At 51.8% G+C, this 141,655-nt stretch overlaps 2 protein-coding genes across 3 annotated transcripts; one reads left to right on the top strand and one right to left on the bottom strand.

Moving 5' to 3' along the window:
- The first annotated feature begins 61,522 nt into the window (after nucleotides 1-61,522).
- Nucleotides 61,523-123,623, top strand: UNC5A (unc-5 netrin receptor A). 2 transcript variants are annotated; one of them, XM_043595065.1, is made up of 16 exons: nucleotides 61,712-61,833; nucleotides 107,825-108,046; nucleotides 113,205-113,348; nucleotides 113,612-113,715; nucleotides 113,862-114,042; nucleotides 114,691-114,858; nucleotides 115,429-115,593; nucleotides 116,542-116,730; nucleotides 116,832-117,134; nucleotides 119,936-120,023; nucleotides 120,274-120,442; nucleotides 120,598-120,831; nucleotides 120,938-121,087; nucleotides 121,160-121,324; nucleotides 122,000-122,178; nucleotides 122,425-123,623. In XM_043595065.1, exons 1-16 carry the CDS (start codon nucleotides 61,764-61,766, stop codon nucleotides 122,588-122,590), a joined length of 2,697 nt encoding a protein of 898 aa, XP_043451000.1. In that variant the 5' UTR covers nucleotides 61,712-61,763; the 3' UTR covers nucleotides 122,591-123,623. The 2 variants fall into 2 exon arrangements, with proteins under 2 accessions (XP_043451082.1, XP_043451000.1); XM_043595147.1 differs by lacking the exon at nucleotides 114,691-114,858 and having other exon boundaries at nucleotides 61,523-61,833.
- HK3 (hexokinase 3) lies at nucleotides 123,594-140,621 on the bottom strand. Its single transcript, XM_043594947.1, has 19 exons — nucleotides 140,181-140,621; nucleotides 136,446-136,567; nucleotides 133,544-133,706; nucleotides 133,186-133,340; nucleotides 132,980-133,099; nucleotides 132,795-132,890; nucleotides 131,775-131,874; nucleotides 131,510-131,693; nucleotides 130,908-131,063; nucleotides 130,529-130,762; nucleotides 129,855-130,150; nucleotides 129,604-129,743; nucleotides 129,405-129,524; nucleotides 126,898-126,993; nucleotides 126,614-126,713; nucleotides 124,660-124,843; nucleotides 124,405-124,560; nucleotides 124,004-124,237; nucleotides 123,594-123,916 (listed from the first exon to the last, which is right to left on the bottom strand). The coding sequence occupies exons 1-19, from the start codon at nucleotides 140,239-140,241 to the stop codon at nucleotides 123,772-123,774; spliced, it is 2,862 nt and encodes a 953-aa protein (XP_043450882.1). The 5' UTR covers nucleotides 140,242-140,621; the 3' UTR covers nucleotides 123,594-123,771.
- Between the last annotated feature and the right edge of the window lie 1,034 nt (nucleotides 140,622-141,655).

Below are 141,655 nucleotides of genomic sequence, written 5' to 3'. Positions count from 1 at the left end.
GATGTTGGAATCAGAGGGACGCGAGCCTGAACCCCAGCACAGCCATTCATGAGCTGAGCGATCTGAGGTCAGTCATGTCACGTCTCCTCTCTCAGCCTCAGTCTGTGAAATGGGGCTCATCGGCCTAACTTGTAGAGTGGTAATGAAGAGAAAATGAAATGTACCGTGAACCGCCTAGCTCAGTGCTTGGCATATGGTAGGCAATAAACAATAGCCGATAGATGCAGCAGGATATAAATACAAGGCTCAACAGGGAGGATGCATAGTGTAGGGGTCAAGACTCTGGGCTCTGGAGCCAACCTCCCTGGGCTTGAATCCTGACTCTATGGCTCCTTGGCGAGGCTACTTGACCTCTCTGGTTCTCACTCTCTTCATCTGTAAAATGACACCTACTTCATAGGCTAGTTTTGAGGAGTAAAAGAGCCAATGCACCCGAGACCATTAGGGAGTGCCTGGCATTTGGCAAGGACAGCAAACAAAGCTCTGAGCACTCTCTGGGTGGGGAGTCTGGCCCCTTGGGCGGAGGTGGGGTTACGCCTGGCTCTGCGGTGAGCTCTGTAGCGACCTTACCCCAGGGAAGCTCTGACTTCCTGGGCACAAATTTCCCTGCAGGCTCTCCTTCAGGGTCTTTCAGTCAATGATGAATCCTATCCCAGGCCAAGCAGGAAATCTGATCCCGGGCACTAAGGCACCCTGACCCAAGAACTCAAGCGCCCCCCTTCCCACTCCCATCCACTCCGAGGAAGGTGCACCCAGACCTGGACTGGACTTTGCACAGAATATTCTTCAAGGTACAGCCTTTCAGGAGAAAGTAAAGCAGGGAGGGCTTGCCATCAGTGAAAGAAATTATGGACATAGTGGGCGCTGGGTGGTGTGGCTTGAGAGGCGTCGCGGTTTCTCTGACCCCAGGCATGTATTTCATGGTTCTCTTGTGGTTTTGAGATGTCTAAAATTCCTTCATCGCGGTACCTATCCCTTAGGTTGAACGTGGCCCACTCCCGTGCTCTGTTCCTCTCTTAAATCTAGCAGAGTAACACATGAAGCCGCTACAGTGTGAATTAATTTATGACAGGGTTTGGGGTGAGGCCTGGTAAAAGTAGACAGAGGAGGGGCATAGGAACAGGGGGAGAACAATGCTGAAGGCAAACTTTGCCTGCCCTGGTTGGCTCTTGGTGATAATCTATTTAAAGGCATCCCCTCGCTGTCCCTGTTGATGTAGATCCATTTGAACAGTTTCAGGGCTGCATTCTATTTAATGCATCTCTGAGCCTGGCTGCACAGGGGCCCAGAGCTAAGAGGAGGCCGGCTCCTGTCAATGCTCAATAGCGAGGTGAGCACATGGAGGTGCCGAGTAGGAGGAGCAGCTGTGCCAGGCAGCAGTGGCCACATTTGGCAACCCGGTGCTTTCTGCTGCTGGGATGATGGAGTATGCTGGAGGTGAAAATTCCTGCCCTGGAGCCAGGCAGGAGCACTTGTGAGAAGAGACTCTCAATTGCAAGTGAGCTGGTGATTTGGTGGGATGGAAGAGGCTTTATTAAGTAGTGGCTGAGAGTGAGCCAGCACCCAAGCTGGCTTCAAGCAAACAAGGGGATGTGTTGGTTCATGTGGAAACCATCTTCAGGAATGGCTGGATCCAGGACTTCCTGTGAGAACATTTAGTAGTTCCCGAGACCACATGTTCTATTTGAGGTGAGGGGGAAGAGCAAGTCTCTGGCCAGGCATTCCCTGCAAGTCCTGAGATTCTTTCTGACTGGTCACATGCCCATTCCCCCAACCAGTCGCTGTAGCCAGAAGGACAGTATATGCTGATTGTTCTGGCCCACTTCAAGGGGCCAAGGGAGATGGGGAGAGTATCAATTTTATTCAAGCCTCACAGAAGGCAGGAGGCCCAGAGCAGGGATGACCTGGCTAGGAAGAAAGCAGGACGCTAGCTGACAATGACAGCTTAGCCTGTGTTCACATGCTTTATCCAACTTCCCTTCTCAACAGCCTCTAACAAGATCTTCTTCCCATTTGACAGATGAGAACACTGAGGTAGAGGAACTTGCCCAAGGCCACATCCCCAGAGGATTCCAGCCTTATTCTATTTTGTTCCAAGTCCTTTCCAATCTCTCCTCATTCAGCCCATTCTCCCCCCACCCCCCACCCCACTGCCCTTGGTATTCCAGAACATTTAGACTCCCAGATTTGGGACCTGGAAAGGATCTTGGAGCTCATGGCTTCCAATTTCCTTCAGTCACATGCTCAAGGTCGCACAGCCAGTGAATGCAGAACAGAAACTGGAATCTGTATCTAATTGTCCCATCTGCCCCTGTGCCTGGGAATCTGGTCTTAACTGCATGGACCTGGTGTCCATTTGCTTGCTGGCCTCAGTTTCTCGCTTCTCCGTGGCCTCACTCAGTTCCCAAGAGTGCTGTGGCTCTGGTGCCCTGATGGAGGGGCTATGCTTTCCTGGGTCTCAATGCTACAGCTATTTGCATGCGTCTTACTTCTCCTCTACAACATTTTCTTTCTCGCTAATTGCTTTGTTCTAATTCTTTAGAGGTAATTTTCTTCTGTTACTTTATTTCTACAGTTAACACCTCCAATTAATTTCATAGCTCTTGAAAGTTCTCACATAAGTTGCCCTATAAACTCTTCCAGTTTAACCGCTGCATGTGAGAACGACATCTCCGGAAGCATGGAGATCTAGTCATGCCTACTGCATCCGAAGCACTTGGACACATTGGTTGCATTTGGTGTTCATAACGGCTTTCAAGAGTAGCTTCATTTTGGGGCGCCTGGGTGGCTCAGTCGGTTAAGCGTCCAACTTCAGCTCAGGTCATGATCTCGCGCTGTGTGAGTTCGAGCCCCGTGTCGGGCTCTGGGCTGATGGCTCAGAGCCTGGAGCCTGCTTCCGATTCTGTGTCTCCCTCTCTCTCTGTCCTTCCCCCGTTCATGCTCTGTCTCTGTCTCAAAAATAAATAAACGTTAAAAAAAAAAATTTAAAAAAAAAAAGAGTAGCTCCATTTTACAGAGAGGGAAAATTGAGGCTCTGGGGCCCTAGAGCTGGGATTTGAGCCACCACCCCCTTCCTCTGTCCTGAGCTCCTGGTACAGGGAGAGCTAGTGGTCAGTCCCGGTTCCCAGGTGTACTTCTGATCTTCTGAGGTGGCCCTGGAGTGAACTTGGTGGCCATGCCAGCTCCGCCCCTGATGATTCTCTGCCCGTCCCTGGATCCTGCTCTGAGAAACTTGCCTGACAGGTGGGAGGATATGAAATCCAGGGGAACACAGGGTCTCCGCATCCATGCATGGGCCAGAAAAAAGAGTGGCAGCTCCAGCATCTCCAAGGGAGAGGAGGGGGGAAATGCAACACCAACTACATTTGCAGAGAAATAAAAAATGATTTCAAATTCTATTTTCCCGTCTCTCTCAGCACATCCCCTGGCGCTATTTTATCTAGTAAATAGGAGGCCTACTTGTTATTCTCAATTATGATATTAATTCTCTCGGTGACCCTGGGCTACTTACCTCACTACTCTGAGTTGGTTTCTCTATCTATCACCACCCGCTCAAGGACAAAAGATGTTCTTGCAGGAAGGGAGTGCCCTGTGTCTGAAACAGACCTGGGCCCTCATTACCCAGCAGGCACTGCAGATGGGGGCATGGGGTGGCCAACGAGGGGTGGACAGCATCTCAGCTTGAGGCACCTGCTCTTATTCTCTCTCCTCTTTCCTAACCGCACACCCCTCCCTCCAAACCGTGTTTTGTACTTGTTAGCTTCACAGACTCTTCTGCCAACCTCCCTTGTCCTCTTAGATTCTGGAATTTTCTCCTCCTCCTCCACCTCCCAGAGTTGGGGGAGGGGTAGCAGCAAATTCCCAGCTGGGTACCAACTTCCACCATCATGTGGTTGGTTAGATATTATTTTCATATATTTCCAGCCATCTTCCCTCCTTGGGGGGGCAAGGTTGCCACGGGTAATTGGCCTCAAATTTGTTTACCTCAGCGCTCAACGCTCCCTCTCCCTCTCGTCTCTCCCTCCATCTCCTCCAACCCACCGTGGCTCCCTAAGCCATCTGGAATCTGGCTCTCCATTTCCCCTTCCCCCACATGTGAGCTGGAGAAGGCCAGTTTGAGCACCGTGTGGGAGGCCCAAGCTTCCCTCCAACATGGGCAACTGGATTTGGAAAACAGCTTGTTGGTGACAAAGGAAAAATACAAATAACGAACTGCAGAGACCCTCGGATGGGGCTTGGCAAACACAGATGAAACAAGTCCCTGATGAAAAATTCTAGTGATTTTTACTCTTGTTCAGAACTGAAGACTGATTCTGAAATACTGGTTGTCAGGAAAGAAAGGGTTCGGGTGGGGGCTTCTGCAGGAGACAAAGAGCCCTGTGGCCGGGAGGGCTCTCGGTGCACACGGGGGCCAGCCTCTGCTTTCCCCTGCCAAGTTACTCTGGGGAGGCTTTGGGAGGTAGGCAGAATGTGTTATCTTTTGTCGTTGGTTTTGACAGAGAAGGAAACTGAGGCATAGAAAGAAGATTGTTTCTAGACAGTCCTGGATCTAGATCTGTGGTAGTCTGAGGCTCCCATCTGGGTCGTTCTGCTGGACCAAGTGGACAGCCTCCACAGGGGCCGAGATTTTCGTGGCTCAGGGAAGATTTCAGGTCAGATCTGTGACAAATCCTCTCTTGAAACCCTGGGTGACCATCAAAATAATTAACAACCTGAAGGCCCGGGGGCTGATCCGCGAGAGCTGTGGCCAACCACGAGATGGGGCAGGTCCAGGGGGCCCTGGAGGCCCAGGGAAGCCGGAGTGGCCCAGACAGAGGGGCCGGGGGCCACGGGAGCAGAGGAAGCCGCTACTCACTATCTGAGATGGAAGCCTTTCAATATTTTAGCAACTGGCTCACACCACCGTGTGTCCCCGGGCGATCCTCAGCACTGCTCCAACCACTACCTGGACGCAGAGCCAGCACATATCTTCCTCGGAAGCCAAATCTGCCATGCCATGCAGCTTCCTGTCCTCATTTACACAGGCCTGGGAGGCCTGGAGGAAGGTGGGAGGCCGAGCTCTAGGGTCATTCATCTGGCCAGTCTCTCTGGCCTCAGTTTTTTTTTTTTTTTTTTTTTTTTTTTTTTTTTTTTTAAATGTTTATTTTATTTTTGAGACAGAGAGAGACAGAGCATGAACGGGGGAGGCGCAGAGAGAGAGGGAGACACAGAATCGGAAACAGGCTCCAGGCTCTGAGCCATCAGCCCAGAGCCTGACGCGGGGCTCGAACTCACGGACCGCGAGATCGTGACCTGAGCTGAAGTCGGCGCTTAACCGACTGAGCCACCCAGGCGCCCCTGGCCTCAGTTTTTTGATCCATGAATTGGGAGCAAGTCTCGCACTTTGTGTTCTGGAACCTTGAGTGGAGAAGAGACCCTTGTCCAGTGCTGGTCCTGGAGCCTGGCATGAGGCCACTACTCAACAAACGCTTGCTGTACTTCTGATTTCCAAGCCTGCTTTTCGGTCCAGCCGCCATCTTCTGAGAAACATGACCATAGAGCAGTGAGATAAGTTATCACAACATATAGACCAGCGTCTGGATATCCAGACAGAGCGGGGCAGCTGCGGTCACAACTGCCCTCTCCCTGTTCCAGGCCCCTTCTCCAGGAACAGGTTTGCAAACCAGCTTATGGAACACCACACAGAGCACGGTGTCCTTTCTTGGGGTCATGACAGCAAAGATGAGACAGCCCGGCTCATTCACCTTCAGGTCCCCAGCTGGGCCCTGAAGGACTCTAGCCAGACCTCACATCCACCCTCAGCTGGAACGGAGCAGGGCCCACGACACCCGAGCAGGCATTGGAGTCAACACACCATCTCCTGAGGGGCCACGCGGAGGGACCCTTCTCCTCTGAACTGAGTTTGTCACTTGACACCAGGCTTCTTATTCTCCCCCTGCACTTGTTGCTGATGATGGTGTCCAGGCCAGGCGCAGGGATGACAGCGAAGAACTTGCCCAGATGCCTTTCCTTCCCCCGTCCGCCCACTCCGCCCTCCTTGCAGAAAGCTACACTTTCAGATTCCACTGACTGCAAGCACAAAGCCACCACTGCATCCATCAGGCTTCATGGCCTCACTCTGGAGACGAACTGGGCTGGAGATGAGGGATAATGGGGTGGAGAGGGATAATGACTTTAGAGAGAACATCACATGATAGCTCCTCTGGTTTCCGGCCAGGATACCACCCCATCAAAGCACAAGGGTCCCTGTAGCTCCTGCATTAGAGTCACCTGAGGTGCTTGGTAAACATGCGGATTCCGGATTCCAGGGCCCCACCTCAGTCCTGCTGAGTGAGTATCACTGCCCCGGGGCCATGAAACTGACCTTTCAAACAACTCCAGAGAGTCTCTTGCTTCGAGAAGTTTATGACCCTTTCCCCTAGACTAGATGTCATGCTTCTGGGGACAGAACCCCTCCCCTCAACCTCCTTCTTTCCTACCCCAGACTACCTGAGTTTGAGCCCCATCTTTGCCACTATGAGATGTAGGAGTTTGGCTGGGAACTTCACGTCCTTGCCTCAGCTGCCTCATCTGTGAAATGGGAGAGAAGCAGAACCCACCGCCTCTGTTCAGCCTCCTCCAGGCCCGACTTCCTAAGGGGTGGAGAGCATCTTGTCTCAGGTAGGAGATATCACAGATGGGAGCCAGTCCCTGGACTGGTCCCTCTCCTCATCAAGAACCAGTGGTGATATTTGTCGGGTGGGGAAAGCGTCTGCCGCCAGACACACATGAGGCCTCCAATCCTGGCTTCACCGCTTCTTGCCTGTGTGACCTTGGGCCAGTCCTCGGAGCTGAGCGTAGCTCTCCCACAGGACAAAGCCCCTGTTTTCACAGGGCAAGGAGGCAGACATCAACTCACAAACAAATCAGTAAAACAAAGTAACTAACAAAAGTGACGACTGTTGTGAAAGCAAGGAAAAGGGGGCGCTGATGGACAATAACAGCCTGGAGCCACCTCCCTGGGAAGCTGGCATTTGAGTCAAGACCTGAGTGGCAAGCTATCACCTGGTGTAAATAGTGTCAGAGCATCCCAGGCAGAGAGGCCAAGGAACGGGCATAGAATACCAAGGGAACAGAAGGGCACTGGTGTGGCTAGCAGAGAATCATGGAGGGAGGAGCCGCGGAGAGAGAGAGGTCAGAGGTCAGCAGCGGGCGGATCTTGCAGGGTCCTAGCCACAAAGTCACACCGTGACTCGTGACTCGGTGACTCGAGGCCTCAGGTCCTATAAGGAACTTAAGATTGTTCCCAAGTCTGGGCACTGGGATCCCATGTGAAGATATCAGGATGTGTTCATTTAGATCACATCTCTGCCATGGGATGACAGCAAAGAATATCCCTTCTCTCCTTTGTTTCCTCAAACCTAAATCCAGCCAGAGCTTCTCTTTCAGAGCTCTTTTCAGAGGTCTTTAAATGCAGTGCCCCAGGGAAGGAAAGAGCTGGTCATTTTCGGGTTTGGGACCTGGTAGGGCTTGGTATCTGTGTTTGCCCCTCCTCCTTGGATGGCTGGATTGGCCACTTGCCTGAGGGGTGCACTAACCCTCTCCGGAGGCCTGGCTCTGGGGACAGGAGTGGGCTGCAGGGAGAAGGAGCAGGAAGGAAGGAGGCAGAGGCAGTGCGGGGAGGGAGGGCGACTGTTGCCATGGAAGGAGCTGCAAGGTATTCTGGGATCAAAATTCTCACTGCAGAGGACTGGGTGGGGAGGCGGGTGGTTGGGGAAGGTGATGGGGAAGCCAGTGCCTCTTTTGTCCTTGGCGCTTTCTGCATCCCTGCAGACGGCGAATGGTCCCCCCACACCCCCGGAGCTGGGCCTTCCGCAGCCCGGGCCCCCAGCAGTCCCCTCCCTGTCCTGCCGGTCCGCCTCGTGCACAGAAGGCAGTGAGTGGCCCCTTTCCAGGAGGCCTGTTTACCAGCACGACAACAGCAAATTAGTGCTCTTAAAAGGCATTCAGCATTTATCCCAGCAAACAAGCTCACCGCAAAGGGGGCCTGCAATGCCTTCTCCCCGGAATCTGCTGAACTGGGGTTTGTTGTGCATCTTAATCGACTTCCTTCCACCCACCACATTAAATGCATTTAATCTACTCTTGCAAATGGCTAATTTTGAAAATCCGCTTATCAGAATTAGGTCCTCAACATCCATATTTATTTACTTTTCATTTTCATAATCTTTTTTTCCCCACGTGTATGACTGAATTCCATTTTCGATTGTCTGGCTCCATCTCACAGGTCCCGGGGGGTGGGGGTGGGGGGGCAAGGGCCAGGTTAGGCGCAAATTGGAAATGGGGACATGGCAGGGATAGAAGGGTGGGCTTAGAAATTCACTTCAAGGATCAGAAGGCTGGGTCCTCCTGGGTGGGGAACCATCTCTGGGAAATTCCAAGAAGCCGAGGCTTAAGCAGAACCAGGTTAAGAAGATGAGAACGTCTTGACAGGTGCCGGGCTCTCGGGGCATGCCTCTGTTTTGCCAGGGAGAACCAGCGGCCATGGCAGAAATACGCAGGAAGAGAGCCACTGCTGTTTCCCGCTGTCTGCTAGGTGCCAGGCTCTGTGCTAAGTGCCTGGTGTACAACGCCCTCAACGTTCATGTCATGTCAACCCTGACAGGCGAGTGGGAGCCGTCACTTACCGATAAGAGCACTTGTGTCAGGATTCAAACCCAGGTTCCTGTCCAGACTGCATGCCCTTCCCCTTTGCATCATATTGGCAAGTGTGCAAGGTTTGATTTATCCGCTGAGGTGTGTAAGAAGCACGAGTGTGTTGGTGTAGGATGGGAGTCTGTGTTTCTCACAGTTTCTCTCACGAGGGAGAGGTGGCTCTTCGGAATCTGGAAAAGGGCTCACCAGGTTGCAGCCAGGAGTGTGGCCTCCCTAACCAGGTTAGAGACGGAAAAGTGTGATAAGAGTCCTTAAAGAGCTGTGAAGAGGGGCTAGGCCATTTGACCCCTGAAGGAATTATTTGTTCGGTGTTATTTTTGTCATTGCTGGTCCCCACCCCCGCCCCCGCACTTGTTGAAGAGCTTATTTGGGACAACATCTACAGCAAAAACCTGAATTTTACTGTATTTTATTTCATTTCCTTTGGACATCGACTGGGCACCTCCTATGTGCCAAGTGCTGTTATGCAGAATACTGAGATGGAAGGGATGAATCAAATATATTTCTAGCTACAGGAAGCTCACATTTAGTGGGTTTTGAAAGAAAGTCTCAGAACAACAAAGTATTAACACATACATCCAAGATAATTTTATTCTCTCAAAGAACAGCTAAGTTATTTTGTAACCACCTGCTCTGGCAAAATAAGTGGAGCTTTTCAGATCTAATGGAAATTTCTCAAGCATAAAGCATTACACTTCAGTGATCGAGATTGTGACTGAATTGTCAGCAGGCCTGAGCTCAAGCGGCAGCTCTCTGCCACGTTCACTGTGTGACCTTGGGCAAGTCAGAGCCTCGGTATTCTCATCTGTAAAATGGGACCATAGTGCTATCTACCCATAAGGTTGTGCCGATTTAAATTGATGCTGCATGTGGCGCTTTTGGTGCAGTATCTGACAAGGGCGTACCCCTAACAACTAAATAAATAGTGAACGTTCTTAGCTATAATAACGGTATGTATAAAAATAATTTCCTCAATTAAACTCAGGAAATAAGATATGAAGGTAGAGAAGTAAGCATTGACTGACTGTTCTGTAACACTGAAAGCATCTTTGTGAAGCACATGGGAAGTGCATTCAACTGTCAGTGGGTCTCCGGGCCCTGATGCCAGGTGGGGAGTGGATGGCAAGGTGGATCCATGATTTAACCCTTGGTAAGGAGCCCTGTCTCATTACTCTGCCCCCTCTTGACTTCCTGCCTGTCTCCAAATTGAATGGTGTCTGTAAGATACACCAAAGGAACTTCCTTCAGACTTGCAAGAAGCCTATGTTTGATCCCCCACCTCGCCCCCCTGAGGGGAAGAACTTCTTGCAGAAGACGAAATTTCCTCCCATCCCATGTTAGAGGTGTGTGGGCGCACGTCTGCAGGAAGGGAAACAGTGGGAGTGTGTGTGTGTGTTGAGGCAGGGAGAAAGCAGGCGGTGTGTGTATAGGGAGACACCTGTAGGTGTGGGCGTGGGGATTTGTGAATGAATGAGTATGTGTGTGCATAGGGACAGGGGGGAGAGGGGGCACTGACCTAGAAGGAGTACGATGTTCGATAAAACCAATTTTTCCAGTGTCCACCATGGATCAGGAGCCCTCCTGCCTGAGCGTGCCCGAGTGCTGGGGGTGGAAGTGAGCTCATGGAGACGGGCTAATGTTCCCCATGGTGGGCTCTAAGGAGAGAAATCGCAGGGCTGAGGACCTCATAGGTGAAGGGTGGGAGGTGGGGCCATCAGGCCGTGACAGTGTGCTCGGGGAGGATGGGAGCGCCGGTAATGGGGAGAGAGGGAGGAGAAGCTGGTTTTGGGGATATGCACTGGCTTCAGAGGTGGGCGAGGTAGAAGGTGGGAGCAGAGAGCAGCATGGACACGGGGGGAGAAGGCTCGGCGCAGGGCGATTCTGTGAGCAGCGTCTGGGGCTGCCGTCGCCTTGGTTCTGACCCATTGGGGCGAGTGGGCAGTGGCAGAGGCCACAGAGGGAGGGTGAGCACCGACCCAGAGAGAAGATGATGGCTCTGCTCGGGTGCTGAGGAAGCAGTGGGACTCAGGAAGGGGAGGGGCGGAGGAAGGGTGAGGATTTGCGGTGACAGAGCTTCACAAATAGCAGGTATTTATAGTATTATCTGTTGATTTTGAAAGCTGAGTCAAGCTGCATTTAAAATATGAGATTACATACTGGAGGAAAGAATCAGGTCTCTTATTAAAAGAAAATAGAAAAGCTCTAGGAGGAGGGTCTCCAGGTGGGAATGAACAGCGGGAACAAGAGTCTCTGGCTGGGACCTTCCCCTCCCAAATTTCACATCCCCCTTGAGAAGAATTGTCATTTCTGTCCCTACTACTGTGGGAGTCTCCTACGATGTGGCTTCTTGCTCTAAAACTCTGGCTCAAGCAGAATAAAAAGCTTCCCTAGTTTCCTTCAGTACAGCTGAATAGGGCTGAAATTAAAAAAAAAAAATTGCACACTCATACACACATACACAGATGCCCCCAACCACCCCCCCCCCCCACACACACACACCTGCCTCTTACTTGAACCTTTGGGAGGACTGAGGGTGTCTTTCCCTGATACGTTCCACCCCACTGTATTTTTTGGCCAGGTCATTTTTGTTCACGGGTGATGGAAAACCCAACCCAAACTAGCTTATGCAGGAAAGGATATGTTTTGGTTCTCATAACGGAAAAGTCAGAAGGTGGTCTTCAGACACAGGTGGATCCAGGATTGCAATGGGGTCCTCAGGACTCACTTTCTTTCTCTTTGGGGCCTGCCTTCTGCTGGGCTGGCTTCAATCTTGAGCTCAGCGTGGGGGCCCTCAGAAGCCCTGGGACTTCCCTCTGTGGTGGCAAGATGCACCTGCCTTACCTCGAGTTCTCCTCTTTTTGGGGTCAGCTTCAGAAGGAAGATCAGGCTGACCCTGAGTGTCGTTGGCCTGAATTGGACCTTTGTAGGCCAACCACTGTGCCTGGGGTACGGAATGAACTGATAGGCTGGGGTCTCGGTCACTGCCCACCCCCAGAGCCCAAAGGAGAATATGAGAGAGGAGTGAAAAGATGCCTGCCCAGCCAAACTTCAGGTGTCCACTGCAGCCCCAGAGGAGGCGGTTCTGGGCACCGGACTGTCCCATGGCTCAGGGTGTGCAGCCTCTCTCTTCACATTCTTCTCTCATCTCCAGGGCAGCTGCTGAGGCTGGTGGGGCCTCTGATTGGGAACCCAGCTTGCATGCTACAACCCACATGTGCTAAAGGGAAAACAAGAACAGAGCAAAGGAAATGCAAAAGATAGGAAAGCAGTCCTGCTGCCGATGGTGGCTGCTTGTCATTTTCTGGCTGCTCAGGATCCACCCTCTTCTCATATATTACCCCAAACTTCCCCTCTGTATTTGAGTGACTCTGGCACTCGTGTGCCAGGGCAGAAGCAAAGGTACTACGAGGTTTCCTCTCCCTAACCTTTGATGCAGCCAGGTGCGGGCTTAGGGCCTGAGCTTTTCAATCAGATGCCTGCTTCTGGAACCCTGACTTTTGATCAAGCGTCTCAGGGACCTTGGAGACAGCAGGAGGGCCTGTCCTGTCTCCCTGTGGCTCTGGCATTTCAGTGGCCCCAGCACCAAGCTGACAAGGCTTCAAGTCATCTCCTGGGCTTTCTGCCTCCTCGGCTTACGTCCTGCTCATCTCCAGGCCTGGTGCCCCAGCCTCCTGATTTGACAAGGGCCCCCAAAGCCATCTAATAATTCCCTTCTGCTCACATTGGCTTCAGCACCCTCCTGACACACTCCCAAAGTTCAAGTTTCTGTCCAGCCAGGGCTGCAGGCTGTCCACTGCAGAAGTGGTCCAAGAGGAAACTACCTCTAGCCTCAGAGGGGAGAGAACTTCACAAGCCCCTAAGCCTGGTTGCTTGCTTCCAGCTCCCAGCCAGACTCTTGAGGAAGTTGCCCTCACGGCCAAGGTCAGAAGAGCCCCTTCTAAGAGGCTTCCCCTCTCTGGAACTTCCTGGCAGTCCTTGTTTCTGGTCTGAGCAATAGACTCGTCCCTGACTCATTGGTGGGTCTCTGGCAAGTTGCTCGGTGAATGAGCTCATGCACATTGAAGTTTTGATCAGTATGTTTATCTCCCACTCACCCACCTCTGCAGTAACTGAATTTCTTCTCCTTGCCCTTAGGGTGTCTTTCCTCTCCCAGCCTCCACAGCCAAGCATGAGTCACTTGCTGCAGAACCAGACATCCAAGCTGCAAAGGCTCAAAAGCCACTGGCCTAGGCACAAGGGAGGAAGACGCTGATGGACAGGGTTTTGCGTTGGCTGAGGCTGAGGGAGAAGGGAGGTGGGGGGGAGCCTGTGCCAGATCAGTGTCACGTGCCTCCCTTTCACACTCGCACCCTGCCTTTTTTGCTGGACCGCCAGGTTGCTACGCGGAAGCTACATTGCCCTGAGTAGTTTTGTAGGTGCCTGTGGTTGTGAATGGTCAGAGGTTAGCTTGTTCCCCATCAGTGCTCTGGATGGGTGGGAGCGATGCTGGTCTGAGCCCCAGGAATGAGAGTCCACTTTCCCATTCTGGCCGTCCTCCAGAAGGGAAGGCGGAGCACACTGAGAGGGGACAATGGCATAAAGAGGAAAAACGCTTGCTGCCCCCAGGCCATGTGTGAACAAGTTTGCAATTGCTCCGGAGGCCAGGGATGGCTGTAGGACGCAGCACCCTGCTCACAGGGCTAAGAGCCTGCCCTGTGCATCTAGGAAAACAGGTTGCCCCCTTTGGGGCAACACTCAGTTCTGAACTTTGGCATCTGTACCAGACTTATATCCAGAAAAAGAGGGATGGTGCAGTCACCCGTGGAACTTAGCTAATTTGCATTCACGTTGCTTAGAGGTTCCTGATCCAGTGGTGAGGTTGTGCCTGTCAATCACTTGGTGGGGCATGAGCTCCACTGCGGGGGAGCCAGCGGCCAGGGTGCTCACTGCAGGAGGAAAAGCTTCTAAAAGAATGACGCAGAGCACTGAGCCCCTGTGGTCCAGCAAAACTTTCCTGGAAACTCCTGGGCCAGAGGCCTTCAAATCTGCCCCCCAGGTGCCTTCAAATCTGTGCCAGAAGTTTCCTCGAGATGATTTCAACTTGTCCACCAGACCCCAGGCTCCCTGCGGGTGGTGTGGCTCATCACAAGCAGCCCAGCGTCTTGCAGAGAGCTTGCACTCTCTATGTCTTTATTGATACTTGCTGAAGAAATGAATGAATTTGCTGAAGAATGATAAAAAAGCGGTCAGTTACCATCCAGCCTGGATATGCTGCAGCCACTCAAATGTCTGAGAGGCACCAGTCATGTCAAAAATCAGATTTAAATCTATTCAGATGCCACAGTTAAAAAGACCCAATGACATATTGGTGTGGTGTTTCTTTTATGAGAACGGCACTAAAACGTTACCTATTTTTCACTCAGGGCTCACTTGAAGTGCGTTCCATTTTGGACTTTGTAATTTATTTTAGGGCTCCCGCTGTATCTTTGCTCTCTGAGTCTTGCCATTGCTCTGGGCTAAAAGCAATAACCGACCTCAGAAGAAGAAGGAGAAAGGCTCTGCGTCGCAAGAGCACAGGCTCTGAAAGAAGAAAATTTTCTGGAGACCTCAGGTGGTAGCCGCAGCAAGCTGCCTTCTGTCTGGGAGGCCGTCTCGGGCCACCTTTCATCAAAGGCTGCAAACACTTCAGCACAAAAACAACCCACAGCCACGAAGTAGGAAAGGTTCTGCATCTGTGTGAGGGAATCAGTTGGCAATACCCCGATTATAATGAGTAACATTGAATAATGCTTGTGCAAAGTTTCCTGGCTAGTGGGTGGAGGCTCTGGGTGTTCTGGCCACGCATGGCATGGTTGGCTGGCCACCAGACCAGGGATCCCAGCCCCAGAGGCTGCTCCCCAAGGGTCGAGGGGGTACCCGGAAAACGCTCTTAATTATGTGTTATTTGTTTGTGTTAATCTATACCAGAAAAATATCCTCACGCAGCAAACCTATAATTTCACACATATTATTTTCTTTTTTTATTTTTTTTAATGTTCATTTATTTATTTATATTTTTTTTCGAGAGAGAGCACAAGCTGGGGAGGAGCAGAGAGAGAGGGAGACACAGAATCTGAAGCAGGCTCCAGGCTCTGAGCTGTCAGCTTGAACTCACCAACCATGAGATCATGACCTGAGCCAAAGTCGGATGCTTAACCAACTAAGCCATCCAGGCACCCCTCACACATATTGTTTTCAAGAAAAAGCTAAAGGTATTTGGATTAAAAATAAGTGAGTCGGTCTACTGGAAATGTAAGTAAATAATAGTACATGTGCTTTGCAGATACAGCAAAACTCATGAGACTGACTGAAGTGTGGGAAGAGTGGCTTTGTGCCACATTGCTGAGGTCCTAGGGGTATAAAAGCATGCACAGACACTGGGCTCCCTTCTCCCACCTCCTGTTAACAGTGATCAATTTTCTTTTTTTTTATTTTATTTTATTTTATTATTTTTTTTTTAATTTTTTTTTCAACGTTTATTTATTTTTTGGGACAGAGAGAGACAGAGCATGAACTGGGGAGGGGCAGAGAGAGAGGGAGACACAGAATCGGAAACAGGCTCCAGGCTCTGAGCCATCAGCCCAGAGCCTGACGCAGGGCTCGAACTCACGGACCGCGAGATCGTGACCTGGCTGAAGTCGGACGCTTAACCGACTGCGCCACCCAGGCGCCCCAACAGTGATCAATTTTCTAAAGCCAGAGAGCAGTGGATACAATACAAGTCCACCATGGAATGTGGAGGTAGGATGTGGAAAGGAATTTTTTTTTTTTTAATCTCAATAACCTCCCACCCGGATTTTTTTGTCTCATCTTTACAGAAGGAGATAATCAAGCCATGAATGACAGATCAAAAGGAAACAGACCACATGGTGAAGTCTGGCCCTCTCACCCATTTCACAGAGGAATAAACCAAGTCTCAGAGGTGAAAGTGACTTGATTATACGGGAAGTTAGAACTGGCTTCAGAAAATTCTTTCTAGGTGAAAGACGAAGGCTAAGTTTCCAGACATGTAACAAATGCCCACAAATCAATAAAAAGAAAGACTCAGTAGAAAAATGGGAAAGGATTTCAAAGAAAATACAAACAACATGTAAATATCAGAAAAGATGCTCAAGCTCATGCATAATAAGAGAGGTGCAAATGAAGATTACACTGACACATCTGCTTCTAGCTATGATAGACTAGCTTGTATCAGACCAATCATCCTACTGAGAATAATTAGGAAAACTGGATGAAATTGTACAAAAATCACTGTTTGAAGATACTGGAGAGCTACCGAGGCTCCAAGATCGCAGAGAGAAGGGAATCTCAGAGAGGGAAGCCTGATATCTGGCAGTGCTCTACCTCTTGAGGCATTTTCTAGTTCTAACGCAGTAACGGAGAGGCTGAGAAGAGCTTCTGGCAATTTCGTGGGGTTGGGGAGACAAAGATTGGAGTGCAGTTCTCTTAAGAAGTAAGGACCCTATTTTTACACCCACGTTCACAGCAGCTTATTCACAATAGCCCAAAGGTAGAATCAACCCAAGTGTCCATTGACAGATGAATGGATAAACGAAATGCGGTGTATACATAATTCTGACACATGCTACAACATCGATGAAACTTGAAGACATCATGCTAAGTGACATAAGCCAGTCACAAGAAGACAGACACTGCAAGATTCCACTTGTATGAGATATAGAGAGTAGACAAATTCATAAAGACAGAAAGTAGTATGGTGGTTGCCAGGGGCGGGGGGTGGGGGAATGGGAAGCCATTGTTTAATGGGTACAGAGTTTCAGGTTTGTAAGATGGAAAGCATTCTGGAGATGGATGGTGGTGATGGTTGCACACAGCAATGTGAGTATACTCAGTGCCACTGAATTGTACATAAAAAAATGTTTGAGATGGTAACTTTTATGTTACACTCAGAGAAAAAAGGAAACAAAAGAAGTAAGGACCCTGATAAACAGCCCAGAATTTCATTTGAGACCTAAAGGACTACACACTAGGAGGAAGTGGTCCAGAACTAAACCAGCCCTCTCTTGGGGATGGCAGGCCTGTTTCAAATCATCTTGATTCCTGATTGGATGAATGCAACCTGAGGTGATTGGTGCTCCTAGCTTAGGCAAACGTAAAAGTAATTTCTCCTTGGAGGAAGGTAACATTCAGAGCCTCAAAATGCCTTTTCCAAGTTCATCTATTATGTCTGATAGTCAACGAAAAACCAACATGTAGAAATACAACAACAGGACAAAAATACAAGAGAAAAACAACATATTAGAAACATATCACAGGGATCCAGATATTTGAGGCATCAGGACTAGACTTTAAAATAACTGAAGTTACTATAGTCAACATATTAGATGACAAGAAGAATTTCAGCAGGGAACTGGAAACTATCAAAAAATAATCAAATGGAAATTCTAAAAATGATAAAAGGAGATGATAAATTTGACAAAAGATGTGCAAGATCTGCACATGTAAAACTCAAGACATCGCTGAGAGATTAAAGGAGATATAAATAAACAGGGAAATATATGTGTTCATGGATCAGAAGACTCAATGTGGCTAAGATGTCAGTTCTCCCCAAATTGATCTATAAATTCAGTGCAAGATTTTTTTGTAGAACTTGACAAGTTGATTCTAAAATTTATATGGAAATACAAATGATCTGGAACAGTCAAACATTTTGAGAAAGAAGAGTAAGTTGGGGGAACTTACACTACTTTATCTCAAGACTTTATTATAAAGCAACAATAGTCAAGATAGTATTGTATTGGTATAAAAATAGACCTACAGGTCTATACAGCAGAAAACGAGTCCAGTAGTAGACCACGCCAATTGATATTTGACAAAGATTCCAAGGCAGCTATGAGGAAAGGATGTTATTTTTAAGAAATGTTGCTAGAACACTTGGATAAGCATACGCAAAAAGTATGCAAAAAGGAAAAAAAAAGCACCTTGACCATTACCTCACACCATATACAGAAATTAACTTGAAGTAGGTCATAGATCTAAAAATAAAAACCAAAACTGTAAAGCTTCTAGAAGAAAATATTAGTGATGGGTTTGGTAAAGATTTCTTAAATATGCCACCAAAAAATGAACTATAAAAGAAAAATCAATAAATTGAATTTCATCCAAATTGAAAGTATTTACTCTTCAAAAGACACTATTCTGTTTGGCAGTGTTTTAAAAAGTTAAATATACACTTGTATGACCCTGCAATTCTAATCCTAAAAGAAAAGATAGGTCCACAGAATGACTTGCATGTGAATAATCATAGCAACGTTATTTATAATAATCAAAAATGGGAAACGATCCAAATGTCCACTGAATGGTAAAACATACAATAAGTACTACTTAGCAACAAAAAGAAAATGAGTTACTGATAAATGCAACAAGATAGATGAACCTCAAAAATATTTTACTAAGTGAAAGAAGCCAAACTGAAAAAATATATATATTGTGTATTTTTATTTACATAAAATTTCCAGAAAACACAGAACTATAGATAAACATATCAGTGGTTGGGGCCCATATTGGGAGTAAGGAGTGACTATAAATAGGCACAAGGGAACTTATGGGGGTGATGGAAGTTTCTAAAGCTGGATTGTGGTGATAGTTCAACAACTGTACTCTTTACTAAAAGTCGTTGACTTGTACACTTACAATGGGTGAATTGTATGATATGTAAATTATACTTTAATAAAGCTCTTAAATGTGGGAGAAAAAGATAGTGTTAAAAACATTAAAAGGCAAGCCACAGGCCAGGAAAAAGTATTTGCAAAACATATATCTAACAAAGGAATTGTATCTAGAATATATTAAAACTTTTACCCCTCGGGGCGCCTGGGTGGCTCAGTCGGTTAAGCGTCCGACTTCGGCTCAGGTCACGATCTCGCGGTCCGTGAGTTCAAGCCCCGCGTCGGGCTCTGTGCTGATGGCTCAGAGCCTGGAGCCTGTTTCGGATTCTGTGTCTCCCTCTCTCTGACCCTCCCCCGTTCATGCTCTGTCTCAAAAATAAATAAACGTTAAAAAAAAAAAAATTTTAAAAAAACAAAAAAACTTTTACCTCTCAATAATAAGAAAATAATAAGACAAACTCAATTTTTAAGATGGGTAAGTATTTATTCAGACACTTTGCCATTGAAGATATATGGTTGTCAAATAAGCACACGAAAAGATGCTCTGACAACATTAGCCATTAAGGAAATGTAAATTAAAACCACAATGAAATTCCACTGAATAGCCACTACAACGACTAAAATTGAAAACACTGATCATACCAAGTGTCGATGAGGATCTAGAACGACTGGAACTTTCATCCACTGTTGGTGGGTGTATAAATTGGTATATTTATTATGGATCATAATGTGTGACTTTCTTAAAAATTTAAACACACAACTACCATAAAATCTAGCCATTCTACTACAAGGTTTTTGTCGACAAAAATGAAAGCATGTGTTGAAATAAAGACTTGTACATGAATGCTCATAATAACTTTATATGTAATAGCCAACAATTGTAAAAATCCAAAGGTCCAAAATCCAAAATCATCAAGCATTAGATAAGCACATTGTAGGCTATCCATTTAGTAGACTACTTTTCAGCATTAAAAAGAAATGAACTATTAATACAACATAGTTGATGCATATTGATGCATCAACATGGATGAATCTCAAAATAATTATGCTGAGTTAAAAACAAGCCATACCAAAAATAAATTCAAACTATGTCATTCCATTTTTATAAAATTCTAGAAAATGCAAATTAATCTATAGTGATAAAAAGCAGACCAGTTAATGCCTAAGGAAAGGGCATAGGGAGGGACAGATTAAGGGCATGAGGAAACTTTTGGGGTGATGGATATTTTCATCACATCCATTATGATAGCGGTTTCATAGGTGTATTCATATGCCAAACCTGATCCAAGTGCATACTTTAAATATTACAAACTTTTATTTGTCAACTACGATCCAATAAAGCTGCATAAAATAGAAAAAATAATTTTAAAACACAACTACAGGCAAGAACTAAGCAACTGGATTTAGAAAACTGCTGAAGGGAAGATTGTGGGACTGTTAAGATCAGAATGAAATATCCCCACCTGAAAAATGAAAAAATACAGAAAAGAAAATATAAGTCATGAAGGACATATAAGTCATGTAGTAAGTATTTAGAATTCAGGAAGAAGAGGAAAGAGAACATGGAAAAGAAGAGTAAGCAGTAACAGTACTTGAAAAGATAATGACTAGGAATTTTCTGAGAAAACATACCAAAGGGAACATGCCAGAGATTCAAGCAGTTAAGAAACCACACCTAGGTATATCAGTGTAAAACTACTGAAAATCAAAGACAAAAAGAAAATCTTAAAGGGAGTCAGAGATAAAATACCCATTACTTGTGTGTGTAATTTGTGTGCAATATGACAGGTTAGTTATAAATTTTACATAGAAATACAAAGGGTGAAAAACAGCCAAGACAATCTTGCAGAAGAAAAAAAAAAGTAGGGGGACTTGCATTATTAGATATTAAAATTTAATACAAGGCTACAATCACTAAGAAAGTGTAATATTAGCATACAGGTAGACAAATAGACCAATTAGACAGAATAAAATTCAGAAACAGATATACACAAACATGTGGAAGTGTTGCTTCTTACAACGTTGATATCACAGAGCAGTGAGGAAAAGATGGTCTTCTTAACAAATGTCAACTGGATAGCCATATGGAAAAAATCTATCTCATCTCTTACCTCATACCATATGAAAAGTGAAATAAAGCTTCTTGAAGATAGCACTAGAGAATATCTTTGTGACTTTGGGGAGGGCAAATGTTTATTGAATGGGACATAAGGGCACTAGCATCAAGGAAAATACTGATAAAGACTACATTAAAATCAAGGACTTCTGTCCATCAAAAGACACTGTCAGGACAGTGGAAAGTCCAGTCACAGAGGGGAAGAACATATGTTCTGACATATTACTGGCAAAGGACTTCTACCTAGTACATAGGAAGAATTCCCATCGAGTAAAAGAAAGAAGACAATAGAAAAACAGGCAAAAGACCTGAATAGGGATTCGATAGCAGGGACTATGGAATTGGTCTATAAACATTTGAAGGCCACTGGGATGGCTCAGTCAGTTAAGCGTACGACTTCAGCTCAGGTCACAATCTCACGGTTTGTGAGTTTGAGCCCCACGTTGGGCTCTGTGCTCACAGCTCAGAGCCTGGAGTCTGCTTCGGCTTCTGTGTCTCCTCTCTCTCTGCCCCTCCCCCACTTGCTCTCTCTCTCTCTCTCTCTCTCTCAAAAATAAATAAACCTTATAAACAATTACAAAACCACATTGAGATAACTATTAAAAAATTAAGTCTAACTTTACCAAGGGTTGCTGAATCATATGGTAATTCTGTTTTACATTTTTTAAGGAACCGCCATCCTGTTTTTCATAATGGTTGCACCATTTTCTATTCCCACCAACAGTGTACAAAGGTTTCAGTTTCTACCAACTATTATTATTTTCTGGTTTTTTGGTCTCTCTCTCTCTTTTTTTTTTTTTCTTTTATAGTAGCTATCCTGATGGGTGTAAGGGGATATTTCATTGTGGTTTTGATTTGCATTTCCTTAATGATTAATGAAGTTAAGCATCTATTCATGTATTTATTGGCTATTTGGTATATCTTTGGATCTTTGGAGAAACATTTATTCAAGCCTATGGGAACACTGTTTCTCTAGTGACAATACTTCTGACACCAAATGTATGGGAGTTTTCCCCTCATACCAACTAATTTATAACTATCTGAACACCAACTAGGTGTCTTACAATTTAATTCAATTCTGACACTAAATCTCTGGAGTTAGCATCAGATTTTACAGGTTAAGGCCTCGGTTCCACAAGACTGCCCACTTCACATGCCAGTCAAAAGTAATGGGTCCTCAGGGTATCTACACTTCTGTCTGACTTGGCTACAAAGTTGGATGTTCCCACAGCACCACAGTGGTTCAATAATTTGCTGAAATGGCTCACAAAACTTGAAATCATTGACTTACATTTGCCACTTTATTATGAAGGGTATTATAAAAGATATAAATGAACAACCAGATGAAGAGGCACATAGGGTGAGTCTAGAAGGGTCTTGAATGCAGCAGCTTCTGTCCAAATGGAGTTGGGATGTATCACCCTCCAGCATATGGATGTATTTGCCAACTTGGAAACTGTCTGGACCCTGTTGTTTGGAGTTTTTATGGAGGGTTCCATCATGTAGGCCTGGTTGATTAGATCATCGGCAGTTGGTGACTAGCCCAATCCCTAGTCCCTCACCTCTCCTTGGAGGTCTAGGGATGAGAATGAAAGTTCCAACCCTCTCATCACATGGTTTGATTCCTCTGACCACCAGTGCCCATCCTGAAACAATCTAGAGGCCCACCAAGAGTCACCTAATTAGCATACAGAAAGACACTCTGTTCTTCAGCAGTGTCTACTTTTTCCATTAGAGCCCTTAGCATATTTAAATATTTTTTAAATATTTTTATTTTTAGTTTTTTCACAGTAATGTCTACACCCAATGTGGGGCTCAAACTGACTATCCTGAGATCAAGAGTCACCCTCTCTACCAACTGATCTAGCCAGGCTCCTCTAGCTCCCTTAGCATATTAATCATAGTTATTTTAAATTCCCAATCTGATCATTCCAACATCTCTGCTGTATTTGAATCTGGTCTGACACTTGTTCTGTCTCTTCAAACTGTATGCCTTTAAGCATACCCGGTAACTTTTTGTTGAAAGCCGGACATGATATACTGAATGCAAGGAACTGTGGTAAATACGCCGTTAACGATGTGGTGGTAAGGTGTGGGGTGAGGGGAAGCATTCTGTAGCCCTGAGATTACCTCTTTTAGCAAGCCTGTGCCCCTGGGCTATGACCTTTGCAAATGTTTCTCTGTTCTCCACCACTACCACCCCTTCCCCAGCCCACCTTAGATGGGACAAGAAGGCTACATTGGGCTGCAGTTGAGTATTTTCCTCCCCTGACAAAAGCTAGATGGGGCCGAAGTTAGGTATTTCTCTCCCACCAGGTCGTTTAAGCTCAGGCAAAATAGTTTCTCTTGAAGGCACATAGGCTTTGTTAAAAGAACAGAATGTTCTGGTATATTTCAAAATGGCTACTTCCCCCTTCCTCGACCAGAAGATAGAGGGGATTTTGTTCTAATCTTCACTCCGAGAACTTGGTAGCGCTCTTGGAGGAAATACTCACAAAACTGTGGGGACCTCCCCAAGAATGGGTCCCCTTTGAGTTTTTGACTCTGAACCTTGTCCACACTAGGCTTCCAGCAATTCATCAGTTACAGCCTAGGTTTCCCTACCTTGACTGGTTCTCCCAGAGTTTTCTGTTGGTGGGTTTCTGTTCTGATAAGTTGTGATTCTCTGTATCACAATTTGGGGAATAGCAATTTGCCCCGTGACCTCAGTTCTTTTCTGGGTCTAAGAAAAGCTGTTGATTTTCAGTTTGCTCAGCCTTTCTCGTGTGTGGATGGGAGAGATAACTTCTAAGTTCTTTGTCAGAACTTCAGTCCCTTATCTTTACAATTTTTCATTACCAACATTTCTTTTGAAAGTTTATTGATTTTGAAAGAGAGAGAGAGAGAGAGAGAGAGAGAGAGAGAGGGAGCATGCGAGTGGGGGCAGGGGCAGGCAGAGAGAGAGAGAATCCCAAGCAGGCTCTAATGCTGTCAGCAGAGCACGAACCACAAGATCATGACCTGAGCCAAAATCAAGAGTCAGACGCTTAACCTACTGAGTCACCCAGGAGCCCCTATTATGGACATTTTTAAGCATGCATAAAAGAATCAGATCGTGAATTCCCATGTCCGGCTCAGCTTCAACTTTTACAAATATTCTGCAGTTTTCGTTTCATGTATTCCCTCTCCCATACACGGATTTTTCTTATTTTTAACAAATGAGAGTTTCTTCCCTCTGACCAGCAATTTCACTTCCAGGAGTTTATTTGAGAGATAGAGATGCATATGAAGAAGATGATTTCTGTCCAAAATTATATATTAAAGAATTTTTTTTTGGAATAGCAAGAGACTGGAAACAATGTGAATGACCATCAACAGGGGACTGGTTAAATACATCATGGGATATCTATGCAATGGAGAACTATCCAGATGTAGAGATGACTGAGGAACTATGTTAGGCACCAATGTGGAATACTCTCCAAAATACATCGTTAAGGTGGAGAGAAAACACAAAATAAACAAAACAAGGGGTCAAAGAATGCATCTAGTATACTGCCATTTGTGTAACACAAAGGGAATGGGTGGTGTGAACGTATTTGCTCATGGGTACATAAAATATCTCTAACAGATAACACTGGTTGCCTTTGTAGAAAGGAGCTGGTACCCTGGGAACAGTGGCGTGAGGGAGATTCTCACTATATACCCTTTTCTACCTTTTGACTTTTGAATCCTGGGAATGCATTACCCTGGTGAATGAATGAATGCAACTTAAAAGAAATGAGGGAAACACTTTCTCCTGTAGCCTGTATACATTCATCGAATGCCCATGCCACTGGGCAAACCTGCTTATCATATATTGCTCCCAACACCCCCAGGAGGTAGGCTGTTTACACCCATTTCACAGATGAGAAAGCTGGGGCTGAGAGAGAAGATGAGCTTGCCCGAGACAGCTGCCACCAGTAAGTGGCAGAGCCTGCTTGGAGCCTGGGTCTGACTCTGGCTAATTCAGCTCAGTCCCCTGTGGGGAGCAGACAAGGTAGCCTGACTTCCTGCATTACAGTGACAAGAGCAGATCAGAATTACTGGGTCCCCAACATGGACCCAAGTTGCTCCCTGGGGAGCCAAGTCCACCATGTGGGCCAGAGCAGCCATGCCTTCAAGTTCATCCATTCTCAAGGCAGATTCACCTGGTTCCTTCCCCAGGGATTTTGAGCTGCTGGTTTAATCCTAACATTCTCACTTCCCCCACCTTGGAAAACAAGATCCAATTTAATTTAGGGAGAAAAAAATGCACAAAAGCCATAACACTCGGTTTATCCCTTGAAATGCAATCAGGCTGAAGGAAAGAATTAATTTTTAATTCCATCTTAATTACTCAGAGAAATAATCTATTGGCACAGCCTGGCCCTGGGATGCCCCTGCCTGATCTCTGCCTGCTGCAGCAGGCACCTGAGGCTTCACTCCAGGCGCTGACCGGAGCGGGGGGGAGAGGTGGGGCCTGGGCTTGTGCTCCTGCACAGGTATCCTTCGCTAAGGAGAGTTATGACCTGAAGAAACTCATGTGTTATCTTTCCTTCAAGCCTGATCTCAGATTTCTTTAACAAAGCCACAAGATACATTCCTTGGAGATGTACAATGGGCAAGATAGGGGAATCTAGTGGGTACGCCAGATCATTTGTGACCCTGGGCTAAGGGGTTGCGTCTCCTTATCATTTCCCATTTGTTAATCAAATATTAAGTAAATTCCTACTATGTGCCAAGCTCCTTGTGGGAGCCAGGGACCCAGTAGAATAGGTTCCTGTTCTCATGGAGCTGACACTCTAGGGGGAGGGGACACAGACAGTAAGCCAGTAAGCAGATAAATATGACTACTTCAACTGTGATAAGCACCATATTATAAATAAAATAGGGGAATGTGTTGAAGAGCAGTTGGCAAGGATTTGCAACAGCAGACAAGGAGTCAGAGAAAATCTCTCCAGAAAGAGGGTATTTGGGGCTGAGACTTGGGAAGAGCATGCCAAGCAGAGGACATAGCAAGTGAAAAGGCCCTGAGGCAGGCACAAGTCAACATGTCCATGGGATAGAAGTGTTGTTATAACTGGAGCGGCTGAGCCGGGAGAAGGGTAGGAGTTACCACTTTGCATTATTCTTGGACCAGGGAAAGCCACTGTATGTCCATGCGTATATACAGTAGGTGCTCAATAAGTGCTTACTGCAAAAACAGCACCCTCTGAACTGACAGCATTTGGGGATCCATTTACTGCCATTTTGTCCCTTCCCTGCTGCCAGGGATATTCAGACAACTGCTAATGTCCAGGAAGCCGCCCTCTGCCAGCCCTCACCAACACTGTTTTGATGTGCTAACAACTCTTAATGAGGATCCTAATGAGTCACTAAAAATGGCATCATTAGGTTGAGAACAGAACAGTCTACACAAGCAAATGTCCAAAACAACCAGGCAATTAGCCAGGGAGCAGACACTGCCCCCTTCCAGTCTGGGCTGGACAGGCTGCCCCTTTTCCCAAACAAGCAGGAAGCCCATTTTTCTGCCTGTTATCTCCCTGAGTTGTCATCCCTATCCCAGTACAACGCCGTGGACTGTTTTGTTTCCACCACGTGAAGCTAAGAACTGAGAAAAAAAACGTATAAGGATTTGCTTGACTGTAGAAGTAGAAGATATAGCTTGAGGCTGGTCAGAACTTAAAGCGCTAATGCATTAGGGCAGAGGTTTTAGAACGAGGGCTGCAGGCTAGATCTGACATGAGTATGTTTTATTTGGCCCACACAGCAGTTACAGAAAATTTAAATCAGTTTCCTACATTAAATTATTGGGAGAGTTTACATAAAAATTTGGATGTTCAGTTTCTCCTGAGGAGCCTGAAGCTCTGGATCCCTGAGCCAGCAGTGTTGGGCTGGGGTTGAGCACAGGCCGTCCCCCAGGGCTCTGACCTCTTTGTAGCGGCCTCCACCCCTCCCCCTCGCAAGCTCTCCCCACGCTGAGGTCAAGTGTCAGTTGCCATTTGTCATCAAGTCTGCCCAGTTGACCTTCTATCTGGAGATTTAAGAAGAAAGGAGTATGTTTCTCAGAGCTCCTCTTTATTGAAAATAGGCAAACAAAACAGATCAAGAGGCAGAAAAGACGGGAGAGAGACTATTTCTTGAGACATGGAGACAATTCCCACACGGTTAATATGCAAGCAAAGCGTGTCTGCCTGCAAGCAATTCACAAAGACGCTATGGGCAGCTCCTCCCCGTCAAACATTACAGCCTGGCCCCTCGTGGCATCGAAGGATCCTCTGGCCCCTGCTTGAACGATTGTCATCTCCGCAGTGGGGGCTATTCTTACTGCACAGGTAACACTGGAAACTAATTTTTCACTATTGGGAGCTTAAGTGTGTATCTTGCTTATGAACACCTTGAGTCATATCCTCAGTGAAACTGAAGGTTACCATTTTTTACCATTTGAGTATGGATTTCAACCCCCATAAGCAGGACCTTTCCAACATCTGGTATGGGTTCGGCTGTGGAACCCACTAAAGATGTTTAAGGCCAACCCCGCCCTGGTGAGCCAGGCACTCTGGTCAGGGCCTTGAGTAAAGGCAGTCGGAATTTTGGTGAGATGATGTATGCATAAGAGTTTTTTAAGGTGCTGAAAAAGTTGGCTAGCTGGATTATGGTTTTTTTTTTTAAGTTTATTTATTTCTTTTGAGAGAGAGAGTTAACAAACAGGGGAGGGACAGAGAGAGAAGGAGAGAGAGAATCCCACGCAGGCTCCACACTGTCAGCACAGAGCCTGATGTGGGACTTGATCTCACAAACCATGAGATCATGACCTGAACTGAAATTAAAAGTCAGACATTCAAATGACTGAACCATCCAGGTGCCCCTGGTTTACTTATTGTTCAAAGTTTGTAAAAATAGGTAACCCATGCTCATGGAAAAGAAGTCTGCAGGCTACAGAAAGCGTGGCCATGAAAAGTAAGACCCCCAGTCTCCCTTCCAAGAGGCCTCCACTTTCCATGGAACTGGAATCCAAAGTAAGTTGAATGATAGACCACCCCCCAAAGATATGCCCATGCCCTAATCTGTGGTACCTGTGAATGTGAACTTATTTGGGAAAAAAAAATAAGGTATTTGTGGATGTAATTACGTAAGGATCTGAAGATGAGGAAATTATCCTGGATTATCCAAGTGAGCCCCAAATCCAGTGATAGCATCCTTATAAAACAGATGCAGGGAAGAGTAGGAGGCAATGTGACTCTGGAGGCAGAGACTGGAGTGATGTGGCTACAAGCCAAGAAATGTGGGTAGTCACCAGAAGCTGCAAGAGGCAATGAATAGATTCTCCCCCAAAGCTTCAGAAGGGAGCACGGGCCTGCTGACACCTGAATTTCAGACTTCTGGTTTCCAGGATGGTGAGAGGAAAAAAATATTATTGGTTTTTTAAAATTTATTTTTATTTTTTAAATTACTTTATTTATTTTGAGAGAGAGAGAGAACAAGCAAGGTAAGGGCAGAGAGAGAGGGAGAGAGAGAGAATCCCAAGCAGGCTCCTCACTGATAGTGCAGAGCCCAGTGTGGGGCTTGAACTCACGAACCTCGAGAACATGACCCGAGCCAAAACCAAGAGTCAAATGCTTAACCCACTGAGCAACCAGGTGCCCCCAAATTCTTATTGTCTTAAGCCAGCAAGTTTGTGTATTTTGTCAGAGCAGCCACCGGAAACTGACACAGAGTTCCTGCCCTTGTCTCTATTTCCCCTCCTCATTTTCTACATATGTGAAGCATATCCCACTCAGTGTAATTCCTCTTGCTTTTTTTCATTTAAATGTTGCTTGAGGGGCGCCTGGGTGGCTCGGTCGGTTAAGCCTCTGACTTCGGCTCAGGTCATGATCTCATGGTCCGTGAGTTTGAGCCCCGTGTCGGGCTCTGTGCTGACCGCTCAGAGCCTGGAGCCTGTTTCAGATTCTGTGTCCCCCTCTCTCTCTGCCCCTCCCCTGTTCATGCTCTGTCTCTCTCTGTCTCAAAAATAAATAAACGTTAAAAAAATTTTAAAAATAAATAAATGTTGCTTGAGATTCTTTGTCACCAACAACTGCCATGGTCTTACCTATGTTTGTGTGTTAGTCCACTGCATGGATGCACTGTTGAGTGGTCTCCCCCGTCCCTCACTGTTGACACTGAGGTTGTTCCCAATCTTTGACCACCATAACCAATGCTGAGAAGAGCGTCTCTTCCCTCACAGGTGTGTGTGTGTGTGCAAACACCTGTCAGGCCCTTTCCCACGAGTGGAATTGCTACATGTAAGAGAGTGTGCCTTTCCCATTTTGATAGGTATTGCCAAATTGCCCTCCGAGGAGGGTGTGCCACAGATTCCTTTTTCTCATTATAAAAGTAATCTTTTAGTAGAATTCTTAAGTGTGACTTGATTACACCCTGTAACCAAAATCCTTTCTAGCAGAACATAGTCAATGGGAAAATAACATCAATTACCTGAAATTTCCTTGCCAGCCTGGCTGGATTGGCCCTCTTCTGTTAAATAGTGGGTTCTTGTATTAGGTGTTTGTTTTTCCTCCAGGTGGCCTCTGCTGAAGGCTCTGTGGCAGGGCAGGGGGACATGGCTCTTTGAGCCTGGATGGCCACCTGAAAGGCCCTCTCCCCTCTTGCCAGTGACTAATCCCAACCCCTATGTTCCCTCTGCTAGGAGAAAAGAAAGGGAAACAAAGTCACTTCCTCCGTCTGGATGCTCCTATGTTGAATGTTGAATGTCCAACTTATCCTTGTTCTTCATGTTTCAGGACCAGACTTTGGGTCAGAGGAGAGCTCCCTGCTCCTCACCAAGGCAGAGGAAAGCATTGACTGGTTTCTGGAGGTGCCACCCACACTCCATCCCACAGGCAGAGGGGTCCCTTCTTTCTCAGCTCTTGGCCTGGACTGGCTACCAGGACAGACAGTCTCCTCTGTGGTGTGCCCACCCCCAGGCAGTCCCCCACAATGGTTTCAGAGCTGGAGAAGCCCCTAAAGACTAAATGAGGACATGTTAGGGATGCACGTACGAAGGCCCAAGGAATGAGTTGACTGGTCCAAGGCCATGCTCACAATGGCCTCCAATCACCTGCTAGTGAAAGGGTTGAGCCCGTGTGATAAAGGGCTGGATGTGGGCCTCACTTTCATCTCTGGCCTCATCTCCCACCAGGCCCTGCTTCATCTGAAATGGCTTGAATAGCTCTAAAGAATTTACAGTTCTCCTGCTACTGCCCTCCATCGCCAGGGTCTGACCATACACACAGCCCCAGGCTGTGCCTCAGCTCTTGCCCAGGCTCATGCCAACCCATTCCTTCCTCTGCCTTGCCTCATTTTTTATTACTGAGCCCAGATACCCCCTTTTCCAGGAAGCCTACCCTGATTTTCCCGAGCTGGGTTAGGTGCCTATTCTGGGTGCCTGAGCACATCTCTAGGGCCTCACTTACCACATTTGTCGTGATCTGTCCATGACCACATGGAGCTCTTCGAGGGCTAAGGAAAAACCCAAGTTATCTAGGTATTTCTAGTAGCATACTTGTTGAATGAATGAATGAATGAATGAACAAATCAGAAGCTAGGTGACAGTCACTGCAATGGAGTAGAAAGAAAGACCCTCAGTCCAAGAATCAGGAGAACTTTGCAGTTTATTTATATATCACTGGGCAAATCTCTCACCTTCTCGAGGTCTCAGTTTCCTCATCTCCAAAATGGTGTATTTGCCTGTATCTCAGTCAGCTATTGCTAAGCAACAAACAGCCATAGATTCTGAGCAACATACAGCAATAAGCCTTATTTGGTTCCTGTGTTTGCAGTTATGTGGGTGTTGGCTGACCCAGCCTGGGCTCCACCAGGTGGCCGGCTGGGTCTAGCTCTCCTCCACCTATTTCCCAACTTCTTGGCCCAGTGGGGTCACCAGGTCATGTCTTCAGGTGGTGATGGCAGAGGCCCAAGAAGAAAAGTGGAAACATGAAGAGGCCTCTGAAGGCTAGGAATGGACATCTTTGCCCACATTCCATTGGCTAAAGCTTGTCCCATGGCTGAACCCAAATTGGAGGAACAGGGAGACACTCAGCTTCTGTATGAAGAGATTGCAACGTCACATGAGAAAGCCATAAAAATTGGGACCAACAAATCAGTCTGCCCTGGGCTACATGGTCCCTGAGGACCTTGTAGGACCTGGCAGGCTACAACCCTCGGAGGTGGTCCAATCCATTCTCCCCTCCTCAGTGCCCCCTCCTGCCCCCTGCCTACTGAACTTCCCCTATTTTTTTCTGTTAGCCTGGCCCAGCTCTTTTCCAGTGAAGTCTGTGCGTACAATTCTGTCTTCTCCTCATCTCAGCCTGCGGTTTTCACCCCTACAAAACCTTCACTGAAATCTGCTCCCCCCTTCAGCAAAAGCATGACTGCCCACTTGTTTTCTTGAGCCTAAAACCTGGATATTAGCCACACTCTCCCCTTCCTCCATGCTCTCACCAAGCCCCATCGGTTTCACCTCTCACCTCCCTCCTGACCCTGCCACCTCCTCTGGTCCTATGTGGCCCAGGTACCCACATATCGAACCCCCCCCCCCCGCCTCCCTGCTGTCACCCAACCTCTGAGTCTGGGACTTGCCCCCTCCAAAGGCATTGCGCATGCTGTCAACCTGTAAAATCTTTGTAAATGCAGATCCAGATGTTCCAAGAACACTTTTCTGTGTCTTCACTGCTAATGGCAGGGGCAGTCAGGCAGGAAATATTAAGGCTAAGAAGGAATGGGTGGGTGAATTGTGTCTCCCCCCTTAAAAATATGTTGGAGTCCTAACCCCCAGTACCTCATAATGTGACCTTATTTGGCGATAAGGTCTTTATGTAGGTAATCAGGTTACAATGAGGTCATTAGAGTGGGCTCTAATCTAATGTAACTGATGTCCTTATAAAAAGGGGAATTCTGGACACAGACACGCATGAGGGTAGACAGTGGGAGGACACGGGGAGAATGACATCTGCAAGAATGCCTGAGGCTACCAGAAGTGAGGAGAGAGGCATGGAACAGATAGTGTCTCATAGCCCTCAGAAGGAATCAACCCTGCTAATGCCTTGACCTTGGACTTCCAGCCTCCAGAACTGTGAGACAGTACATCTCTGTCATTTAAGCTGCCCAGTTTCTTGTACAGAGGCAGCCCTAGGAAACTAATACAGTTGCAGGGGCGGGGGAGCGGGGAACAAAGAAAACATTAGCACAGCAGAGGGAAAATGATAAGCGGGAGGCAATAGGAAATGGTGGAGACTCTGGCAAACTGGAGAGACCATGACCTGGTGAAAGGGGACTCCAGCCGGTTACCGCCATGTAGAATTGAAAGCCTGGTGTAACCAGAGGTTCAGAGTTTTTTTTATTTTAAGGTTTGTTTGTTTATTATTTTTGAGAGAGAAAGAGAGAGAGAGAGAGTCCATGGGGGAGGAGGAGAGAGAGAGGGAGACAGAGGATCTGAAGCAGGCTCTGCACTGACAACAGAGAACCCGATGCGGGACTCAAACTCACGAACCGCTCATGAACCATGAGATCACGACCTGAGCTGAGGTCGGACACTTAACCGATTGAGCCACCCAGGCGTCCCCAGAGCTTCAGACTTTTAAAGGAGCCTGGAAATCTAGATTTAGACTTTTATGTAAAATCACTCCATCTTTGGGGCGCCTGGGTGGCGCAGTCGGTTAAGCGTCCGACTTCGGCCAGGTCACGATCTTGCGGTCCGTGAGTTCAAGCCCCGCGTCGGGCTCTGGGCTGATGGCTCAGAGCCAGGAGCCTGTTTCCGATTCTGTGTCTCCCTCTCTCTCTGCCCCTCCCCCGTTCATGCTCTGTCTCTCTCTGTCCCAAAAATAAATAAAAACGTTGAAAAAAAAAATTAAAAAAAAATCACTCCATCTTTTAATGTTGGCTAAATGATACAAAACAAAACAAAAATCTGTGGGATAGATATTCCTGAAGGCTGCCAGTTTGTGACTTTGGGCTTGGAGCAGGGATTGACAAACTACATCCACTGCCCAGATCTGTTTTTATAAATAAAGTTTACTGGAAACACAAACATGCTCATTTATTTACATACTGACTGTGGCCGCTTTCATGCTACAATGGCAGAGTTGAGAAGTTGCGATACAGACTGCATGGTCCACAAAGCCTGAAATATTTGTTCTCTGGCCCTTTACGGAAGATGTCCGTCAACCCCTGGCTTAGAGGATAAATCTAAACCCTTTGGCTAAAACCACCTCCTTCCTTGTCTGCCACTCACTTTCATGGCCTCCCTACAGTTAATACACTTTCTCGGCAGTACTGAACTTCTTTAGTTGCCGGACCAGTCCCTGCACACAGGGACAACGTGCTCACCCACGCCGTCTCTGCCGATCCCTGAAGGCCCCTCTCCACTTGTCTGCCCACATAGCAGGGTCTGGTCTTCCAGGCTCAGCTCTGAGGGTGCATGGAGGCACTTGGTGCTCCTGGGGCTCTCTTTCCACACTCCTCTTGCAGATGCTGCAACCCTCTTGTCCTCACTTGTCGTGCTTTGCGTCCTCAGGAGACCATAAGCATCTTGAGGGCAGGGCCTGCCCCAGTGGCAACCTTGAGTACTGTGGGCCATTGAATACCTGAGTCCCCCAGGCAGGGGTTCAGGGGAAGGGAGAAAAGGAGTGAAGGAACTGAGGTGGCAGAGATGGCTTGTCTGCAGGAGCCGCACCACCCTGGCACTCTGCAGCCCCTCAGGAAACCCCCAAGACACACGCACACACAAGGGAGCTGAGCTCTTGGCTCAGATGTGACTCTCCCTCCTATGCTGCAAAATCCACACCAGACAAAGGAGTTTGTGCCCTGCCAGCTGTGATCTCCAGCCCATCTGCACCACAGTGAGAGACACTAAGCCTGGATGAGTATATCCTACTTATGGGAGCTCAACTGTTCATTCATTCATTCATTCATTCACTTGATACATTTCCATGCAGACTCAACCCAGTAAAAAAAACATGTTCTGGGACAGTGGGAAAGCAAATATGATTAAGACATGGCCCTGGAGTGTATTGGATTGTAATCCCATATCTCCCTCCTCCCTGCATCTGGCAACACCCTCCCTGAGAGTTGAGGGCATCTCCTCACCCCTCAGCTTTGGGCTTGCCTATGGGACTTGCTTTGGCCAATGGCAGATGGGTGGAAGTGACAGTTCAGAAGGCGTCGCGTGTTTCCTCCCTGTTTTGGTGTGCATCTTTGTCGTTGCCTGGGAAAGGCCCACCTCGCTGGCTTGCTGGCCCAAGGGGATGAGAAACACATGAAACAGAGCCATGCCAGCCAACACAGATGCCCATGAGACACAGAGTTGCCCAGAAGCCAACTGCTCAGCTAAACCCAAGCTGATCCCCAGATGCATGAGCGATGATAGACTCAGCCACTGAGTCTTGAAGCAGATTGTTACATGCAACAGGTAACCCAAGCTTTTAGGTGACTCATCCAGTAGAGGAAATAAACCAACTCCCCAGGTAACCAGCATATGAAGCAGGTGAACCAATTGTTTTCTGTTTAGTGCATATGGTAGGCAGAAAAACGCCCCCCCCCCCCAAAGATGTCCACAGTCTGATCCCCAGAACCTGGGAATATCATAGGTTATACAACCAAGAGAATTAAGGTTGCAGATGAAATTAAGGTTGTTAATCAGTTCACCTTAAAATAAGATTATCCTGGATTTTCTGGGTAGGCCCAATGTAATCACAGGGTCCTTCCATGGGAGACAGAGCGGGGCAGAGGAGTCAGGACCAAGAGATATGGCAACATGAGGCCGGCTCCATTGCTGGTGGAGGATGGGACCGTGAGCTAAGGCGTGCAGGCAGATGCTAGAAGCTGGGAAAGGCAACAGACTCTCTCGTAGAGCCTCCCGCAAGGAATGACACCTTGATTTTAGCCCAGTGAGGCTCATTTTGGACTTCTGACCCCCAGGACTTTAAGGGAATAAATGTGTGTTAGTCTAAGTCACCAAGTTGGTGGTGATTTGTTATAGCAGCGATCAGACAGCATTACGGCACCTCCCAGCTCCACTCTGCCCCCTCCTCTCTCAGCTCTGTGTGTGGGAGGCTGATGCTCTCATGACTGCACATGGAGGCTCCCTGGACCTGGGGCTCACAGTTGGGTACATCGGCAGGAAACTGGAGGGTAGAAAGAGAAAGAGTAGTGTCTCTTCCTTCCTGTCTCCCTGCTTCTGATGGTGCCTGTATCCTGAGCAACTGTGGACGGCCCTCCTCCCTGCAGCAGCTCTCCCCAGTTCTGGTCACACTGCTCTTTCCTCCTCTCCCTCTGCTGGGGTGGCAATGGCTTCCCGTGTGGCTTGTCCCCGGTGCTTCCACACCCACGGTGTCTTCCCTTATAACCCTGCCTGCACCTCTGCAAACGAAACCCTCATTAAATTCTTCTCAAAGTCCCAGCTGAGTGCCCTCTGCCCCCTGTCGGAAACCTGCCTGATATCATAGGGTGTGAGCATAAAAAAAGATGTCAGTTGATTTCTTTTTTTTTTTAATTTTTTTTATATTTGTTTATTTTTGAGAGAGAGAGTGGGGGGGAGGGGCAGAGAGAGAGGGAGACACAGAATCTGAAGCAGGCTCCAGGCTCCAAGCTGTCAGCACAGAGCCCGACACAGGGCTCGAACTCACGAGGTACGAACTGACGAGCCGTGAGGTCCTGACCTGAGCCGAAGTCAGATGCTTAACGGACTAAGCCACCCAGGGACCCCAGTGTCGGTTGATTTCTAGGGGGAAGTTGAGGGAACGCTTCAGGAAGGAGGGTATGTGATGGGGCATTTGCAGTGTCTTCAGGGGTAGGAATGGGAAACAGGGATCCTGGAATCAGGAAAGGGTTTTAAGCCAGGCACCGGAGGTCCAGATTCCGACCCTGTCCCCATACTTGTGTGAGTGGAGGCTACTCACCTGACCTCTCTGAGAGCTTGTTTGCCGGTCCCTAGAAAGGATGGTGATGTGTACACCCGCAAGGCTGAATGAGTAAAGTGGTTGGTATGTGCCGGGAGCACAATAAATGGTGGTTATTGGGCCCACAGGGGCATTCGAGGGACAGAGCAGCACTAGCAAGCAGGGATGTGCTTGGGGAACAGCAAGCAGCCACAGCGCCTAGAATAGTAAGACCCAGCTCCAGAAAGGTATATGGGAACCGTGGCCCAGGAGGCATTTAGAATCAGGGCCAAAACTTTAGATTCAATTCAGTTGGCAGTGGACTGCTGTGAACAGGGAATGACACATGCTGTCAGTGATGCAGGAAATAGAGAGAGAGAGAGAAAGAGAGAGACAGAGAGAGACAGAGACAGAGAGACAGGGAGGATTGAAAAGGTAAGGACCTTTGGCAACTTCTTTGGAGACCTGTTCAAAGCCATCTGTGTATCTTGTTTTCTTTGTGCCAAAAGGGGGAATAGAGCTAAATAGGGCTCCAGAAGCAACGTATTGACAACTTAGGGCCGGAGAGCGATTGTTTTCTTGGGTAATGTGTCTTCCAGCTAGAATCTTTGCCAGCTGAGTATCTGGAAATGGGCTGGGAACAGGCAGGGCCTCCACGTTGAGTGCTCTGGCCAGAGGGCATTCCCATCGGGGGTCGACAGGACACAGCCTGTGTAGCAGGAGACCAGGGAGCACCTGATTCATGGCTCTGCTCTGCCTAGAGCCTCCACCCTTCTTCCCTCTAGGCATGAAGGTAGGGTGCACAGCCAGCCTTCAGGACCCCGCTCGCGAATGGTACCTCCCATTTTTCCCTTCGACAGAAAAGGCAGGAAAAACCTGAGCAGCCAACAAAGCTGCACAGAGCCACCTGGTAACTGAGGCTAGTGGAAGCTGTCCCACTACTCGAGAGTCACAGCCTACACCAAAGGGGCAAAAGAAAGGCGTCATTCTATTTACCCAACTACTCAGAGCCTGGCTTGCACAGATGGGTCAGTCTCCTCTCCTAGTCCACTTATCCTAGTTATTTATCTATACATAACTTCAGCATCTTGTAAAATGTTGTCTTTGTTATTTCCTTAAAATGACTTCTCTGGAATACTTCCTACATTCGACGGTACTTTTTTGTTGGTGAGAGTTAGAAACCCAACTCAAACCAGCTCAAGAAAACAAGGGAACTGGGAAGTCTAAGGGAATGAGCTTCAGCATCAGGCATGGCTGGATCCAGGCATAAAAACACTGTCATTAGGATTCTGCTCCTCTCCCCAAACCCAGGTCTATTTCCTCGGCATTTGGCTTTATTTTTCATCAGCCTCCGTCTCTGAAGTGCTTCCTGGCAGCTCCAGATTTACTTTCTATAGGCCGAGTACCACAGAGGAAAGAGAGGACATCATTTTTCATGGATGTGATAAGTGACCCAGAATGGAGTCCTCCTGTCTTGTCCAGGGTCACATGTCTACCCTGACATCACTGTGTCAGGGATGGCAGGCTGTGAGTGGGCCAGACTTTGTCAGGACAAACTTGAAGAGGAAAAGTATCCAGGCGAAGAGACTGAAGAAGAGGGTGGATATTGGGCTGGTGGTAAAACAGGGGCTACCATATGTTCATTTCTAGTTATCTTTTCCATTTTGAATTTCATTTTAATGTGGCCTTCTAATACAAGAACGTATATGCTAACAAATCTACGTGTACAGTGATTCACCACTGAAAGCATAAATTGGCAAGCTAAATTGGCTGTATTTGTGCTCACCTCTTTGGGAGCCACGGTCTGGGAAAAAGTCATGATAGGTACCTTCAGGAGCCTGGGTAGGAGCAGCTGGACCCTTCTGCTTGATGCAGTTGTCCCCAGAGTGACAGGGAGCAGCTGTTGAGCAAACCCAGAAGACCCAACCTTTTTCACTTGCAGAAGGGAGTAACAGAGCCAAGAGGTCAGGCCCAGGCAGGTCCTGAGACTTCTCTTCTGGAAGGAACTGGGGGGAGGCCATAGCAATGTCAGCTGGGTCCTTCAACAGGGGCTCTTGCCGCATCACTCAGAATCTTTCAGTTACAAGTGACAGAAACCAAATTCAGACTGGCTGAAGCAAACTAGCAATAATACAATTATTATTCACAATATATAAAACGTGACAATAACAAAAATAGTAATATATAAGTAATATATAATTGTAAACACAATCTTATAATTATATAATCTAATTATTAATATCATTATCATGTTATTTCCTGACTCGTATAACTTCAGGCATAGCTGGATCCAGGTGCTCAACAAGTCATCAGGAAGCTGTAAGTCCCCATCTCATGTCATTTTCCTCTGCATTGGCTTCATTTTCAAGTCCTCAGGCAGCATCAGGCTTATATATATGCTCAGCTCAGCAGTCCCAGCAGGAAGAGAAGACCCCTCCCCACAATCCCAAGATTCGCCTGGATTAGACTTTGGTCTCCCCGTTTATCTCTAAATTACTCTGGTTACCAAGGCAATGAGGTATGCTGATTGGCCGGGCCTTGGGGCACGCACCACCCTTCCAATCGCTCCGGCTCCCAACAATCAGCTCCTTCCAAACCTCAAGGATTGAGCAGGGGGAGGGGCAGTCACACAGAGGGGGATGATGCCTGCAGGAAAAAACAACAGCTGTCCCTCACTCAGGGAGAGGGATGGAGGGGGAGCGTTGGAGGTACAGAAGGCGGCCACGTGCCAAGCGGGAGAGGAAGGCTGTTGCAGGGGGAGGAGTCCGAGTGAGGAGTGAGGAATGGAGGTAGGGGGTAGAGCTGGCAGGAAAGCAGGTGTGTAGGCACAGATGGCAGGGGTCCCCCCGCAGCAGAGCCGATGGGCAGCCCTGAAAGCAGGGTAGAGCTAGACAGAAGCTGGGGTCAAAGGTCCAGAGAGCAGTTTGCAGCTGGGGAGGAAAAGCCCTGTCCTCTCCAGCTTGGAGTCTGACACTGCCCTTGCTGGCAGCCATGCCCTTCATTCCTGTGGCCCTTTGCTGCTGGTAGCTTCTAGTCAGTGTCTTCCTGGGGGTGCCCCAGACAGCCAGCGGGTGAGGAGGGCACCCATAAGAGAGGGCGTTCAGACCTGCTGCTCTCAGGTCCCTCCAGATGGCTTCCTGGAGTCACAAGGGTGTTGTTCTCGGGGCCGGACACAGGGTGAGGGGGACAGGAGCTCATTTTCTAACTGAGGCCAAGGACAGGCCCTTGGTGTTTTCACTGGGCTCTGGCACAGGGTCTGGCTCATGGATGGGCTTCATTCAGGAAGGGTTTGTAGAATTAAGGCAGCGATTTGGTGGAAATGGGTCTCACCGTCCACAGGGAGAGGAGCTGCGTTAGTCCGTCCCACCTATCTCTGGCTGGGTGAACGTCACTTAGTCACAAACCCTCTCTGGGCCCCCAGGTTCCTTATCAGTCAAATGAGGGGGTTGGAGCAGCCGGTCCCCAAGTCTGATCCAGCAATAACAAGCCTGGCTCTGTCCCTTCTCTCTTGAGGCCCAGCCCCCTGCAGGTCCTCCTGGTACCCCTTGCAGAGCAGGCCTGGGCCAACTGGGGCAGGGGGAAGAGGCATTCAAGGCGCTGTAATTATTGTAAAGAGGAGAGTTTAAGTGTTTAGTTTTATGATCTAGCCGGCCCTCTCTGTCAGCAGAAAGCCGCGCAGCTCCCTGGGTGAGAGTTAATTTCCTCCGTGGCTCGTTTCCTCTCCCGCCGTCATTTTTTCTCTGCTGCTTTATGGCTTTTGAAGCCGTTCGGAGCAGTGTGTGGTGGCAGTGTCTTCTCACACTGGAGCGGAAAGCCCCTCAACCCCCCCCTTCCCGTGTCAGAGCCCAAGGGCAGCCTGGCCCTGTAGTGGGCAGTGGGGCCAGGGAGCCCTGAGCTGGATGTGACTTGGGGCCGGCAGGCTGGGAGGGCAAGAGGGGCAATGAGATTGGGCCAGGCTGTCCCCAGCCAGGCCATGGCCCCTGGTACCTCCTTGACAGGCTTGCAAGTAACCAGTCTAAATTAAATGGTGGCCGGGCCACACTTGCAGAGGCCCCCAGCACCTCAATTAAATAGCACAAGACTTTGCCCTGAGGCTCATGGAGAGCAAGGGCAGAGGAAATGCACCACCTTTGGCCCCAGGCAGGCTTGGGTTCAAATCCCAGCCCACCACTGCTGTATCACCTGGCCAAGTGACTTCACCCCCCGGGTTGCTTTCCTGAGCCGTGCCGTCACTTGGAATGATTTTCTCCTCCTGCTTTGTGAGCTGTGGGGAAGCCGAGGTCCTGGTGAGCAACCAGACAACCTCTAGAAGACTCTAGGTCTGCCAATACCAGGAGCAGCCTCTCGCCTGCATCCGGCCTGGCCATGCACGTGATGTTGCCGCAGTGAGGACCCACGGGGACCCACAAAACAGCCTTGCAAGGTAAGGATTGTTGGTCCCACTTCAGGCCGAGGGACTGGAAGTCCTGAGAGTTGAGGCAGCATGCTGAGAATTGCCAGATTCATAGGAAGCCCAGCCAGGTGACTATCAGTCTGGTGGTGGGCATCCTCCGATGCAAAGCAAAATGAGACTCCCTTTTCCAGGCAGTAGCCTGGCAGTTCTGAGCCTCTGTCCCTGACCTCCCATCACCGGGTGGCTCTAAGGAATAACAGCAATAAAATAAATGGAGGCAGCGTGGTGTGCTGTGGACTCAGACCTGGGCTTGAACCCACTAAGGCACTTGTGACCGTGAACAAATCATGCATTCTCTCATCCCCAAAATGGGGACAGCTGCTACTTCGTAGGGCACTTGCAGAGGATTAAATTAAAGTAGGCTGCTGCACAACGAGAATGTTGTGGTGATACCCCACCCACACCCAGAGGGGTGGAGAACTTGGAAACCCAGGTTCTCTTTCGACTTCTGTCTCCAGCTCTTATTCAACCTTGAGGGCCTAGCTGCCCCCCTCAGTGAACCTCCTATGAGACTTCATTAAGTTGTGGACCCTCTGCCCAGAAAATTTCACACATGGGACCCCGCGGATTTGGCAAGAGATTTCAAAGGTTCCTGTACGTAGCCCCTGAAATCTGTGGATCCTAGGTTAAAACCCCTGATCTGATGGTTCCTCCAGCCCTAACCTTCTATGCCTTTGTGTGGGGCTTGGAAGTGGGTTTCATGTGGTTACTCTTGTCCTTTCTGAACCTGGCAGCACCTGGATTCACAGAATAGCCCCAGCCTGTAGTCTCACCTACCTGTATTTTGGGCAAGAAGGGAAGCTGTTACAAAAGCCCCGCAGTGGATGGCTTGCTTGGCTTACGTCCCCTATATTGAGGACATCTGTAGTTTGCCCCCAGAATCCATCCCTTCTTCCTTCTGGAAGTTGGCCTCCAAACTCCCCTTAGGAACACCCCTCCCATATCTCAGCCTATGATTGGTGAGCTGATTCCACACACCTTCAGAAGCAGACCACCCGATTGGCCACCCGGCATATCCCTTCCTCCTGGCTGTGGCTATTGGTTCAGAGATGGTCAGTTACCTTAATCAGAGTCAATGAGATGTGAGAATATTCCTAGAGTTTCTGGGAAAGCAAGGTCTTTCCTGCCTTCCGTAGAGGTCTAGAAGAGATCTTCACTCTTCCCCTGAAGGATGTGATACAAGACAAGAATGGCTATAGCTATTTTGCTGCCGGGAAGGGAGAACCTGGAGCTGCACAAGGTGGGGGGAGACTCTGTGCGAGCCCGAGAGCGACACACTCAAGGAAGTCAGACAAGAGAGATGGAGAGAAGCAAGGTCTCTGGTGACACCTCTGAAGCTGCTGGACCAAGCCACACCTGATGCTAACACTGCCTCCAGACTTTAAAACTGTATAGCTCAATAAACTCCCCTATGATGTAACCAATCAGACCTGAGTTTTCCTGTCACTTGCAACACAAAACATGCTAACTGAAACTCTCTGCCAGCTGGACTAGACTAAGAAAAGATCAGGAAGGAGAGCTTGGGAGTCAGGAAGACGAAATTCTTCCAAAGGATGTGGGAAATTGGAATATCCACCCACCCACCCGGTGCTAGGAAAACTTCAGAAAAAAGCCAGGGCTGAGAGACTAGATGAATTTTTTGGTATTATTTGTCTGGACAGGGGGAAATGTTGGCTATTTTGAGTTTGATTAATCACCGATTCTAGTCAAGTCTACAAATGTTTCTTGAAAGCCAGCCCTATAAGGGACACTGCTGAGCGATGGAAGATAAGGTACACAGGACAGTCCTCACAGCAGGGAGCCCCCAGTCAGGTGAGGAAGACTAGGCTCAAACGGCTCACTGAGGCACAAGCAGGGCTGGGATAAGTACCAAGATCGAGATCCAGACCAGTGAGCCCTGGGAGCCTGGAGAAAACGATGCAGGAAGGCAGGGCCCAGGAGACAGGGTGACTTTCTCTGCCCACAAGGGTACCACCTCCGCCCAGAGACCAGCTTTTCCAAATTTACACAAAGACACCTTAGGGGCTGTCATGGCCCCAGGCACCAGGTACATTCAAGGGGTACTCCACACGTACCCCTATCAAGTTCTCCAGATTCTCTGTTCCCCAAAGTGCGGGACGAGGACCATGGCAGGTAGGGATTTGAGGAGGTGCTGAGCATGGCATTAAGCCAACTGTCTCGCTCGGATGGTGAGAAAGTGGCTGCCTCTGCAATTCTCTCTAAAATCTCTTATCAAAGGCAAGGTCTCGGTTTCGTGCTGGCCCGTCTTTGACGCCTCTCTAGCACTTGCTGACCCCTCCTTTTAGCAGAGAGAGAGAGAGAGAGAGAGAGAGAGAACAGGCCTAAGCTTATTGCCTTCTGCAGGCAACAGGCTCCTGCTCAAATTCCCTCACACTGTTTTGTTTTCGTGGCATTTATTTTAACAGTTGTCTTCTATTTATGGCAAGTGATATTGGCTTTCCATTTATGGCAGTGATAAAAAGCTTTCTTTTACATTTCATTTCTTTAAGTTTTTTAAAGGGGGATGGTTAAAAGAAAAATATTAGATAGTACAAGTGGGACACAGCTCTCACCAGGATTGTGAAGGTGGGACGTGAATGACCGAAGTTTGGGGAGTATTCATTGCACAAACACGGACCGCCTGCCAGGTGCCAGGTGCTGGGAATACAGCAGGGAACCAAGCTGGCAATACCCTGGCCTCACAGAGCTTACAGTCTAATGGGGCAGTAGGGAGGTAAGACGTAAGCAAAATAAACAAAATGCACCGCATCTTAGATGGTGGTCAGTGACTTGCATGAAGGCAGAGCAGGGACAGGACACTCTGCTGCAGACCAGCCTGGTCAAGCTTCACTGAAAACCTGGCAGAGTGCCGGCTTGGCGGAGGTGGAGCCACGGCTTTGCAGATGCCCAGGGACGGAGCACAGCAGGTAAAAGAAACAGAACCCATCCCCTCCTGGTTGAGGCTGGTTTGGGAGACTCCTGCTGGTCACGATGACGTGCCCCAGGAAACCTCACATCGATGCCCTGTCCACCTCTCTTCAGTACGAAAAAGCAAAAGCCAGTCTGCGGGGATGAGAGGTGTAGCCTGGAAAGCAGCCCCCAGGGGGCTGCATGGGGTCACTGCAGCTTTATCCTGGCCCCACACTGTGCACAAGAGTGGCTCCACACAGGAGATCAGGACCCAGCACGACAGGGCCCTGAGGGGCTCTGAAATCATCACCATCTGAGTCATCAAAGTGCCATTGATTTATGGTCAATAATAGTGTGGGGTGCTAAGTGCACTTTATTATTCCACTTTGTTGAAAATTGGTCATTTATCTGCGGTCCATCTGCAGCCTGGTGGGTAGGAAAGCCGAGAATTTAAACCATGCTCCCCAATTTCCAAGCTGTCTGCTTCTGGGCAGGTTCCTTTATTCCTTTGAGCTTTCGTTTCCTTGTGAGTAAAATGGGGGTAAACACGTTGAATGGTCACTTGTTTTGCTCTTGGCATGAGTAGCCAGTCAATAATTGTCCTGTTCCTCCATATACCTAACTCTGCATTACCCAGAATGCCCCGTCTCCCTTCCACAAATGGGATCTGGCACGAGGAGATGGGCAGGAAACCCATGCATTCATTCAACAAGAATTTATTACTCCACACCAGGCACTGTTCCAGTCACTGGAGGTACGGCAGCAAGCAAAACCAAGACAGGTAAGGTCCTGATCCTATGGGAACATGTCATCGAAGCAATACATGAGATTTCAGCGTGACGAGGACCATGAAGAATGTTCAAGGGGAGCCAACTCAGATTGGGTATCCAGGGAGGGCTTTACAGAGGAGGAACACTGGGGTGAGAAAGGGTACGCTTTGTAAAAGTTTGGGGTGAGAGCACTCCAGGCAGAGGGAAGAGCAAAGCGAAGTCCCTGACAGTTGTCTGAGAGAGAGAAAGCAAGCCAGCTGCTGGCGAAGTGGGTGCTGAAGAGCTTAGTACAGGAGGAGGAGGGCAGCCAGCCCCTGTGGGACTCGGGCAAGGGAGAGACCTGGAGGGGTGGCTGCGTGGACCGGGCAGTGTGGGGAAGCCTGCTGTTCCCATCTGGTGCCCTGGCCTCTTTGAAAGCATCTTTAGAAACCCGTGACCTGACCCATATCCTGGATTCCCACCCACGAGGCCAGGCCCTACCTGCTGTCCCCCCCGGGGTCTCTGGGGTCAATTTAATTTTGACCAGACCCGCAGGGCACCCACGTGCTGGCTGAACTTCCCTCCCCGCGTGCCAGTTCTCCTCCAGGTTGGAAGAAAGCTCTGTGGTTTGGATGAAGGAAGGGATGAGGAGGAGGGGGAGAGAGCAAAGTGTGTTTGCTGGCACCAGAATCACAGCAGAAGCCAATGCTGGAACCCTTCCCAAGTATTTAGAAATTAAAATAATAAAAGAAAACTGAGCATATGGAGTTTGTAAAGAGCCGTCCATCTTCGAGAAGGGATCCGACTTGCTCAGAATGCACGGGAGAGCTGGGGTCCGAGGGGATGTGTCTGTGGAATAAAGACGGACACTCATCTCTCAGGTGGGGACGGGGGGCAGGGGCACACACTGCTCCAGACATGCAGAGTGTGGGGATCCCCTTTGGGTTGTACTTTTGAAAGAGGAGAAAGAACGTCCTCTGTGTCTCCTCCCTGACTGCACGGGAGTCCCCAGTCCTCCCCCGCCTAGGGAATGCCCCCTCCACCCAGCTCAACCTCAAACATATCTTTCATTCTTCCTCTTCTGTATCCAACTCCAGAGTGGTGTAGGCTCAGCCTCTAAAACGCACCCAAATCCAGCTACTCCTCACCCCCTCCCCACCTCCACTCCAATCCAGCACCCCTCCTCTCAGCCAACAGCAGCCACCCCAACCTTGTCTCCCGATGCCTCCCTCCCCACCCCACAGCCACCAGATGGATCCCTCCTTCAAACACTTTTCATCCCACAGAGGATAAAAAACTCAGGGGCGCCTGGCTGGCTCAGTCAGTTAAGCATATTCGACTCAGGTCATGATCTCATGGTTTGTGATTTCGAGCCCCTCGTTGGGCTCTGTGCTGACAGCTTGGAGCCTGGAGCCTACTTCGGATTCTGTGTCTCCCTCTCTCTCTGCCACTCTCCTGCTCGCACATTCTCTCTCTCTCTCTCTCTCTCTCACTCAAAATAAATAAACATTAAAAAAAAATTTTTAAAGGTTAACTCCTCCCCACTCCCTTCAGGTCCTGCGTGATCCAGGCCCTACCTGCTCCCAACATCACTAGTCTTCCTTCTGTCCCTCAAACAGACCAGTGTCATTCTTCCTCAGTGCCTTTGCACATGCAATTCCCTCTGCTGAGAACACTCGTCCCACACTTTTTATGACAAGTTCTTCATTCAGGTCTTAGCCCAAATGCCACCTCTTCAGAGAAACCCTCACTGACCACGTCATCTAAAAAACTACCGCTCCAGTTCCTTTTGACTTCACTCTATTTATTTCTACAGAATCTATCACTATCTAAAATTACCTTGTTTGTTTGTTTGTTTGTTTGTTTGTTTGACTCATCTCTCTACTGTGTAAGTGCCATGAGCTCTGGACCTGTCTATCCTCTTTCCTGCTGTGTCCTCCATACCTGGAATAGTGCATGGCCCAGAGTAGACACTTCACAGACATCTACTGAATGGGGACTGAGTGAATGCCAGAGCCACCTGGTTTATCTGGGCATCAACCAGGTGTTTAAGTAGCACCATACACAGCCTTGCAGTTGCTGAGTGGCAAACATCACGCAGGCAGATTTCACGGAGCCCACGTGGTCATGAGTCAGGGCACTGTGGAGTGAGCCCGTTCTCAGCCACAGCACCAAACAGCATGTGTTGGAGGCTCCCCATTCTGCCAGAGCAAGAAACCAGGCAAGAAAACTCGACTTGCCACTCCTGGAATTGGGAGCCCATCTGGGATGCCCAGGTGCCTCCATCCACCCCAGGTGCTCAAGTGTCCCCTGTGCCAGCTGGCACTAGCTGAAGAGGTGAGTTAGCTGGAAGGTGTAAGTAACAGGACAGAAGAGGAAGGCAGGTATCCTGTGAGCCCTTTGGGGCAGGAGACCTGGCCAGCCCTTGGCCCCTAAGGGTCCTCAAGAGGTCTTGAGTGCCTCGGCTTGGGTGTGCAGAGGTGGCCATGCGGACACATGCAAACACTCGTGGCCCCCCCCCCCCCCGGGGTGGCTGAGCCTGCAGAGGGGGAGTGGAGGGGGAGTGGAGGGTCCCTTCTCCGCAGCCCCTCCCCTTCTCTACTTCTCCAACCACCCCCTCCGTCTGGCTGCTCCTCTCCCGCTCTGCTGCACGCTGGCCTCCGCAAGATGGATTTTCCTGGCTGTGCCAATCTTGCTGCCACCTGTTCGCGCTGTGCCGGAGCCAGCAAAGTGGCTCAGCTTCAAACCCAGAGCAGCTGGGAGAGTGGTTGCCAAGCCTCACTGTCCCCCTCGCTCCCCTCCTTTGTTGCAGCAGCAGCTTGGGCTCCAAGTCATCCTGTCACCTGCTGTCAGCGGGGCGGCCCCTTCTCTCCCCCACTATGCCCCCACCAGCCGCCTCCAGCCCCCTCCAGCCCTCCCCAGCCCTCAGTCCCTCATGGCCAGGCTGCAGAGAGGAGCACAGGCAGGGGCATTCAGAGCAGCCCTGCCTGCCCTGTACCCACAGCCCAGACTCTCAATCCCCTCCCCTTCCCCCACTTCTCATGGGATTCCCCAACTTGCTGCTCCCCAGAACCTTCCCCAGAACTCCAGACAGGAGAACTGAGGCTTGGATCAGAGGTATGAAAGAGCCAGGACATGTCCAGCACTCCTCACTGAACCCATAACAGAGCAGGTGGCCCGGGACACCTCCAGACAGAGCAAGCTCCAAACCTCCGGGAGTGGGAGAGCTCTGGAAACTTCCTGCAATAGCAATCCAACCCACGCCAGAGGCTGGAGTCCCAGCCCTGCCCCTAAAGCTCACTAGCTCCATGACCTTGACAAAACCCCTCTAAACCTCAGTTTTCTTGGCTGCCAATAGACTAGGTTAGTGTCTGCCCACTAACCTAGTGTCACTGCAAAGAACAAACATAGGACTAGTGGCTTGAACTCCTTCGGGAACAAGACAAGATATAATTAAACACATGCGTGGGACAGAGAAATGCAAACTGTAAAGTACTGTGCAGCCCAAGGGGCTGTTTTGCTCTTTCACATGGGATGTGGGCCTGCTCCCAGAGAGGCAATGAGGCCCCATGGCCTGAGAGCGTGCATGCCCGGCTTCTAGGAGAAAGATTCGAGCTGTCTGATTTCAGAAACACTGGCTCCAGCTGAGGGGGCATCTGATGGCTGAGACAGACACATCAGAAGATAGAGCAAGACACAGGCAGACAGACAAATAAACACAGATGAAATAGCCGGTGAGGCCGATGGCTCTCATGATGGGAACCGACAGGCAGTGGTGGCTGGATTCCCGTAGCCTGGGGCCTCTCTCTGCTCCAGCAGAACCTTTCCCCGCCTCCTGCCCTTGGTCATCAGCTCTCACACACACGGCCCTAAGACACCCTGGTACAGCATTTGTACACGCACATCCCAGTGCTCACCGGAGTGGGAGGAGAGGGGGTGTTGGACCCTCCAAATTCTGAGATGATACTGACGAGGGAAATAATCTCTGGCAGTAGGGGGAAAGGGTCTTCTCTTATGCAAATTACTTGGGGTCTGAGGAGGTATGCCTTTGTTAGTGACAGTGGTAGGAAATTACAAACCATTTCAGTTGTAGGAGTGGGGGATGGTGGGTGGATGTTGATCCCTGGGGATGAGGCAGTGAGGAGCAGAAACCCTAGTGTCTGCTCAAGTTCATCAAGTACATTTCTCCCTGGGTGCCTTGAACTGTTCACCAGTACCTCCAGATGAGCAGAGAGCTCAGGGGCTTCTGATACCATCTGATTGCTGGGAGTGGGCTGGGCTGGGGGCATTAGCTCCAGCAGGGTGTAGACAAAGCAGGGGCTTGGGCTGGCAGCCCTGCTTCCTCTTTGCCCCTTCCACGCATCCTCCTACAGCTGCCAGACTGCTATTTTCAGAATGAGCATGGGATCTGTCCCTCCCCTGCTTACCTCCCCCATTCCATGACTTCCCATTGCACATGTAATAAAATTCAAATCCTACCCATGGCTTACAAGGACCCCAGGGTCTGCTCTACCTACCCTCTTCTTCACTCAAAGGTCTCCATCCACACCATCCTTATTGTTCCTCTAACCTGGCTCCACCTCAGGGCCTTTGCACTTGCCATACTCTCTGCCTAGGACACTCCAGCTGCCAGTTCTTGACTTAGCTGCCAGTTCTTGAATTCTTCTCATCATCTAGGTCTCAGATGGCCTTACACCATTCCAATTCGTGCCCCCATCCTTCCTTTGGGCACGATCACATCTCCCTGGGTTTTGTTCATTTGCTTACTGTGCAGCATATAGAAAATATTTCCTCTGTATGTTTTTAGTGTGTGTCTGCCCTAAAGAATGCAGGCTCTTGTTTTGTCCACTGCTGTTTCCCACTGTTTGGAGCAGAACCTGGAGCACAGTAGGCATTTAATAAATATTCCCTAGTGAAATGAGTGAATCACAGAGGAAAAGGCCAAGTGTCCCCAGGGTGAGAAGCACATGTCCAAGAAACTGAACAGAACAGAGTTATGTGGTCAGAGGACAGGCACGATTTTGAGGGGCCAGGACCACAGAGACCTGCAAGGAACCCACGATGCCAATGCTCATTTTATCCAGGGCTTTGCTCAGTTTGCCTCACCTAATGTTGATCACCTGAAGCTAGTGTATTACTAACCCCATTTACAGATGAAATAGTTGAGACTCGAGTATTAATCATGTGTCCAAAATTTCTCCTTTGTGGCACGTGGCTTCTCAGCTGGTTGGAGGAATGTCTTAGGGCCTAGTCTGTGTCCCTTGAGTCACTCACTGTAACTTTCCCAAAAGGGCCTTGACTGTTTGAACTGGCAGAAGACAGGAATCATGGGCAGCAGGCTTCCAAGGACCCCAGTCCAAAGAGGGCAGTGGCGAGGAAAGAGAAGCCAGAAAAGTGGCTCCTGCTCCTTGGTAGACAAAGGAAGGGTGACATGAGTCATGTCTGGCTCATGACAGAAATGGTGGAGGCCTATGCATGGCAGTCTTGCACTCGCCCTCCAGGACACAAACGACTAAGGACTTGGATCTGAGTACTAGCCCTGCATCTAGCAACACAACACAACTTTCAGCCTACTTGTCCTCCTCTATGGAATGGAGATAATAATGCTCACCTCTGAGAGTTGCTCTAAGAATGAACTAAGCCCTGCGTGTAAGAGCGTTTTCATAAACCTTCAAGGGTTGTTAAAATGTGCATGATGAGGACTCATTTGGGGTCAGAAGTCCACCTCAAGCTGACTCAAACTCAAAGGAGCACCTACAATTAAAAAGTCCTTGAGATGGGGGATGTTGGCTTTAAGCTTGGCTGGATCAAGATGCTCCAGTAGAATAAGCCTCTCTGCTTGTCTCCTTGTTATCTCTCTTCTGCAGGGCCTTCCTTCTTAGGTAGGCTCTCGTCAGTGTGTGGCCATCAGCCATTCCAGGCCCCAGGCTGACAGGTGACCAACCGCACCTGAAAGGGAACTTCTCCTATATAAGCCCCAGCTTAAGACCCAGGATTGATTCTCATATAAATTAGATGTCCCACCTGAACCAACCATGATGGAAGCCAGGAGACTGGGAAACTCTTGACTCCCATCCCTGGAGCCAGAGGTGGGATTGGCTTCATCTGAACCACAAAGACTGTGAGTGGTGGTGGTAGAGGCTGTCCAAAGGACAATGGGGGTGCTGCCACCAGAAGAGGGCCTGGGAGCCTGGATGGCACATAAGAGAAGTTCACAGCCAGACCAACAGAGATGTTCTTACCCTGCAGCTGGCATTGCAGAGCAGCATTCTTTAGGGCTCCAGGTCCCGGGAGACTCCACTCTGGGGCTGCTCTTCAGGGGCTCAGAGGAGCCACTTCCTTGGGAAAATGCTGAATGAAACTGCATGAGAGCTAAACAGAATGGTTCCATGAATATGATTTGTAAATGGTGAGACACTCTTCAAATGTTAGAGATTATCCTTAACAGTTTAGAATGGAAGAGGGGCAGGGAACAATAGGATTTTGGAATTGAAAGGGGCCTAGAAATCATTAGCACCCCCCCCCCTTATAGTCATCACTACAAAGCAGCCAGAAGAATGAACTTTAAAAGCAGATCACATCATCTCACTCCCCTGCCTAAACCCTCCACTGGCTTTCCTTGGAATAGTCTAGATTCCCTTCCTCTGCCTCAAGGGCCCTTATGATCCCGTCCCTGCCTACCTCTCAGATTCCATCCTCTTCATCCTTTCCCCCCACTCCCTTGTGCCCCAGCCACACCACCTTTCCTTTGCTTATGCAAATGCACCAAGCTTGTCTCCTTTTCAGATGTTTTGCACTTGCTGTTCCCTCTGCCTCAAACACTTTTCCCCCAGATCCCCAAATGCCTGCCACTTTCTCATTACTCAGGTCTTGGCTGAAACATCATGCTCTGAGAGACTTCCCCTGGCCACACTTTTGTATTGATATCCACCACACCTTTTCCCCTTCACTCTCTCTCACTTCGCCTTTTTTATATTCTTCATCATCTGGAATTATCTTGTTGCTTTGTTTGCTTATTTATTTCCAGTTGTTCTCTTGCCTACCACCCCCACTGGGATAATCAGATCCAAGAAAACATTGTCTACACACAGCCCAGGGCCTGGCATAGAGTAGGTGGTCAATAAATACTTGTTGAATGAACGAATATAAGGATGGATGGATGGTTGGTGGATGGGTGGGTGGGTGGGAGGGAGGATGGGTAACTGTGTGGGCAGATAGATGGATAAGTGGGTCAGTGGATGGGTGAACGGATGAGTAAGTTGGTGGGTAGATGAGCGGATGGGTGGATAGGTGGATGGGTAGATGGGCAAATGGATGAGTGAGTGGATGGGTGAGTGGATGGGTGAATGGGTGATGAATGAGTGGATGAATGGATGGAGAGTGGACTGAGCCCATACCCTGTCTGGTCCTGCCATCACTCTCTAACTTGTTTCTTGCCCTTAAAAAAAAAGTGTGTCCGGTTGCCCTTTTAGACTAGGACCTGACTTGGAGCTCTGGTAGCTAAAGACCCTTTAGTCTCCCCACTTCACAACAAATCATTCACTGTGGCTTCAGTGCCACCTGCTCTAGTCACTGAATTCACCTGACTTCAACGCCCATTAAACCTATCATTAGGAGGTTAATAAAACCCTTTCCTCTGCATGGGCACACCTCTGCCCTTGTCTGCCACCTGATGTGCCCATCAGCTGGGCCTGCCCATGGCTGTTACCAGGAGTTGGGAGAGAGGTTGGCCACCCCTTTTGCCTGGCAAGCCATGCAGGTGAGCTGAGCACCTTTGTCCTCACATCAGTCCCCCAGGGAGGGGTGTCATTCAGGTCCTGCTCCTCCAGAACTGTTCTGGGAAATGGGAAATGGCAGGTGGCCAGTCTCTTTGAGGACCCAGCTCCTAAGCTGGGGAGTCTGTGGGTTGGCATGTGAATCTGTGGAGGCCTTACATGCAGACAGCCTTCTGTGGGCTGCCCTTGTGTCTCAGAGACAGAGGCTGAAGGAGGGAAGGGGCACTGCTGTGACTTTGGCTCACTCTAACTGCTGAGGAGAAAAGGGTCCAGGGGAACATTGGGCAGACAGGGAGTCGTCAATGGGCCTGTGGGGAGCAAGGTGGACCCACTGGGCTGAGAGCCCATATTCAAGGGATGCCTTGATGTAGGTGTCAGGCCATTCTTAGCATGAGGTCCTGGGGACAAGGGAGGCTTCTCTCCCTATCTGGAAAATTCCATCTCTGTGAAATCTAACTGAAGAAAACATCAAGTCTCCACATCACTGCTGGGGGGCAGGGTGGAGAAAAGCACACTGCAGAAGGAAGCATACAGTAAGATACCATGTTGTAAAAAGTCAAAAATCAAGTGAAACTATGTCTAGTTACATCAATAGACATACCTGTATACATGCAGGGAAAGGCCCAGAAGGCTACACAGTGGTTTCCAGTGGCTTCCTCCTTAAAAACAAATCCCTGAGATCTGTGGTGAGGTTATTTGCAGTCTTTTTTAAAATTTTTACAATAATAAGGTGTTCATGTTTTACATGTAAAATTAAAAATTAATTTTTAAAGATATTCACCAAAGATGTAATTTGGAGTGTGAGGGTCAGACATAGCTCTTAAAGAAAGTGGCATGAAGGGTCACAAAAGGACACAAGAGAATCCTGGCTGGCAGAGGAGGTGAGCTGGGCCACCACCCCAGGACTCTTGCCTGGGCAGTGTTCCCTGCAGGTGCTGCCGTTAACCTTTGAGCTTCCCTGGGACTGGACACGCCTGGATGCCTTCCTAGACTTGATCCTTCAAGATTCCCCCTGGAGGTGGCTGTGATGGACCCAGGAATCGGTTCCAGGACTTGAGGAGCAGAGAGGGTGGGAAGCCAATGCCAGTTGGAGTGGGGAGCATGCTGCTGGACTGAACCCATAATATCAGGGCTGCAGCATCTCCACTTCCACTGGCCAAGTGACAGCGCCTGTATGCTTATGCAAGGGGGGTTATTTTATTAACCAGATAGATTAAGCATCTCTCCTTCTAATTACCAGTTTAATTAACCTTGGCACACAGTATGTACCAACCCCCGAGGGATTGAGTCACAATTGCCACGCTGGGTGAACATCGCCCATCTGCTCTGTGTTAGCTTCGGCTGGTCCTCAAGGGACTGAGGCAGTGGGCTCTGAGGTCCTGGGGTCTGGTGGAACCAGGGAGGATGGGAGGGAAAATCAGGCAGGGATTGTTAGGAACCTTTTGGGTGGGGGTCTTGCTGTGGGTGCTGGATTCCAACATGGCCCCTCTTCAGCAGCCCTCCTGCAAGTGATCCTGGGTGAAATGAGACAGAGAAGTCAGCCTGGGCCACCCTACTTGGGTCTCCCAAGTGTCTTCAGGGTAGCCTGGGGACCAGAAGTCTTGTGTTCATCCAACATTTACTGGATGGTGGTGCTGCCTTAAATTCCCGAGCCGCAGTTTCCTCATCTATAAATTGAGCACAGTGATCCCTAGGACATGAGGTTTAATTAAGAGAACAGAGATCAAGATGCCTTGTAAAATTACATTCATTTATTCAGCACATATTTATGGATTATGCACTATGTATTAGCAAAGGTAAGTAGTACAATGATGAACAGAGAGAATTTAGAGACTGAATTCTCTGGAAATTGACCGTGACTCCAGAATCACCCTCATGTGCACATGCGCACACACACACACACACACACACACACAGGTTCCTTTCTGACCCATCACCCACAAGCCCCCACATTTAGCACACCACACACAGGTACACATTCTCCTTCATAGCCATGAACAGAACGTGCACCATCTCAGAAAAACGCCTACATTCATGAAGAGGACCACATGGCTCCTCTGTTCTCAAGAAGCGTGAGGCCAGAGATGTCACATTAATAAGAAGCATAGAGGCTCTGGTAAAGGGGCTTTTATATATTTATTTATTTGAAAGCTTATTAAAATCCTAACCTAGTCTTCTCTTCACTAATGCAGTGTTATTGGAGCCTCCTGATGTCTGTGTGGGAGGGTGAAGACAGGAGTGTGTGTATTTGCATATGTGTGAGAGAAGACTTTCAGTGCATTTGTGTGTAGGGTGTGTTGGTGTGTGTGTGTGTGTATATGTGTGTGTGTCCCTGGGTATGTGTGTACGTGTCAGGATGTGGAGTGTGAGGTGTGTGTTATGCTTTTATGCTTCTTAGAATCTTACAGTAGTGAGCAGTTTCTCAACCTGTTTTTCACTATCACCCCCATAAGGAGCCTTTGTAGATATTTTTTTTCCTAATCACGCCCTCTCTGAAATTGTATACCACAGATACACCATATATCTCTTTACGTACTGTACATAGATTTATGCTTTATATAGAGAAAGTGTCCATTTTTTTCACCTACCACCACCCCCATAGAAAAATCTCCACCCTCTTGGGGGTCATACTGCCCCCACTGAGAATTAATGACATAGAGCAAGAATTTCTGGCTCCAGAGGTCTGTGACCCCTGATGTTGTGGGACAAGGTTCCCAGTCTCAAGGGTCCAGGTAGAAACCTCTAAAAATGCAGATTTGGGGCCCCACCTGGAGATCCTGTAGTAGGTCGGAGAAGGAGTCCAGGAATCCAGATTTTAGTAAGCTCCCAGGGAATTCTGATGCTCTGACTGTGGGCTAGGGATTAAAGGGAGTTTAGAATCATCAGGGATCATCTAGTCTGAGAGAAGGTCTGTCTGGAGCCCCCATCTAGTCCTAGAGAACTTGGAATCTCAACTTACAAAGGCTGGAGTCCTGGCCAGCAGGACCTTCCTATATAAGACTTCCCCAGGACTCCCCAAATGAAGCTGGGGGAGGCTGGCAGCTGGGCCAGAACTCCTCACACAGGTCTAGGACTTTGATAAGGCAAAATAAAGAGTGGGTCCCCAAGACAGGATCATGCAGCTGGGATCTAGAACAAACACTGACCCAAGATGTCTGGAGTCCCATTTTCCATCTGTTCAATGGAGCTATGGATGATCCCCACAGTAACCTGGGCCTCCCTTCTGAGAGCCCCAACCTCCCCCCAGGCCTGGAAATTCAATATGCCAGGCACTGGGAGAGGAAGCAGAAGCTTACTTCAGCCCTATCCACCAGAGAAGCCCTAGAAAGAATGGGAGCTCCAAGCTATCAAGGGTTAGAACCCTGTCTGGGAGTTGCCAAGGACCTGGTAGCAAAATCAATAAAAAAAACAGAGACCTCCTACCTGGCCGTGACCTCTGTGGGTGCCAAAGAATAGCTGTGCTACTTTGGAGGCCTGGACCAGTGCCAAACCCCAGCCCTGGGTGTCTAAGTGATCAAAACACGGGGGACCAATTGATGCACTGTGGGCAGTGGTCCAGCATAGGGCTTTTCAAGGGGCAGGTGGGAGCCTGGAAAAGGGAGAGAGGGGCCATCGTGGTGGCCAAGGAGTGGGGCTGAGTGGGGTGGAGTTCCTGGGGTAGGATGGCGGGTAGAAATGACTCTGTGATGGTATGATGAGAGGAAAGGGGAAGATGGGATGATGGTGGATGGGAGATGGAGGGAGCATGATGGAGGGAGCATGGAGAGAGAGTGAGGAGGAGGGGCACCGTGGCTTGGTGGGGAAGCCAAGAAGGCATCCTTCTCCCTCTCTTAAGCTTTTAAAGGCATCAGAGCATCTTGCTAATTGTTCATCTCCCAGAGACGCTAATGAAATTAACTCTGCAAAATGCTCATCAGGTCATCTGCAGAGGGCACAGTGCCAGGCTTCCGCTTGGTCCAATCCCATCCTCCTCCCCCTCCTCAGCTCCTCCTGCCCCTTCCTGATGATTCCCCGCCCTCTCCTTTTCAACAGGCCCCTCAGCAGGGAACATCTCACTATCAAACCTGCCTGAGAGTGCCCAGTGGGGAAACCAGAAATGGGGGCTATGTAGCCAGGGAAACCTCAGAATCTGAGATGCCATGGAGCTCATGGAGCTGGAAATGTTGTCTCTGGGTGTGTGTGTGTTTCTCTGTGTGTGTTTCTGAGTACATGTGTGTATGTGTGTTGTATGTGCATGATAGAACATACCTCATAGGAGTATGTGTCTCTAATAAAACCATTTGTTAAACTGAACATTCTTTCAGTCACTCAGCAAACATTTTGGGGGCACCTTCTAGGTTTAATCCTGCCCCATCTCTTACAAGCTGAGTGGTTTTAGTCAAGGTACATCCCCTCTCTGTGCTTCAGGTTTTGTATCTATACAATGGGGATGATAATAGCATCCATTTCATAAAGGTTTGTGAGAATTGAAAAAGATAAACCAGCTAAGGGTCTGAGTCCTGTGCTAGACACGAGGTGAGATCTCAAGAAATATTGGGCACTGTCCTTGGTCCTGAAGGAGCCAAGGCAAGGAGATCTCCATTCCTGTGGTCAGGCACAGGAGAGGCCCAGGCAGAGAGTTCTCAATAGCATAGGGCAGCATGGAGAGCACAATAGTCTGTGCAGGAAAGAAGTGGGGATGTGTGGAAGTGTTTTTACATGTATGTAAGTATAGACAGGAAATGTGTTTTTATTGATTATGTTCAGTTGCTGGGCATGCACATGTGTGTGATTTGGGTTTGGGAGGTGCATTTGAGTTAGGAAAGACAGTGCTGGCATGGTGTGTGTGTGTGTGTGTGTGTGTGTGTGTGTGTGTTAGATTCAGGGATGTGTGGGTGTTGGGGTTCTGTGTGAGGAAGGGACTGGTCCAGATATTGCTGAGGGTCATCTGAAGGGGCTTGTTTCTAGTTCTCTTTCCCTTTTAACCACCCCCCCCCCCCATTCATCACTTGTCTTATGACCTGGATCATTCCACCCTAACTTACAACTGGGAAGACTATGTCTTCTCCCACAGGCTGCAATTTCCCCAGTTGGGTGGTATTAAGCCTTGCAAACAGTAGGCACTAATAAATGCTTATTCCATCTTGGGCAAGGTTCAAGAAAATATTTTTATAAAAGATGATTATGTATCATTTTTAACGGTGCAAATGACAAAAAACCAAATGGTCTTAAACAACAAACAGAGGAATCTATTGGCTCATGTAACTGAAAAACCAGGGGTATATCTGGCAGCTTCAGGAGCAGCTGGATCTAAGGGCCTTAAGTGATGAATCAATATTCAGTGTCTCTCTTTTCCAGGCTCTGCTTTTCCCTACCCAGGCTTCAGTCTCAGGTATGTTCTCCTCACATGGTGGCAGCTCCAGTGTCTCTTCTTTTCTGCTCCAAGTTCAGCAAGAAAAGAAACTCTTTCTCTTCTTAGTTCTAACAAAAATCCCAGAAAAGAGCCTGAGCCCTTTGTTCAGGCTATATGCCCATCTCTAAATGAATCACTGTGGTTCAAGGAATAGTGGTTGCTGAGTAGGTAGACCTGAAGCATGTGTCATCCTCTGGAACTGGGGTGGGGTGGCCCCACATGAATCTCATACACCAATGGTGAGGAAGGGTGATTCCTCAAAGGAAATACAGGAAGCTGCTGCTTCTAGAAGACAGAAGCTAGATGCTGAGCAGTGGGCAAATATGGATGCTTGGATCAAGGCAGGGACTAGACTATCAAGGGCCAACGTGGGGTCACCAAGAGCAAGTCCAGCCTGCTGAACTAATTTCTTGGTTGTTTTTTTTTTTATTTTTTTTTCAACGTTTATTTATTTTTGGGACAGAGAGACAGAGCATGAATGGGGGAGGGGCAGAGAGAGAAGGAGACACAGAATCGGAAACAGGCTCCAGGCTCTGAGCCATCAGCCCAGAGCCTGACGCGGGGCTCGAACCCACGGACCGCGAGATCATGACCTGGCTGAAGTCGGACGCTTAACCGACTGCGCCACCCAGGCGCCCCACTAATTTCTTGTTTTAGTCATTGGCCTGGTAGATTAGGATAAAGCTGGAGGCTCATGAATCTGGGGTTCTGTAGGGTCTGTCTGTTTATTTTGTGGGTGCAGCAGTGAGATGTTAGCTGAAAGATGGTGTGGTCAGAGGTTTCCTGAGTGAATGAAAGAGATACTGATTTATTGCCCTGGTGCAACTTGCAAGATAGTCTGAAGTGGGGAGCCACTAGACTCTCCTTGGTCCTGCTCTCAGCATCCTGTTTAGCAAGGACTTGGTTGAAAGTATACATGACTTCCCAATCTTATCCGGGAATGACAGGAAGCTGAAGAAAATAGCAAGTACCCTGCCTGACAGCTTCCTCAACCTGAGAGGGCTCCATATAGGATAAAGGGATTATATGTAATACAACGGAATAGAATTGGAATGAACTGAAGTCTCTGCACTTAAATTCAGAAAGCCAGTGATGCAAGGGTAGATGGGGAACATCCAGCTGGTGGCAGCACCTATGAAAAGACATGGGGCAGTGTTCCTCAAAGTGCAATCTTCAGACCACTGGCACCAGTAGAAATAGCTGGTTGGGGGTGGAGTGGGTGGGAAAAGCAGAGATTCCTAGACACTTCCCCAGACATACTAAATTAGAATCAGGATAGGGCAGGGCCTGGAGATGTGCATTTTAACCAGCACCACAGGAGATTCTGGCACATCTCCAAGTCATTGATGGCCTCACCATGGGTTCAGAGCCCCTCCCCTCCAATCCAGTGGGCATTAACAGTGTGATGTCACTGACCAATAACTGATTGGGACCCTGCTAATGCATCAGGCCATGCAGGCAGGAGATGTGCCAATTTCCTTTAAGAGATGCCTTCAGAGGAGCAGCCTTGGTGGAAAGCACTTACAGTAGGGGGCCAAGGTGGCAAGGACAGAGACCCAGAGCTCTGTTGCTATTCCAGTAACAGAAGCAGAACTATTTGGTCTAAAGGGAGTAAATTCAGGATAGACCCAGACTTTGTCATCTGAAGTAAAAAAGAAGAGTCTTCTGAATAACAGAAATGAAGAAGGAGCAGACAGGTTTGATGAGGCCCCAAAAGGTGAATCCAATGAGGGGCAGATTCCTGCTGCCTAGGGAGAAGAAATTCCTAGCCAGCAGAATAGTTGGAGGTGAAACCCATGTATGGTCACTGGATAGGACTACAGACACTAGTTGGAGAGTCCATCCTAGGAAGGGTTTTGCTGCTCCCTCCCTTTGAGTCTGGGGCTCAAAGGCAAGGAAGGTTAAAGATGTTAGGAGTCCTCCTATCTGACCATCTACCTTTGAGCCTGAGACAAGCACTTCCTGGCAGTCCTCCCACCTAGATTCTTAAGCAGAATTCAGGTGAGACAATTAACTCACCATCTCCTCAAGGGCATCCCTGCTCCTTTTCCTGATATGCCCTGAGTACGAATTGGAAGGGGATGGCTGAGCTGAGGCCTGAGTGACTAAAAGGAACCAACCATGTGAAGATCTGGGGACATAGTGTTCCAGGAATAAAAGCAAGTGGGAAGGTCCAGAGGTGGGGATGAATTTGGATGCTGGAGAAACAGAAGGGAGGTGACCATGGCTAAGGCCTAGGCAGAGTTGCAGAAGTAGGCAGGGGCCAGATCATGCTGAGCTTGGAGGCAGTGGTCATCATTAATGCTGCTTTCCTCACATTTCAGCTGTTGGCATGTAGGAGAACTATATTTCTTGGCCCTTTTGTATGGGGCTATGGGGCCAGCTCTGGCCAATGAATTATCAGTGGAAGTGACACATGTCATTTCAGGGCTGAGCCACTGATTACCTCCAGACCTCTCTTTTCCCACCTCACTCACTGACCAACGATGTTCCAGAGAGTGGCTGTTTTGTCAGCCTGGGTCCTCAATTGAGGATGATCTGGAGCAGTAGACCCATGAAGAACAAATGAGAAATGAACCTTTGTTGGCTGAAGCCACTGATATTTGGGGACTGTTTGTTACCATGACATAACCTAGTCTACCCTGTTACAGACCATTCTATTCTGGCTGAAGAAAGAAGGCCAGAGAAGTGAACACAGCCACCAAACTGAAAAGAGAAGGAGACCCTTTCTTTTCTTGTTCCCCAAACCTTATTCCCAAATTCTAATCCCAGAGTAGAAACTGCAGGAAGAGGAAATGTAAGGAGCATGGACATTGAAGTCAGCCTCCCTTAGGCCCAATCTCAGCTAGCCCTGCAAACACTGAATACGTTGGCCCTGGGCTTAAGGCACTTCCCTTCCCAAAATCTCAGTTACCGTTACTGTATAATGAAGATGATAATGTTTATTTAATAGGATTGAATGTGAGGAGCAAATTATTAACGTAGGCAAGGACAGAGCAGAGTGCAGCACGCACCATTATGATATCCTGTTATATCACAGACCCCAGTTTCAGTCCTTCATTCTCCCCATTTAGTGCCCAAACCCAGTTCCTAATCACCTCTCTTACACCAGGTGCCCCAAATGACAGTCCTCCTAAGGTTTCACCTCTTCCATCCACCTCTTCCCTTGAAGCAGGGTGGGGCATAGTGTCAGAGGGAGGAGCCTGAGCACACATTGCTCCCCACAACACACACACACACACACACACACACACACACACACACACACACTCCAGTTGGGTAGATCAAGTAGACACAGCATACATACAAGCAATCCCCAAAGCGGAGTTCAAAAACTGGAAGCTGTTGGACATTTGCAGACATTTTCACCTGGGCTCACATGAGCTTAAAAAAATATATTTTTTAGTTAAAAATTTTAAATCAGAAGATTTTGCATCCAATGGCTTCTCTTGATAATTTGAAAGATAGGGCCATACTGGGCCCCAATTCCAACACCCTCAGTTGGCACCTAGAGTAGAAGAGCCAGCTGCACCTTTCCATTGGATCTGATGTCTCGTCTCCAGTACTGCCATTGCCTCCTTGGCGCTGAAGCCCAGTATCCATGCATGAGTATCTGGACATTGGCTGATGTTTCTTACACTAGTTAAGAGAAAAGGAAAACATTTCTCATAACCCTTCTCTATCAAAAGTGGGAAACAAAAGACAGACCGAGAGAGGGCCTCGTGGTTTCAAGAAATAGAGGAGAGCTCATATCTCTTTGTGGAAGGGAAGACCATTCTTACATCACCCAGCGTGCAGCACCAATTTAAATTATTGACTGGCCCCTGTAGGAGGCTTACTTTGCGACCTTGCCGCCACCCTTCTCATCCCTCCCAGAGTCGGACCCTCTCTTTTTCTGACCATTCGTCCTGTGTGTATGTTGAGCGTTTGTCATTTCCTTTCTCCTTCAAGGCAACCCTCTGTTTACTTTAACCAGATTAGGGAATGGGGGTGGGGAGCAGGAGACTCCAGCAGCGGTCATTGCTGGAGACGACGTGACTTGCCCAAGGTCACAGAGCTAGAAGGTGGAGAGGTGCCTAGATCCTACACCGGGGTCTCCGTGGCTCCCAAAGCCCTGCCCAGTCCTTCACGCCCACGTCTCTGGCGCGGTGCTAGCTCAGGGCGCAAACACCGCGCGCCCAGATACGCTGTGTCCTGAGGTTGTTTTCCTTAGGCGAAGGGCGCCACGGGGTTAGAGAAATCTTGGGTCACGCAGGAGTCCACCAAGCTACATGGCTGGGACTGCAGGTGGCCCTGAGTCTGGCTTGCCCGAGCACCTCTACGCGAGGGCCGGGGCAGAGCGCTCTCCCGCAGTCCCTTATCCAAGCCGCGGGCTGGTGGCGTACCGCGGCACGCAGACGGCCTCGGAGCGCGGCTGGGAGGCGGAGAGTGGGGTGGGGTGGAGTGGGGGAGAGGACTGCAGCGGAACCTGCCCCGAGCACCCCTGCCCCAAGCCGTTTTCTGCAGGCTGGCGCCGCGCCGGGGTCGCCGCAGCCCTGGGCCCCTCCCGGGCCACCTGTGCGCAGGCTGGCGGGTCTGGGAGAGCCCGGATCCGGACAACTGATCCACTCCGGGTTTCAGACTCCAGGCCTTGTCCCTGGAGACCGCGCGGGGCGGTGGGAGGCCTCCCCGCCCACCACCCCAACCCCTCCCCGGGGGAGCCTCGGGCAACGCCGGGAGGGATCCCCGGAGCTGGGGGTGGCCCAAGCGCGCGGCGTGGGGCGGCCGGGCCCCTCCTTCCTTCCCCCGCCCCGCCCTGCCGCCGCCCCGCTCCGCTGCTCCAGTCCGGGTTTTGCGGCGCCCGCCGGCCCGCTCCCCGGCTGCGGGCTCCGCGCGGCGGCTGGCTCGGTGCGCGGCGCGGCTGGCGCTGCGCTCCGCCCCGGCTGCATTGCTGTGCTCCCGGTGCCCAGGGGAGCCACGCGCCGCGTGCGCCCCGCAGCCGGCCGCCCCAAGGCAGCGCAGTCCGCTGGCATGGGCCCCGAGGGCGCCCCGGGCTGGGGCTCTGGGCTGAGGCGCTGAAAGCCGCCCTCCCGCCCGCGGGGCCCCGCGCCCGGCCGGCCAGCTCGCCCGCCCGCGGCCATGGCCGTCCGGCCCGGCCTGTGGCCAGCGCTCCTGGGCATAGTCCTCGCCGCCTGGCTCCACGGCACGGGTGAGTCACGCGCGCGCTCTGGGGAGGCTTGCGGGGGATTGTGCGCGCGAACGCTCGCTGCTATGGGGGGTCCCTGACCCGCGCGGCCGGACCCGTCTGGAAGCCCCCGGAGGCCAAACTTTGCGAGGCGGGACGCGGGGGCCGCCTCTCGCTGCTGCGCAGCTTCCCCGCGCGCTTCCCCGGAAGCCTGGGTTCTGCCAAGTGCTGGAGCAGCTGTCAGCGCGCGGGGCTGGCGAGTGTAAACGCTCCACGCCTCCGGGCGGGGGAAGTTTGCTGGTTGCCCGGCCCCAGAGCAGAGTCGAGGGTTTGAATCAACGCCCGGGGGAGCCTGACTCTGAGAGTCATAGATAGAGGTTTTGACCACATCCCAGTGCCCAGGAAATTGAGGAGGGGGTTTAAGATACCTCTTCCCGGTAGCATCTGACCCAAACAGCTACTCACAATTCCCACTTGGCAACTGGCCTCTGCCCACGTCCAGAACACAGTGTCCTCCTCTGTCCCCGCCACACGCTCGCACACGCACACACTCAGGCGTGGAGGCGCATACACCAGCCCCCAGCCCTTACAGCCTGCACAGTCAAAGGCCCGCGGCCCCTGGCCAGGGCTGTGGCTCCCAGCCTCCTCGGTGCGGTGCGTGGGGGCCAGAGTTATGCATGGTGGGGCCGCTGCCGCTTTCCCTTCTCCCTTTCCTTGCACCGCCCTTCCTCCTCCCTCAATGTCCCGTTGGCCACCCTAACCTGCTTGGTAACTAGGCTCTCAGCCCACCTCCCTTGGGGTGGGGGGAGTTCCCCTGCATCCTTTGTCTGCTCTCCCTGAGCTTCCACCTAGGCTGAGTTGTTAGGGCCTCCTGATCTCTCCTCCCCACCATCCATGCACTTAGCAGAGCTGAGCTTATGTGTGTGTGTGTGGGGGGGGGGGGGGTCATTTGTGTGATCAAGGGGACATGGGGTGCACCCTAGCAATTCTTGATTCCTGCCGCTCTGAGAACCTGGGGGATGCCTCCTACCCTGGCCAGGCCATTGTTAATCCTAGATGTCAGAAGGGAGCTTTGGGGTTCCTGAGGTATGAAACCAGACTGATTAGAGATCAATGAGTGAGCGCTTACACCAGCCCCATGATTGAGGCTGATGGCTGTTTCTTTAAAGGGTCTCTGTGTTGCACATCCTGCACCCATTCTGCCTGGCTGCCCTCCCCACTCTGCCTTCTCAGTCTTCCCTCTACTCTATCCCATCCCTTTTCCAACACCCCATTGTCCCCCCTAAATCCTCACTTTAACAAACCCTTCTGCCCCATGACCTCCCCTTTTAATCCTGACCGAGCCAGGAGGCTGCACTACTGCTGGGTGTGTGTTTCTATTGCACATATATCCGTGTTCGGATCGTGTGTGCAACCCTCAGGGGAGTGCAGGGTTGGTGAGCTGGTCATGGTAAACTGGGGGTGTTCATGCTCCTCACACAGGGGAGGTGTTGCCAGATACCGAGTAGGTGCCCGGGAAATGTTTACCAAGTCGGCTGTGTGTGAGAGGGCTGTGTGGTCATGCCTGAGCACGTGTGAAGGCTGTGGGTTGGCATGTGTGCCCCGGTGACGATGAGGGCTGGCAGTGTGTATGGCATTGGTATATGTGTGGCCAGATGAGCTTGTGTGACGGCTGGCCTCCTGCACATGTGTGTGATCGTTGTGAGCAGTTGCACAGGTGAGCATGTGTCGATAAGGGGGTGATGGGTGCTGGTGAGTCAGGGTGCCTCAGCCTGGGGGGTGCCGCATGGATTTCTCAGAAGGTCATAGAGTTGGGGAACCGCATCCCTGGTTGGTGGGGCACCTGTTGGGGCCTGGTCCATGGTTGCCCAGGGAGCTGGCAGGTGGGCACTCGTGCCGCAGGGCTGCCCTGGAGCAGAGGCTGCCTCTGGGCATGAACTCTCAGGCCTGTGGGAGGAGCCTCTGAACGGCATGCAGGGGCCCTTCTTCTTATCTGGGGCCCCTTACTGCTGTCCCCCACAGGCTCTGGGCACACGTGCCCAGGCAGGCTGGCCCTGAGATGACCCCAGCTCCTCCCACACCTCCTCCCACACCACCCATCATCTCCTCGGCAACAGCAGCCAGTGAAAAATGTGTGTGAGTGGCTGAGGAAGAGACGGCCAGTCAGGCGGCAGGGGGCGCCGGGGCCAGCAGGACTGCAGCCTCTGGCTCCCCAGGCCAAGGGCCCACCCTCTGTCACTGCTTCACACAAAAGCCTGTCCCTTCAGCACACTCACTGTCTGTGTGCCCCTGCACACGGGGACACTCCCCCACACCCTGTCTCACAGCTTTTCCCCATTCATACCCAGTCACACAGCTGCCACCTGCCTCCCCACCCCTGTGGGCCGCTCACACCTGTTGGATGCCCTGCCACACAGATCTCTGCACTCCTAGGGGGAGGGGCCCATGAGGAGCTGGCTCTCCTGGAAGGTGGTGCTGAGGGGCACTGAGCTGTGGTATTGTCCATCCTTACCTCAACAATCTGTCCTGATGGCCTCTTCCCCGAGCCCCACCCCCATCCTCAGGGCTGGTCCTGGACCCCTCTGTCCACCCCTCACCCCAAACTGGAGCAGTTGGTTGGGGGAGGGTGTCTTAATTCTTTAAGGCTCTCACTTTGCCTTGGGGATGGGTTAGGCTGGGCTTCAGGGCCTCCCAGGTACCCCCAGGAGAGGGCTGGTCCTGTCTGTTCCCTGTTGCCCATGTTGGGAGGGGCTTCCCTCGGGAACCCGGGGATTGGTACTGATCCAGGTACCAAGCCCCCAGCCATGGGTCACTGGCAGGTTTCTATGAGCAGCCAACTTTGGCCTCAGCCCAGGGCTAGGAGCCCCTCCTGTCTCACATACCTTCCTCCCACCTGGTCCTGCTCTGGGCCCCAGACCTGCAGACCTGCAGTCTCAAAGGCAGGAGCTGCCCTAAGCCCCGGGTAGGGGGACCCCTTCTTCTTGCAAAGGCGGTAGTATTGGGCCTGGCTGCTGCCTGGGAACACGTGTGTCCACATACATGCATGCCTGAGCCTACTCTATCCAGGCCAATCCCCTCCCGCTGCCTCCCCTCACCCCCCCTAGTCCTCCAGCCTGGGGCTGGAAACCTTGCAGTCTCTCTTGGCTCTCCCTTCTCCTTCACGCTTCATGTCTAATCTGTCACTAAGTCCTCCAGCTCGCTTCTACTTGTGACATTGCTCGTGTCCCTCTCCTCTTTTGTCACCGCCCCTGCCCGCCCCCAGCCCCTTTCTCCCTCACCTTTCCCACCTGGACCAGTGCAGTGGCCACCCCACTCATCCCCTTTATGTACCTCCTCTACTTTGCTTAATGCCCCTGGTATCTAGGCTGGGACCCCACTAAAAAGACTTCTGTGGCTCACCAGTGCCTGAAGGTGAAGTCCAAACCTGAGTCTGGGGGCACTTAGGGAAACACCTGCATCACCACGCATGACTAGGCCGATCCATTGGAACTTGGCTTTAACTGCTGGTGGGCCAGGCATCCACACCCCCAGTCAAGTTGTGGCTTCTGCACTATAGCTCCCTTGCCTTGCAGGACCTGGTGCCCCTGGCCCCGCCAGCCATACTCCCCATCCTACAGCCCAACGTCTCCTGCTCTGTCCAGACCTAGGCCAAGCCCCCCTGCTGCTGCCAGTACAACTGTTCTGTTTATCTCAGCTCCCCCCAAGGGGACTCCCCAACTCCTCCCAGGGCCCACACAGGGGCCATGGCACATCGATGAGCTCTGAGTGGCCGACAGGATGGATTCCTCAGGCCTAGAGAGGCACATGGGGCCTGGGGCAAACTGCCAGAGGCCCCTGGCCCAAGTTAGCTATTCATTCATGCCAGTGTTTTATACGGGTATTGCCACTGTCCACCGCACTATGACCCTGCTGTTAGCCCCCAACATGCTCCGAGTCATGGCCAGTCAAGTTCTTATTTTTTTTCTTTTTTTTCCCCTCCATGTGTGTTTGGGTTCTCTGGCTAGGTAAGGAGGGCTGCTATGGCTAGAGAGGGGGGAGAAGTTTACTCTGTCCCCCGTGGCAGCCTTCCCCATCCCTGTCCCTGGACACAGACTGCTTTACTCTGGGGAGGCTGGAAATGGCTCCTGTCCAGGGTAGGAATGAGCAGGTTAAAGCCTCACCATGGGGTGGCTGGGTCTTGGAGCCTCACACGGATGGCAAACCAGCTCATGTGATCATGCATGTTTGTGGGTCCTTCACACAGGTTGTAGGCCCAGGTCTACTGAGCAGGAACCTCCCTGCTCACCCCTCCCCCTCCCAGTCATAGATGTTCCTGGATGGGTGTCTTCTCATGCAAATAATGTCATTCTGGGCACCAAACCTTTAGACTCAAGGCCCTGGAAGGTGGGGCTAAGGGGCATAGAGTCATGGCATTGCCCTTCCTGACCCTGACAAACTGGTCTCATGGCCTCTTCCTCAGGCCCCACCCTGATCCTCAGGAATGGAACTGACACCAAAACTTGGGCTGCTGTGTGCAACACCTATTGGGACTTCTGGTTCCTGAGGCCAAGCACCAGGAGAGTCTGGCCCATGAGCCCCAGCCATCCTCACCACCCAGATGGGAGCTCGGCTTCCTGTGATCAATTCTCCTGGTCCACTCCTTGACCCTTCTTGTCTGCTCCCATGGGAATGGCACTGACAGGTCTTCCTGCCTTCTGGGGAGCCTCAGCCCCCTCTTCCCATCAGGTAGAGTGGAAAGGGCAGGGGCTTTGGAGACAGACAGGTCTAGGTTTCACTCTAAGCCACCTGACCTTGGACAAGTAACTTTTACTACCCAGCCTGTTCCCACATCTTTAGAATACGGTCATTTCTGCTTCCTGAAACTATAGTAATGAGATGGTGGTCAACATAGAGAGTGCCCCAGGGTGGAACCTGACATGGAGCAGACCCCTGTGGCTTGTTTATCTCCTTCCTCCATTTTCCCTGGCTTTGAAGGGGCATGAGTTAGGACAGAGCTAGAGTCCTAAGGTGGTGATCAGGGCCCAAGCCCAGAGATAAGAGAAGAAAGCATTTGTCATCGTTCCAGCCACAGGCAGGAGTCCCAGGAAAGAGTCATGCTTTTAAGTGGAAGAAGCAACCGCACCCCCCCCACAGTCTCCACCCCCTGCAGGGACTTGGGCCTGACTCAGACACCGATTCCTCCAGTGTGCAAAGAGCTTTGTTTGGGATTCTATGAAGGTGATGATTTGGGTGCAGCTTGTCCTGGAACCATGTGCTAATGATCAGCTCTGACACACAGAAAATAGTAGCAAAGGGGGTGGGGTCCCTGGATGGAACTAAATTCTAGTCCCAGCTCTGCCATTCTATTGCTGTGTGACCTTGGACAAGTCACTTAACCTCTCTGGGCTGTTGGCCTCTGTATATTAAAGCATTGGACTTGATGACTCTACTGGAGCAGAGGCTAGTGTGCAGGGAGGCTGCCTTGAGAGCTTGGGGTGGACTGTGCACTCAGCATCAGGTTCCCCCAGGAAACACTCACACATGGTCAGCACCTGCCAAAGGCTCCAGCCACCCCAGCGGTAGCTGCCATGTTGCCTTGGAGCCAGGTGGCCGCTGTGGCAGGGCTGAAAGTGGCTGTGAAGCAGAGGTAGGAACTGTGAGTCCCAGCACCCAAGGCAGGAAATAAGGGCCTGCTTTAGCTGGTGAACACCCGCATTGGCAAAAACAGGCCTTCTTATGGTCCCAAGAAGGTCATAGTGCCAGTGTCTAAGGCCACCCTCTTCCGAGGCACTAATGTCAGGTGCTACAGGCAGCCGCTGGCCCTCGGGAGCCAGACCCCCAGGCACGTTGAGGAGGTGGTAGAAGGGTTGAGTGGGCAAGCTCTGAAGTCTGAGTTTGGACGAGGACTTGGACTAGGGTGAGGCAAGGGAGGTGCCCAGGGTGCAGAAATTAAGTTGTGCAAGGGCAGGGTCGGCCTCCTTAAATTGTGTGCCCTTGGTACCCCCTGTGCCCCACCCTTAGTCCTAGCTGGCAATCTAGCTTTTCCCTGCACTTCAGTTTTCTTGTCTATAAAATGGAGTCATAAAAGGACCCACCTCGGGGCGCCTGGGTGGCGCAGTCGGTTAAGCGTCCGACTTCAGCCAGGTCACGATCTCGCGGTCCGTGAGTTCGAGCCCCGCGTCAGGCTCTGGGCTGATGGCTCGGAGCCTGGAACCTGTTTCCGATTCTGTGTCTCCCTCTCTCTTTGCCCCTCCCCCGTTCATGCTCTGTCTCTCTGTCCCAAAAATAAATAAACGTTGAAAAAAAAAAATTAAAAAAAAAAAAAAAAGGACCCACCTCACAGGGTTGTTGTATGGATTAGGTGGACTAATACATGTCATCAGTGTGTCACAGTCCTGACACACAGTAGGCATGCAATGTTAGCAACTGCCGAGGAACGATGTGGCAGAGGACACTGTTCTGTCCTCACCTGGGGGGAGTCTTTGGTGCCATCTTTGCGGGATGGAGTGCAGCTAGGGGTTCAAGTGGGAGGACACAGGCATGAGGAGAGGCCTGTGTTTTGATTGTCTCTTTTGACACCCAGGAGTAGCGCTTATAGAAGTCCCCTCCCCTCCCCTTCTCCAGGTGTGGTTGTTGACAAGCCCAGCCCAGCCCTGTTTGAGATGGGGGAGAGGGAGAGACTCAGAAATCTGGGGAGGCCTGAATGGCAGCTGCTCATCCCTAAGGTAGGCCCCAAAGGGGTAGGTTTTAGGTTCCACTTAGATGGAGGAGGAGGCCCCTGAAGACAGCACCAAGGGCCAGCGCTCTGATGGGTGAGTCTCCCAGAACTCGGACCCTCCCCACACCTAGATGTCAGAGCTGTGTCCATCTGGAAGGCTCAGGGTGACCTTGAGCTCCAGGCAAATATGTGGCTGAGATTTGAGGAGGGGGTCAGTCTAGATTGATGGGGCCTGAGAGCTACAACTGCAGGGCCCTTGGGTAGGGAGCTCCGACGATGTATCCTTTCTGCCCTATACCTCCCCAGCCAGGACGGCAGGTGGGCCCCACCCCGCACTGCTCCACCCCAGCACGTCCAGCAGAGAGCCTGCCGGCAGTACACCCGGAGCGAGACCTCCCTCCTGATTGGGGCGGAGACCAGATGGAGTTGAGGGGCTGCTGGGTTTTCCCATGTCAGCATCTTTCCAGCCCCCTCACTCCTCCCCGATAAAAGGGTGCCAGGCACAGGCAGGTAGGAATGCTTCCTTAGGATCCCCGCGTGGCGGGAGCCTACCCTGCTTCCCAAAACACCATCCCCACCCCGTTGCCTCGTTGTTTGGGTAGCTTGCCAGGCCGGGGTCCCGGGCTAGATGCGGGCCTCCGGCCAGGCGAGCTGCAGGGCACGTTAGCGGCCGAGGGGCGGCGGGAGCCCGAGCCACTCTCTAGGAGCTCGAGCCCAGGGGATTAGCCATTAGCCACTGCGCCCGTCGGCCCCATTGCCGGCTGGGGCCCTGGGGAGGGGCGCCTCCGGGGGCGTCCTGCCCCGCGGCCCCGCCCCCGCTCGGCGCGGGTGCTGAGAACGCTGTAAACTCGGGGCAGGGGCAGGGGCAGGGGAAGGGGCGGGATCCCTCCGCCCGCCAGCCCGCCCGCGGCCGCCCGCCGGATTAGTGGCTCTTTGTTCGGGGCCTGTTAACAAGTTCCTGGCTGAGCGCTCGGCTGCCGCCCGGGGAGCGGGCGTCCAGCCTCCCGGCACCGCAGCTCCGCGGCCTCCGCTGCGCCTCGGTTCTCGCGCCCAGCTGCACCCCCGCCTCCCCCCCCCCCCCCCCCCCGTCTTCCCGGGCCCCGTAGACGTGACTGGCCGGTGGGTCACACTGGAGGTCTGGTGTGCGTGAGACCTCCAGAGCACCCCGGCTGACCTCGCTGCGGAAAGGAGAACGCCGCGTTCCATGATCACCTCCTGCGGGCGAGGGGCTTCGAATGCGCTGCTTGCCCTCGGTCCCATTTCACAGATGTGGGAGGGCACGGCTTCCTGCAGTCCCTGGCCAAACTAGGCAGGGCTGGAGTTGCAATCCAGGTCTTTGACTCCAAATCTCATCTTCCTTCAGCTAGAAGAGAAGCTTGGGGCGGAGAGAGGAGGAGCTTTCGGTGGTTGTAGACTTGCTACATTTTTTATTCCTTAATTAACTTCATGATGGTAGCAATCATGGCCCATGCTGGGCTCTCTTGCATCATCTGATCAGAACCTAAGGACAACCCACGAGATAGGTAAGGTTAGTCCCATTTATTAGAAAAGGACACTGAGGCTCAAGAAATGGTAGGGCTGGAACCTTGTTACTGCTCAGCCTGACCCCCTTGCTTACCCCCTCCCATGCCGTGGGTAGCAGAATGCTGTCCTAGGTGGTCATTTACTCTCAAGGCCATGTCGGGTGCCCCATGGACATGAAAGACTATGGAAGAAAGTCAGGAGACTTTGATACTCTCTGGTCTTGGGCTTATCCCCTCATGTCTCCAAGCTCTTTGCACTGTATATCCTGCTTCCTGACCCCACCTTGGGTGCTTCCTCAACCTAGACAGGGCTGTCCAGGCCACAGAATTTTGAATATAAATCCGCCTGAGGGTTGGCTTTCCAACTTGCCCCAGGCCACACATCGTCAGGTGGCTGAGACTGTTCAAAGCCACCTTGTTACAAGGAGGAATCCTTCTCAGTAACCTCCCCCAGATGGTTCTTGTCTCCTCCTTCTGACAAAAGGAGGATTCCCCCTTTTCAGTTATTTAAGACAGGGCTCCTCCCTGGCCCCATCTGCCCTTTCCAGGCCAGGCACCACCAGTCCTCTCTGCTGTTTCTCATGTAGCATGGTTCTAAGCCCCTTCCCTGTCCCCTACATTCCTGTTGCCTGCCTCTGGATGTCAGTCCCAGGAGTTCATCCCACTGTGATACAATGCTCTGGCATGAACTATCACAGGATACTAAGTGTAGCTGTTGCAAATATTAGGAAACCCAACCCAAAGTTACTTAAGCAAAAAAAAAAAAAAGGATTTATTGGTGCATGCAACTAAAAGGTAGTCTAGCTTCAGGCATGGTTGGATCCAGAAAAAAACGGCATGGCCAGGATCCATGCCTCATCTCTGCTCTTTTGGGGGACTGGCACAACTCTCCAACAACCTCTCCCTTCACAGTCCCAAGGTGGCTGCCACAACTTACCAGGGCTACAGCCTTGCAGGCCCAGCCCAGGGGGAAGGAGAGAGCATCTCTTCCCTCAGCCATCCAACACATGTCCTGGTCCTTCCCCATTGGGCCAACTCAAGTGCTGTGCCATGTGAGCCAGTCCCCACAGCCAGCAGTTAGGGTTTTTGCCATTTAGCCTGGGTCCAAACCACCTATGCCACTGTCCTATTTGCGACCATTTGCAGCTTGTTCACCAGGAAGAGATGGGCACATTGTCCTCAGATTTAACCAGTGTGTCATCAATACAGTTTGCCCAAATATTTAATCAAAATGCTGAATAGCACCAAGGACACAGCCTGAGGCTCAAAGGTAAAGACCCAAGTTTGGATTTGGATTGACCTTAGCTATTTAATCAGCTGTGTTACAAACAATGCCAGCCATTCAACAGGTTTTACATTCCCTTAAGTGTTCTGTCATCTGGTTCATGTATCTCCATTTGCAGATCCTGAGATATTTTATCAGGTGCCTGGCTGAAATCCAGACACACTGTTTCCAGTCTGGCCCTGATCTACCAGAACAGTAACTATAATAAGGGAAGTTGGTCCGGAGTGATGGGTCTTTCGGAGTCCCAGTATGTCTCTCTGTGTTACCACTTTCCTTAGTCATCTGTAGTTGACAGAGAAGCTCCACCAGAATCATGCTTGGGATTGGCATCAGGTCATCATGCTGTGGCCCCTTCAGGACATTTGTTGGGTTTTATATTTGTCTGGCTTCCATTCCAGGAATGGACATGACCAGCATGGAAAGATGGCCCAAAACCAAGGACAAAAACATTGACAAGAGACATGGAGTAGAGAAGCATGCAGGGCAGGCTGAGCTCAGGTCCAGCTGAGGCTTGTGGGAAATGCCAAAGCCACATGGTGCAGGAGGGGGCTTGGAGGAGGAAGACTAGGAAAGGGCAAGGCTGCTGACTGGGGAGCTCTGGGAAGCCAGCCTTCCCATCCCACCATTTTGCAGCTGAGGACACTGAACTGGAAGGGCAGGACAAACTCTAGTAAGAAGGCACCGAAAACCAAGAAGACGTGATCAGAGAGGCCAAGGGGTTGTTTTGAATGAGTTCAAGTTTCTGGGGCCAGACAGATCCCACCCCAACCGTTGAGGCCCGCTGCTGGGCTCCGAGGAAGTGGGAATGGGAGTGGTCATGGGGCAGGAGATGATGAGCTGCCGGCTGCTTTTCCAAAGAGGAGGCAAGTTGATTCAGTGAATGAATCAGGGGTTTTCAAGTGCAAGCAACAAAATTGATTCTCAAAATTTAAGCAAAAAAGGGAAAGTACCGGCGAGAAATTGGGTTGTTGGAGAAGGGCCAAGAGACTTAAAAAGTAGGCCCTGAAGTGAGAAAGGAACCAGGAAAGGGGAAATTACTTACCGGTCTCATTGGGCCCTGCTGCTGAGATCAGGGCCCCCCCAAGTTCCCACGAAGGTTGTATACAAAAGGGGAAGGTCATGAGGGCTCAGAGCTTCCCTGACACTATTCTAGAGACCTTCTTTCTCCATATCCTTTGGGTTCACACAGCCAGAGGTCCATTTTTGAGACTCATACATTCTTCTCAAGACCCCTATACTTTCAGAAATCTGGCTCTACCGGGGGAGAGGGGCAGAGGCTGTCTTTGGTGTGAATTTCCTGAAGCCCACCACCCAAAGGCCAGGATGCCCTTCTGAGGGTGGTCAGCATTCCCTCCTCAGCAGTGATGTGCTGGTAAAAGTTTAACACTTGGCACTCTGGGAGAGCTGGGGGACTGGTTTGCCAATTTCCATGGTGTAAATACTCCCACTGTGGCCTATTTTAAGCTACCAATGTGATATCAGCTGGCTTGAAAAATTCTACAAATTTGAATTATGGTCTGTCTTTAGCAAAGGTGAGCCGGCTGTAGCACACTGCTATTCCCTGGTCACCCTGAAGAAGTGGTCACAAGGAGAGAGTGACAGAGGGTCTTTAGGCCTCTGCCTGTAGACCCACCGATGTCCCCAGGCTTGGAGGGGCTGCTCCTTCTGGACACCAGGCTCTTTGGTGGGCTGAGGGTGGGGAGTCACTTAGACACCAGAGCCACTAAGAGCCAGGGTTCTGCCGGTGATGGTGTGGGTTAGAAGCTTAAACTGGGTGACGTTAGGTAGCGTCAGCTCTCTGCACCTCAGTTTCCTCATCCAGAAAATATGGATAATGAGAGGCTCCTACCTCATAGGGTTGCAAGGACTAAATGAGGTATTCCATGTGGAACAACTTAGCCCCATTCAGGCCCACAGTAAATGCTCAGTGCATGGGAGGTGCTGTGATGCCATGTGGACTGCACCGAGTACGCTCACTTTAGGCCTCTGTGACCACACCCCTAAAGCGTAAGGAAGTGGAGCATGAGGTCCCTGGCTGACAGCACTGACAGAGAGCCTCAAGGGCAAGACCCTGCAGGTCTGGAATCTTGGGAAGGTGCTTGTTCTGGGGTGACAAGCTTTCATGGAAGGGTTTGAGAAGGAAAGTTGATGTGGTGAAGGATGACTCACCCCCGGTGACTTGGCCAGGTATGACTCCTAACAGCCTGGAGGCGGGGTGGGGTGTAAGGATGAGCAGAGAGGTGGCAGGGGCCATAGCGACATTTGAGAGCCTAGATTGGCCGGGCACGAATAACCTACCTGCTGGCCTGTAGGGTGGACTGTGGCTTCGGGGCTCGTCCCTGGCCACCACCTCCCCCCTCCTCCCGTCACTCCCCGCCATGCTCTGCTTCTGAGCTCTGGCGGTCCCTAAGGCCAGAAGAAAGGGACTCCACCTGGGACCTTGGCATGTGGTGGGATTGGACCAGACAGTGAACGGATGGGGCAGGGCACAGGCATTCCATAGTGACAGTGTGTGTACAGGGGAGCCAGGAGGCACAGCCCAGCAGAAGCAGACAGTGCCTGCAGGGGACCAACAAGTGATAGGGCTGGCTGCATCGTTGAGCTGGGGAGAGACAGGAGGTGAATGGTGTTTAAGGAAGATTAATCTGGCAGCGCATCGAGGATAGATTGGGAGCAGGGTGAGGCTGGAGGCAAGGAGACCAGCCAGGAGGCTGTGGTGGTCATCCAGGCAAGAAATGATGAGGCCCCCCCTTCCCAGAGAGCAAGCAGCAGGGATAGAGTGAGAGATGGTTGTGGGAGACATTTGAAAGGAGGAGCCTCTGGATGTTACATGTGGAAGGCATGGGACCAGGAAGAGGCAAACATGATTCAGAGCTTTTGAGCCACGGGAAGTGATGTCAGAAAGAGAAAATGGCTTGGGAGCTGTGTAATGAATAAGAAAGAAGCCGGGAGAGCAAGAAGGCCCCACAGTACCGGGGGCCCCAACCAGGGAGCTCCACCCTGCCAGGCCCTCTCTAGAGCATGGCCATCAGTCTGGGCACTTTGGCCATAAGCAACAGAAACTGGCTCTGGCCCATGGGAAACCAAGGGGTAGACTTAAAGTCATGTCCTAAGAGAGAAGTCCTCAAAGGTCTGGGTGGCAACGGGGTTGTGTTATTTAATTTAAGGCACTGGAGGCAGGAAAGGAAAGTGGATTTGCTTTGTTCTGTGTAGCCCCAGAGAGCAGGGTCAGGACCAGCAGGTGAGAGGCACAGGAGGCTGAGAAAGACCTTCCTAACTAGCAGTGACATGGGTAGACTTAGCAGGAAGTGAGCTCCCAGTCGGTGGGGCTGTTGGAACATTCCCTGTTGGGACCTGTCAAGGAGACCATGGGTGGGAGGCAGGTGGCCTTGGTGAGGCTTCGTGGTAAAGGGGAAGGGATGGGGCTCCAGAATGGACTCGGACTCCTCTCAGGCCCACCCTCACTCATTGTCCTTGAGGAGTTTCTTGCCCTTTGGGAACTGGGCTTTCCGGAGAATTGACCCCAACCCGTGAGGTGTTGTAGTTTCTCTGTAGTTTTGAGTACTCAACACATGGTCTCATGGGCATAGCACCCCTACCCTCCCTTAGGTGACCTCCTCCCCAATACCATGTGGTCCTGTTGGGACTGTCAGTCATAGGGTTCCATCCGTCCCCCAGAGAAAGCATCTTCATGGGCAAATCCTGATGGAGATCCTGGGCAACATGAATTGATCCCAAGTGGCCACATGACCAACCAGGATTCTTTTCATGGCTTTTCTCACTTGCAGGTGGAGAAGTTGCCATCTCTGCCTCTGGGTTTAGCCTGTGAAGATGCAGGTGGGAATGTTGGGCCAGTGGTAGCTACTTCCCCCGTGTGTGGAGAGAGCCTGTCTGGTGAGAAGAGTGAGGCCAATACACAGGCAAATCAGAGACAGACAGAAGGGAAGATTGTCCCAAGGCCCTGGAGACTCAGTTCCCTGAACTTTTCTATCAGTCCTGTGAGCTGCCCCAACAGCCTTTCTGGCCCTTAAGCCAAGAATTTCCTGTTTTAGGCTTCTGCCAGTGTGGATTGGGTTTTGGTACCCTGTACCTGAAAGAGGCCTGGCACAGGATCTCAGGAGGAACACATGATGATGTGAGCAAGGCACCCAAAGGTGGCAGTGTGCAGGGCATTCACCCTCCAGGGAGCAGATGCAACATTCTAAAAAATAGAGAATGCGCACACAAAAAAATCCAGATTTCAGGCTTCCCTTGAAAAATCAGATATAGGGGGCACCTGGGTGGCTCAGTCGCCTAGTGTCCGACTTTGGATCAGGTCATGATTTCATGGTTGGTGGGTTCAAGCCCCATGTCAGGCTCTGTGCTGAAAGCTCAGAGCCTGGAGCCTGCTTCAGATTCTGTCTCCCTCTCTCTCTGCCCCTCCCCCATTCACGCTCTGTCTTTTTCTGTCTCTCAAAAATAAATAAACGTTAAAACGTTTTCAGAAAGGAAAAAAGAAAAATCAGACCTGGGCACTATGAGCCCATTTCCCTGGGTCAGCAGGAGCTAGGACCAGGCTGTCACCTTGACAGGTGTGCACCCCCACTGCCCATGCGCACAAGGCTGCACTCTCCACCCCACACAGTGCTCTGCACATAGCAAGCCCTGAAAAGCCCTTCCAGCAAGGAGAGCCTGTTTGGGGCTCTCACAAATGTTTGGGGCATCACATTTCACCTGTTCAGTTTGAGGCAGTGGCAGATGGGCAGGTGCAGACATCTAAAAGATCACTGGAAAGCCAGGACTGGTACTTTGAGATGCAATGAGGGTGGGAAGTGGAGATGAAAGACCCATTCCTAAGGAGCTGGTCATGGGTCCCGTGAGCTCAGATCCCATTCTAAAGAGCGATTGGGGAATGGCTGCAATTGAGATGGAAAAGGAAAATTTGGGAGGAGATTCTGAGGAAGCCAGAAGCAGACCAAAGAGACAGCAATAGGATCCAGGAAATTTTTAAGTTTTGAGCAGGGCTGGGAGGCAGCCACAAGGAAGGCTGCAAGGAAGGAGCACGCAGATGAGGCCTGGAGGACCTGTGTGCTGGGAGGAGGCCACGAGGAGCTGCTTGGGACCTATGCAGAAGCCCAGAGCCAGCATTAGAGAGTGGGGAAGAGTGGGTGCCAGGACACAGAGGACACTCAGAAATTATAGAGCTGGGGTACAAGGATATGAGCCAGAAAAGGCTTGGGTTCTGGTGGATGCTTCAGAGGAGGAACCCGAGCAAAGGGGGCAGGGGCAAGACAAGCTTGACTGCTGAGTGTTTGCAAAGCACTTGTACCTAACCTCTCTTCAGGTAGGTTCAGAGGTGAAGTGACTTCACAAAGTCACATGGCAGCCACCACAGAGCCAGGTCGCAGCCCTAGCCCCTCTGTGTGCCATCTGCAGAAGGGGGTGGGGCAGAAGGCCCAGGGCCCTAGTGAGTTTTTGAGGGAGGTGGAGAGGATGGCCTGGGGGACAGGGCTAGGTGAAGGTGGGGGCACACCTGTCATTAAGTGTTGATGGAGCACCTCCTGGGTGCCAGGCTAGGTGTTTCGCACTATAGATACTCAGTGAGCAAGGCAGGTGCTGGCCCTACCTTGAGGAACTCACTCTTGTGGGAGGAGATGACCATAAACTAGTAGATTCAGATAATGAGGAATGTTCTTCAGGAGTTGGAAGGCAGGCAGAGAGGGCCACGTGACCACATGACCATGAGTGGGCTCATGCGGGCGTGCTGGGTGCCAGGTTAGACTGGATGGTCAGACCTCTCTGAGGAGGTGAGGTATGAGCTGAGACCTGAATGACAGGAGATCCAACTGTGGGTGCAGCAGCCTGGAGGTGGGAATGAACTTGGCTACTAAAGGGTCCACTGTGGTCTGGGCACAGGGACGTGGAGTTAGGTGAAGAGAGAGCATACTGACGTATCTCTGTGTTCATTTATGCTACATGCCCCCTACCAGAAAGGAACAAAATTGCAAAGCAGATCTGAGAAGTCCAACAGGGATAAGGAAAGTGACTAGGAGAAGAGGGTGCAGCACGAGAGAGCCCAGGTCTGGAGAGGCTAGACACTGTCCTGGACTGGCAGTCAGGAGGCCTGGGTCCCAGGACTGCTCTGTATTCAGAATGCGAGCCCCTGGCCGGATGTTCTCCTCTGCCTCATTTGTGAAATGAAGCAAATGATCCAGAATGACCCAGCTCTGGGCTTTCATGGAGGTGATCCTGAGGCAGGGGCAGGCAGAGGGCAGTCAGTTAAGTGTCTAACTCTTGATCTCAGGGTTGCGAGTTCAAGCCCCACCTTAGGCTCCACGCTGAGCATGAAGCCTACTTTAAAAAATTTTTTTTTTTTGTTTTTAAATTAACCATTTTAAAGTATACAATTTAGTGGCATTTAGTACATTCACAATGCTGTGCAACCATCACCTCTATTTAGTTTCAAAATATTTTCTTCACCCCAAGGGACACCCTGTTAACAGTCACTTCCCATTCCCCCTTCCCCCAGCCCCTGGCAACACCAGCTTGCTGTCTGTCCCTGCGGATTTGCCTATTCTGGGTATTTCATGTAAAATTGCATTATACAACACGTGGCCTTTTGTGTCTGGCTTCTTTCACTGAGCGAAATGTTTTCCAGGTTCATCCATGTTGTAGCATGTATCAGTACCTCATTCCTTTTTACGGCCGAACAATATTCCATTGTATGGATCGACCACATTTTGTTTATCCGTTATCATCCATTTGGGTTGTTTTTACCTTTTGGCTGTTGTGAATAGTACTGCTTTGAATACTCATGTGCAAATATTTGTTTAAAACCCCATTTTCAGTTATCTTTGGTATAAACCTAGGAGTGGAATTGCTGGGTCAAATGGTAATTCTAGGGTTTAATTTTGAGGAAATGCCAAATTGTTTTCCTCAGCAACTGCACCATTTTATGTTGCATGCATGAGCATGAGGGTTCCAGTTTTTCTACCTCTTAACGTTTACTTCTGACACATTAAATTCTTGCAAAAATTGTTTTTCTCCTCTCCTGGTGCTCCTGCTTTACTAATGCCTGAGTCCCTGGGGAGCCTGCCACTAGGCCAGCCAGCCCTGCCTGGTGAGGGTCTCATGGTCCAGAACTGGCATCCAAGGGCAGGTCGAGGGGACTGGGGCAGCTGGGGACACGCAGTCCTGCAGCAGGCAATGGGGTCAGGCTGGCTGTCAGAGATGGGGCTGGGCCTTTCTCTGCCCTCTGAGACTCCTGTTTCCCTCTGCCCCCTCCCTCCTCCTCTGTGCATGCCCCCAGCCAGGAGCTGCCCTCGCCACCCCTCTGCTCCGTTTTGTGTGTGTGTCTCATCACCAGGATAAATGTAGCTACAAACAATGCGACGGGCTGGGTGCTAATTTGTCAGACGCAGTGCGCGGCTGTGATTCCGAATACATTAACATTTTCACATGAAATCATTTCAATTTTTAGTGATTAAGAAGTATTTGTTTTAAAGCATCAGGATGATTTACTGCAGGCCTGGAGGCCGGTGGGGGGCAGGGGCAGGGGAGCCCCAGATGTGATGTCATTCACGGGCACCCGCGCAAGCAGAGCTCACGCCAGTCATCACCCTACTCCCACCTGTGTCCATCACAGGCTTCCTGGACGTGGGGCTGCAAGGAGCGGGCATGTGGCAGGACCAGGTGGTGGAGACAGGGAGGTCTGAGGGCCCCTTGAAGGTACTGGGACCCTGAAGCCTCAGCCCCTACTCTCTTCCCCCCTCTCCTCCATGTCATTCAAGACTCACTGAAAGTCACCTCCTCAGAGAGGCTCCCGTTGGCCCTCTAACCTCAAGTAGCGGCTTAACTTCTGTCTTATTTCCTTCACAGCACTTTGCAATATCAGAGGTGACCTCCTTTACTGATTTTACTTTTTATCCCCCCCACCCCCAGGATTAGAACACAAGCTTCTTGAGGGACTGTGACCTGCTCCCTGCTATATCACATCTGCCTAGAACAGGCCTGGCACTAAGTAGAAGCTCAGTATTTGTTGGCTGGATAAGTGGATGGATGGAGGGAGGGAGGGAGGGATGGATGGATGGATGGATGGATGGGTACAGAAGGGCATAGAAGACCCCTCACCATACCATGTATCCTGTCATCCTTGAATCAAGCCCTCTGTGACTTGAGGAATCCCAGCCCTTCCCCAGCAAGCCACCTCTGGTGTGCCAGACTCTGAGCACCTAGGAAATACAGGTTCATTAGCACTGGGGCTGTACTCATAGGCTCCAACCCGCCCCCCACCTCTACCTCATCACTTCCATTCTTTAGAACCTGTCTATGCCTCCCTCTCAGGATGGATGGGAGCTGCCATAAGGGGCTCCCAAGGGTTTTGGACAGACGATTTCCTTCAGATCCCAGATGCTGCCAGCCCCCTCCTCCCCTCCTAGGGGCTCTCAAGCAGGATGGCCTCCCCAGAGCAGCTCACAGGGCAGCCAAGGTCTGGGCATGAAGGATGTGCCTGCAGGGGGCATGTGTGTGGCATGAATCTGCTTATGTACTAGTGTGTGTGTGATAGGAGGTCCTCAGAGCTTTGCCAAGTGAGAATCAGGCTCCTGCTGGCCTCACTCCACAGTAGCCACTCGGGAGGCCCTTCCTCACCCTTCTGCACGTCCAAAACTTCTGTGGCCCCTCACTCCACCCCCGTACCCCCAGATCAGACCCCTCCTCCCCCACCTTACCCCAGTGAAAAGAAAATAACTGGAAGCTTTTATCGTTCAGCAGAAGCAACATCAGAAAACAATTATTGTTTTAATTACCTGCTGTCGCCGTACAAGACAGGGAGGTTGTAAAACGCGATAAAATCTTTCATGTTAATGGACTGCCAGCCTGGGCCAGGGCACGATTTATGGGACTGCAGCTGGCAATTCCAGTCAGCTGGTGTAGAGGCCCCAGGGCCCCCCTCTCCCTGTCCCTAAGGCCAGGTCTCCAATGCCAAGGGTGATATAGCAGCACAGACACAGGAGCATCCTGGAGGCTCCATTCCCTGCAGGGTGAACCTTGGATTGACCCCTCTTTCTGCTCCCTGGAAGACATGCCAGTGTTAGGCTGGCTCCCTTAAGTAGGCCCTCTGCCCATGACCCTGCTCTGCTGTGGCCACCCCCAGCCTCTGGCCACACGGGGCCATTGCCCTGGGCACCATCTTGGATTCCAGCACTGCCCAGACCTGGTCCTGCCCTGAGCCCTGTCACCTCGAACCTGTCTCTTCCTTCTCTCCCTCCCTCTACCTCCTAGAGCCTGACTGCTGACCACTGCCTCCTGACAGAGGCCCTCATCTGTCCTCCTGCCCTCAGCGTTCAACCCAGCCTTACTGCTTGCTTGCATCTCCCCAAAACCCAAAATGGCACACCCCTGCTTGGGAACGACCCCTTTTTAAGCACTTTCACACATTTGCTCGTGACAGAGCTTTGAGGAGATGCTGTTGTTATCCTCCCCATTTTACAGATATGAAACTGAGGCACGGAGAAGTCAAATGTTTGGCTGTCAGTCCGACTTTACAGGGTTGGTCTAAAGATTGAGTGGGTAGCAGTTGTGAAATGCTTGGAACAGTGCCAGGAATAGTTCACGGTCAATACATTCTAGTTCTAATAATAATTTTTGTTGTTATTGCTGTTCAACCTGGAGCAAATTGCTTAGCTACTTTAGTTGCACCTCACTTCCCTCATCTGTAAAATGGAGACATGGCTTACCTATCCTATAGGATGAGGACATCAAATAAGCCCATGCCGTAATGTGTGGCTTAGAGCAAGGTGTGTAGTGAGAACTGAGGACCTTTTAGCTGCTGGCCTTGCTGTCGCCGTGGTAAGAGTGGCAGAAGTTGAGGTTGTGAAGATAAGTTGAGTCCACATTATGCAGTGGTCTCTTAATGCCATACCAAGGAGTTTCAAGCCATTCCAGAGATAGGGAGCTGCTGAAGATTTTAAATCAGGAAACATGTGATCGGATCTGGGTTTTAGAAGGATCATTAGTGGCCCAACGGCAGATCAAAGCTCAGAACCAGAATGATCCAGATGAGGGCTGACAAGGCCTGTACCCTGGCCATGGCAGGGATACTACCAAAGTCATGAAGACTTGATGTTAAGCATGGGTCTGGCATGCATGGTGGCCACTTTTGCCTCAAGAATGCAGGTAATTGGCTAAGCCCAAGGGCACAGCAGGAATATCTGGGACTGAGGCCAAGTCCAAGTACGGAAGAAAATCTTTTTTTTTTTTTTTTCAATATATGAAGTTTATTGTCAAATTGGTTTCCATACAACACCCAGTGCTCATCCCAAGGAAGAGAATCTTTAGGCCACTGCCAGGGACTGAGGTGGGGCTTCTCTGAGCAACCTCATGAGACTGGTCATGTCTCCGGACAGGCTTGGGTGCAGGCTGGGAGTCTGCCTGGATGGCTTCACTTATTAATTTATTCACTCCCCCACTCATTCATACAGTCCTTAACTCATGTCCTCCACAAATGTTTGCTGAACACCATTTCTGTACCAGGCTCTGAGCTGGACACTGCGGGTGCCAGGAAGTATGATGGCACACTCCTGGAGCTGATGTTCTAGTGGAGGAGATGGGCAACGAGCCAGTGAGCAAATGAAGAAATGAAATAATTGCATGCTGTCGAGAGTGCAGAGGAGAACAAAGAAGGAGCTGAGATGGGGCTCCCCCCTCCTTTCTCCTCCTCTCGGTCCCTGGCCTGTCTGCCTCTGAGAAGTGGCTCTCGGCTCCCCAGCCCACCGAGATGCATGGCTGGCATTAGCGGTCCAGCCTGCCCGATATGTCTCCCTGTCTTCCCTGGATTACTTCCACCATTTTGGCTATCACTTCAGAACTCTAATATATTCCCCAGGGCCCGGGAGGGGCCATTCATTTAAAGATCTTTCTATGGAGCCTTCTCCTCTGAGGACCCTGAGGGAAAGAAAAATGTCAGGAGAGGACGAAAAAGAGAGCAAGAGGAATCTGATTTCAGAACTCCCAAGCAGCAGGACAGATGCAGTAGAGAGCAGGGCCCAGTGACTCAGAGACTTATCTATCCAGTGGTGTAAGTACCTTCCCCGCCCCTTTCACCTTCTGCCTGCACCCCTGCAGGAGTCTGAGACCCCCACATCCCATCCTCCTAAGGGAAAGCTGTCCCCAGGTGCTGGGAGATGGTGTCCCTGGTTATCATTTGGTTTGTCCCTCCCCTGTCCTTCCCAGTTCTCTGAGGGGCCACACGTGCACTGTGAGGGATCCTGCGGAGACCAGCCTCAGTGTGCTCCATTCCCTGTAGCTAGACCAGAGTGACCAGTGAGCTGGCCCCACCCTGTTCCAGGTGGCCAGAGAAAACATGCCAGTGTGGTAGCCCCAAGGCAAAATAGGATGCGGGAAGGTGATAAGTGTGCTCTGGGCCATGGTTGGTGCTCATATGATTCTCTAGGCTGGGAGTCATCACCCCTTTGGGGTTTAAGTGGCAGCTACTTCTCATGAAAGCGTTTGGAAATTCCAGGCCCCTACCTGGCAGTGTGGACAACCTCTGCACTCTGCAAGGAGCGTGGTCAGGGAGAGAGGTGGCTTCAGGGTGTCTTGGTAGGGTGACAAGTGTTCTCACACATCTCGTGAGGCTGGAAATGGGACCTCTGGCCAGGGGCTGGCTTTGTACACCTGGAGGTGGACATTGGTATTGGTGTGACTGAGAAAAAAATATGTGCCCATCGGTGAAGGTGACCTCACTGCATGCTTGGAAAGCAGGGATGCCCACCCCTGGGGGTCCATGATCACCTGCCAGACCTGCCTCTCTTCTAAGTATGAACAGAGGCTGCCTGCCCAGTCCACTGTGTGGCAACACAGCTATCTGGGCCCCCTGCCCATGGCTGAGAGAGGTCCTTATCCAGGATTCTCTAACCACCCTAGTCCAAATTTCAGGAAATTCCCTGATCCCCTCCCAACAGTTCCAGATGCTCCAGAGCCTCTGATCCATTTCTCTCATGTGCTGGCATTTTCCTGCCTGGCTCTATCTCCTTCCCTCCTGTCAAACATATGAAATCACTGGGCTCCTCAAAGGGCAATGCCAAGTCCCTCCTCAACATGCAGGTGTATGAGTGAGTGTGGAAGGAAGTGTGAGTGTGTGAATAAACACTTGTGTGCCTTAGCATGGGTGTAGAGGCACCAGCATCAATATAAATGGATGCTTTGATAAAGTGTGTGTGTGTGTGTGTGTGTGTGTGTGTGTGTGTCCTCTGACTCTCTGTATCCTAAGTTTTCTGGGGTGTGGGTCTCATGTGTAAATGTATCTTAAAAATGGATTCATCTGGAATTTGAGGCAACTGTTTTATCATTGATAAGGAGCTGACAAAGAAAGGAAACAAAAGGTCTGAATTAATAAACAGTGTTCTGGATAGAGAAGTATAAGATGAGAGCTCAGCCAAGAATTGGAGCTAATCTTTTTTTTTTAACATTTAAATAAAAGATCTGGAAGAGAATGTGTACAGTGAAATCACCAAGTTTGCAGTTAAATCTAAACTCTCCTGGGTGGTAGTAAAATGCCAAGCTGGTGAGGGATAAGCTTTAGGAAAATCTTATCTTGAAAGGCAGTGGGCTGGGCAGAGAATGGCCAGCAAGTTTTAGTTTGGGGAAAATAATGCGGATGGTGTCTGAGGGAATTTACTTGAAGCTTCTTACCTAAGGAGGGACCCAGAAGAGCAATAGAAGGCTGAACATGGTTGGGAAGGGAGTTTGAAAGAAGCCATAAATGTTCCCTTCTCCTGACACATGAGTGAGGGTTACCTGCATCCAACATTCTGGTGTGCTTGTGGTCATGCCTTCTTTGGAGAGCCATCCACCCAAGAGTGGGGGGAACCTGGGCTTTACTCCAGACTTACGTGATCTGAGTAACTCATTTCCTATCCTTTACCCTCAGTTTCTACATCTGTGAAGTGGAGGTAATGATCTCTGGGGTCTGCTTCACAGGGAGTGTGAAAGACACTGAGACGGCACACAGGTGACAATGTATAGGTAGCTATAAAGTTCAGTACAACCATGAGTGGTTGTTATCAAGAGAGTTGTGATAAGAAGGGAACTGTCATATAAAATCAGACTGGCCCGCCTGGGACAACTTCAGTATACAGAGAGAGAAGCTAAGCAGGAATATGGTAAAAATCTGTAACATCAGAAAGGGCATAGAGAAGGGACATGGGCTCCTTCACTAAATCCCAGACTGGCAGAACAAGCCCATCTCCACTCCTGGACCCCACCAAAGCTCAAGAGAGGTAAGTTTAAAACCAATAACAGGAAATCCTGCTGCACTCAGCAGGGAATAAACATTGAAAATCATTTCCCTGGAGGTGATACAGGCTGGAAATATAAATTGCTTCCAGAAAGGTTTAGGTAAGTTCATGGATGGAAGAGTCAGAGTGGTTCTTAGGCAAAATTAGGATGTTGGGAGGCCTCAACCCTGTGAACATGATGTCAGAGAGGAAGTCCCTTCAGAGCCAAATGCCTGGGCCAGACCTAACCACCTGGTAGCCCTGTATCTGTATGTGTGTGAGAGGGTCTGTATTTAGGACTGCTTTGTCCCTAACTGGTGAGAATGGTTCCTCACTCACTAGTCACCTGTGTTCTGAAACTTTACTTCCTCCCCAGTCCTTCACCTTCATTGCTGTTCCCCATCCCCACTCTCCAATTTCTGCCTTCACAGTGTTGATCTGTGAAGGTCAAAATCTTGACCATCTTGCCCCTGCCATCTCTTCTATCCTCATAGAGCAGCCACACCCTCCCTCTATGTACTGTCTTCTAGCACAGGCACCTTGCTTGGCAGTGCCCATGAGCCAATGAGGACTGGAATCTCCTGCCAGGCCCTCCAGTTAATGCTGTTGGCATACAGTCTCTCTCTCTGGCTGCCTGCCCAGGGCCCATCTCTGCCTGGCTGCTTCTTCCAGGGTCCCCAGCAGAGGCCGGCTGAAGCCCTTTGGGAACCCACAACCATGGAGAGCTTGGGCACCTGAGGATGGACTGATACCTATGCTGGGGACAAGGTTACCATCAGAAAACAGGCCTGCTTGGGTCTGTGCCAGGTTATCTGCCTCATGCAGAAAGTCTTCGGGGACTGGGATTAGCAAGGGGAAGCAAGGTTATGGAGTCTGCTTCCCCACTGTGGTTCTTAGGTGCTTTGAGCCCTTTCCAGTTCACCACGTAAGGGCTGTGTAGGCTCTGTTTTAGCACCACGGATAGCAGTCCCAGACGCGGCAAACGTTTTCAGCACCACGGGCAGCTCCATGAGGTGCCTTTGCCCCCTCTTCGGGCTACTCTGCTGCCTACGTCTGCTAGCTCCTGCGGGGAGGTCCCCACCAGCTACAGAGAATTCATTTATCCATTCACCAAGATTGACTGAGCACCTACCTACTACGTGCCAGCCTCTGTTTTAGATGCTGGGAGCACATCACTGAAGGAAGCAGATACTTGCCCTGTGGAACCTCCATCCTTCCAGGTGTGGACTCCTGCCCCATAGGCTTCCACTGATGTTCCTAGAGTCTGCTCCAGGCAAGATGGTCCTGCATGCTCGTGGAAGGTGAACATATTATGGCTTCTTACAAAGCTGGTTCTGCTGCTTAACTTGTGGGAGGGAGCTGAAGAGGTAGGGAGTAGGGATTGGTGAGGCCCAATTCAGATGGTATTTTAGGATTCTTGGAAGCCAGTGTGATCCAGTCACGCCTCTGCTGAAAAACCTTCCATGGTCCTCCAGTGTCTGTGGAAATAAATAGCGGTTCCCCAACCTGTCATTCAAGCCCCTGGTAAAGTGTTGCTGCTCCATCTTGCCAGTCTTCATGCCTCTCTTCTCATGTTTCCTACATTCCAGCCAAACTGGATTCTCAGTTAAACATCTTTTGGTTACCATATGACAGAAAACTGAACTCAAACAGATTTAAGCAGTAAATGGATGTTATTGACTCTTGTAACTGAAAAGCCCAAAGGTATGGCTGACTTTGGGCAAGGCTTGATCCACTGGCTCAAACCATGTCAATCTGCCACTACTCTCTCCGTTTTTCTGCTCTGTCTTCTGTGATGTTGGCTACATCCTTGGCTTCCTCAGGCCAGCCCCCAACAACTCCATACCATCCTTGTCTTGGTAATAAAATGACTGCAGCAGCCCAACCCCCACATCATTCATTCATTAGCTCCCATACCTTTCCCAAACCAATTGCCAAAGCCAGAACAGGAAATACAAAGAAATACAATTGGTTTAAGCCACTCAGGACCCACTCCTGGAGCCGTTGGGGGAGTCATTTCCACCTAAACCACACAGCTGAATACAGAACAGCAGGGGACTCCCTAAGAAATGGTTTGGGGGCAGGGGAGGATGGAGACTGGGGAGGAGTCAGCAGGTGTCCAGTCATTGAGCATGCTCTTTTCTGCTTCTCTGATTTTACACCTGCTGCTCCCCTGTTGTCCCACCTACTGATACCCTGTGCCACCTTCAAGGCTTTTCTCAAATGCTACTGCCTTCCTAACACCACTCCCAAAACACCCTTCAGGGAGTCATGTCTGCCTCCTCTGATCCCTCACTGCACTTCTAGCTTACTTCTCCCTTCTGTCTCCCCACCATTCCTTGATCCGCAGGCAGTGAGTAGAGTGGACATGCATCCCAGGGCACGTGTGCTGGATGGAACTGGGTGATGGATGGCCACTGTCACATTGGCTCAGTGGGATGGGATAATAGCATCGCTGAGCCACAGACAGGCCCGGAGGACTGGCTGGCTGGGCAGGCCCAGGGCTGTCCCTGATGGCTATGTCCACATGGCCTGGGCTGTCCCTTGCCATCACCCCTAGTGAAAGCTTGGACTGGCTCAGTCTGTGGGTAGAGTCTTTGCCCCTGAAACTATCCTGGCAGTGCCAGTCGAAATGTGACAGGAAAACACATGTGTATGGAGAAGGTGGCCTAACCCAAAAGTGGAGACACTTGGGGGAGGGTCAGTAGGCGTCCCAGGAGAGCAGATGCTAGGATGCAGGCAGCACCCTGGGTTCTTTCTCCTACCTTGGTTTCACTACCTCCTCTTTCTCCTCAAAGTGTTAACCTTTCTGCCTCTCTGCCACTGGCCAAGGGTGGGGGAGTTGGTGGAGAGGAAGGACTTGGGAGGAACCTGCTGGTCTAAGGGAGAGAAGACTGGAACTGTGTGTCGGAGGGAGGGGGAAGGGATGCAGCCATGCTGGGAGGAGGCAGATTTGAGATAGTGCAGTGACAGGGATTGGGCATTGAGCCTGGGGAGGGACCAGAGCCATGATTCATTTCCACCACCAAGCCTTACAGCTTCCCTCAATGAGGCAATACTCACACCGGCACTTTCCCCTTCAAGCTCTTGTTTTAATAACAAGTTGGGTTCAGCAAGGGGCTGACCACATCTCTTCATCTCTTTCTGTTTAATGGAAGACCTCACCTCGTCCAGAAACCTCTGATCTGGAGCAGACCTCAGGGTGGCCAGGAGCTCATGTGAGGGACAAGTAGGGATTCTCTGTGAGGGAGCTGGTGGGCAGGCCAAAAGGGAGTTTTCTCTCCAACCTTGCCCCAGACCTCCCTGACGACCCTCTTCTGAACCACTAAACAAAGGGATATATTATGTCTAAGCCAGCTTTGGAGAAATCTCATTCTGCACTGGGACAAATGGGACCAGATGACAAGGAGACCTACCCAGGCAACCCCACATCGACAGCCTTCTTGCAAAAAAGCAGGTGGGGGCAGGGTTGGTGACAGCTTCCTGCTTCCTCCACTCTCGCCCTCCTCATGGGTGTCCCCAGTCCTTGAGTGGCCAAGGTGGGAAGGTTGCTGCTCTCTGATTCCCTCCTTCTGGGTATTTGGGCATGGATTTCCTCACTGGAAAACTCCTCCACCAGAAAGAAGGTGTCGCAGTCCATTCGGGCTGCTATAACAAAAAATACCACAGACTGGGTGGCTTATAAACAGAAATCTATTTCTCAGTTCTGGAGGCTGAGAAGTCCAAGATGAAGGCACTGGCAGATTCAGTATTTGGTGAGGGCCTGCTTCCTGGTTCAGAGATGGCTGTCCTCTCCCTGTGTCCTCACATGGCAGCAGAAGGGGTAGGGAGCTCTGTAGGGTCTGGTTTATGAGGGCACTAATCCTATTCATGAGACCTTCTAATACCATTGGGGGCTAGGATTTCAACATATGGATTTGAGAGGGGGACACACGTATTTATTCTATAGCAGAGGCGGATGAATAACCAGGCATTGAATGTGTGCAGTGTGATTTGGTTGTGCATTGAACGCCATGGCAGGTAGTGGGAGTCTTCTTTCCTTTTCCACTAAACTTGTAAGGTCAGGAAGTCAGACAGCATGATAGTGGTCACAAAGCTAAAGTTGGAGGGGGTGCCAAACATCTGCTCCAATTTATTTTCTTCCAGCCACAGAGCTGCTCAGTGATACAGGCAGTTGTGGGTACCATTTGCAGACAGGGATGTGCCAGAGTCTAAGGGATTGTGTAGGTCATACTGCTAGCCATAGATGAAGCTGGGACTCAGACTCAGCCCTTCAGCTCTCAGATCAGAGTTCTAGCCCCTATCCCAAGCCTCACCCAGGGATCAACGCTGGAATGCTGTGGGAAGCAGTGTATCGGGGGGCCTTTGGACACACATCCCAGAGCCAGACTGCTGGCTCTGCCACTTCTAGCAGTGTGATCTTGGGAAAGTTACTTCACCACTCTGAGCCTCCGCTTGTCACCTATAAAATGGGAATAATGATGGTACCTAACTTATGAAGTTGTTGAGAGAATTCAGTGATATGTTATATATGAATGTTTATGGTACATAAAACAAAGAATTTCTAATCCAGTTAAATACATGCTTACCATATGTCCTTGCAGTCCCACTCCCAAGAGAAATAAAGACCTGTCCACCAAAGGCCTATATGTGAATGTTCACAGCAGCTATGTAATCACCAAAGTCTAGAAATAGCACTGGTGAATGGATAAACAAGCTGTGGTACATTCATATAATGGAATACTGCTCAGCAATAAAAAGGAACCAACTACTGATTCAAGCAGCAACATCGATGAACCTCAAAAGCATTGTGCTAAGTGAAAGAAGCCAGGCACAAAAGGCTGCATACTGTCTAATTCCATTTCTGTGACATTCTAGAGGAGGCAAAACTCTAGTGACAGAAAGAAGATCAGTGGTTGCTGGGGTTGGGAGAAGGGATTGATAGTAAAGGGGCTAAACAAAACTATTCTCTGTCTTGATTGTGGTGGTGGATAGATACATTTGTTAAACCTCATCAGACTATAAATTTAAAGGCAGTGGGGGGTGCATTTTATACATCAAAAAAGACAACCTTGATGTTTTAAATATTTTTTTACCATTTATTATTGAGAGACAGAGAGAGACACAGAGTGTGAGCAGGGGAGGGGCAGAGAGAGAGGGAGACACAGGATCCGAAGCAGGCTCCAGGCTCCCGAGTTGTCAGCACAGAGCCCAACGCGGGGCTCGAACTCACAGACTGCGAGATCATGACCTGAGCTGAAGTCGGACGCCTAACCGACTGAGCCGCCCAGGCGCCCCAAAGACAACCTCAATTTTTAAAAAGCAGAACCTGGGGTGTAGTAAACACTATGTAAGTGTTAGCTGCCATTATTAGTAGTAGTACCATTCAGATCATGATTAGCCTTGGAAGAGTCTCTGGGTTGGTGGTTCACATCCCAGACCCACCCTGGCTGTGCTTCAGGGCCCACCCTCCTGCTCAGGCAGGCTGGGGAGGACACAATGGGGAGTCTCAGCCCACCCCACCCTCTCTGTGGTTGCAGACAGACAGGGAGAGGAGCACATGGGGAGGCGCTCAGCTGTTTCCTGAGTCTGGTTTCCCTCCTGCTGATCCTGTGAGGCGCTCAGCGACACGTTAGCAAGAAAGATGCCATGAGAAATAAAGTTTGTTATGAATTATTCTTCTTGGGGCTAATTATAGACACAGAGGATTATTTACAGAGGCAGGAGGCAACAGGGAGGGAGAGGGGCCTGGAAGCAAGGCGTGGAAACAAGGGATAGAGAGAGTTAAGCAAATGGGGCTGTGTTTGGGGGAGTAAAAGGCACTTTTTAAATAAAAGCCATAACTAACCTCAGGTCCACGCTGATGAAAGTGTCTCAACAGATATATCAGACATCCCGGGCTTTGTCATGTCCTTGAGACGGACTGGGATCCCATGGGGTGCCAGGGTTCTCTGGGTGGGGGGGTGGGGCAAACATGGGGTCCCTCTCCCCTGGAATCCCAGGGGGCATGTGGGCCCGTGTCTGCACCACTGCCCAGCCTCACTCTGTTCTCATGGGCTTTTCTTGTTCCTGTCCAGCAGGGGGTTATTTCCACCCACAGAGGTGGGAGCAGAGGCCAGATTGAGCCAAACGTGGGTGCCCACTGGTTCTAGCAGGCCAGTGAGAGAAGGGGCCAGAGAGGACGTGGGTGAACTGTGTCATGCCTGAAGAGTGTAGCCAATCATGGCTCAGGGGGTGTGGGCCTGGTGTGGCCCCACCTCCCTTCTTCACAGTGTTTGCATGAAACCTCCTAGTTTTTAAATGTTGGTTTAAACCAATGAGACACAGCTAGAGGCCTGTGGACCAGCATTTTGCAGCTTCTGAAAGCCAGCCTGGCCTCTTATTGTTCCAGTTAAAGATAGAGAACCCCGGCAGGACTGAGGCTCAGTGCCTTCCTGCCCCGCATCTCCCCAACCTGCCATACTCCACAACCCTCCCCTACCCAGAGCTTGACAGCTGCTACACACACACACACACACACACACACACACACACAGAGGTCTGCCACAGGGTGGGTCGATGGCTCTCTCAGCTTGCCAGAGGGCACTGATCTTGCCCTCCCCCAAGTGCGAGCAGTGGGCTTTTCCAGTTATTTATGCCTGGCTGCCTGGCCATCTATCCACTCAACCAGGCAGGAAATGACAGAGTCATCTTCTGCTCCCTGCTGCCTCCCTCCCGGTCAGGACGGTCATCTCCTTACCCTGCCCCCCAGATGCTTTTCACATCCGTTCCTCATTCCTCATTCCCCGTCTCCAGCGGCCTGTTCCAGGTCAGGCTCCCTCTGCAGTGGTGACAGCCTCCACTCTCTTCCTCCTCACACAGCAGAGCTGTCTCTACAGCATTCTGATCCCACCGGCCCCGCTTTCCCATGCTCAGTGTCCCATGCTCAGTGTCCAACCGCGCTGCCACCAGATATGTCCTGACTCAGATTCTTTACTTCTGCTATTCCCTCGGACTAGAATACCCCTCTCCGCTGCCCCCTCCAGGCCCCTACCTTTCCCCCAAGGCAAGTGCATCCCACCCACCCCCCCCCCTCCGCCCCGTCCCCGTCCCTGCAGCAGGGCACACCCACTGCCCCACTGCATTCCTCCCCTGCCCGATGGTGAACACCCCAGAAGCCCTCTCTGCAGCGGAGGGCTCAGTGCCCAGCACCGAGCAGGTCCTGTAGAAACTTACTCATCCCTTCGCTCAGAAAGAGGTAGTGAGGGCCTCTAATGTTCAAGACCCTGTTCCAGGTGAATGAGACAGCCAAGCTGTCCATTTCTTGAGCTGCACTTCTAGTTCCAGGCAGATGGACAACACACACGTCCAACAGGGAACCTATCCCAGAGTGCCAGGGGCACTATCTGAGATGGGGTGCTCAGGGAAAGCCTCTCTGAGGAAGTGACCTGAGCCGAGATCTGGACAATGAGGGTGAGCTACAGCATCAAGTAAGAACCGCATCCCGGGCAGAGGGAACAGCAGGTACAATGGCCCCAAAGCAGGACTGAGCTCAGAGTGCTGGGAGAACAGGTAAGCAGCCGGGTGTTAGATGGTGATTAGGGAGGACAGTGGCCCATGGCATCTGAAGGGACAGGAGAAAAAGGAACAGGAGAGGCAGAGCCAGCAGCTTTCCAGACAGTGCTGTTTGCATGGGGAGCTGACCATTTGGAGTGGCCACACTGGATGGCCAAGAGGAAACATCCTGCAGAGACAGGCCCGAAGGTCCTGCGGTGGGGATTTTGGAGTCTTCTGCCCTGAGGTCCTTATTGAAGCCTGCCATTCTCCAAGAGCAAGGAGAAAGCTGATCAGAGGTCCAGGAGAAAGGGAAGATCTTCAGAAGAGCCCTAAAGGCAGAGGCCAGGAAGAGCTCCTGAATCAGATAGAGGAGTCATTGGCAAATGGAGAAAGGGTTTCAGTGGAGAGGTGGAGGAGGAAGCCAGATTGTTGTGGCTGAGTCAGGAACAGGATGGAGGACAGAACTAGGCCCTGAGGGCCAGAGAGAGAAGAGACCTAGGCTGGAGAGGGGAAAAGGGTTAAACAAGAATTTTTCTTGTCCTTAAGGGAGGAGAGTTGAGCATCCTTGGAGACCCTTGGGCCTTTGAGGCATTTTACATAGCTCAGTAACCCTGCCTCCAGGAAGCCTTCCTGGATGCCTCAGATCAAGCCCTGGATACCTCAGATCAAGGTGTTCTCAGACCACCAGTGCTTCTCTGACAGAATTCTGACTATGGGTTATAATCATGGACTTACTGCTCTGACACCTAGCCAATGCCCGTCTCCCATAAGTGAGTGAGCTCCTGAGAGAGGGGCCTGGGTTTTTCCCTCCATGGTAAATTCAGGCCATTACCCAGGACCAGGCAGGGCCTGGGGATGCCCGGGAGGGCAGCACATTCGTGGTGTGGAGGCTCCAGAGGGAGCCAAGACTGCTGGCTGGTGAATTGGCCCAGAAGGAGGTCATGCTGACCTTGAAGCCAGCAGGCCTGTGGGCTGTGAGCACATCTCAGCAGGGCCTGGAGGGGAAGCAGGGTGGATGCAAACGCTACACAAGTGCGCACCCCACTCCCACCTGCACCCCACCCACACCCAGCCCCGTGTCCCCTCCCGGCCCCCCATCCCCTCATGCTCCATTCATGCAGCTCAAATGGCAGCACCCGCATACAGGTTCAGGGGCAGATGAAGGTCTGCCTTGTGTACATCAAGCTGAAGTTGGGCTCTAAGCGTGTGCACACAACAGAGGACCAGGCCCTGGTTGGGTCTTTGCTGGGTGAAACCTCCCCATTCACACCCAGCACCTTTCTCTGGGATGGGGTTTGGGAGAGGGGCACCGTGCACCCCAGGGACTGACCTGCTTGCTGTCCCAGCCGGTCCAAGCAGGAGAGCTGGTGTGTGTGGACCAGCATGCTGACCCATGAGTCTTCTTCCAGGGCCCCCCTTGGGTGCGGGCCCCCACCAGGGAACAGGAGCTGAGGTGGGAGACCCTCAGCAGCCTTTAGCTTCCCTCAATTCATTAAGACCTGTAAATTTCTCATTAATATACTTAAAGTTCGTTTTAAGGGGAACAAGCGCAGAGATAATTGATAATAAACCCTCAGTTAATGCCCTCGGTTTACTGTATGTAATTTATATCTGCAGATAGCGTCTCTCACTCCCAATTACCCATTTAGCTGTGGCGATAACAGCAGTTCAATCAGACCGATACCAACTTTTATATATTCCAGCCTGAGAGCAATAAATACCCACACAGGGAGACTCGCTGGGCCCACTGTATTTTTTTTTATTAAGATTTAAATATTCATGCAATTATTAGTGATTTATTAAGAGCTAATGACCCCTTCAAGAGGCTCTAAATCTTCACCCACAGAGGCCCCTGCCCTCCCCTCCCCCTTTGCCCCTATCTCTCCTTATTGCCCCCCACCCCCAACCAGAGAAATGATGACATCATAGCATCACCCATGTTTCCATGGCTATGGCAGACAGGTGAGGTGGAGGTCAAGGACCAAGGTCAGGCCCAGGGAGGGGCTGGGCTTCATGAGGGTGGAGGCTTTCTCTCCCTTCCCAACGAGACCTGGAGGACTCGATGATGAGGAGGCTGCCCACGAGTCCCTCCACACCCCCCCACTGACCTGCAGCCTCCTCCAGGCTGGTTTCCAGGAGCACGCCCTTCCCACCTCATTCTGGCATTAGTGTAGCTCCACCCACTCCCAACCCTCCCCCATATCCCTCCTACCCTCACACTTGTCTGAGTCTTCCCATCCCTTTAGGGGAAAGAGTAGGCCAGCTTCTCTCTCTCCTGCTGTCCTTCCCTTCCTATCTTTCATTTTTAAATGCTCCACCCTGATTGCATCGAGGATGAGAGAGTGTGCAGGGATCTGGGGTTTGGGGACGTGAGGCCCAGAGAGGGCAGTGGCTTGCCTCAGGCTGCGCAGCAAGGCCCAGGCCACCAGTCTCTCCTTCCTCCATGTTCACTCATACCCTCTCCCCTATCTTCCTCTAGTCCTCACCCCCTCCTCCCCCGAAAGACCTCATAGCCCATTAAAGGGGCAGGAAAGATAATGAACAAACCAGGAAAACATGAAATCAATATTAGGAGAAAAAAGTACGGCTGCCATTAAGTAAAATAAACAAGCTGGTAATTATTTGGACAGCGGGTAATTAAAATGGGGTGAGGGCTCATTACTGTCTCATCAGGGGTATGATGGGCGCAGTCAGACACCCTCTTCCCAGCTGGAAGTTCACAGCCAGGCTGGGCTCCTACCCACCCAGAATTGGGGGGGGGGGTCGTCGCAGGGGGTTTCCTCTGTGGATGGCTGCCCCAGTTCTACCTGTGTCTCTGTCTTCAGCAGCCTTCTCTGGCTCTCCGGGGGTCAGAATCTGACGACCAGACCCAAGGCAAGCAAGGCAGGGCAGCCCCTAACCTGCTGTTGGCCCCTCCTGACCCCCTCTGCTTTCCCAAGCGGAGAGCATCTCTCCGCCCTTTCTGCAACCCTCGGCCTCTAGGAAAGGGGCAGTGCCTGCAGGCCTCAAGCAAGGGAGGATGCGTGTGCCCACAATTAAATCCCAGCCACCTGGGGTGCTAGACAGATGACTCTTGCTGCCCAGAACTTGGGGGGACTTCCTTCAGGAGGCCATGATGAGGAGAGATCCTAGGGAGGAGGCAGGATGGTGGGGTGCCGGCAAGGGTGGGAAGAGTCAGGGAGGAGCAGGATACCAGAGGGGCAGAGCAGTGACTGGGAGGGGGGGGAGGCTGACCCTGCTGTGACCCCGGTTCTTAGATCTGTAAAGTTGGAGGAGACCTTGGACATCATCCAGTCTATCTTTGGCCGGCCAACTTGCTTGGCCCACAAGGTGTTTAAATGTTTAAATTAGTTGTCAACATTTTAAAACAGGAAATTTCACATAAAAATGGATTTCCAGCTTCTCTTCAAAGAAAGTGTAGTAGCAGCTGGCTGGGTTGCACTGACCCCTTGGACGGGCATCTTTACTGTTCACTTCTGGCTCCCACCCGGCCCCTGAAGACACCTGAGTTTGCCACCCGTGACCCTTCCAAGGCTCAGAGGGGCAGTGACCTGCCCAGGGCTTCATAGCCTTGTTGAGGACTGGAGACCCAGTCTTTTGATGCCCAACTGAGGTCTCTGTGCCCTGCTCTCAGCAAGTATGTGCATTGGGCCGGTCACTGGCAGGGATGTAAATGACATGGTTCCCAGCCCAGAGCTTGAAGCCAGTAAGGGGGATGCTTCACCTCAACCCAGTTACTGACCCCCAGCTTGCCAGTCCCTGAGGTGGACACTGCTGAGAAGAGGTGGCTCACATCTGTGCGCGCACTTAAGGGTGCACGGTCCGATGGAAGAAGCAGCCGCTGCACAAGCAGCCTGTGTCAGTCGATAATGCTCTCCCAGCCAGGAAGCCAGAGGAGCAAGCCATGCATCTCCACCGCAGAGAGGAGCTGGAGGGTGGGGGGTGTCAAGAGAAGGTGACACCTTCGAATTATGAATTGACAGGGCTGGTGAGCATTGCGAGTGAGTGGGGTGCCCTGCGGGTGCAGGGGGATGTCGGAGTGAGGGCAAGGGTCCAAGTGTGCAGTGAGAGGGGATTGTGGACTCACTGAGCTGGCTGCAGGGTGTGGGTTTGTGCCCAGGATGAGGCTGCTGCATTGGGTGGGGTGGGGTTATGACCTTTACCCTGTGGTCAGTGGGAACTATTTCAGGGGGTTGAAGTGTGGGATCAGATTTTCTTTCTAGAAATAGCACTGTGTGGTGTAGTTGAGGATGGCACTGAAGCCAGGAGGTGGTCATGGGAAGGCAAGTTTGGGGCACCCTCAGGGGGTGGGGGCCTGAGGAGTTGGGTAGCCATAAATGGAGAGAGGAAGGAGTGGGTGGAAGAAAGCCTGGGGTGGCACTCAGGGGGCTAGAAGAGGTCAGGGAGCAAGAGGGCCTGGTGGCTCTAAGACTCCTACCGAGGTTCCTTGGGGGTGTAGCCCTGCTGACTAAGAGCAATGCTTAAGGGCAGAAGGTTTGGAGGAGCCCCTGAGCCTGACTTGGGACATGCCTGGTGTGAGGTTCTGGGGGACATCCAGACGCAGGGAAAGCTGTCAGCAGTGAGTGGGGCTAGGGAGCCTAGTTGGGGAGCCATGGTCAGGAGGCTGGTGGGAAGCCATGGGAGCAGAAGCCCCAAGAGAGGGCAGAGCACAGGTGGGCAAGCCACATGGATGGGGAGCAGAGGAGGAGCTGGGTTGGGGGCTCAGATACCACTGCTGCTGGGAGCAGCTGGATCTGGACTGGATTTTCCTGTGGGTCCCTTATGAAGAGAAGTCCAGATGGACTCAGCTGCTAAGAATGGGGTCACAGGATGGCTGACGACCTGTGGCCACAGGGTTTTCATCCTGGTGACAGCATTGGCCACCGCAGCCAGATTTAGCCCGAAGGACGATAGGCGGTGCTGTTATACGTGTGTGTGTGTACAAGGCTCAGTGTGTGTGTACCCATGAATGCCAGAGCACGAGGCATGGCCAATATGATTCTGGAACACTGTGTGCCTAGGACTTCCTAGGTGGGGCTGTGGCCACTGGCCACTCCTTGGGTCAAGGACTCGAGTCTGTCTTGGGCACTACTGTGTGGCCTGTGCCTAACACGGTGCCTGGTGCATTGCGCCCAGCACATATTTGGTGAATGCACATGTCCTGATTAAGAGCTTAGGGTGCTACAGCCATCTGGCCTGGGTAGGAACCCATCACTCACTACTGACTTCACCTCTCTTTGCCTTGGTTTCATTGCCTGGAAGTTGGAGATTTAAAATAGTTCTTTGCCAGGGCGCCTGGGTGGCTCAGTTGGTTGAGGATCCAACTCTTGATCTCAGCTCAAGTCTTGATCTCAGAGTTGTGAGTTCAAGCCCTGTGTTGGGCTCCATGCTGGGTGTGAAGCCTACTTAAAAATAAGTAAATAAATAAATAAAAATAGTTAATAGTTCTTTGCCTCCTAGAATTATCATGAGGGTTAGATAAGAAAATCCATGTTGTGCTAAGACTGTGTATGTGCATGTGTGAGTGAGTGTGTGCGCGCACGTGCACATGTGTGTGGGTGGGCATTTGTTGGCTGTGGTTGTGGGTCGTATCTCCCACTGGCCAAGGGCACTTCTCTGTGCGGCCATCCTCTGGTCTCTGAGCTCTGTCCAGGGGCTGAAATTGCCCTGCCCTGTCCGGTGCACACTATGCAGAGCCAGGCTAGGGAGCTAATTGCTGCTCCTGCACCACCCCTGGCCCCCACTCTGGCCAGGCTGGCATTAAACCAGTGAGATATGAAATGCCACCATATCTGGGACAGGGTCTTTAATTAAATTAATTGCCAGCAACATTGTAAAAATGCTGATGGGGTCATAAACGGCGCATCGCTGATGCCATTCATCATTTCCTCAGACTTGCTGGGGCCTCACCTGGGCTGGGGGTGGGACTGGGCATGCAGGGCTGAGCCACTGGGGAGCTCTGCAGCCACCAGGGCCTCTGGCAGGTGGGCTGGCTGGTGGCAGGAAGACCAAGGGAGAGGGGAATGGGAGTGGGTGGGGCTCCTTGTTTTCAGTGTGGAATAATTGCACAATTCTTAACTGAGCCTGGATGGTTACCTGGAGAAGGGCATGGATGGAAATGGAGAATGGTGACTCAGGAGCTAGCCGGGGCCGGGGAGGGAGGGGAAAGGGGGGGGGCATCCTTCAGCTTGCTGGCCAGAGTTATCCTCAGAGTTATCCTGCTGGCAGTGTGAGAATCTGACCCAGCCTGGCCACTGATAGCCGAGTGACCTTGAGCCAGTCCTTCCCCTCTCTGAGCCCCAGTTTCCTCATTGGGAAAACAGGTAAACCCCCATCCTGCCTGCCTGCCCAGACCCCTCCTGGACTCCCTCCCAGAGATCCCGTTATGCCAGGGATCCCGTTATGTCTCTTCCAGCTAGGGCCGCCGTAGGCCCTGGTAGGGCTCAGAGCTTGTATGCTGACCTCCCGCTGAGCAGTGGTGAGGAGGCTGGGCCAGCGCCCACCACCCACCCCTGCCAAGTGAAAGGTGGAGGAGGCCTGCCACAGACACACACACACACACACACACACACACACACACACACACAAACCCACACACATACACACCTACCACCCCAACCAGAAGCACTCCCACAGCAACACACACTCCACCACCAGAAGATTCCATAGTAAGAGAAAGCCTTCTTCCCTAGTTCTCTCTGGGCTATGCGACCACATAATTACCCTGGATTCCATTCTATTTAATTGCAGCTTATTAAATTCTAACCAGCCAATTATCAGCCACAATTACAGCTTAATTCAGGGACACAATAGCTATTTTATCGTTTGTTAATCAAATGCTTATTTAGGCCTCAGCTTTATTAACTATTTCTCTGGCCCAAAGCAAGGCCCTGTGGCAGGAAGGGGCACTAGGAAGAGGCCCCTGGGAGCCCGTCCCCCCCCATCACAGCACTCCCTCCCTTGGCATCCCAGTAGTTTCTAAGTCCCCTTCCTGGGTGTGTCTGGGGGACCTTAGTGATGGCAGCAGTGTGACACTAAGCGTGAGCACTGGATAGAGTTGGAAGACCTGAGTTTGTTTGTTCCTGAATTCAGCACATGTTTATCAAGCACCTATTATGTATTGGGCCCTGGGCTGGGTTCTGGTACTACAGCAGAGAACCTGACAAGTGTGGTCCGTGCTCTCATGAGACATTTCAGGGAAGGGGACATGAACAATAACCAGCAGGCAAGTTTACAAACAGGATGACTTCAGACAACAGTGAGCGCTGTGAGGGAAGTAGACTGGGAAAGAGATAGGAGGCTCGGAGGGGCTGCTTCAGAAACAGTAACTTGAAGGAGGTAACACTGGAGCTGAGACCTGAGGGATTCAAGGGGGCAGCTGTAGAAGAGCAAGGGGCAGTGTGTTGCAGGTGGAAGAAAGAGCAAGTGCAAAGGCCCTGTGGTGAGATAAGCTTGGAGGGTTTGAGAAACAGAGAGGGTCAGCATGGTCACAGAGTGAGTAGAGGATGTGAGGTGGACAGGGCCAGACCCTGGTCCAGTAAATGCCCAGAGCCCCTGCCCTGTGCCCGGCCTGGGCTGGGAGTTGTCGAGAACCCACACAGCCCTTTGTCGCTGGATGACTTTACGGAAGTCCTGAGCTCGCATTCCCTGTCTGTAAGATGAGGGGCCAGCAGCAAGCACCTGAGTACAGCCACCAGATGACAAGCCCGGTGTGCGGCAGCCGTGGACAGCGTGGCCTGGCCACACTAGGCATGAGTGTCCTCTGAACTGGTGAAGTGGCACCGTCCCCCACTCCTACCTGCTTTGTTCTTTGCAGTTCAGCCCGTCTGCATGTCCTCCTTGTGGCGCCGGTGTCTGTCCTTGTGACCAGGCCCCTGGAGCCCGTTGGGGAAGAGGGTGACTTTCCTCCAATCTTGGGGAGGTGGCTGCTGCTTCTGTGGCACCTTCACGCATTCATTGCCATGGAAACTGGAGTGCCGCGCAAGCGTGTGAGTGTGGGTTGGGGTAACAGCCCCCCACCCTGCTACTTCTACCTCGTGCACACTCCTAGACCGGAGAGACTGCAGCTGTGTCCTCCCCCGTTCACTGACCACGTACGCACTGGGGCAAAAGAGCCTGGCCCCAGACCTGTCTCTGCCCTCCAGGAAGTCCTTGCTATTGGGTGCGAGAAGCAGCAGCCAGGGGGACAGATGATTGAGGGATGGGCCAAGGGGCAGAAAAGGGAAAAAAGAGGGGCATGGGTGGGCACCTCAAGACCCCAGGCAGGGTGGTACTAACCCATCTCAACCTGGTGCAGGGTCAGCATGAAGTGGCCCAAATGAGGAAACTGAGGCTTAAGAAACAGCAGCAGGGAGGTCTGCAGCAGTCAAATGAGCCCCCAAAGCAGCTGACAGGCAGCACAGAGGTTTTTTACATGTTGGATTTGGAAGAATTCTGGGGCACATACCTCAGCTTGCTTTCGCCCTGTGGCACCCCATTGTCACCTCCAGGCAGGTCCGTGTGTCCGAGTTGCTGCCTGGAACCACAGGGCTCTTGGTGTCGCTCCCAGATCTGTCACCTCGGGGCCTCTGGCCCACCATTCCTCCATTCCCCCTACCTCCTGCAGCTGTCTCTGCATCTCTGACAGCAAGTGCAGTTTGTCCCTGCTTATCAGAGCCTCCTGGTGAAGCTCCCTCATCATAGAATTGCCTATGTTTAAAAAATAATAACTCACGAAGCAATCTCAGGCTGCGAAGGTACAAATGGGCAGGAGAGCAAAAATCCCCATTCCCCTGCACGTATGCACCCCTCAGTGCCCCACCGCTGTGGCCCTGGCCCCTGGCTCCCTGCCTTCCCTGGGTGCTGCCCATGTTCTCTGCCTCCCTGGGTTCCAGCACTCATGCTTCTGAAATCAAGTTCCCTTTCCATTCATTTCTTTGGTTGATTGATTGATTGATTGATTGACTGGAGGGCAAGCAGAGCTGGCTTCCCATCAGATTTGAGTGTGTGCCCTCCACTTTCAGCCCTCCTTTCTGGGCTCTGGTCCCATTCAAGGGAATGATGTTCACCACACGTTCAACAAACACCTGCTGGGCACTTGCTATGTGTCAGATCCTGGCCGGCTCGGGGGATGTGCAAAGGATGTCACCATTCAGTCCCCGTCCTGAAGGTGCTGACATTGGAGAGACAGACTCACAAATGGTGACAATATGAGGTTTAAGATGGTGGGCAAGTTCAGCTGAGCTGTGGGAGGTCAGGGGAAGTGTGGCCCACTCTGTGTGAGTGTCAGAGAAAGCTTCCCAAGGGAGGAGGTTACTTGAACAGGCCTTGAAGGACGAGTAGAAGTCACCCGGGCATATAGACCTACGAAGCCTTCAGGACTGGCCCAGAAGAAAGAGAGGTTCTCTTTCTAGCAGTCCAATCCAAATCCCAGAGTCCCATCTGTTCAGGTGGGGTGATCTGCCTATCTGCGAACCAGGCAGCATCGTATGCCTATTTCTGGGGCCAGATAAGGGCTCAGCCTACCCGGACTGAATGAGCACATGGCCTGAGTGGGGTGGAGGGAGCATCCTCTACAGAAAACCAGGTACTCTTAGCCAGAAGGGGAGGGAGGCAGAGCCTGGAACACAATGTGCACAAGCCCTTGAGGGACTACAAACAGTCAAGATGCCATCCCACGGAGCACACTTGGAGGGAGGCCCTAGAGGCAAGGCCAAGTGGGCAGCTCAGGCCCTGGGCCAACTCGGCCTCCAGTGCCAGGTGAAGGGTGTGGTGCGTTAGCCTGTGGCGCTCTCTTCTCTCCACCTGGGCCTATAGAATGGGAACACCCAAGCCCCAGGGGGACCTACCAAATGCAAATCTCCAGGCAAGGCATTCTGAGAACAGAAGCGCCCGGGGCCCAGGCGTCAGGGGGCTCAATGCTGGGTGAATTGCCAGGAAAATTTCAGCCTGGAGAAAGAGAAAGCTGCCAGGCCCCAGCTCCTTCCTCTACCCCATATCAAATCCAGAACATTTCTCAGAGTAGACAAAGCAGGGGCTTGTGGGTCTGACCACCAGGACTGTCAGGGAAAGCGTGCGAGGATGAAAGGAGCAAGTGGCAGCAGGGGCAAGGCTGCGTTTGGGACGTACTGCTCCCATCTCCCAGCTGAATGAGGCCAGGTGACACCCTGCCCCCTCCCCTCCTCCCCCCTCCCCAGGGACTGAGCCTTTGCTCAGAAAATCCAGTTCATTAATAGCTTGATTAATCACACCTCATATTTTCATGGTGCTTTTAAAAATAAAACATTTGAAAGCACTTTCACACCTACCCTGGGCCTCAGAGTTACACGGGCAGGTCTTATCATCCCAGACTGCAAGTGAGAAAGGGGGGCTCAGACTCTGAGTAGCAGCAAGTTGGCGTGTGGCCGTGCAGGAGCCCTCTCCCTGCCCACACCTCTGCCTGTGGGCCACTCTGCACAATATCTGGGTCTCCCTGCAGGACAAGAGTGAAGTGGCCACCCTTGGCAGGTCTTCTGAAATTCAAGGGGGAAGAAGGGGTAGTCATGCAGTCACTCAACAAATACTCCATCAGTATGCTGGGCTCCTGCTCCAGGCAAACACATGGCGTGCCAACCATCCTGAATGTACCCTGGAGGGAGGCTCAGGGGACAGGGTGAGCACTGGGGCAAGTGACAAAGAGTATGGATCTAGAAAGGTGTCCCAGCGGAAATGGTACATTTGCTGAAACTTGAAGACTGGGTGGGAGTTCCCAGATGCACCTCGTGAGGCAGGTCTACCATGGTCCACTCTATTGGACACGTCCTCATCCATCTTCCCACTGCCACTCCTGCCTCCCTCCACCTGTTCATGCAGGAAGATCTCATCATTCCCTTGCACACAGAGCCCATTGGGGATCTGCCAGTAAGTGAAAGAGGGTTTTTTTATGGTAATTTTTTTATTTTTATTTTTTATTTTTAAAAATTTACATCCAAATTAATTAGCATATAGTGAAACAATGATTTCAGGAGTAGACTCCTTAATGCCCCTTACCCATTTAGCCCATTCCCCCTCCCACGACCCCTCCAGTAACCCTCAGTGTGGTCTCCATATTGATGAGTCTCTTCTGTTTTGTCCCCCTCCCTGTTTTTGTATTATTTTTGTTTCCCTTCCCTTATGTTCATCTGTCTTGTCTCTTAAAAGTCCTCATATGAGTGAAGTCATATGATTTTTGTCTTTCTCTAATTTCACTTAACATAATACCCTCCAGTTCCATCCACGTAGTTGCAAATGGCAAGATTTCATTCTTTTTGATTGCCGAGTAATACTCCACTGCATATATATGCCACGTCTTTATCCATTCATCCATCAAGGGACATTTGGGCTCTTTCCATACTTTGGCTGTTGTTGATAGTGCTGCTATAAACATGGGGGTGCGTGTGTCCCTTCAAAACAGCATACCTGTATCCCGTGGATAAATACCTAGTAGTGCAATGGCTGGGTTGTAGGGTAGTTCTATTTTTAGTTTTTTGAGGAACCTCCATACTGTTTTCCAGAGTGGCTGCACCAGCTTGCATTCCCAATGAAAGTTTTTTTTTAAGTTTATTCATTTATTTTGAGAGAGAGAGAGAGAGAGAGAGAGGGAGAGAGAATGAGTGGGGGAGGGGCAGAGAGAGAGGGAGAGAGAAACACCCACACAGGCTCCACACTCCACACTGAGCCCAACGAGGGGCTCAGTCTCACAGATCATGAGATCATGACATGGGCCAAAATCAAGAGTCAGCCACTTAACTGAGCCACCCAGGCACCCCTGAAAGAGGTTTTCTAACTGGATTCCAGTAGGGCAGCTGGGTCATGTCCTCTGCAAGTAAGAGGTCCTTGGCTGGGGCACGGTAAACAGAGCCTCTGCAGAATTGAAGGCTTGGGTTCAGGGTATGCCAGGGCCATATAGTCAGTGGGACGTGCACCTGCCAGCCCTCCTGCAGCCCCTGTGTGTCCATCCTGGCAGAGCCATTCATCCATGCTTATTGCTTCAACAGCCCCAAAGGAAGCAGCCAAAGGCACCCCACTCTGAGTCCCTAGTTGCTAATGCCTGCACTAGGCGCCTTGAGCTGAGTGGCAGGGATCAGGGATGGATAGGCTGGCTGAAGACAAAGGCCTTAGCCACCCACATGTTTCTCTTGCAGTAAGAGTTACAGCACCAGTGAGGACAGGCCATAGATGCAGAGAGGGCAAAATGATATTGTGGTTTCCTGGGAGAGTGAGGTGGGAACCCCTCTTTCCAGAGGAAGCGACAACGGAGCTGGGCCCTGAGGAGAAGGTAGGAAAGTGCTGGCAAAGGAGGGAGGAGGGGTGTTTGAGACAGAGAAGACTGTGGGCCGAGACCTGGAGGTGGTGAGGGAGGTGCCTAGGAGGGATCAATAGGTGTCTCTGCACAGAAAGGCTGGTGAGTTGTCTGTGCCAGAAGACTCAGGGATGTCAACCAAAAGCATTTGGCCTCATCCTGAAACAGCTGTGGGAGCCAGGCACACAATAGAAACTAGAAAAGGCAGGCCTGGGCTAGAGCAATAGGGAGTGGCGGGGACTGGGGCAAACTAGAGAGCTTGTGCCCTGTGGAAAAGGTCATAGATCATTTGGGCCTGAGCACGCACTGCTTGATGTTATTTTTCTTAGACAAGTACAGGATTCAGGTGAAAGAGAAAGTTGCTTACTCTAGTGGCCTGTGACATGGAGCGGGAGGGACCCAAGGCTCATGCACTGCCTTAGTTCAGGCAAGAGGCCTAACTGGGACAGTGAGGGGTCAGGTAGATCACAGGTGCTGACCACAGGGTGGAGGGCACATGGTGAGCTTCAGGGCCAGAGGAGGGGAGGCCAGCTCTGGCCACCTAGGAAACATCTAGTAGCTCCAAGAGGACATCCAATGGGGCCTGAATTTACCCCTACCTATGGCCTTAAGAGTGTCCTTGATAGAGGGCATAGCTGCAGCCTGGAGGGTGCCCCCTGGGTCCACCTAGTAAATGCCTCCCCTCAGGGTGAGGAGGGGAGGCCGCACCAGCGTGGCGTGACGGAGGCCCTGGAGAAGTGAGCTATGTCCCTTATTGGTCACAGTACATTTATTTTTCATTAGCAGTTAAATGCAGACATGAGGGATTGTGCTGGGTTCAGCGGGCAGCTGACGTGAGCAGTGCTTGGTGCCGCGATCAATAGGGAGGCTTGAGGGCCACTCACTGCCCATATCCCTGGCCGGGACCCCTGCCCACCCAGCCCCGAGCCAGTAGGCAGGCACGGGCCATTGCAGACCATTGCTTTGAGCCGCTGGGAGGTGATGCACAGGGAAGCCCTGAGCCTGCCACTGGGGGCTCCCATTCCCTGCTGGACCAGCCCCCTGTGGGCCCCACTCAGAGGTCAAGCTTGGCCATCCTCTGTGCAGCCCTGGGTCTGTGGAGATACTGTGTCTAGAGATGTCACTGGGCCTACCAGCTCCCCATTCAGGCCCATACTCAGGAGCCCATGCTCTCCTGCAGAGTCCTAATCTTAGGAGGCCTGAGCCTGACTCAGTCCTGCCCTTGGCTGGGTAACAGTGAAGAGCAAGTGTAACAACAGGAGAGTCATGAGGTGGCCACCGGACATTTTGTGAATCCAGGGCCCGAGCCTGGGGGTCTGAAGTGAGTGACTTTCCCCTGGGATCCCAGATTCCCCATCTGTAAGATGTCTAGATGGCTCCTCCCCTCCACCCCTCCACGTTCCTCAACCTCAAATAGACCCCCAGAGGGCACTGGCAGAGCCCCGAGGAGGTGTTGCAGGATGGGGCAGGATGGGGAAAGGTGAGCTTTGTTTTCCTCGCTGCAAGTGTGGTTCCGAGGCAGGTCGGCCTTCATCTTGGAGCTTGTACAGGGAAGTGCAAGGGCGGCTTCCAAAAAGAGTTCACAACAGGAAGAGATAAGCTGAGGAGAGGCCATGGTCTTGAGGGGGAGGTGGCAGATGATGGCCCTGCGGCAGATGCTGTCTTGCTGAGCCAGCAATGCCCTCCACCTCCCTGTGTCCCTCCCACACAAGGGCATGACTCCCCGCCCCCATCCTGAGGGCAAGGCATCTGAGGCTCTGTGCCTCAGTTTCCTCATCAGCCTTCAACCACGAAGACATTGCTATGAGTGCCTTTTCTCATTTCATTCTCACAACAGCCTAGGAATGGCGTGACCCATCTGGCAGGCAGGGAGACAGGCTGAGAGTGGGCCGGCATGCCTGAAGAAGTCACACCAGGCTTCAGCCTCTCAACGGGCATTCCCGTTCCCAGCTCACCTGAGCTGGCCCAGGACACCTACAGGACCAGGCGCGGATCCCCTCCCCAAAATCAATCTTGGGGTGGAGGGCAGACTCCCACCTTGGAAAGAGAGGGACCTTGTGCTAAACAGCAGAGAAAGGGCACTGGATGCCCTCTGGGCGGAGAAGGATCAAGGCCCAAGGAGCCAGGCCTCCTTGTGTTAGAAGCCCTTTGTGAGTTTTGGAGTGCTCTCCAAAAGGGTAGACTAGACAGTAGAGAACCCAAGAGGTAGACCACATGAGGCCCTTCCAGACTCTCCCGAGGGGCAGACAGGACCTCAGTGTCACAGATGACAAAACGGCTATCTCACCCAAGGTCACCTCTAGCAAGGAGCAGAGCTGGTCTCTGAAGCCCATGTTCTTCCCTCTTTATGGCCAGAGGCCACTGTTGGTTGTCAGGGTGGCTTGTGGGGGAAATCATAGTAGCCCTGAGGGAAACCAGGCTTTTGAGGGCCTATTTGGCGGGCACCTGGCTGGAGGCGGAGGGCACCCCCACTCCGTCCTCCCACTGCCTCCCAATTCACCCTTCTCTACCCTCCCAGGGTCCTGCTGGCCCAACAGACCGTCAGACTGCCTGGCGGAGGGCGGGGGGAGGGGTGGGGAGGTTACCTCCACCAAAGCCTCAGAGCCAATTACCTGTGTAATTAGCAACAAATGACTTGTGGGATGGTTGTGGTTTTCAGTTAAAATTAGAAGGAAGCCCAGATTCAGGTCTCCTTGAAGGGGTGGGACATGGCCTAGGTCCCTCAGGCTCCCAGACACACTCTCCTGGCTCCCACCCTGCCTGGGCCCAGCCAGCAGTCCAGGCTCTCCCCCCACCCTGGGGCCTCTCCTGTCGCACTGCCACCAGCACCAGCACCAGCCCCCTCCGCCATGTCTCCCCTCATAGCTGCCCCCTCCCCTCCTTCATTCACATGCTATTTTCTGAGCGCCTCCTACTTACCAGAATGGAGATGAGCCCAGAAGTGGCCCTGGAGGCAGCCAGGGCAAGAGAGGAAGGGACCCTACCCTCCCCCACCCTGGGCTGCCCACCTGCTCTGCCAGGGTCCTCTCCGTCCCTCTGGCTTTCTCTGGACCTCCGAGGGTGGTGGGCTGCCTCACCAGATCCCTGAACTTCTACCAGAGTAATAATGAGCCCTAACTGCTGCTCTGTGTGGAGGGCATCCTAAGGGCTGGGACTTCTGCCCTTGTCTCATTTCATCTCTCTATAGTCTTCAGAAGTGGGTGGGATTCCCCCATTTTACAGAGGGGACGCTGAGGCTCAGGGGAGCATTCGGTAGCCTAGATTGCTGGGCTGGAAGTGGCAGCCTGGCCTCACTCTCCTCCCATCAGTCACACCCGCTGCCTTCCCATGGCCCAGCCTCAGCACCTATATGGGCACGTAGCCCCCAAGGGCCCTGAAAGGCTGGCCCCGGCTCACCTTCCCTCTTTGCCCCTGCTGCAGGTGCCCAACAGAGTGCCACGGTGGCCAACCCAGTACCCGGCGCCAACCCAGACCTGCTTCCTCACTTCCTGGTGGAGCCCGAGGATGTATACATCGTCAAGAACAAGCCGGTGCTGCTGGTGTGCAAGGCCATGCCTGCCACGCAGATCTTCTTCAAGTGCAACGGGGAGTGGGTACGCCAGGTGGACCATGTGATAGAGCGCAGCACGGACGACAGCAGCGGTGAGGCCAGGCTGGGGGGGCCAGGCAGGGCCAGTTAACGGGGAAGCGAGTCTCAGCCTCAGAAAAAATGGAGGCCCAGAATGGGGCTTGCAGTTACCCCTGGCTGCACACCTGTGAGCAGGACAGGATATAACCAACTCTGGCCACCACCCCAAGCCCCCAGAAGGGGCAGGATTCCCATACATACCTCACACCCCCTATATATACACCGAGGCCTTCTCCAGGAGACCCCACCCTCACCAGAACTCACCACCTGGGAAGTGGGTTAGTGAGTAAAAGGGAAGCCCCCCACAAATGCCCCAGGAGGCTATGGTTGGAGAGGCAGATGCCCACCACTGCATCTGAGCCTGGTCTGGGCCACGGGCAGCCTGGCGAGAAGTGCCAGCAAAGAGAGTTTGGAGGGAGTAGGTCCCAGATAATGAGGACGTGACACTCTGATCTCTGTGCCCCCATTCATTCTTCACACATTCCCTGAGCCCCCACTTTCATGCTGGGGACACAGCCACCACCTACAGAGAGCCCCGGCCCCTGCAGAGAGGTGGGCAGCATGGGGACCTCTCAGTGAGTTCTGGGGGCTATGGCAGCAAGAGGAAAGCATGACTGAGGCTTCTCAGGGGAGGTGACATGGAAACAAAAGGGTTATGAGAGCTGGTCAGGGAAAGAACAGGGGAACAGCATTCTAGGAAAGGGGCTCAGCAGGAGCAAAGGCTTTGGGTCAGAGAGGTGGGCATACTGGTCAGGGTCAGGAGGGAGGGTATGAGGTGTGCATAGGTAACAGTGGTACCATCTGGGAGACTCACATCTCGGGCTCTGGAGTGAGGTCACAGTCCTGTGGGATTTCAGAATGCCAAGTGAGGTGGCCAGAGCTATGAGTGACACTTGGGGCCCATGGGGGTGGGGGTGCTGATGGAAGGGGCAGACGCAGAGACGCTAAGGAGAGGGAACCAGTGAGACTGAGCTGAGACATGGGGGGAGGGGTTCCAGAGACAGAGGGCAGACTCAAGAAGTGCCCTTTCTGTGGGACACCCCATTCCCTGCCTTAGGCAGCAGGCAGCCAATGGGGATTGGGCAGAGAGCCTTTGTTTGGGGTCCAGCACTCTCCAAGAGCAGGCCTAGTGGAGCTGACTATAGCCTCTCCTCCTCCTCACTGTTTGGACCCCAAATAAGTCCATTTCCTCTTCCTTCACCTTGGTACTTTGTGAAGCCCCCACACATGAGGAGCCCCTCAGGTTGAGTCCCGAGACATAGCACGCATCCTGTGGGGGTACAGCCACCAGAGTGAAGCCAGAGCAGCAGTGCAGATGAAGACAGGCAGGCCATGCCCAGGACAACTCACACAGATGTCAAGGCAGGCAAGAGACCCCAGACCTAGAGGGGTGCCCCATGCCACCAGGCAGGAGGGTCTGGGTATTCCAGAGAAGATTCCAGAGGATACTTTCTAAGCATGAATCTTAAAACCTCCTGGAACAAGCAGTTCCGAGGCCAAAGGACCAGAGGTGCAAATGCAGGAATGGTAGCCGGCCTGCGGAGACCCCGGTACGGGCAGAAAGAGTGGGCCTGGGGGGCAGGCAGCAGAACATAGGGTTGTGACTGCACTAGAACTCTGTGGAAAGTTGGTGCTGGGAAGAGGGAGACTAAAGGAAGGGGTCCTGCCTAGGAGAACTTGGAAGCTCTCACAATAATGGGGATGTGAGCAAATGAGCCCTGAGTTTTGGCAGAGGGTGATTTAGTCCTCAGAACCAACCTGTCATGTTACAGATGGCTCTGACTCATCCAGGGCCCCAAAAGGGCTCCAAACAAGCATTCTGGTCCCTAGAAGCCACACCTGACTTTCCCCTATAAGACTCAGCAGGGGCTGGTCTCCTTCCCACCAAGCATCAGCTCCCCAGTCAATGATTCCTGCCCAGGCCCTTGAGCTCTGCAGTGCCCTGGCCTCCACACAGCTGCTGCCTGCAGCTGTTTTTCTTGCAGTCCTCAGAGGTTAACTGAGGACCTGCACTGTGCCAGGCCTAGGTTAGCCCCCAAGATGATCCCCCACCTTCAGACCCCAGCAGAGGTACCAGAAACCTCCCTGGCCCTGCAGCTTTAGGACCTGGTGGCAGTGTCTGCCTCCCCTCACTGGGCCTCAGTTTCCTCATCTGTAAAATGGGGTAGGGGGGCTGGTAGGTTGGTGGGGGAAGCCATGAGATCTCATGCACCCTGTATGAGCCCGGCTCCAGGCCTTTCCTCTCTCCCTACTCCACACCCAGGGCCCAGCACCACTTTGAGTCCTCCCACTGCTGTGGCAGATCCCCCAGGGAAAGGACAGGTGAGGAGGAGGAGGAAGCTACAGTCGGAGACCTGCCTTCCTGCATCGTTCAGGGCCTGTCTAGAACTCCTTAGAAGGCTCTAGGCCAGCCTCCTGCTGCTCCCAGCCTCTCCTTCCAGGTGTCCCCACACACCCCTCCTTGTCTCCTACCATCAGGAATTCTGGAATCCATGTCTTGGCTGAGACCCAGGTTAATGCCTGCATAGCAGTCATAGGCTGGGTCACACATGCCAAGAGCCTCCACCCCAGAGTCCCCAAGAGTCTGCTCTGGTCTTGCTCCCTTCAAACCAGGCAGAGAGCAGAGCTCATGGGGACGTATTTGCCCATAATCACTGGGGCCCTCTCCTGCCCTGAGCATCCATACTCAAGCCTCCCATGGCCAGCATATCCAAATTTGTATTGATCTTGTTGATTTTTCAACCCAGAGTGATTGAGTGCTTTGAGAAGAGATAAGCTCACAAACAGATGTCACTGCAGTGGGCAATGGTGTCATGCAGACACGGAGACCAAAGACCCTGCCCCAGGAATGTTCTGTGGTCAGGCAGGTATGGTAGAGTCATAGGTCAGCACAGATCCTTAGCCCCACCCATTCCTGTGTGGGTAGCTGGGTGGACACCTCAGGAGACAGCACCCCTGTCTTCCCCTGACTTGTCCCCAGTTCCCATCCAGAAAGCCAGGAGGAGAGACCAAGCCTGAAAACCCTCAAACCCAAACCTGCTGATGCTATAAAAGCCCCAGATCTGTGAAGCCAAGCATTGTGCGTTAAACAAGCTGGTTATTAGAAGCAGATTGGCGAGAACATGAGAACCTAAGCCCAAACTTGGCCTCAGAGCCCCAACCCCACCCCGCTAACCCTCCACCTCCCAAAAATACTCAGCACACCCACACTGGGGCCTCCCCATGTGCCCACAGCATTCACACACCCACTCACACCCCACACACTCTGGGGCCAGCAGGGACCATGCATCCTTTCTCTCCTGGCATCTGCTTGGTGACCTGCAGGGAGGAAGGCACTGTCTTCACATCCAGAACCAGCAGGACAGGGTCTGGGTCTGGATCTCCCCCTAGGTCCACCAGCTTCCTGGAGCATGTGGTGCTTGAGGCCACTGCCTGGATCTGGGACATCGTGGACAAACTTGGCCCTCCTTCATGGCAGCAGGAAGGAGATGAGGGGGTGGCAGTGGCAGGACAGAGAGGGGAGGAGATGGGGAGAAAGAAATAGGAGTGCTTAAATTTAGTGCCGTTCTCCCCAGACTGAGTTTCCTGAGCTCCCACCACCACCATGGGGGATGGAACAGTCCATCCATCCATAGACCTGTCCACTCAGGAAATGTACCCAGTTCAGAATGTTCTGGAAGTCTCTCACCATTAACCCCCGAAGCTTAGAGCAGGAGGGCCCTGTCTCCACCCCCAAGTGTATGCACAGCTCCTTCTCAGATGCCCCAAGACTCCAGTGTGCTTGACAGGTAGCTGGAGCCCAGGGTCCTTCTACTATACACACACCCTATGAGGGACCCCCAGTTCTCAGCCTCACCCTACCCCCAGAGAATGCACACATCCTTCGCCTTAGAGAGAAGGGGTGCCAGGCAGTGCCCAGAACAGAGGGAGCTCAGCCATGATGACCTTGGCCAGAGGTCTCCTGTGAGAACTTGCTAGGGGCAGGGGCAAGTGAGAAAAATCTGGGGGCCCAGTGTGGGAGCTGGAGAGACTCATGAGGAGGGGTGTGGGCAGAGGTCAGAGAAAGACATGTTAGAGAAATTAAGGGGGAAAACAGCCTCCCGGCCTGTCTGCTCAGCTGGGCTGCTGCTCTCCCTGCAATGCAGCCCTAATTGAATTTCTCTGTTAACAATGGAAACACGTTGGTTGCCCGGCCTCTCTCCCTCTTTCTGATAAGCCAATGACCCGAGGGAAATTGGGGTCAGGAGGAGGAGAAATTGGAAACAGTCTTTTTTTCACTCCTGGGGACACTGGTTTTGGCCAAGGGCCAGGGGCCCAAAGGACGGCAGGCATTCCGTCCCTTCTGGGTCCTCAGAGGATCTGGGCCCCCCCTGGGGCGCCCAGGTATGGCAGAGGACAGGGGGGCTGAGTCTGTCTTTCAGAGGGGTCTCTTCAGCCCAGCCCAGTTGGGGCAGAGAGGGTCCCAGATACTCATCACTAGCCAGCTTCACCTTTGCAGACTGCCCCCTCACCCTCACCAGTGTTTTTCTCTTGATATGGGCAAGTCACTGCCTCTCTAAGCCTCTGTTTCCTTATCCATGGAGTGGGAGCAATGCCGACCAAGGGAGTAGATTGAAGAAAATAAGCTAGCATGTGGGAAACCCTGGCTAAGCCCCAGGGGTCTATTATCATACTACATAATCGCTGTAATTATATTGTTAATAGCTGTTACTATATTATTACATGTCAGGATCTACCTGCTAACCCCAGGGAGGTGAACCAGATCCTTCTTCACCTTTTTTTTTTTTTTTAAATACACAAAAGCCCCAGGGCTCTCCTATCTACCTCACCCTTTCTGCCTTGGGTCCTTGAAGGCCAGTCCCTGTAGCCCAAAGCTCCTCTGTGCTGTTGTCTCTGAAACAACAGGAAGCCCATTTAGAGACATTTCTGTGACTCCAGGGAGACAGGCCTGGGGTAAAAAAGTATAATGAATGGAGGAGCTAAGGACTGGCTCCTGGCTTTCAGGAGATATAAATAGAGTACCCCCTGGGGCTCCCCCAGAGTTCCCTCCAGGCTGCTCCTTCTGAGCAGAGTGGCCATGGTGGTGTAGGGACCCCACACATCTGGACAGCAAGAACCGTGTGAGGCTTGGCATGACTAGGACCCTGGCTACCCACCTCTCCTGCCCCCCAGGGCTGCCCGCCATGGAGGTCCGCATCAATGTCTCGAGGCAGCAGGTGGAAAAGGTGTTTGGGCTGGAGGAGTACTGGTGCCAGTGTGTGGCGTGGAGCTCCTCGGGCACCACCAAGAGTCAGAAGGCCTACATCCGCATTGCCTGTGAGTCCAGAGCCTAGCCCTTGGTCAGGGGTGGCCAGAGGGTATCACTAGGGGGAAGAGTCTGGTCAGAAAAACCTCAGGGCCTGCCTTGATGGGTGGAGAAATGCCTCTGCACACGGCCCAGCCACCCCCATGTTCCCCCTGGTCACTTGGCACTTTCTCCTGCCACGTGCCACAGCCCCTGCGGGACCAGGGCACAGGGCCAGTCAGGTGAAGCTGTCATGAGGCACTCAGGCTGGAGGACACTCTTGTTCTTCTCCCAGATTTGCGCAAGAACTTCGAGCAGGAGCCGCTGGCCAAGGAGGTGTCCCTGGAGCAGGGCATCGTGCTACCCTGCCGCCCACCAGAGGGCATCCCCCCGGCTGAGGTGAGAGGGGCTCTGGTGCCCGCTCCGCAGGTGGGTAGGGCTCCCAGGTCTCAGGTCCTGCCTGCCCTGATGCCCCCAGGGGTTGCTCTCGCTCCAGGTAGGGCCAGCATGGGCGGGCAGTGCAGTGGCGTGGCTCCCTCCCCCAGGTGGAGTGGCTCCGGAACGAGGACCTGGTGGACCCGTCCCTGGACCCCAATGTGTACATCACAAGGGAACACAGCCTGGTGGTGCGACAGGCCCGCCTGGCCGACACGGCCAACTACACCTGCGTGGCCAAGAACATCGTAGCGCGTCGCCGCAGCGCCTCGGCTGCTGTCATCGTCTACGGTGGGCCCCAGCGCTGGTGGGGCAGAGGGGCTCCCGGGCATAGGGATATGGGGTGATGACATGTTGGTGGCTCCCCATGGAGCCAGGGCCCAGTGGACCAGGCCATGGCCTCACTGGGAAGGACAGGGAGAGGGCTTGCTGTGGCTGTCTGGGAGCCGAGGGGCATGCCTGGGCAGAGTTGTGGGACAGGTGGTAGTCCTCTGTGGCTGGACCATCCCTTGGCTTACCTGTGGGCCAGGGACATCGTGCAGATGGAGATGAGGGCACAGGATGGGAGTCTAGAAAAAGTGACAGACTACAGCCCATGCTCCTGTGTCCCAGGTATGGGAAGTACAATGTTCCAGGCACCCTAGGAGCAGGCAGAAGGGGCGGGTGCAGGAGTTGCCTGCATGAAAGACTGGGCCAGGGCTGGCTGCCCTGAGTGCTTGCAGAACCTGCTGGGAGAAGGGGCTGTGGAGAGGATACTGCCAGGCCCTGGGGGCCGGTGAGCACAAGCATGGGCTCCCCTCCAGGGCTTCTTCACCAGCACAGCCACAGTCCGCCCATTTCCAGCTTACAGCCCCTCTGCCCTCCTGCCCTGGCCCCTGGGCCAGTGTGTCTGAGGAAGCCCCCCCGCTCCCTGACCCCAGTCCTTCTCTGTCCGGCCAGTGAACGGTGGGTGGTCGACGTGGACCGAGTGGTCCGTCTGCAGCGCCAGCTGTGGGCGCGGCTGGCAGAAACGGAGCCGGAGCTGCACCAACCCGGCGCCTCTCAACGGGGGTGCCTTCTGTGAGGGGCAGAATGTCCAGAAAACAGCCTGCGCCACCCTGTGCCCAGGTACCAGCGGCCGCCACCTCCCGCATCGCTCCTCACCACGCCATCTCCGTGCCCTGGCTCCATTGTGCCCACCAGCCTGCCCCCCATGGCTCCATCCCACCCGCCCACACGCAAGGCCAGGCTCAGTCCAAGGCTGGGATGGGGTTTAGTGTGATCGGAAGCAGGGCTTGGTCTGTGTCCAGGCTAGGCCTTGGCAGAGGGGCTGAGTCACAGAGGCTGAGGTACGATCAGGACAGGTACAGACAGTGTGGGGCAGGGGCAGGGCACCGCCTGAGGCTACAGACCACCTATGCCTGGAATCAGAGGGTCATCGTGGGACCAAGTACCCTTGCTGCCCCAGGGCCAGGACGGCCCCATAGTGTGGATAGAGCAAAGCAGGCCCGGCATCATCGTGCCTCCTGTCATTAGCATGCGTCATCCAGGCCAGCTGGACACCAGAGGGTGTGCTCCTTACCACAGCATCGCACCTAGGTCTGGATGCCTAGCAGGGCCGCACTGGCAAACTGCCCAGGCTGGCTGCCCAGGCTAACTGCACCATCTCCTCTGTGTTCGTGTCTGTCTCTCATCTAGTCGATGGCAGCTGGAGCCCGTGGAGCAAGTGGTCGGCCTGTGGGCTCGACTGCACCCACTGGCGGAGTCGTGAGTGTTCTGACCCAGCTCCCCGCAATGGAGGCGAGGAGTGCCGGGGCGCTGACCTGGACACCCGAAATTGTACCAGCGACCTCTGCGTGCACAGTGAGTCCTCTCTGCCCCAGGAGTCCTCTTGAGTTTGCCAGGATTGGCCCTGATCAGCCCCCCTGCCACAGGCTGTATCCCCTTCTCCAAAGTTTAGGACCCTCGGGAACTCCCCATCCCTAACACACCCTAATACCTCTCTCACCTCTCATGAAACATGCATACGTGTGAACCTTTACCATGTACACCATGCCCCTGGATCCCCCTCCTCTCCTGCAGCTTCACCTCCACATGGTTCCCCAAGTGCACACAGAAGTCCTTTGGGGACACCAGGCTTGTGAGGCCTGTTAATTACAAGGCCGTAACTAACAATTAAAGATCTCTGTTGGATTTTTTTCTCTAGAACACACCCTCCCCCATTCTTTCAATTAAAAACCTAATTATCTGTGTCAATTCCTTTCTGATGGACATTTCTTCTATTATGCAAAGCCCTTCTAAAATCAATATAAGCTTCCTCCAGGCAGTCAATCACCCCCTCCCCAGCCCTGCCTCAGGCCTGGGGAGGCAGACAAGAAGAAGAGCCCCAGCACCACTGCTTCTGGCCCAGGGACATGGCTAGGAACCAGATTGGCAGACGGCCCCCCCCCCCAAGAAGCAGATCCCCTACTTTGGGGATCCCAGGAGCTTCTGTTCAGCCCAGCAGCCCATTGGGGCTGTCCAGGGAAGTATCTTTTCCCCTCCTCCATCCTTCAGTAGCAGCAACCTCAGACCAAATGGAGCAGTGAGAGATGTGATTTGCCCAGAGTGACAGAGCATGGTGGTGGCAGGCAGATGCAGGACTGAGATGCACACATGCTGACTCCATGCTCCCTGCCACCCGTATCCCCAGCCCTGCTAGTGCTGATGCCCAAGGAGTGAGCGCCTCATCCTCCTGGGGTGTAGACCACTGACCTCTCCTTCCCGGCCTGCTGCACCCTGCCCCTCCCAAGGCCACACTCTTTCCCGCAGCTGCTTCCGGGCCCGAGGACGTGGCCCTCTACGTGGGCCTAATTGCTGTGGCTGTGTGCCTCCTCCTGCTGCTGCTCGTCCTCATCCTTGTTTATTGCCGCAAGAAGGAAGGGCTAGACTCAGATGTGGCTGACTCGTCCATACTCACCTCAGGCTTCCAGCCTGTCAGCATCAAGCCCAGCAAAGCAGGTGGGGTGCCCCTTGCCCCTACTCCTGCCGGGCCCGCACACCAAGAGCTGCCCAAGAGATCACCTCAGTGCCACTCACTGAGTCTGTCTTTACCCTTGCAGACAATCCCCACCTGCTCACCATCCAGCCAGACCTCAGCACCACCACCACCACCTGCCAGGGCAGTCTGTGTCCCCGGCAGGACGGGCCAAGCCCCAAGTTCCAGCTCGCCAATGGGCACCTGCTCAGCCCGCTGGGTGGTGGGCGCCACACGCTGCACCACAGCTCACCCACCTCTGAGGCCGAGGACTTCGTCTCCCGCCTCTCTACCCAGAACTACTTCCGCTCCCTGCCCCGCGGCACCAGCAACATGACTTATGGGACCTTCAACTTCCTCGGGGGACGGCTGATGATCCCTAATACAGGTGGGAAGGACCCCAGAGTGCCCCGGGGAACTCTAAAAGGCAAGACTAGCCTTTGTGTCTCTCCTGGAGGAGGATGGGACAGCTCTGATGTTCTTCCTGTGCTGCTCAGCCTCATCCCAAGTGCTGAGCCAGGCCAGCAAGGAAAGGGGATAGAGTTTTGGAGAGGATCCAGTCGCAGCTGGCAGTAGGGCTGACACTGAGGCCATGGCCTGAGTGTTTCCCTTCTGTTACCTAAGGGACAGGACTTCTGTCCATTCATTTCCACAGTCAGCCAGCCTGTGTGTGCTGGACTCTACGTTGGACGCTGGGCCCAGAGGTAGGACAGGTGCCAGCCCCAAGGAGCTGGCAAACTAGTGGAGAGATGGCAGACCACAAACACCTGAACATGGCATCCCCCACCCACCACCTCGCGGAAACCCCTCTTGATAGAGAATCCACAGATCCCTTCCATAGTCATCCTTTTTTAAAGATTTTCAGTAATCTCTACTGAAGACCTTTTGAGGAAGCACAGCAGCCTCTGATGTTCCCACCTTGAAATTTTCTATCCCCTCAGCTGAGATGACCCCACATGCCCCTGATTTTCTTGCCCCTCTCCAGCTGCTCCTGGTGCCTGTTCCCTGAATGTAGGTGTTCCTGAGAGCTCCCTCCTGGCACCCTCTCGCCGAGCAGTTGCGCCTACTCCATGGCTTTAATCGCCATGTCTGTGCAGATCACTCCCACTCCTCCAGCCCCAGCCACATTTCTCCTGGGCGACAGAATCATACACCCAGCTGCCTCCTGGGCAGCTCCATCTGGATGTCTCACAGCACCTCAGATTCCTGATGCCTAAAACAGCACTGTCTCCCACCCTCCCCCAGAACTTCCTGCTTCCTGGCTTTCCCCACCTCAGGGACAGCAAAGTCAAGTGGCTCAAGCCAGAAACTGGAGGTCACCGTGACTTCCTGGTCTTTTTCACTTGTCCCCCCTCACCTCCACAACAGCTTTAGTCAGTCACACACCAATTCCATCATTCTTCCTCCTCAAATGTTTCTGCATCCTCCTGGCTCTCCTCCCTACTGCCTTTTCGGGCTCAGGCCACCACACCTACCTCAAGCATTCACCCAATGACACAAGACTTAATCATGTCCCTCCCCTTCTCCAACTGCTTTGGGGGCTTCACAGTGCCCCCCACAAAGCCCACATGACACAGCCACAGTGTTCTGTCCCCTGCCAGCCAGCTACAGTGGCCCCTACCCTCCTATGCACTCTTTTCCTGCACATGGCAGTCATGGTGGGCTCTCAGAACTCCAAGCACACCATGCTGCCCTTTGCACACACAGATCCCTCTGCCCCCATTCACTGACTCATCTGCTACTTCTCATTCAGGTCTTGGCCTGGCAGCTCTCCCTCTCTGTGCCTCATGTCCTCCTCACGGGGCTGCTAGGATGATGAGGTGAGATGGTCCATGTCAAGCTCTTAGGATAGGCACAGTGGGCACTCAGTGACCATCAGCCTCTCATTTCCCCTGGGGCAGGGGGGCTGCTGCTCCTCCCTGCTCTCCCCTAGCACCCTTAACCACCATCCACTTGTGTTTCTACCCATGGGGCTGATGCCTCATGAGAGCAGGGCCCATGGTTTTCCCTCACTGCCTCAAGTACTCAACATTAGCATTCATTGAATGAGTGTGCAAGTGTGTATACCTCTGCCACAGAGAGCATTCATATGTGGATCTCTGGAACTGCCACCAACACTGGCAGCCAGTAGCAGGAGGCAGCACAGAGCTGATGAAGGGAGCAGTAGCTGTAAATATGCCATCTCCTGGGCTTCAGTTTCGGGAAGTAGTGATATTCCAAGTAGCCCATCTCAGAGTTACCCACTCGGAGCATAAATGTAAGCTTTTGGACTTGGTGGGATAAAGTCGTAGAATTCCTTCTCTTCCCTGGTCACTAGCCTCTGAAGCCCCTTCTGATGTAGGGACTCCCTGCCCTAAAAGAACAGGAAGGTGAAGTAGGACCACCCTTTGCCATCCCCCAGAGGAACTCTGCAGCTCCTGTCCCATTGTGCCTCCCCTGGAACCACTCCTCACTGAGCAGGCACTTTTGATGCTGCCCAGCAAGACCCTGCTATGGAAGTGAATCAGCCAGACAGAAGGATGTGTGTGCAAAGGCTCCCAAACCAGGGAAGGCTACCTAAGGACCCAAGTTGTTAAAGGCCCCGGCCCCATCTGTAGGGGCCACTGCCAAATGAGGAGCAAAGTCATGGTGGCCGAGAATGGCTATCCCCAAAGATGGCCAGGGCCGATGGAGAGGAGGAAAGCTTGAGCAGAGCAGGAGGGCAGGGCATCTAGGCAGAGGAGTGCTCAGGAAAGTGGCTCCAGAATGGCCAAGTATATGGCACAGGCTGTGCTGAAGAAGCTGCTGGAAAGGCAATTGGGGTCATAGGTGAAGGGTCTTAAATGCCAGGTCAGGGAGCTGGACCTTATACTGGAGGCAGGGAAGGTTTTAAGCAGGGAGTGCCCTGGTCCCACCCAGTGCCTTTTGGGTGATGGGTCAGGTAGGTATAGCATACCTGACACATTTTGTTCCAGAGTTTTCTGTGCCCAGGCTAACTAAGTATGCTTGTCCCACCTGAGTTCTCTCAGCCTCTCTTGGGGCCAGTAGGACTCATGGACAGCCTGGCAGTGCCTATGGCACCTCTGTCCCCTAGGCCAGGCTGACACCGGTCAGTTCTCAAAGGGAGGCTCTGGTAGAGGCTGGCAGAGTGGGGTGTTTGGTGTCTTTGCAGCCCTGGTAAACCCCAGCCCTCCTCCCACTTTGTCACAGGGATCAGCCTCCTCATCCCCCCAGATGCCATACCCCGAGGAAAGATCTACGAGATCTACCTCACGCTGCACAAGCCGGAGGACGTGAGGTGTGGGCGCGGGCCCTGCTGCTGGGGCTGGGCGGGTTCTGCCCTCTGCCTTCAGTTACCATGACGCCCCTTGCCCACCCACTGTCAGACTTGGTCTGGCATAGCCATAGGGAGGGCAAGGAAGAACTGCCCATATAAGCTCCACCCAGCTCTGGGGCCACCAACCTGGGGTGCCGCTACCCTGCCCCAGCCAACGCCCAAGACAGCCCACTGATGCTTTTCCCTCCGCACCCATATTTCCCCACTTGAGGTTGCCCCTAGCTGGCTGCCAGACCCTGCTGAGTCCCATCGTTAGCTGCGGGCCCCCTGGAGTCCTGCTCACCCGGCCCGTCATCCTCGCCATGGACCACTGTGGGGAGCCCTGCCCGGAGAGCTGGAGCCTGCGCCTCAAAAAGCAGTCCTGTGAGGGCAGCTGGGAGGTGAGCAGGAACGGCCCTGAGCCCACCCACCTGAGCACGGGGCTCAGCGTGGAGCCTGGGCTTCCTATCTGGCCCTCGAGCCACCCTCTCCCCAGTCTGGCTGCTCCTCAGAGTTGTAGCTGGCCATGAGCTGACCCATCGGGCCCTGCCTGCAGGATGTGCTGCACCTGGGTGAGGAGGCACCCTCCCACCTCTACTACTGCCAGCTGGAGGCCGGCGCCTGCTATGTCTTCACCGAGCAGCTGGGCCGCTTTGCCCTGGTGGGAGAGGCCCTCAGCGTGGCCGCGACCAAGCGCCTCAAGCTGCTCCTGTTTGCCCCCGTGGCCTGCACCTCCCTTGAATACAACATCCGAGTCTACTGCCTACATGATACCCACGACGCACTCAAGGTACCACATGCCCCCACCCTGCCACGGGGAGGTCCTCTGGGAGGGGTGGCAGTGGGGAGGGTGCTCCGGGCCCCAGGCTCAGCTGACAACCTGGGGCGCGCCGCAGGAGGTGGTACAGCTGGAGAAGCAGCTGGGAGGACAGCTGATCCAGGAACCTCGAGTCCTTCACTTCAAGGACAGTTACCACAACCTACGCTTGTCCATCCACGATGTGCCCAGCTCCCTGTGGAAGAGCAAGCTCCTCGTCAGCTACCAGGTAAGGGCGCTCAGGGTGCCTGGAGTGGGCACACCCGATGCCGGGCACGCCTGACGCAGCCTGTCTTCTCAGGAGATCCCCTTCTATCACATCTGGAATGGCACGCAGCAGTACCTGCACTGCACCTTCACCTTGGAGCGCGTCAGCCCCAGCACCAGTGATCTGGCCTGCAAGGTGTGGGTGTGGCAGGTGGAAGGCGATGGGCAGAGCTTCAATATCAACTTCAACATCACCAAGGTGGGCAGAAGGGGGCGTCAGCACTGCTGAAATGTGCCCTCACCCCCACCCCCCTTCTCACTGGGCCTACCCTGCCACCAAGCCCACCTCCTCCTAGAAACTGCTTAGCAGCTTCCTCCAAGTCTCCAGGGAGAGAGGTGCAGATGCAGACGGACAGATGCAGACAGATGCAATCACAATCTGACATGGGGTAGAGATGGAAGAAGATGTGGGAGCAGCAGGAGGGATAGACAGAGCCACCTAGGGGCCCTGGGGCTTCCAGGAGGAGGAACTTTGTACAGTGCCTTGAAGGATGAGTAAGAGACAGGCAGCAATGAGTGAAAAGGGGCAGTGGGAACTGAGTGTGGAGGACAAAGGCAGTGAGAAGAGTTCAGTGAGTTCTGAGTGGTCAGTAGAGGTGACCTGGGGAAGAGTGATGGGGAGAGAGGAGGAGAATGAGGCTAGACAGCTCTCCTGCTTACTGGCTGTGTGACTTTGGATAGGTCACCATACCTCTGAGGCTTGGGACCCTCTAAACTCTGGTGTGAGCAGGGCCCTGGCACACCAGGGGTGCCCAGGAAATTGCCCATGCTGCCCCTATGCTCTGAGGTGGTCTGGATACTCCCCCAGCTGGAGGTGGCAGTGGGCCTGGGCCATGAATGTTCTAAGAGGCACCTCCACCCCTCCTTCCCCTAGGACACGAGATTTGCTGAGCTGCTGGCTCTGGAGAGTGAAGGGGGGGTCCCAGCCCTAGTGGGCCCCAGTGCCTTCAAGATCCCCTTCCTCATTCGGCAGAAGATCATTACCAGCCTTGACCCACCCTGTAGCCGTGGTGCCGACTGGCGGACTCTGGCGCAGAAACTCCACCTGGACAGGTGGGTGGGAGATGGGCAAGGAGGGGCTACAAAGGCCACCTGCAGTCCATCCTGGTGGGATAGGATGGGTGGGGTGGACAGGAAGCTCTGTGGGCCTTGCACCCCATCCACCAGCACCCAGGGTGGTCGGTGCACTTGGTCGAGGGGAGGTCCTGCCCTTGGGTGGGCTGAGGGACAGGAGGGTACAGCCTGGGGTAAGGCAGGGCGCTGACTGGCTCCTGTCCCCCCTCCCCACCCCCTCCACAGCCATCTCAGCTTCTTTGCCTCCAAGCCCAGCCCCACAGCCATGATCCTCAACCTGTGGGAGGCGCGGCACTTCCCCAACGGCAACCTCAGCCAGCTGGCTGCAGCAGTAGCCGGACTGGGCCAGCCAGACGCTGGCCTCTTCACGGTGTCAGAGGCGGAGTGCTGAGGCCAGCCAGGCCTACAACGCCTACACTCTCACCAGCTTTGGCACCCACCAGGGACGGACAGATGCCAGACGGGGCCCTTCCCCCGTGCTCAGGGGGAGCTGTGTGGACAGGCCCCCTCCTGGCAGACACTGTCCCTTAACACTGGCCCTTCAGACCCTGCCTACACTTCTGCCCCTCCAAGGCCTGCCTGGCCAGGCTGGCACTGCCACCTGCTCTGACCATGCCCTGGCCTCTGGGGCCCACCCAGGGTGGACAGTGCCTAGAGCCCAAGCCAGGCCCAGCCCATCTGTGTGTGTGTATGTGCGTGTGATGCTACCTCTCCTCCTGCCCCTGGCCAGGAGGCCGCATACACACGGGCATGCGCGCACATGCTGGGCTCGGGACATGGCCCCCAGAGCTCCTGCCTGAGCTGGACCTTATGCAAACATTTCTGTGCCTGCCAGGTAGGGGCACATCTGAGGGGCCTGGCTTCAAGCCTGTTAGATTGAGGGCCACAGCTGGACAAGGGGCGGCCCCTGGGTTCAGGCACACGACCACCGCACGGGCATGTGCCCATGCATGTCTCGTGTTCTCATCTCACATACTCCCCCTCTCACACACACACACACACACACACACGCTCATCTCATGCTGTACACCTGGAGGCCACTCACGTCTCTCACACCCAGTATCAGTCCACATCTGCCTCTCACATGCTGCCCTTCTCCCACCCACCCAGGGACACCCAATGGCTCCTCCCTGATCCTCCCCCTACCCCCAGCCTGGAGGAGCCCTGCCCAACAGGGCATGTGAATATGCAATGGGAGTCCCGGGCTGGACAATGGCAAGTGTGCGTGCCGTGGCGTGCCCGCTCCTGGGGCTGGCCGGTTCCCCCATGCGGGGTCTGTTGTGTGAAGCTCGTGCCCTGACTCTGTCTTAAGTGCATTCGTGCACTTACACTTGGCCTTATGTACACAGCCTTGCCCGGCCGCCGGGGTGCGTAGGGATTTTAGCGGACGTGAATGTAAATAAATTATATATATATATTGCTAACCCAAGTGCTACTTCTCTCTGAGAAAGCCAGAGATCAAGGCTAGTGGCCACAGAATGGCCACATTTGGGCTATTCTGGGAGTCCTGGGTAGCTGGGGACAGGTAGGACCTGGGCCCTGGTCCAGCAAGGGTAGTTCCTGGAGACTTCTTCAAACATGGTCCATCTGGGCAAGGCGACAGGCAACCGCAGTGACCAGGGCTGCACCTTTGCCAGACCCATCTTCTGACTGCAGGAAGGTGACCGCACAGCGAGGGGCTAGCTCCCTGACTGTGGCTGCCACCAGGCCGGAGAAGCTGTGAAGGAGAGGGGCTGAGGTAAGACCAGGCCAGCCAGACCCCAGCCAGCCATGCCTCCCTGCTCAGCCCAGCACCCAGACTCACTGGGGGTGCAGCTTGTAGAGGGTCCCATCCACCCCCACGGATACAGTCAACTCTTCTAGGCCCCGGTTCTCACGGATCTTCTCCACCACAGCAGCCACACCCGCCCCACAGAGCTGGGCAGCCCGCTGAGACACAGCCTGGCACACCTCCAGAACCATCAGGGCATCATCTGAGGTCAGGGGCAGTCCCAGATCCTCCAGGATGGCTCGGACCTGCCTCAGAGCCAGGCTGTCACTGAGGAAAGAAAGGAAGAAAGAGCACAGAGAGCCAGAGTCCTGCATTAGCTTTCCCACCTCATGACATCTCCATCCTCTGGAATGGACCTCCCACCAACCAAAGTTTTACCCAAAGCGGATAGATTCCTTTGGGAGGTGAAAGGAGGCAATGCAGGCCTCAGGTACCTTTCAATCTCAGAGAGAAACTTGGTCTTGAAGATGTCCCTGGTCTGAAGGCGCTGGGTCTGCTGGCCCCGGAAGAGAACTCCAAGGCTGGTCAAATGCAAGAGAATGTGGCGGACGATCTCCCCAAGGTACATGCCACTGATCATCTTCTCAAAACTGCAAGAAAGCATAGGTGCACAAAGGTCAGGAGACCCCATCTGCTACCATAACCAGTGCCAGCCACCACCAGCCACCTCTTTCCAACCCAGCCCATACCTCTGCTTGCCAGGGTTGATGGATGCCTGGTCCACATTTGCATCAAAGCAGGTTCTGAGCAAGCCCAGAGAGCCATCATCCCCAAAGGCTCCCCACTCCATATTGATGCACATGTGGCCTGAATCCCCAGCCACACTTGCCACATTCCGAAGTTCCTCCATGTAGCAGGCATTAGTGCCAGTTCCTGCAGAGAGGCCAGACAGGGTGGAAGCCATTTACTGACATGGATAAGACTCCTCTGAACCCTTCCCAGACTGACATGGCAAAATTTGGGTTCATGTCTTACCTCTCCATTTCCCCACACTCACAACCTGTGCCAGATCCTGATATGCCTTCCTTCCTGACATTCCTTCTGAAGACCCTGGAGCATCAAGGCCTCTGGGCCTCCACTACTTTCCGTACAAGCACCACCATCACTGTATCTTCCATGCTACCCCAGACCACCCCTGGGAGATATGTGAGGGAGCCTCCCAACCCCTGCTGCCTGCAACTGAGAGGCCCAATCTCCCTACACTGGCTTTCCACATCTTTAGTGAAACCAGCCGGTTCTGGCTGGGAACCGGGGACATAGGAATCAAGACATGAGGAGCCCTACAGTGGCCAAAGGTTGGGCAGTAAGCAGCTAACTCTGATAGTGCCTGTATGTACCCAGGTAGAAGTGCAAATAAGAGCATCATGGGAGCCTTAAGCACCGCTGAGTCTTCCTGCCTAGAGGGTCAGGAAAAGCTACAGAGAGGAAATGATGTTTGGATTTTACCTTAAAGCCAAGAAGCACAGAAAGGAAAGGCATTCTAGGCAGAGGGCATACTCTGGGTAAAGACATCCCCTCCCTCTCCCCCAATACATGGTCAGCTCTAGGCAGGTGGTCTCCTTGTCAGCCCCACCTGGAATTCCTCTGACTAGATGTTTATTCACATACCAATCTGGGCACACCTCTCCTGAGCATCTCTCCATGCTAGGTTCTATTTTCAAGAAGCTCCCAATTTAAAGGAGGCTACTACATACCTCCTTCTCTGGGAGACTACCCAAAGAGCTGTGGGAGCCCTCCTCCCCTGCCTAGACAACCCTCTCTCTTCAAGTCCCATTCATGTTGGGATCACTTCCTTTCTGATCTTGGCCTTGTCACCCTGATGTGTAGAGTCCGATTAAGCTCTCTCTGACTGCCACATGCTGTTCTGGGCTCAATTCCCACTAAATGGTCAGTTTGTTTGTTTTAAAGTTTGTTTGTTTGTTTGTTTGTTTTTTCATTTAAGTAATCTCTACACCCCACATGGGACTTTAACTCACGATCCTGAGATCAAGAGTGACATGCTCCTCTGACAGCCAGCCAGGCACCCCATGGTCAGTTTTGAGAAGACAGGTATTTCCCCTGTCTTTATGTGGTTTCCTGACCTTTCATCCAGGCCCTATCTGGCCAGAGGAGAAATGCTTAATAAAGACTTAGGATCTTGGACTACCTGAAGGACCCCCACAGCTCATTCTGTGTCCTCCACCCACAGCCTCTACTCAGTTCCAAGCACTGTATATGTACCATGAGCTAAGCATTGTCCCACACTTTGTTGCCTCTTGTTTCATCCTCATGACCCTTGAGACAGGCATTATCTCCATTTTAGAAGGAAACTGAGTCTCTGGTGATTTGGCCAAGGTCATACAGATAGAAGTGGCAGAGCTAGTATTTCCACCCAAATCTGTATGACTCTAAAGCTCAGAGTCATTTAACTGAAGGGCAAACTGAGGCTCAGAGAGCTTAAATGACTGTGAATCAGTAGCTGAGCTGGGCTAAACAACCAAAGTTTAGACACCCAGTCCAAATGAGTGTTGCAGGGCCTAGTTGGGTCAGGCAGGAAAGATGCCACATCCCCAAGACCAGGGGAGTGTCCAACCTGAGGAATCAACAGGAAGCAATGAATTAACACCAGGCAATAGGAGCACAAAAAAGCAGGGCCCTCCTCACCAACGATGAGGCCGACCTCACAACGGGGATCCTCATAGCCACAGGACATCATGGTCCCCACCGTGTCATTGACAATGGCAACCACATTCAGCTTCACTGCCTGCACACAAAAGGATGCTGCTAGTTGCTGGGCAACGTGGTCGTCACGGCAACCAGCGCTGGACCCAAAGGTCTCTACTGCAGAGAGCCACCCACTCCACCCCCCTGGGTCAGGAAGCAAGGGACCCTTTGCTCCCTTCAAGGCCTGCCACAGCCCCAAGCATCCCTAGAGGCAGACTCCTCACCTGTTTTCGCCCAATGGCTTCCCGCAGCAGACACACAACATCTTGGCCCTCACAGTCTGATGCATTGAAACCCTTTGTCCAGTTTAGGAGGATGCCCTAGGGTGGGACCAAGGTGGGGCAGGAAGGTGAAGGCCCCTTGGAATCTCACTCACCCTCCCCAAAGCCTGCATCCCATCAGAAGCATACGATTTCCCCTCTCCCCAAACAGGATCCCATACCCACTCTGCCATATGGTTGAAGGCCTTGCCCTCTGCCCCTCCTAACTCTCCAGGGGCCTTCCTGTGTAAAGAAAGCTATTAATAACCATCTGACCTATGTCTTCTATTATTAGTGCCAGAATGCTCAGATGGTCTGAGAGTCTGGATGTTTTAAGACGGCTGCCCAGAAGGAACGGCCCTTCATAATTGGGTTAGGAATGAACCGAGCTGATAAAATGAGTGCTATGTATGAGAAGAGGGAGGACACAGAAGGCTCAGGGGTCCAAATGACAGAAAATTCTGCTCTTTCAGAAAGAACTAGCAAGAGTCACTTGAGATGAAGGAAATTGAGGAATTAGGGATAGAGCCGTGTCCATAGCAGATACACTTGTGTGTTCCAGATATGAGTGCAGGACAAATGGAAAAGCCAGAATCCAGACACCTAGGCAGAATGGGAGGAGACAAGACAGATAGGCCTTTATTGTGAGAAATTGGCCTTAAATTGTGAACTTAGTGATGGGCTTGGCAGCGTAGAACTATTCATTTCTAAGTGTGCTTCCTCTGAGGGTGGGGGCAGGAGGAGTTAGCCTACTGCTGTTAGAAAATGGCAGCTCTGCCCAAAGTATGAGCATGCAGAGCAGCTATGAAAATCTTTGGGGCAGGAGATTTTAGAACTATTAACCGACATTTCCCCCAACAATATTTCCTTTTATCCTTTTTCCTATATAACCACAGCCAGACTGTTCTATGCTCATTGTATTGAAACCAGAAACCAGAGAGTGAGAGGGCAAATGAGGAGGAGGGTTAATGTGGGGAAGACAGATCATTAGTAGCAGCAAAACTTCCCTGCTCCCAGACAAGAGAAAGACCCCTGGTCTGGGGAAGGGGTGCTGGGTGTGAGGGACTGAAGTTTTGGAGTTTCCTGAGAAAGGTGTCCTATGCCTCTTCCTGGGCCATTCCCCTGTGTGGGAAGGGAGGAGACAGTAGAGATTGGAGTGACCTGACAGCAGAGGAGGTCTCTGTCCTCCTTCCCCTTGGAGGGGAAGGTGAGTCGTCAAGGAAGCTGTCAAGAACCAAGACAGGAAGTAGCAGAGAGTCCACATAGCTGGGGTCTGGGCATCTCCTGACTTCCCCGAGTGTCTGCACGTACACAACAAAGGATGCTGTGCAGTTGGGAGCAACCCCTACCTGGGGAAGGAGGTCCCCAAATTGATTATCATTAAGTTATCACTCCTCAAAAGAATGTGGGCTCAACACAGAAATTAAGTTCAGTTCTAGAAAATGAATAGGACCTCGTTTGTTGTTGCATGCCTGATTTTGCATCCTGAGTCCCACCTTCTTCTCACACCTTACAAGGAATAATCAAACGGTGCCAGGGTGCTTAGCCTAGAGTGGAGGAGACCAGCAGACAGACAGTGCTGAATGCTCAATTCCAAAGGGCCATTGTGTGAAAGAAAGCAAAATACAGAGGCAGATGTCTGAGAGAGGTCAGAGCTGGAGCAGAGGTGAAACCTGCACAAAGGCTGGGTGGAGAAGAGAAAGCAGAGCTTTTTCAGTGAGCGCAGGTGTGGAAGAATGTGGTGGGCAACTTTAGGGGCAGCAAGCTCCTGATCACAGGAGGCTTTCTGGCAGAAGTTGGGGTTGCTGAGGAGGAGACTCCTGGGAACTTGGACCAGAGGCCTGGGAGGAGCTGTCTCCATGACAGGCCTCAGATGTATGCACTGAGAAGTCCAGCATTCTTGTTGAAGGACATGCAGAGGTGGATGCTTAGTGGGTGCTGTGTCTAGTTCTGTGCTGCTCTGCCATTCCAGTCAGGCACCCAACACCAAGCCAGGGCACAGCAAGGCCAGGAAGGGGAGACATTCAAAGAAACTGGACAACACAGCCGCTTGAAATACAGGAACAAATGCTCTTCCCTGCAGGTCCCCTAGATTGGTACACCAGGGCTGTGGGGGAGACAGTCAGTGTGTCCCCTCATCAGCGCTGATCTGGGCCTACACTGCTCCCGAGTGCCCAGACCTAACCTGGCTCCACTTTCCTGCCCATTGGCAGCCCCCAGGGGTATCCATGCTCTTTTCCACCTCAGGCCTCTTTATAGCCCTAGATTCCAGGCCACACCTCCTCCACCTGCACGCACCATATCCAGGGAAACTGGGACTAAGTGCTGGCCCAGCACAGCAGTGCTTCTGCCCACCCCTAGCTCCAGCCCAGGATACCTGAAGCCCTCTCCCAGGTCTCCTGCCCATTTCGTGAAGGGGATGAGGGTGAAAAGCCCTTGGGGATGGTTTCTCCTGGCCCTCCCTCCCTCACCTGATCCAGGCCAAGCTGCCTGCATGGGAAGGAGAAGGTGAAACCCAGGGGGAGGCTCTGCCCACTCAGGCCTTGCTTCTGCTGGAAGTCCACAATGCAGTCCACAATGTGGTCGAAGAGCTGAGATACGGGGCAAGTCAGAGGGTGGTCCCATCCTGGCTCTTCCCCATTCTTGACATCAGGTCCAAGCTGTGAGTACCTGCTGTCCAGAGCCCTGGGCCACACACTCTGGGATGGAGTAGACCTGGCTGGTGATCTGCACACCTCCTGCAGTTACACGTACCAGGAGGACCCGGAAGTTGGTGCCCCCAAGGTCCAGGGCCAGGAAGTCCCCACGCTCTGTGGGACAGAGACCCTCAGTGCCAGGACAAAGCTGGTGGTTCGACTTCAGCACATGCTATGACCTCCAGGAACCCATTACCCAGCCCCACACTTAGGCCAGGTCCTCACCACTGCCATCAGGCGTGGCCCGTACATAAGTGGGGAGCATTCGGAGGGATGAGGCCTCCCCTTGGAGCCCCTTGGCCATGGCCTCCTGCATCTGTGCCTGCACTGCTGCCAGCTGTTCACGGTTCAACCGGAATGGTGCCAGGGTCTCTTCCAGCAGGCGTCGGTGAGCAGCCAGGCGGGCAGCCACAGCAGTCACCATTGCCACGCCCCGGCCGCCCCCGTCCACAGAGGGAATGAAGGAGACGTCACATTCAGGGACCAGGAGCATCACGGTCTCCTGCAGGATGCTGAGGAAACTACACAGACACATAGCAAGCATACCTGGCTTGGCACCTGAACCTGAACCCCACCCAGGGCTTGCTGAAGCCCTGAGCCCCATCACTCCAGATCCCTTCAATTCTAAATCCATCTGTGAACCAACCATATGCTCAGTGTCTCCAGTGCTCCCAGTGCCCCCAGAGACCCCTCCCTTGCACACCCAAAAAGAAGCATCTTTTCTCTCCCGTGACTTCCTCTGGCTTCCCTTAGTCCCCATCTGACCTCACTCTGCTTGAGTGCCACTTGTACCCACTGCCTGGCACCCATGCTACCACAGAGTGCCCTCTGGGTCTCTATGGAAAACACACACATGTTCTTGCTACCTGCTCACACAGGATTGTGTGTTTTTCCCATACCTGGGATGTCGCTCAAACACTCGGCCTCCAGTAGCCACAGCGATCTGAAGCATCTGCTGCTCCCGGCTGTGTTGGAGGCGGGAGAGAACAGCAGCCAGGGCAGCAGCACAGAGCCGGGCAGCCCGAGTAAACACGGCTGTGCACACGTACCGCACAAGCTCAGCATCCGAGGCTCCCACGCTCAGGCCCAAGTCCTGCAGGATAGCATGCACACGGGCTGCCCCGGCCAAGGGGCTGGAGGGACACAGCGTACTGGGACTCAATAGCCTGGAAGTTCCCTACCCACCCCCAGCCCCAGAGCTACCTGGGGGACAGAGCATCCTTCCCTCTCCCAAGCCAAAAAGCCCCTTGTCTAAGCCCACTCACTTTCCCTACTTACTCCTCCATCTCAGTCACATGCTCTAGGAGAATGCTGCCTCGGCTCAGCAGGGCAGGGGAGGTGCAGCCGCCAAAGAGGGCTCCTCGCTGGGCCAGGTGAGCCAACACAAGCCTCACCAGTTCACCCAGGTACAAGCCCCCAATCATCTTCTCAAACCTATAGATAGGAAGTATGGCTGGACAGAGCCTTTCTTAAGTCCTCAGCCCACCTGGCCCCACCTCTAAGAGCCCCAAAAGAAGGATCATTTTCTTTAGGGTCCCCGGACTGGAGGTTCTAGAAGCAAATGGCCTTCCAGGAGATAGGTGGGTGTTTATCCAGATTTTGCTGCCCCCTCTGGCTTAAGTTGGGTTCAGAGGGGCTCCTGGAGGGTGGCAGGACCCAAAAGAGGGCAGGGAACACCTGTCAGGAATAAGGGAGGGCTAAGTGTTGAAAACTCTGGGTTCTAGAATCTTAAGCCCTTAATTCTTTGAGCCTGGCCAGGGCCCCCCAGGTTGCAACCTGGAAACCCTATGAGCAAGCAAGAGGGAGGGTCCTGAGTTCAGGGATAGCAGTGAGGAAGGGAGCAGAAGAATGATAAGTTCTAGAGCAGAAGATCAGGCCACCTTTGGGCACCAGGATTCAGGGACTCTCGGTCCAAGGCATGGTCAAATGTGGTCAGCACTGGTCCCAGAGCTTCATCATCGCCGAAGGAGCCCCACTCAACGCTGACGCAGACACGACCCCGGTCCTCATCCAGCACCGCCACATGCCTTGCCTCCTCCATGTAACATGCATTGGTGCCAGTGTCTGGCAGGGATGACTCCATCAGGACCTGCCCATCAGGTAGCTGTGCCCTCTACCCATCATCACAAATGGCCCACGGCTCACCTACAACAAGCCCGACCTCACAAGGCCCAACCCCTGGCTCGCAGCCCATCATGGTGCCCACTGTGTCATTCACCACGGCAACCACATCGATGCTGTAGGCCTGGACAATGGAGAGGGCAGAGGTCAGGGCTCTACCTATGTAGGTAGAGTGGGGAACCGGGGGGATGGGCAAGCCTAGGGCCTTGGTTTGACGGAGGGGTCCTGGCTTTTATGGAGGTTCTCAGAGTCCATGAAATATGTGTGCTCATGCCCACACATATATTCTAGGCCATCCCACCTAGAGGATTTTCCTCCCATTCCACACTTCCCCTTGGCTCTTCCACCCCCAGCTCGGGTCCTGGGACTCTCAAAGGCTTCAACCTCAGCCATCACCCCCAGAACACCAGCGCTCCCCACAGGACCAAGATGAGGGTGAGCAAGCATGGCATCTGGAAAACTGCACTGTTGGCACCTGGCTTGCTCATCCTCATCTTGGCCTGACTCCCCAAGCCTGCTCCTCCCAGCCCTGACTACCATCCACTAGCACCACTGTATTTAGTCACATGAATTCAGATCCACCTTTCTCAGGCATCCAGGCTTTTGCACATACTCTTCTCTGAAACAAGACCTTCCACCCCAGGCCTAGCTTATACACCTGGAGAATTCCTCCTTCAAATCCCTGCCCAGGTCCTGGTGTACCTTTCCCAGTGCTACCGAAGTCATTGGAACCACCTCCTTGACAGGGACAATCTTTTGTCAAAATGCTTTCCCACTAGACTGTGAAGTCCTTGAGGACAGGGTCAAGTCTTTTCATCCTTGTTTTCTCCTACAGTCCTAAAAATTTTTTGACCTTTCCTAGCCTCAGCCTCCTTACCTATAAAATGGGAATGGTAGCAACATTCACCCCAGAGTTAAACTGGATAAAGGATATAAACAGAAAAGGAAAGCAGGCCTTCCCAGGAGCACAGGCACAGCCTATGTATGCTGGGCCCAGGCCCAGGCCACACAAGCTGCCCTCCCATTGCCCTTGCCTCTACTCACCCCCTGCCTCTTGATGGCATCTCGTAGTAACTGGACCACGTCGTGGCCTTCCACACCACTGCACCTAAAACCTTTGGTCCAGGAAATGAGGGTGCTCTGGGGGCAGGAAAGCTGGGTCACTCCCCAGCAACCTTCATAGGGTTGTGGTTCCTCCACCCAATGTTCCCATGCCCACTCTGCCTCACCCTGTCCAGTCCTGTCTGGTGACAAGGGAAGGAGAAGCTGAACCCAAGCTGCAGATCCTGAGTGCTCACAGGGAATGCATCCAGGAACTCAGACAGGCAGTGGGCAGCAAAGTCAAAGAGCTGTGGAACAGGTTGGGGGCTCAGATCTGCCCACCAGAGCCCTGGCCACCCAGCCAAGCCCCAGAGACTGGGCAGTGACCTCTCACCTGCTGACCAGGACCCAGCATCACCTCTGGGGGGATCACAAACTCCTGGCTCCGGGGCTCCATCCTGTGTCCTTCAGTGCCCATCAGGGTCACCCACAGAACACGCAGTGAGGCCCCTGTGGCCCCCAGCTCCAGCACCAAAAAATCTCCTTGCTCTGGGGCAGAAAGGTCACAGAAAGGCATGAGCTGGCAAGACAAGCCCTCTGCCTCCCAGAAACATCCCCAAGGACTGTAAAGTCTCATTAAGAGAGCTTAGAGTTGGGAACCTTAATGGGAAGAGGGATAAGGAACTTCTCCCTTCCCCAGATCAGAACATTCTCCCCAGGCCTGCCCACCCATCTTAGTCTATGTCACCCACCAGTGCCATGTGGGGTGGACCCCACATATGTGGGCAGCATCCGGACAGCGGAAGCAGGGCTGGCCTGCCCCCCTAGTGCCTGCTCCATAGAGCCCAGGAGGCTGGTTTGGATCTGCTGCAGCTGTGTCTGTGTTACCTTGAATTGCTGTAGGCATTCCAGCACCTGGGGAGAAACAGGCTAACATCTGGGCAAGAGCCCTGTTAACCTAGCCAAGCTCTCTCACTCCAATCAGGACTGTCCTGCCTGGCTCACACCTCCTCTTCTTGCCAGTACAGACCAGCACCTCCCTTGACTTTCCCAGAAGCTGACTAGAGCCCTTCCTGAGCTCTTTCTGAGCCTTGCTGGTCTCCCCAACACCTGCTCAGCCCCACTCCTCACCTCTTCACATCCCTTGGCTCTCTTTTATAGCCTGCAGCTTACACTACATTCCTGCATTCTTAGAAGGTTCCTTCTTAGAGGGGAGACCCACACACTTCCTCCTCCTGCTCCATTCTCTGGTAGCTCCTTCTCAGATCCCTGTGTCCCCTGCCCCTTCCGCTTCTTTGAATTCAGGGTTAAGTGAGGCCTCTCTCCTGTCGTACCCCTGACTCACTCTGGCTCCCCAGTACCCAGAGGTGAGCTGCTCAGTGAATTGTCATTGAATGTGCAAATGAACAAAATGTGTGAATGAATCTCAAGTTCAGGTTCTTAATCCATTTGACTCTGGAACCTAAGTAAGCCCGGCCCAGGAAAATTTGGAGGCTACACCATGGAGGACAATTGGCCATCATCATCAGCCATCAGTCAGCCATCCTTCCCACAGACATCAATAGAGCCCCTACTACATGCCCAACACTATTCTAAGCACTATATGTTGCATAACCAGCTGAGTTCTGTTCTTGTGAAGCTCAGATTTCAGCACAGATGCAGAAAATAAGCAAATAAACATATATTCTGGTAGAAATGGTAGATTTTTTTTTTAAGGCAGGAATAGAAGTTTGAGAGTGACCAGGGGAGGAAGAGGTATTTTTGGATATTGGTCTGGGAAGTTCTCCCTGAGGAGGTGACCTAAATGAAGGAAGGGAACAAGCCATTTGAAGATCTGGAGAAGAGGATAAAGGGATTTTCTTCAGAGTGAGGGGATGAATTGGGGGGAAGGCTGGGCTAGGGATGAATCAAAGTGATGGGAGGGGTAGGCAGGCAAAAAGCAGAGAATAGGACACCCCAGGTTCTTCTCCATCAGGCTACTGTGGGGGAGTTTAAGAGGACCCCAGTACCTCATCTGTATGTGGAAACCTCCCCCAGATGACTCTCTGGCCTGTCCTTCAAAGAGACACCAGCAGCCCTTCTAGGTTTGCTGGAGAGTCCCAACCTGTGACTCTATTTTCTAGTCTCCTGGGCTGAGCCTTTCCCAGGTCCTCACCACCTGTCCCACAGTAATTCCATTCCAGTGCCCCACGCTGGACCCATATCTGTAAAGTAACCACCAGGCATATGAATAAGGAGGCAGGGAGAGCCAAGGAGGAAAGGATGTTCAGTGAGGGAGATGCAGGCGAGTTGCTCCCACCTCTGCTTAAGAAGAGAATGGAAAACAGATTCCTAAGGAGGCAAATGATCCTACCTGGAGTGCCAGATGTTCAGTTCCGTGTTTACATTATAGGGGATGCTTCTAGCAGCCATGTACACTGGGAGGGGTTGTTCGTGTGTTACAAATGATGAAACTGAAGGTCAGAGAGGGATAGTCATCTGCGTAACCCAAGCAGCTATTAAGGGACAGAGTGGGATTTGAGCCCAGAACTGACCGAAGGGGGGTTTCCATATGAACGTGAAACCTTATAAAAACTAGCAATTTCACCTCAAAAGAACTCAAAGCTGATGAAGGTTGCAGTGAAGAAACTCCAAAGGACGAGAAAACTTACATCTGAGTCCTTGTTCTGCCACTTCCTGGCTGTGTGGCCCTGGAATATGGCCAAGAGAATAATAATACTCAGAAGGCCTGAGTCCCCCATGCCAGGGGCCATGTCATTGCTCACTTCTGTGGCCCAGCCATGAGTTGTGTACTAGGGAAACGTTGATAGCATGGTCTGGAGCAGAGACTGGACAAAGGTGAAGTGGGAGCATGAAATACAGTGAGGGGTAATGCCCTCACAGTTTAGGCAACAAGCCAAGTCCAGCAGATGTCAGAATAAGCTAGAAAACTAAAGAAACTGCAGGGAAAAATTCAAGAACCCTTTCACGGAGGCCTCCTCTGTGCAGGTCCTTTATCTCCATTAGTTCGCTTAATCCTCCAAGGGGGTGGGAGGATTAGACTTTATTTTCCTTCATTTTACTGATGAGGAAACAGACTAACAGATATGAAATGACTTACACAAGTGTTTCCTGCTTGATGGTGTGATATGCAAGGGTTTCTAAATCTTGGTCAAGATGACAGAAAAGAAGGGTGCCTGAGTGGCTTGGTTAGTTAAGTGTCTGACTCTTGGTTTCAGCTTGGGTAATGATCTATGGTTTGTGAGTTTGAGCTCTGAGTCCAGCTCTGCTTGCAATTCTCTCTATACCCCTCTCGCTGCCCCTCCCCCACTTGCTCTCTCTGTCTTTGTCTCTCTCAAAATAAATAAACTTAAAAAAAAAAACAGATGATAGAAAAGAGAAACTCAGTCTGAGCTAACCTGAGGCTTATGGACTATGCTGCAGAATAACCTCTACGTTGAGTTCAGCCCTGCAATCAACTCTGTGTGCCTGATTGCAGTGGCCATGTTGAAGGGAGGGAGACATGCAGGAGTAACTAAAGAAATAGAAGAAGGAAGTGCCTTAAGAATGCAACTTTCTACCAGAAAACCGCAAGATGGTCCTTTCTAGACTATGCCAACCCATCAGGGCAGGGACAGCGCCTTACAGCAGAGAGAAACCCCGTGCTGCACTTACCAGCTCAGAGCTGTCTGAGGGGCAAGGCAAGCCCTTCTGGGAGCAGCTAGGAACTCCTTCCCTTTGCTGCAACCCTACTGCCCCAATGGATTCCATGTGTTTCCACAATGGGGGGCGGCCACCTATAGAAGGAAAAGGACAGTCCTCATGAACCACACACTCTGCAAACCCTCAGAGGCCATGGACCTTAACTTTCTTCCTTCTTAAGGGGTCTGGGAAGAAAGCTGTGTGCAGAGCTCAGAACCTCTGACCATCAACGGATCCTTTGGCAATCAACCAGAAGGCCTTCATTTTCCAGAAGCATGTATATTAACAGAGCATTAGGAAGACTGATTTCTAATCCCAATGCCATTTATTCATTCTGTCACTTATTTACATTTACAATTCCTGATGGCTACTGTGCCAAATGTTGGGGTACAAAGGAGATGTAGCCTTTGGCCTCAGGGATTTCAGAACCTTACCAACAATCATAATACAGTTGACATGGGCAGTAACAGACATGGACCTGCTACTGTGCTTGGGATTTCAGGGATGTTCCAGAGGTTTGGAACAAAGGGTGTGAGGTAAGGAGGGGCCAAAGACTTGCTGGAGAAGCAGGCAGGCTGGACTAAGAATGGCCTTTATGCCTAGCTAAGGCATGCAGATTTCATCTTTTTTTTTTTAAGTTTATTTTAATAAAGAGAAAGAGAGGTGAGTGGAGGAGGGGCAGAGAGAGGGAGAGAGAGAGAATCCCAAGCAGGCTCTGCACTGTCAGCACAGAGCCCAATGTGGAGCTCAGTCTCACGAACCGTGAGGTCATGACCTGAGCCCAAATCAAGAGTTGGACACTTAACCAACTAAGCCACCCAGGTGCCCAGCAAACTTCATCTTGAAGGGAGATCTAAACAGGGATGGGTTCGCGCTTTAGAAAGGGGTTCCACTAGTGGCACAACTTCGGGCAGGTCATTTCTGACTTCTTTGAAATTCAGTTTTTTCATCTGTAAAATGGGAGGAAATATCTACCATCTACCTTCACAAGGTTCTTGTAAGAATTAAATGGAGTAAGACTTAGAAAATGCTTTGAGGGGCGCCTGGGTGGCTCAATCAGTTAAGCATCTGAATTTAGCTAAGGTCATGATCTAACGGTTTGTGAGTTCAAGTCCTGCATTGGGCTCTGTGCTGACAGCTTGGAGCCTGGAGTATGCTTTGGATTCTGTGTCTCCCTCTCTCTGCCCCTCTCCCAGTCACGCTCTGTCTCTCTCAAAAATAAGTACACATTAAAATAAATAAATAAATAAATAAATAAATAAATAAATAAATAAAGTTAGTTTTGGGATTTTTTTGTCCTTCAGGAAATTTAATGTGTAACACAAACATCAGCTCATGGGTGGGTTTTGGAAGTATAGTGATGCAGAATGGAAACAGCCCTGTGCTCAGAGTCGAGGACCCAGCTCTTCACAAAGCAGCAGCACCAGGTCTCTAATCTGGAGGCCTAATTTTCTTCATCTGCCAAATGGGGACCAATATATGTCAAAGGGCTATGTGGCGCAAATGAAATAATGAGAGCAAAAGAACCTTGCTCAGGGTGTGCCTTCAGATTTATTTAGATGAATCTGAATTGAAACTCTATGAGCCTCAATCTCCTCTTCTATGACAGGACAAAAATTCAGTTCTTGTGAGGATTAAAGGAGTTAATGAATCTGCACACTGTAAAGGAGTTAATGAATTTGCACACTGTAAAGGACTGTAGAGATGTTTGGTACTTTGCTAATTCAAGCTAGAGGTGGTATTGGTGTTCCAAGAAGTTCCCAAGGGAGCTTTTGGTGATTCAGGTGCCTTTCAGGGTTAAGAAAAAGGGAAAATGCAGTGGAGGCCCCAAGATGAGCAGAAGGTATCTGTCCACTGAATTACTCTACCTCTCTTCCTATAACAGCAAAACTTCAGGAAAGATACTTTTCCATCCCTGCAACCCCTCCCCATCTTCCACCCCCATGATGCCCATGAATTTGCCCTCCTACTGATCACCTAGGATCTCCTGACTGCCCAATCCCAACCTTTTCCTCAGTCCCCACCCTTACTGTCCTCTCTCAGTCATGCAAAGCCATGAGCATTCTTTTCACTGTAAAATTCTCTTGTCCCTTGGCTTTGACAGCCAGTCTTTCCTGGGCCTCCTTCCTGAGTCTCTCATAGTCTTCATAACTTCTTCTCTCCTCTCCCCTTAAACAACACCCCCCTCTCCTAGTTTCTGGCCATAGCCCTCTTCCCCACACTCCCTTTGTATCATCTGCAAGGTTTGATTGAGGCCTATGTGCAAGGGCTCCTAAATCTACCCCTGTCCTGAACCAAATCCCAAATTCTAATGGTCTGTTAGACATTACTGTCCAGATGATAGAGAGGCTCCTCAAACTCAATAGTCAAAGACACATTCATTTTCTCCTTCACTTTTCCCTATGAAACTTTTCCTGTCCTCCACATTGGCTGGAGGCATTAAGGTTGCTCACTCTCACAACTATTCAGGTGCCTGTCTACATCCTTGACCCTCACTTCCTCTATGCAATCAGGTCTTACGCTGAAAGAGCTAAAAATGGAAAGAGTTCTCCCATGTATCCCCTCCTTCTGGTTCCCACTGCCATTGCCCCAGACCCTATTCCCATCTGATTATTCCAACAACCTCCTGATACTTCTGCTCCAATTTGTATATCTCCCTGCCCTACCAACTACCAACATATCACCAGACTATGCAAAAATGCCATTTCCCAGCCCTATCTCCCTTAAGGAGGTAAACCTTCACATTTTGATGTTCCCACTGCAGGAAAAAAAAAAAAAAGTCTAAAACTCTTTATCACAGCATTGCAGGCCCCAAGCTTCCTCTCTTCCTACTCCCACTCATAGTCCAGCCACACTTACTACAAGCTTCACCCTGTCTCCTGCTGTCCAGCCTTCATTCATGGTATTCCTTGACTCTGGAAGTACTGTGTCTGAGTCATTTACATCTTCAGCCCAGCACAAGATTTGGCATAGGTAGGTGCTAATACAGCTTTGAAAAATTTGGGGGTTGGGGGTGGGGTCCTTATTTGGAGAACTAAGAAATGAGTTTCTAACAAATTTCCTCAAAGTAACATATACCTAATTTCCAAAATCTGTCAAATGGGAATGTTAACTCCACGTATGTTACAAGTTTGTTTCAAGAATAAAATGGGATAGCTAAGGCAATTATAATCTTAGTAAAGGGCCAAGGGTTACACACGGGGTGAGCTTTCACTCCCCTTTTGAGGCTCAGCTAACTCAAACATTCATTCACTCACTCCTAGCTAATTCAATCATATATTTACTCTCTTACTCATTCACTCTTCTGTTTGATATCTATTCCATATTTCTACATGCCAAAGACTGTAAATATTCCCCTCAATAAATCTCAGTGTTTACACTCCCAGTAAATGTATCCCTGTTTGTCTCTTCCAGCTGAGCCCAGTGGGGAGGGACATTTCTTCCACATCCCTAGATTCCCAGAACCCAGCCAGGGTCTGCACATGTTTGAGTAACTGTTGGCCTCTTAGCTTAACTCAGCTGAATCAGCTACATGAGGTGAGACTTCCTTCTGAAAAGTATCCACGGATCCCTGCCAAGGATGGGAGCTACCACTGAGGACATCTGGCTTAGTCGTTCCAGCCTCCACTCCCCTAGCATGGGCCAAGCTGGAGAGATGAGGGCAAGGGACTGGGGCTAAAGCAAGCAGGAATTAGAAGAGGCTCTTACCTGGGAGAAGCAGTTGGTCACTTTCCTCGGGCGTCAGCTCTTCTCTCTCAATGTGAGGCATCCCACTGAACTGTGAAATGAAACTCACAAGTCACCTGAGTTGTAATGTCCCACCCTCTTCCTTGGCCACCACTAACTGAACATCAGTTAATTCAGGAAGGTGCACTTCCTTCTGAGTCTGCCTTAAGAGAAGCCCAGCACAGGCAGGGCTATGGTGCAAACTTAAGCAATATGAAGCAGGAAACTGGAGCCCTGAACTAGGTCAAGGACCCTGGGACATCCCCTCTGTAATGCTGGGAGCTCCGTCCACTTTACAAACACTCAGAGTCTGAGTTTTGAGTTGATGGCTTACCCCTGGAAAGATGGAAGAGCCTAGCATGAGAAATGTACAGTACAATAGACAATTTTCCAAAATGTAGTACTGGGGCATATGGGTGGCTCAGTCAGCTGTGTCAACTCTTGATTTCAGCCTCAGTTGTGATCTCCAGACTCGTGGGATCGAGCCCTCCATTGGGCTCTGCACTGGCAGCATGGAGCCTGCATAGGATTCTTTCTTTCCCCCTCTCTGCCTCTCCCCAACTCACACACACACTCTCTCTCAAAATAAATAAATCAACATTAAAATGTTGAAGTACTAATGTGCAAGAGGCAATGTGGGAACACAAGAGGAAGAGACTAACTCTGTTCTAGAGTGGGCAGGGCAAGTTGAGAAAGCTAAGCCTTGAAGGAAGAATAGCAGTATGCTGGCAGAGGTGATCCTTGACAAAGAGAAGACCATGTACAAAATCACGGAGCACAAGGCACCTTCATGGAATAGGATGCAGCTCCAAAGACCTAAAGAAGATATGTGTAGGTGGGGATATATAATGGGAAAGGTGGCAGCCAGACTGTAGAGTCTATCCTTGAATTGGTAGGCCAAGGGGTGGGTGGGGAGAAAGTAGGTTCATACCTTGGGTCTTCTCTACCAGAAAGGAAATGGGAATCTCAGGCTGCAGTACAGCTGTTGGCCACAAAGCTGTTTTTGCCCAAATTGGTCTTCTTGAATACATAGAACCTTGGGGTATCACTATGACCACTCCTATGGTCTGAATATCTGTATCCCTCCAAATTCTTATGTTGCAAACCTAATGCCCAAGGTGAAGATATGAGATGGGGCCTTTGGAAGATTAGTCATAAGGGCAGAGCCCTAATGAATGGGATCATTGCCCTCATAAAAGAGGCCCTAGAGAGCATCTTTGTCCCTTCTGTCATGAGAGGATATGAGAAGTTGGCACTCTGCAACCTGGAAAAGGGCCCTCACTCAACCATGCTTGATCTGAGACTTCAGTATACAGACTAATAAATTTCTGTTGTTTATATACCAATCTGTGGTATTTTGTTATAGAAGTCTGAACAGGCTAAGACACCCACCAAGACAGGAGACCAGACATACTGCACCAATTTTCATTTCTGAGAAATTGGTAAGCAGAAATTTT

Source organism: Prionailurus bengalensis, chromosome A1 (assembly GCF_016509475.1).
Source record: "Prionailurus bengalensis isolate Pbe53 chromosome A1, Fcat_Pben_1.1_paternal_pri, whole genome shotgun sequence".
Lineage (NCBI taxonomy): Eukaryota > Metazoa > Chordata > Mammalia > Carnivora > Felidae > Prionailurus > Prionailurus bengalensis.
Note: the sequence above shows the minus strand (reverse complement) of the source record. Positions and strands in the feature narration are given on the sequence as shown.

Bases quoted from the DNA above. Each gene is read 5' to 3' on its own strand.
- HK3 (XM_043594947.1), bottom strand. From the start codon at position 140,241: ATGCCTCACATTGAGAGAGAAGAGCTGACGCCCGAGGAAAGTGACCAA. The intron at 129,525-129,603 runs GTACTCACAGCT...CCCGTATCTCAG, and splicing joins CCCAGGGCTCTGGACAGCAG to CTCTTCGACCACATTGTGGA. The intron at 123,917-124,003 runs GTGAGTCTGGGT...TCTCCTTCACAG, and splicing joins CTCTACAAGCTGCACCCCCA to CTTCTCCGGCCTGGTGGCAG.
- UNC5A (XM_043595065.1), top strand. From the start codon at position 61,764: ATGGCCGTCCGGCCCGGCCTGTGGCCAGCGCTCCTGGGCATAGTCCTC. The intron at 108,047-113,204 runs GTGAGGCCAGGC...CCTGCCCCCCAG, and splicing joins CAGCACGGACGACAGCAGCG to GGCTGCCCGCCATGGAGGTC. The intron at 120,443-120,597 runs GTGAGCAGGAAC...CCCTGCCTGCAG, and splicing joins CCTGTGAGGGCAGCTGGGAG to GATGTGCTGCACCTGGGTGA.